Source organism: Pleurodeles waltl, chromosome 1_2, assembly GCF_031143425.1.
Source record: "Pleurodeles waltl isolate 20211129_DDA chromosome 1_2, aPleWal1.hap1.20221129, whole genome shotgun sequence".
Taxonomy (NCBI): Eukaryota; Metazoa; Chordata; class Amphibia; order Caudata; family Salamandridae; genus Pleurodeles; species Pleurodeles waltl.
This window is the reverse complement of record NC_090437.1, coordinates 590,347,203-590,491,381: the sequence shown is the minus strand read 5'-3', so window position 1 is coordinate 590,491,381 and position 144,179 is coordinate 590,347,203. Positions and strand designations below refer to the sequence as shown.

General features: G+C 45.7%; 1 long non-coding RNA gene across 1 annotated transcript; it reads right to left on the bottom strand.

Moving 5' to 3' along the window:
• Positions 1-109,871: 109,871 nt before the first annotated feature.
• On the bottom strand, positions 109,872-111,354 carry LOC138295695 (uncharacterized). The gene is made up of 3 exons (XR_011203668.1): positions 111,204-111,354; positions 110,326-110,431; positions 109,872-109,954 (listed from the first exon to the last, which is right to left on the bottom strand). It is a non-coding gene; the product is annotated as an uncharacterized lncRNA (long non-coding RNA).
• Between the last annotated feature and the right edge of the window lie 32,825 nt (positions 111,355-144,179).

The following is a 144,179-nucleotide window of genomic DNA, read 5'->3' as shown; positions in this document are numbered from 1 at the left end:
TCATCCCCTTACCTCGATTAGGTATAGTAAATAGATACACATGTCACTGAGGGTGCAAAGCATGCCACTAATGAAACATGACTCACATATCATGTGTTGCACTGAAAATATATTTAATTGGGTGTTAAATACATGGTTGCTCGCAGCCTGCACTGCATATTGTGGTGTAGATATCTTTGTGACCTTGTGACATATCTTTATTAGAACTTTTCTAACCATCTAAGGACCTTAAAATGGCAGCTGCCTGACCTTCTATAATGGACATTAGGAAATGACCTACGCCTACAGGCGGAAGTCACCATGGTGGTAGGTGGATTCTACCGCGGTGGAAATTGCCATTGAAACACATTGCTGTCTTTGGTGGTTTTGGACCAATGGTGGTGTCCGCCAGCAGTGACGGTGTCCCACATGGCATACGTGACCTCCGTTTCATACTTCATTTCTCACTTGACTCCTGATACTGCTGCCAGCAAGCCATCCACGGATTGAACTGCTATGTACTGCCTTTGGGAGCAGTCATGCCACGTCCCACGGGTGATAGGGCCCCTGTCTTCTCACCCGAGGAGCTGGAGAAGCTGAAGGAGGAGGTCATACCCCTGTATGGACAGCTCTATGATACCCAGAGGAGCAGGTAAGTGCACCATGTGCACAAATATTTTGTAAGCCCAAGTATACCTTGTGAAACTAAGCTAAGGCTGATGGGCAACGTTTCTGAATGTGTGCTTAATGTCTGTAGGGTGCCAAAGTTGTGACAGAATGGAATGAGTACCTGGTCATGTACTGATGTTTGCTGACAGATTGTGAGTCCTGAGACATTGTGGATAGTGTTCAATGTATATTCCCTGACCCACCTTGTAACCTTGTAACTGTAAAACTGTAAAAATAACACTTGAGTGCACACAGAAGAATGGGGGTTCTGTCAGACTGATGGAACAATGTACATCTGACAATGGAAAACAATCATGAATTGACCATCTCAGAAATTACAACACCTATCCTCCCTGTAAGAAATTGGTCTATAAATTGTAGGGATGAGTTCTCACCTGAAATTATAAAAACAGTCCCTGTCAGGTTGAACCACTAAATTCACTAAATTAACCCAAGCTTAACCCACTGGAAGCTATGCCACAGAGCAGATAGACTTAACAAAGAGGCAAAGTGTAAAGTATATGTGCAGTATTCAAACAGTAAAAGAGTCAAAACACAAGACAAGAAACATCTGAAACCAATTTTTTTTTAAAACATACATTTTATTTTAAATAAATGATACCAAAATAGCACAAATCTAATAAGTAAAACCGAGGTATGCAAATTTAAAGTTTAACGTTTCTGTGGAATGGAAATCAAAAATCGTCAGCTGTGCAAGGCAGAAGGCTGTGGCTGAAGATGGCTCCATGTCACTGGATAGCCACTAGTTGAGATCTTGGTGATACTGTTGACTTGTGGCAGGAAAGCTGTGAGGAGAACAAGTTTGAATTTGGTACCCAGAGAACTTTCTTCACTTTTCACGCCTTCATAGAAGGATAATTTCTACCTTTGGTCTTAGTCATATTTTTGGAGCTCAGACTCTTCCTGTGGGGGATGGTTTCCAGTTTTAACCTAAGAGGGCTCCATAATGCAGGATACCTTCTTTGTTAGGTGCCACTGAATTGGATTTGCTGCTGCAGAGAAGATCTTACTAGGAGCAATGTGAATCTAAGGTCCAGGTTTAAAAATGTGTAAGAGGACGACACAGTGACACTAGCCAAGGATACAGTACCTTGGGGAGAGCACTTGGGGGTCAAGACTTCCTCCAGAAAAGGCAAGAGGCAGTGTCCAGAGCAGGACCAGTTGGGATTGGTCAGCAAAATGCAGGGAAAGGCCACTTGAAGCTTGTTATGTCCCTGTAGCTTTAACAGAAAGTCAGCCTTATGACTCTTGGAGTTCAGTTCTTTGTCCTTGGTACAAGAGGGAGAGCAACTCTAGTTTTCCAGGCTCTTCTCAGGTCACAGGCAGCAGGTTCAGGACTCTTCTGTTATTCCACAGGTCAGAAAGTAATCTGAGCAGGGTACTGTGGGTGACACATTTATGCCCAGTGCCAGCCTGTGTGTGAAAGAAACTCCTGGCCTTGTCTTAGTCTTTTGGGTAAAAGTTCACAGGTATAACCCTATTCACTTCTGTAGTGCACTGTGCCCCTCTCTGCCTTAAATCAACAAGGCAGAACCTTTTTTCCCCTGCACAGAGCTCATTTGCTCAACCTCGAAGTGCAGTCATGGTAATGAGCAACACCTCGCTGTGGTGACTCAAAACTGGCTCTGGGGCAGCTCCTCTATCACTGGTTTGGTGTCTAACTGGATAGGAGGACAAAGGAAGAGGCAGGCCCAGGTGTTAGCTATATCTTCCTGTGACAATGAAGATCCGTTTGAAGTTAATTAAGCTTCTTGTCACAGCCTTGATGGTTAGCCTACCAGAGTAACAGAACACCTCCCCACAGCCAAGGCCTTTATTTCAGCTATGGGAGCAAGTTCACATATCTTCAAAGGTGTTATTCAGCTACTGTACTAACTATGGGGTGAAATAACTAGGATTACCAAGGCGCTCAGGATTCAAAAGGACCAAAGATCTCAAAGTAAGAGGAAACCTGCACGAGGGTAATCACCCGACCCTCCAAAAGGTTCCAAAGAGAACCTACAACCTAAACACATCAAAGTGCGGTACCCCTCATGTAACAATTAAATGGATTGTAATCTGAATAAAAATCACTTCCCCACAGAAAAAAACAATTCGGAAAGTTGAGATTTAGCCAAAAAAGTCAAAAAACATTAATTGTTGCTCTTGAAAATTACACTTCGGTATGATTACAATTTCCAAAATCACTTTGGACACACAGTGTAACTTGTCCAACAAATTTTATAATTCAAGTCAATTTATAACAATTCATTCATTGTAATACACAATATTTATAACAATTCATTCATTGTAATACAAATTTTTCATGCAATTCACGCCACAATTCATTTAAGAATTCGAGCCCGCCAACACGTGTTTCGTCTCAGGACAGTGTTGTCTCTTGTCCCAAACGACTTCTTCAGGGCTGAAAAGACGTATTAGATAAATTAAACCTGTGCACTTAAACAGATTTATTAAAAAGCTACAAACACTCGTATGAACCAAAATGCTCCAATTTGAAAAATCAAAAGATCCTCAAACTCCCCATAGGAAATATGAACATGAAATGGCTCTGGTAGACGTGCGAAAACGTGATAAAGGGTGAAGGAAAACAGCGATGGGGAACCCCCATCCCCAAATAACCTAAGTATACCTTGTGCTGACATCATGCAATACTCAAGCAACGTGAAATAAACCAACCAGTGTAAACCTTTAAGTACTACGCAAGAAACCTTCCCGTGTCATTCGCTGCACCAATGTATATGTGCCCTAAAAAAACTTTTTTAAAATTTATTTTTATATATACTGCACTAAAGTAATCCAAATTCCTATAAGAATATTGGTGGCATAGATTAAGGTCCAAGAAATACTATAACTGAACGTATCTTTTTTTACGAATACTCACCACTTGACTCTGATAATTCGTTCCCACTAATCGAAACAACAACAAAACAAAAAAAATCTCAATATGCTGACTGCATGTAATTCATCAAAACATGTTATTATCCAATGGAAGTAATTAATCATATGGTACCTTATTTACAAGTCCTACTACTTCCAATTTTCCATCACAACTTTGTATGTGACCTAATCCAATGCGAATCTAAATGCAAAATAATACATCATGAAAATTATTCCTCAAGTTATACATAAATTAATATGCTAAAAATCATTGCCCTCGCTAAATTGCTCACCTGGCTCAAACAGGCGATTGTTTGTCAGTAATCGGCACTGAAACACGCAATGTAGTGAATATATACAATGCGTGAGTTCAATAACTCCAGGGCATATCTAGGTGAACAATTGTCGTAACGTTAGTGCTCATGTCAAGCGACAAAACATAAATAATGGTGCTGCCCTGTCTTCATAGATATTGTACCTGAGTGCCTCCGACGGGAATCAAAAGCCGACGTTCAGAACAGTAAGACCGCCGTGTTGCGAGTACGCACAGCGTGTCAAACTAACCCGGAAGTTAAAAACGCTTCCGAGGTGAGTTACGAGTCTACAAACATGGAAAAAGAAAGCGGACTAACGGAACAATCGTTACGCTTAAACCACCCATATTCCATGCCACCATAGTTACGAGTCTACAAATATGCAAACAAACAACGAACTGCCGGACATATTCGTTACCATATTTAATCCAACGAAAGTCAATACGACCGTAATCCACACAAACCTCCAATCTGGCAAATTCATTCTACTACAATCATGTGAGAACACAATCAATGTAGCAAATACACGGATACTACTCCTCACTATTGTGTCATCTATAACTGCAACTGAATTCTATCATATCAGACCTAAAAAAGAGCCAAAACATGCCTGCATATACCAGTATCATGTCTTATTCCATCTATTATTAGAGATCCCATAGTTATATCAATCTATATCCAAATTTGTCAACTAATAAATGTGTCCCCATAAACTGAACTCATGATTAGTCAGTTCAAAAGCGAAATGAACTCGCCAACCTTGTGAACTACAGAAATAATTTTATGTTCATGTTCCACTACTAAAAATAGTTAAAAACTGTTGGAGAATTTTGGTTGCTATGAAGTTCACGATAAATAATATACCATCACAATACAAAAAAAAATATCATTTCAGTCCTTTCTTCATTTTCCAAGGAAAATTATAATTCTAGTTTGTCTAAAAATTGTTGGAGAAATTTTTAGTTGTTACAGACAGTATTATATGCAGTGTACCAATATAATACAACAAGGTCATTTCAGTCTCCTCTTCATTTTCTCAAGAAAAATTCTAATTGTTACAGACATCACAATATACAGTGTACCAATGTGATACAAACGGGTCATTTCAGTCCTCTCTTCATTTTCCCAAGAAAAACTCTAGTTCCCTATCCGTGTTAAGACCACACTCAACAGTCCTAAGTCTCATAATCCATAATGCCTCTTTTTGCCGAAGGGCCAATTCTCTATTACCACCTCTTGGGTCTCTATGAACGTGTTCAAGTCCAAAAAACTCAAAGCTTTTATGGGTCATCTGTGACTCACATTCCATAATATGTGAAACAATTGGGTATCTAATATCCAAATTCTTCAGAGCCCGAGCATGTTCGCCTATTCTCACTTTGAGTGCACGTATTGTACTTCCCACATACATTTTAGAACATTTACATCGTATTATGTATATCACAAAGGTAGTGTTACAATTTATCAATGATTTTATTATGTAGTGTTTGCCACCGTGTGCCAGATCTTTAATATTATGGCATGCCCAACGACACACCCCACAGTTACCGCACTTATAGAAACCTACTATTCCAGTGGATAACCATGATTTGTCCACTGCATTGGTGGTAAAACTAGGACTCAAAAGATTCTTCAAGCTTCTGCCTTTCCTATATGTCGTTAGGATTCTTTCAGATATGAAGTCTTTCAGTGAAGGTTCCTGTGATAAAATACCCCAATGTTTGGACATAGATTTCACCATTAACAAAGAAGCGTCATTATAATCTGTAATAAATCGTACTTTGGAATCATGATCCATCCTTTTAATGGGGCCCTTGTTTTTCAAAGTATCCCCTCTGTCAAGGTTTTTAGCTCTGATCTGAGCTTTCCTTACCACCTTCTTAGAGTACCCTCGTGTTAAAAATCTCGTACTCATATCTTCCACCTGATTTAAGAATTCCTCTTTCACACTACAATTACGTCGGGCCCTTACCAATTCGGCATAAGAGATTGATGCTATTTGGTGTCTGGGGTGAGCACTCTCAGCATGTAATAAAGAGTTATAGGAGGTCGCTTTGCGGAAAAGTCTACTCTGGATTTTACCCTCAGCAATGTTAACTTCTACGTCCAGAAATTCAATACTATCTGCGCTAAAGCGGTACGTGAATTGTACATTCATAGTATTTGAGTTTAAAAAGGTACAAAATTCAATTAACTTCTGTTCACCGCCAGTCCATATTCAAAAACAATCATCAATATATCGTCCCCAAAATAATATATATGTTTGCCATTGAGTGGACAACGGGCCCCAAATCCATTTCTGCTCGAACCACCCCATGAATAAGTTCGCATATGAGGGGGAAAATTTGGAACCCATTGCCACACCCTGTTATTGTCTATACCAATCCTTGTTGAACACAAAAACATTGTTAGTTAGGATCACATTAATCATGTCCACTACCATCATAGTGTGTTCCCACAAACTTGCAGATCTCTTGTTCAAGAAGAACTGAACAGCTTCTTGTCCCAATTCATGATTAATACAAGTATACAGGGCCACTACGTCCAGAGTGACCAGTAACATGTTACTGTCCCACTCCAAATCGTTTAAAATGCTCAAAATATGAGTGGTGTCCTTGATAAAAGACGGAAGGTTGCACACCAATGGTTTTAAAAAACAGTCCACAAATTCAGAGAGCTTCTCAGTAGGTCCTGATAAACCTGACACTATAGGTCTACCCGGGGGAAAGGGTAGACCCTTGTGTATTTTAGGTAAGGTATAAATACATGGATATCTAGGATGATCCACCTTCAAGTAAAGAAATTCATCTTTACTAAGTAACCCTTGATCTCTCCATCCAGATAACTTCCCATTGATAGTACGCACTAAACTCGGAATTGGATTGCCAGTAATCTTCTCATAGCACATAGTATCATTTAGTTGAGACAAAATCTCATTGTCGTAATCAGTCTTGTCCATGAGAACCACGTTGCCTCCCTTATCAGCCTGTCTAATGATGATGTCCTTCTTTTGTTTCAGTAAATTAAGTGCTGCTGTTTCTTCCAAGCTCAAGTTATGTTTGATAGATTGTCAATTATTAATATTATTATTCAGCTACTGGGTGAAAGTCGGGAGCTCATGCAAATGGCTTCTAGAGGCTTTAGGCAGGTAGCAGGCAACATTTTAAAAGTATCTGTGCTCAACTATTTAGTACAAATCTGACTGTACCAATGAATTGGTTTTGTAATAAATATTTTAAAGGCCACAAATGAACTCTATAGATGCCCTACCAAGTGGATATAGCAATATTAAATTTAAATTGGCATGTCAATTGTTTCCTATAGCACCACTAACCCTGTTACAGTGAAAATAGCCTTTTTTTAATGTAGAGACATGCTTAACATTAAACATTTACATGTCCTACTCCTAAATACCATGCACCCTGCCTTAATGGGCAGTAAGGCCTACTTATGTGTAACGTATTGATATTAAAGAGAAAGACTTAGACCTATCAAAAATCAATTTATTTTGACAAGCCATAGTTGAAGTAAAGACCTGCACCACTATGAAACACATGGCCAGCCTGCAGTCATGTTTGCACTGTTACTGCAGAGGGTGGCACAATGTGTACTCCAGACTACTAAGTGACATTTAACTTACCATTCCACTGTACACTTAAGGTAGCATATACCAGGGACTTTATGTAAGTTAAATATAAGTTTAATATGCAGAGGGAGCACAGGCACTTTACCTTGGGTTGGAGTTCTACAGCAAGAAAAAGCAAGGTAAAAATCTGGGGGTACACAGGACAGAAGATGTCAATTTACACCATTCCCCTGATTATATCTACTCCCATTCGGAGACTTGCTCTAATGTCTCCAAAGAGGGATAGTACAACTGTGGCATGCTTTAAACTATGGGATTAAAGGCATGTTTTTGTTTCTTGGACTACAGTAATGAGTCCTCCTATACTCACCACATTTAGTGTGCTCAGTTGATTCACCAGTTGAGTGTTTTATAATTTTTCAATCCATCAGGAAAAACATTGCTGGCCTTCCCTCATAACTAAAGCCTGCTGCCACAGTGAGTAAAGGGACAAGGGAATGTAATCAAATAACTATCTGGCTGTATCATTTTTTTAAAGTTAGTGTCCCAGGTGTGAATTTCTGAAAAAAAAACATCAAAACATTATGTACTAAGGTTAAGAAATAAGTTTGCTTTGGACAGCTATAACAATATCTGATCCTTATGTAAATTGGATCACGGAACTCCACAACAGACTTACATACCACGCTCTATTTCATCCATAAAATTCAAATGGTTAGATTATACTGTGATCAACGAATCAACATTTATCAAGTACAAAACACAGCACACTCATTTTCAACTCTTGATGTCCTCACTAGGGCTACAGAAGAATGATGTTTGTATATCAAATGGCATAAACTATGCCAAGCACAACAGTAAGGCATGCAGTATGAGTGGCCTGGAAAATGGGCTAGTATTTACCCACTCCCAGAGTTATTGACTCCATGAATACCATTAATTGATGGGGTAAGCAAATCCAGTCCCTTATAAATTAGGACTTGAGGATTCACTAAGAAATTACGAATTATAGGGGAAACCTGAAATTGTGGGTCAGATTCATAGGTTTTTCTAAAGTTTTCCCCCATATTGTCACATTTCAGCCATTTTCAGTAGCCACAATCTCTGTGTGAATGAAAACAGACCTCCAGTGTTCCCACAGAGACCATAATTCTGATAGGGCCAGTAACTGCTGTTATACGACCTCTTGTCATTCAGTGGCAACTCATAATGAGGTCCTTATTATTTAGGTATACCAAAGATCCCTTAAACCCATTCATTTACACCTCAGTCATCTCCTAAAATGCTGTTTTGACCAATGGAGTTAGAAAATCTCTGTTCTGTTTACATCAATATTGACAGTCAGTGAAAATGTACAATGATTTACCTTCACCAGTACTCCTGACACCTCATTTCAGGATATACAATTTTCAAGTGATGTATATGAAATCAGATATTTCAACTGTCCATGTATTTGCACATATGAGTACAAGTTTATTTAAGGGAACCTTCTGATGCATAAGAAAGTGTGCTGCATGGCAGACTGTCTACCCCTGTTCTGGGACATTTTGGTTATGTTGCATGAGTAGAACCGCATTAAGTGATATGCCATACCTGCTCAAAGATTCTGCTTCCAACCCTCTCCATTGCTCTGTCCCCATCTAGCCTACATGTATTTCAAAAGAGATGGGTTTCAATTTAATTGATTTATTTAGAGCTTGGTGGTTGCTGACCATCAGTGAAAAAAGGATGATGACCAGTCTACCTTATTACGAGTATCTAGGACCTCTTTACACGTTATGTTGAGTAGACATGACATCTGTCACATTTTGGCAGATGTTCCAGATCTGTCAAACTCTAAAGAAGGCCCTTACTTATTCTGAGAATAACCTCTGTTAGAAGAAGAGTCTCGAAAGACAGAAAGACATGATAACTATGACCATATACTGGTCATCCAAGACCAAAAATTGCTGGGGTAACGGATGTTCAAGGATGACACAAAGTGGTAATTTATATACAAAATAAATTTGATACTGGGCCAAATGTGCCTGCTCCAGAAGTGGAATGTCCCCTCTGTTGTGTTCCGTGATCTAAATGCCCAGCTTTTGGTGTTGATTCTGCAGGAATCTTCAGGTAGTTTAGTATACTGACACATAAAGCATCCATAACCTACATCACAACCACTTCTCATCATCTTCTGAATCTTGGTTTCCCTTTGATGAACCATCATCCATTAATTTATATTTTTATTCCAACCCCCTATGTACCCACCTCTCCTAAATATCAACAACCTTCATCTTTATTTATGTATTTATTTATTTGTTATAAAACTTAACTCTTCCAAAAATGTGTCAGCAGGCTTTGTAGAGAACAACTAGTGGACTGATCACCTTTTTATCAATGACTTAAAGGAACAGCTAATAAACCATATATATCAAAAGACAAGGATAATTGACCTGTGACTCAGCTAAAATGTCACCTAATGAGCTGGTAGATAAAAGATATGTATTTATTTATGTATTTTATTTTACAATATCATGTGGTGTGAACCAGACCCGAGAAGTATCAGAACCCTTTACATAGGTCAACAGCGCAAGAAAATAAAACAGTGATACAACTAGATTTCTGACAAGTATTAATTCTTACTTCCTGAGAAAAACAAGCAAGTTAGCATGAGTTAATGCATAGCAGTTCAAATAATTCATTTAGGCGGTTGATCTTGTTGAAGGAGAATGATTTTTAGTTCTTTTTTGACGGAGATATGGTTGGGTTGGTCCTGTTGGCAGGAGAGATGGTATTCCATATTTTGGAGGCACAGCCTGTGAAGGCTTGTTACAGAGTTCTAGGCTTTCTGAAGGCAGAGGTTTCCAGATGTATGGAGTCAGAACTTAGAAGCGAATAGGAGAATCCTGAGATGGTTAGTTTGTTTATGAGGTAATTTGCTGAACATTCATGAAGAGTTTTATGGATGATGCAGGCCAAATTCAAGATGCTACTTGCTTCAATGAGGAGGCAGCTGAAAGTGGTCAGGACAGAGGTGATGTGATCAGATTGTTCCAGAGACTAAGTGGGCAGCAGAGTTGACGACTGCTTCCAAAGGAGCTGGGTGAATTTTGGAAATGCCCAGTGGAAGAGATTTACGGTAGTCAGGTTTTAAGAAAATCATCGATTAAACTACAGTTTTGAAGTCATCAGTGGGAAATAACGGTTTGATTCATCTTAGAATCTTGATTTACAATTGGGCACTCTATGCTATGGTGTTGATATAGACGTGTAGATTAAAGCTGGTGTCATTTGGAAAGCCCAAGTATTTTACCTTGTTTATAAGAAGTGGATTAGAACTCAATATGATTGAGGATTCTATCCATATCTTTGCAGGTAAGTTGGAATGCAGTGGAGAGAAAGGAAGGAAGTCTGTTTTCTGGGCTTTTAGTTAAAGATGGTGGAGAAACATCCACAATTGGAAATCTGTTAGGGTTCTATACTGGCGTGTTGAGTCCTAAGGAGATGAGATTTTTATGTATAGCTGGTTTTTGTCTGCATGGAGATGAAAAGACGTTTTTCAATGTTCTCACAGAGAAAAAAGGGGTTCCATATAGACACTAAATAGTGTTTGTGAAAAGATTGAGCCTTCGATTACTCCTTGGTGCAGAGGCAGTAAGTTGATGGGAGAGCTAGAAAGCTTGACCTGTTGGGAGGGATTCAATATTGAACCAGCTCAGTATAATATCAGTATAATACCTTTGAGTCCCATTTGCTTTTCTAAGGAGAGATGAGGAGCTGACTGAATCAAATGCTGAAGATAGGTCCATGTGAAAAAGAGGACAGGGGACTCCAATGTCCATTTTGTGGGGGAAGTCATCAATTATCTGTAAGATCATGGTCTCAGTGCAGCAACCGGGTCTCAAACCTGACTGGTGATGGTAGAAGAGATTGTTTCTATTTATGAACGTGTGGAGCTGGTGGGCAACACAGCTTTCCAGTAGTTTGGCTAAGAATGAGAGTTTGGAGATATGAGGATGTTGTGGAGGACAGAGGGATCTGTTTCACGTTTCTTTACGTAGAAGGATGACTTGGTGTGCTTTTCAGTAACTGGGCACTACACTTTGGCTGAGGGAAGAGTTAACTATTTAGGTTAGATAAGGGATGATGGAATGGGTAATGTTTTCGATCATTGTGGCTAGGATGGGGTCAGTGAAGTGTGAGAGCAGCTCTTTATTGCAGAGATCATGTTTTCTAGTACAGATCTGATTAGCAGTTCAAAGCAGGACCATTATTCTTTGGACCTGCAAGACAGAGTTTCCAGAGGAATAGCATGAGTGGGTTTTGGTATGGATAACTTTAGGAAAGCGCCTTTTCGTGTATGATCACCCCTCACTTTTTGCCCCAGTGCTGATGTGTATGGCTATGTTAGTGGACTGGAAGCTTGCTAATCAGGTCCAAGTGCCTGGTTTCTCTCCCTAAATTGATTTGTCAGCATGGTGATTCCCTGATTGGTAAGACTTTGCCCCCTTATAAGTCCTTAGTAAATGGTACGGAGGGTACCCAAGGAATCAGTGGTAAAGGGGTCCCCAGGCCTGCAGCACAAGTTTGTGGCACCCGGGGTGGCGCACACAAATTGCTCATGGTGCAAACTGCTTGAGTTTGACTGTGCTCCAAGAGTAGCACAGTCCCATGCACTGCCTTACATATGTGTCAGACACCCCTAGGGTCGGCCTCTGCAAGCCAGGAGGCAGGGATCATTACATTTAAGGTACAGACATATGAGCAAAAGCTTATATGTCTCCTTATTGTCCATTCCATTAAGGTACAATATAAATGCAGGCTGGTCCGTAGTATAACATGTGACTTAAGTTCAAGCAGTCCTGGGCTGCCAGTTCCATTATGGTACTACCTAGATATGTCAAGTTTGGTGTCAAACAACTTGCTTTCTCTCCCCTAACACACATCTGGTGTCTAGGGACATCTGACATGCACCCAGGTGGCACATTACAAGTTGCCCACCTATTTGTCACCCTTCTTTGTAATCTGGCTGGTCAGTCTGCACTTCTTTCTGCACTTGCTACCACCAAGACAGGGTTTTGACCTCCAGCCATACAGCCTGGGGTCTCCCAGGAATCAGAAACAAAGGCAGAGGCAGGAAGGATGTCACACCTCCCGCCCCCAACCAAGCTAGTGAATAGGACGGTGAGCTTCAAAGGCTTCACTGCCCCTGATAGCTATCTGTGCTGTTCCCCAGCAGAGGAAACACCCCACCCCCAGGTGTATTTGCTCGTGGTCAGGTGGAAAATTAGCTTTGCTGGTCCATGCACACCCCCAGCAGACTGACTACACCTCTAGGGTGAGCAACCGGGTCTGTACACTAAATATGCATTTCTGCCATCTTAGAAGTGGCAGAATAGAGTGTTCTGGGGAGCTAAAGGTGACCTTCCCCACCGGATGTAATCACCTCAGGGACGGATTAGCTGTTGGTGCTAGCTGCCTATTGGCCACTAGTTTCCATACCCCTAATTCCCCTAAATCCAGGATTTAAGGGACAGCCATGACACCAGAACCTCAGTTCTGACTGACCCACTTTGAAGAGGAACAAGGAGAAAGCTCTGCATCAATGACAACCAGACTCTGCCCTCTGCACCAAGGAAAAAGTGGGATACTCTGTCCCTGCAGCAACAGACTGGGAACTGCATAATCAACTCTAGTCCTTGACTGAAACTCATCACTCCTGACCAGAGGGATCCCTGTTGAAGCAAGAAGCACCCTGAAATTCCTGTGGACTGGTGACACTAGTCCCTAGCAAACTGAGGGTAAAAACACTTGCAGGATCCGAAGTTTCACCAGCCTTTGGACCCATCACAGGATTGTCAAAAGCCAGGTCGTCCAGTGCCTTCTGGGAGTTGTAGTCCTGCCTGCCTCCACGATCCAGGCTGCTACACCATTGCTTCTGACCCCAAGAAGTTTTCAAAGGATTTTGGCACGTTCACCACTGCCAAAGCTTATTCGTTGCCAGCCAGGTAACTAACTCCAACACTTGACGCATTAGGAGCAGGGCACAGGTTGCAGCTTGCATCCAGCATCTGCAACCCAGCCACAGCTAAGATTTTGCATCCTCTTGCCAGCACTGTTGTGTCAGAGGTAAAATCAGCACAAGTCCTGTTCAGCACCATGGACAGCCAGGACAACTCTGCACCCGGACCCCACAGACACGGTAGAAGTGAACTGACTGCTGTGGCCTAGTCCCACTACTCACACAACCTTAACCGTGCAAGGGTTCCCTGCAGCTCAACCTCCAAGTGGTCATTTGTCACCAGTAGTGCTTCCCTGCCATGGACTTCAAAGAAAGTCCTTTTCAGCACGACGGAGAGCCAGGACAACTTTGAACCCAGATGCATGGGCCTGGTATAACTGCACTGACTGTCCTGATATGGTCCTAGGAACTGCACAACCTTAACCCTAAATTGGTTCCACACAACTCGCTTTCTAAGTAGGTTTTTGCAACCAGTGATATTTTTCCCATAGACGTCAATGCCAGTTCTTCTGTAATTAAATATTGCTTCTAAAACCCATAACTCTGGGTGTACTAATTCAATTCTGTTTGTTTTGGTATTTAAAGTAAGATAAAAAGGCTCTGTTTTTATAAATTGGTGTCAGATTTATTTCGAGTTGTGCCAAATACTATCATCTATGTTGATGCTGTGAAATGCTTAACACATGTTCCTCTAAGTAAAGCCTTACTGCTCTTTGTCACACTACCAGGTCTGAGCTAAGGATTGACTAGTGTGAATCCAAGGACCATCTTTTTGATATTTTGAGAATATTACATGGTGAGGACTAACCCCACCTAATACTCCACTTTCCTACAATAGCTCAATTTTGTCTATCTTTGTTAATGTAGAAGTTGGAGAGTTTACTACAATTTCCTTTGCCAGTTGTGAGATTGGGAGGGGCCGAAGGGAGGTGGACTCCTTGACAGTGTCAAAGAGCTACTTAGGTAGAGAGAAGGAGGTTAGAGGAGCAAGGATGTTTAGTAAAAGGGGTGTGGAGCTAGACTAAGCAACTCACCAGTTACCATTACTGAATCCTTAGAACCCCAGCAATGTTTCTGGGCTTAATCACCCATCACCACTGAGGAAGTTTATGTTCGGGTGCATAGTCGCAGTGGACTATTTTCACTCCACTACTTGTTTGATACCCAGGGCAAGAACAGTTTTATGGAATGCCAGCACATAAAGCCGGCATTCAAGACTGGGAGCAGCCTAATTGGATGGAAGCGGGCAAGAAACAGGATGGGAGTGGAGAATATGAGGGGAATAAAAGATCAAACTGATTATATATGGAGAGAGGGACAGAGTTTTCTTTTTTTTTAGCATTGAAGTAAGTCATCAAGACCTATTAGCTCTTCAGAAAGCATTTTCCAAAGGGAGCTCTATCCACCTTGATGTAGGTGGGCTATCTGAGAAGGTTTGGAAGAATGTCATGCACTTTCAAAGTACATGCATATCTGCATGTGAAGTTCTACACGTTGGCAGATATCTTTGGAACTGCGGAATCAGGTTCAAGTCCCAGCATCAGCTCAACATATTGTGATACTGGGCAAATCACTTAGGCCCTCATTATGACTTCGGCGGTCTTTTTCTTAGACTGCCAAAGTCATGCCCGCCACATGACAGCCAGTGTTGGCGGTCTTCAGACCACCATATTATGGCTGCTGGCTGCTCTCTGCCACTATGTGACGGGGAATCTGCCAGCAGCCATACTGGCGGTCTTGTGGAACCTGTTCCATTGCCACTACCATGTCACCACAACATCGCCTGCCGTGTTACTACATTGTAGACGGCTTGGCGGTGTTGTGTTGGTGGGTCTCAGGTGGCAGAGCAAGCTCCATGGACCCCGTTCTCTCCTGGACGACCACGGCGACCACCAGCTAAGGTGATCGACTAACAGGGGAGGGGTGTGTTGAGTGTTGTGTGTGAATGGGTGTGTGTGTGTGAATGGCGGAGGATGTGGGGGTGTTGTGTGTGTTTGTGTGTGTGTGCATGCAAGTGTCTGTGTGCCTGTGAGACTAAGTGTATGCGGGGGTGGTGGAGTATGTGTGCTTGTATGCAGGGGGTGGAGGGGTGTCGTGGCCATGTGTGTGTGAATGAGTGAGCATGGCTGTGTGCATATAAGTATGTGTGTGTGGTGTGTACGTATGCAAGTTGTGGTGTGTGCATGAGTGGATGGGGCAGGGTAGAGTACGGGGATGGGGGTGTCGCTGCTTGGTGTTTGGGGGGCTTCTGATAGGGTCCGGGTGGGGGGGTTCCTACATGGAAGGGGGGTTGAAGAGTCCTGTCTGTAGTGGTGAGAGGAATAAGTATTCCTGTTGCCAGTATCCTTAGCGCCAGGGATTTTGTGGCGGAGCTGCCGCCACAGAATCCCTGGCGGCAATGATACTCAAAATACCTCAGGTGGGGTCAAGGTGGACCGCCAGGTTGAAGGAGGTCAACCTTTGGCCAGGCGGCCTTACCCCCCGGCAGTACAGGTCATGAACTGGCTGCAATGCCTTTGTGAGGTGAACGGATGTATTACTATTTCTGAGAAGCCTTGATACTCAACATGCAAAATCTCCTGTACACTATGTAGATCTAAAAAGGTGTTCCAGAGGCAGTCCACAGTGTAGGTGTCACCCTCAGCAACCATGTTGCTGTGAGTGGTAATAAACAAGGTACAAACAATGACAAAAGTAATATTATATTACATTTATGTCTGATCTATTCGATGCAACATCAGTGCTTCAGATCCATGGATGTCTATTCCACAGATTGGTGCAGAGACACATCGTGACACACGTTGTGAGTGTCTGCAAATCCTTTGAAATTCTGTTACCTGTCTGATATTTTGATAGGGATGTATATGCAACATTATATGTTATTGAATGTGCAACATCATTCGTAATTAACAATGAGGAGTGAGGGCTAGAAGCCAATGATGACAATGTCATGTAATTCAGGTGTTGGAATGGGAAGCATCTGACTTATTTTGACAAGCAAACAGAATACTAGAGTGAGCAGCACCATGTGCTAGAGAACTGTCTTAATTGAATCGAGAATGAGCTAAAGCTGCATGTGCAATTTTGCACAGATATATTTAGTGCTGCATGCACATAGTCACTAGTAGAAGTACATTTCAGTGTTAAAGCCTCAGAACACCAGTAGTACACATTTAATAAACACCCTACTTGACCCTGGCCCTTCTTTTACATCAACAAATACTTGGAAGAAAGGCCTGTTTCAGAGATATATTTCTCATCTTAATAGCATAATGAGAAGGCATCCATCATGGTACGCTATCATGTTAAGTTATGCCATGTTGTGATAGTCATATTTTCTAGTGTGTTCTATCACTGAAGTATCTTGGAGCTAAATCTGATTAACAACGAAAAAACACAGTCTGAACTCTGGGACATTACACTTGTGCAAATAACCAATTTAGGGAGCCTTTCTCATTTTGAATTGTGAGAGTTCACAGAGTTAGGGTAATTCAAAGCTTAGTTGTGATGACAGAAAAAGATTGGATGGCCAGTTTAATTTTGTGTAAGAATAGTTTCATGTATCTAGGTTTGGAGTACCTGGATACCAGTGTTGGAGCCAGCTGGCCACAGACCTAAAGGAGAAGATAGAGACAAAGACCTTCTTGTCACTAAAGCACACTGAACACGAAATCCCCCCATTTTCTTAGTGGTACAGTATTTCACCTATCTTTCCTCCTCTGACCTTTACAGCATCATTATCTCCCACCCACCAGGTATTGTCTCAAAATATTCTCTCTCTCTTTCATCTTCCTATGTTCTTCTGCCCACTACTTCATTGCTTCTGAAGAAATTTGCACCAAATAGTATGTTTGTGAGGAATATTATGATGCTGTTGGACTATAAGGACCTAGAGAAAGGGCACTGGTGCCAAAATAAATAAACTAATGAAGACAACCTACCAGCTAAATAAATTAAAAAGCTTGCTGACAAGCACAGTCAGATGAAGTTCCTCTTTTCCTCCTGCAATTATGACCTAGGTTTATGACCATAACACGTGCCACCACATATCAACACCTCCTGACACACCACTACCTACCACCTGCCACCGTACCCACATCAAGATATTGAGGTGCCCGGAACATATGAGGGACAGACGTTCTTCTTTCTCTAGCCGTAAAAGATGAGGTTCTTGAACCTTAGGGACTTGAACAGGAGGCAAAGTATTTGGTTAAAAAAATGGCTGAATTGTATCTACAAAAATATTATGAGACCCTCAGGAGATTATTTGTATTCCAGCAGTTTCCCCCCATACATTTTTGCCTGACCCTTCGAAGATGACTGCCTCTTGTGTTTCATTCGATCAATGGATTTATTAATTGCGTACAACAAAATAGAATGTAAAAACAACAATGCTCTGATTAGTAAAATAATTGCTATGGTAATCAGAATTAACCTAAATGATTAAGATGAGAAAAAATAAAAATCTTCTAATAAACATGTGACATTACAGGTGTGGTTAATTATCTGTAAGTAAAATCACTGGAAACAAAATGAGGATTTCTAGAATTCTTAAATAATCTGGGAAAGGATATCAGAAACATAAATCAAGTCGTGAAATTTACTACGTTCAATGCTAATTAGTCCACCAGTTAGAGTAACATTTTAAGAATTCCTTGAATCCTCAGATTTTAAACAAATGTATATGATCACACCTTCAATGCTACTTTAAGGTGCCATCCAGTGAATGATGTTACAAAATAGGTCTTAAATCCCAAGCAGGCACCACCAAGTAATACAGCATTTATAATTCTTATTGTTGGTGATTGTTTGGGATGCAGGACTTGGTAAATAGAACAGTTTTTTCTCTACACCGAATGGCCTCATTAATCACATTACTTGTTGAAAGTTACAGAAAGGATAGTGTGTGCATCCATCTATTCAGGCATTTTAGTGCATTTCTGCTTAGACTACTATCCCTTGCCTCACCAAACTGTGTTTGCTGTACAACACAAACTTAATGTCTCCATTACATTTGTTGAAATTAGATGTTTTATGAGGGTATTAGTGAGTAGTTTCTCGGTTTTTGTAGCAATGACAGAAGAACTGAAAGTGAAGAGGTTTGCCCCAGGCTTTTATCATTATAAGATACATAAGTACGTTGGTTAACAGAATTAAATCAGAGAGCTGGCCATCCTGTAACTCATAATAGATCTGGTGTCATCAACCCATGCTAAATAGAATGCAATTTGTAGTTTACTATTTACATACAGATATTATTTCATTTAAAAAAAACTTCAGTGCTAAAGAGTTATCACACTGTGCACAAGTAAAAAAAAAACAGTGAAGACCTGTGTATATACAAATGAAACCGTCAGCTCAAGAATCAATTCCCAAATAAATAATTCCACCACAGGGAGGGGCACAGGGGTCTGACTGTAATCAGTTTTGAAGGCATTTGTATTCCATCTAATACAGATGTGTGATGTTGCGTTACTAGCACTACCTAGGGTGACTAGCACTCAAATGTAATTGTATTCAATGAGACCACAGTGAACCTATATACCTATATATGTGATGATAACCCAATGGTCCTTCAGCTGCCCTTGTTCTTTATCATTTCATAAAGAGAGGATGCACACCAGATTGTTATTTGGCAATAATCCCATATCATAACCTAGGGGTAAACCTCCCCTTCTTAAGGTACTATTCCCTGAAACATAAATAAAAGCTATACTCTTCTGCTAGCTGTACATGCATTCCCCCCGTCAATCTATTTACAATATGCACTGTTGACTCTTTCCATGCTTCACCTTTTTAGTGGATCAAGATTGGACCAGAATGCGATTCATCAGCTTACTGTCATAACCTATTTATTTAGTATGGGCCACACATGGTATCTGTGCTCTACCTGATTGTCCACTTAATGGCTTGATGAAATAGTTTCCAGGCTAGGGAACAGAAATCAAACTAAAAGGGAGAACTGCAGCCAGTATTATACCCCCATACATCTAGTTCTTAAACTAATCATCAGAGTATATTAGATCAAATTAGGATGATATCTCATATATTACAGTAATTCCTTATTTACTTATTTATTGTAGGCTGTAGGCTCTGCTCCAAACTGATAAAGTCTTCAAATCAAGATTCATTACATACAAGGTCATTGAAATCAGTGCACCTGCATGCCTGAACATAAAATTAACCATCTCAGAAACCAGAAAATCAATAAAGAGGAAACAAAAAACTGCCAAATACGAGAAAATCAAAACAGGCAAGTTCCACCTTCACCCACTGATTCCAAAACCACATCCCCATCGACATCAGAACTGTCCAAACCCAAGTCCAATCAAGAAAGTAGCTGGATTCTCACTCCTTCAAAGGATATTGTTGAGAACATTCTCGGTGCTTGTCTTTCAAGTGGAGACATACATATCCCTATGAAATCATGGCCATTTTCTAATCTGATAAACACATCAAGATTATGCGTAGCTCACTAGTCCTCAATTACCATGACGTAGCCCGTGAGAATGTGTTTATTACTTGTCCTAAATATGCTGCACGTTGGGTGGCACAACAGGAATTTGTCATGAAGATGTATGAGTGTTTACCTTCTCTTCTTTGCTTACGTCTATAATACCTGACACCACATAGGTTACATTTCTTAAAAGACATTGAGAGTTATCACATGCTAAATCTTTGTCATGATTCACTAACCTTGCAATCCAGATCTAACAGAAGTGATGTGTGCTTCTTTTGGGGGAAAAGGGAACATGACAAGAGAGTGACAAAGCAACACTACACCTCATCACACTATGTGGCTGCACAGCTGATCTTAATACTCAGCTTCACAGTTAGAATTGACTGAGATGGTAGATATGACATTCAATTGTTCAGTAAATCCTCAGGTTATTTTTGATAGGATTACTATGCAGAGCAGACCGTCTAATGCTAGAGGAACATAAGTCATTAGATTCTTGGAGCTTCATTTTTGTAAATCGGTTAAATCTCTACCATCCTTCACAACTTTGAAACTTTGTACTTGAGTACCATAAGGAATTCATAACGGGTAGCACAAAAAGGAGCCTAAAGAAAGATTTTTCCAGATATTTTGTGAGCTGGTTTACCCTCAGCACTCTTCCCAGGTTCTGTGCATTGAAAACAGAAATAACTTCAGAACATGAACAAATATGGTCAGGAGATGTATATACTGCATGGCAAGACTGTGCACTTTTGTTGTTGCTAAGCTCTTAAATGTACAGCACGAATGGTTTCTGGGCATATAGCATTTCAAGGTGATGCCTCTTGTGATCTCATGTGGTGGCACGCAATGCATCCTAGTTAGTTTTGGCAAAGTGATGTGTCTTATTCTGAATCAAGTTCTTGCAATACTTTATATTGTTTGCACAACCACGGATATTACTCCATTTACCTTTCTTTAGGATCATGACCTCAGCCTTCCTACGTTCACTTTCAAGCAAATATTGTGTTCTTTTCTTTTATCATTGTGACTTACAATTATTAATGGTGTGCAATCTGTGAAAAGTTTACATAAATCACATCCTAATTATGTCTATGTGAGGCAGAGATACTATTATAAAATAACAGAAATTATTTTGTGGAAATATCCCTTCAAGGAACCCAGTAATTAGTTATTACAGGTTGAGAAAACTCCAGGTGCTTACCTTTCAAGTGGAGACATCCATATCACACTGTTATCTTGGCCATTTAGGACTATGTGTAGCTCACTGGTGCTCAGTTATTATGGCTTTAGCCTGTGAGATTGTGTCTATTACTTGTCCTAAATGTGTTGCATACTGGGTGGCGTAAGAGGTGTCTACCAACAGTGGAGCAAAGGGAATTTGTTATAAAACGGAAGAAGGCTTTCTCTTCTTAGTTTACTGTTATAATATCTGACACTAGATATGTTTCATTACTTAAACACATGCTAGATCTTTGTCAAGGTTTACTAACCTTCCAAACCACATCTATTTGGATGTATATGTGCTCCCACAGGTCTCCAACCTCACTGCTAATCACACACATTAACAACATGTACTTTGGAATTCAATAGGGGAAAAGGGAACAGTACTAGAGGGAGACAGAGCAACGCTCAACATTGTTACACTACCTAGGGCCAGATGTAGGAAAGGAATTGCAACTCGCAAACGGCAAAAACTGCCGTTTGCGAGTTGCAAATCACATTTTCCTATGCAGAAATGCATTCTGCGAGTCGGACCGACTCGCAAAATGCATTTCAGAATCGCAAATAGGAAGGGGTGTTCCCTTCCTATTTGCGATTCCTAGTGGTATGCAATACCATTTGCGACCGCATATGCGGTCGCATATGGTGTTGCAGTTACCATCCACTTCAAGTGGATGGTAACCCACTCGCAAATTGGAAGGGGTCCCCATGGGACCCCTTCCAGTTTGTGACTGGACCCAAAAACATTTTTTCAGGGCAGGGAGTGGTCCAAGAGACTACAGCAGGCCTCCATGTTTGCGAATGCCCATAGTCGGTATGGGGCTGCAATTTGCGACCCACCTCATGAATATTCATGAGGTGGGTCATTGCGACCCCATACCGACTTGCAGACGGTGTCTGAGACACCGTTCTGCATAACATTTTGCGACTTGCAAACAGCGAGTCGCAATGACTCGCTATTTGCAAGTCGCAAAATGTTATTTTGCTACATCTGGCCCCTAGTTTCTAAGCTGGGCTTGGCCAGCACAGAAGAAGCATTAATATCTAAAAACAAGAGAAGAATTACAGTATTGTTTTGGTATTGACTTTGACATCTAACTTCTGATCTTGAATAAATATATACCTTCTAACAATCTCTGTATTTCAAACTCTTGGCAGTTCAATGAAAATCAATAGTTTCCCAAAGCTGAAATACAATTAGGCCCTCATTACAACCCTGGCGGTAAATGCCGCCTACCGCCGTGCTGATGGCCGCCAACATACTGTGACCGCGGCGGTATAACGCTATGGGTATTATGACCCACACATAGAAATCCGCCACTATACAGACACCCACACAAGTCCGCCAGCCCTACTGGTGGTGGCAAAACCCACACCGTTACGCCAACAGAAATACGCCCACAGTATCAGGACCCACGAATGACCGCAGCGGTCTTTCAACCATGGTAAACCATTGGATGGTACACACCACCGCCCTCAAAATACACACACACTAACAAAACTACACCACATTGAACAATTCAAAATACACACACCTGACACACATACACACACCACACCCGAACACACAGACCACTATAAAACACACACCCACATTACCCACAACACTTTCAACGAAAAAAAAGATTGCCAACAGAGAGAGAGAGACAAGCCAGGAGCATCCACTGAAACTGAGCCACAGAACACCATCACCCATACACCATCCACGCACCTCACAGCACACACCCCAAAACATCGCCCCCCACATCACCCCACACATCCTCACACATATCACTCACACCACATCCATGGCACCCCAAAAGACATGCAAGGATTTCAGAGGAGGAGCTAAGGGTCATGGTGGAGGAAATCATCCAGGTAGAGCCACAGCTATTCGGATCACAGGTGCAACAGATGTCCATTGCAAGGAAGATGGAGCTATGGCTGAGAATTGTGCACAGGGTCAACGCCGTGGGACAGCACCCCAGAACAAGGGATGACATCAGGAAGAGGTGGAACGACCCCCTACGGGGGAAGGTGCGTTCCGTGGTTTCAAGACACCAGGTAGATGTACAGAGGACTGGCGGTGGACCCCCACCTCCTCCCCCACAACTAACCACATGGGAGGAGCAAGTCTTGTCGATCATGCATCCTGAGGGCCTTGCAGGAGTAGCAGGAGGACTGGACTTTGGTAAGTCAAATCTTTACTATTATATCCCCCACCCTACCTGCATGCCATCACAAACTCCTACCCTCACCCCCATCACTCCAACACCTCAAATATACCCCACTATCACAACCCACGCATCCCAATACTAAGCCCTGCATGCCACAACAATCCATGGACCCCCATCACAGACCTGCATGGACACCCATCACCACAGCATGCCCATTAGATAGAATCACCTAGCCCACAAAATCACCACTCACACAAGGCAAAGCTGACAGGGCAATCACAACCATACAGGGATGCCAGCAATATCTAGTCCCCCCCAGAAGAGGCCCACAGTGATGACAGCAGCTCTGCACGCCTGGATCACGATGACCAACCTGGCCCATCAGGGACCTCTGGACAGTTGGTTACCCTGCCACAGTCCCAACCCACCACAGAGCCTCCCCCCTCAGGAAACACCAGCACAGCACCCACCCAGAGGGCCCATGCCACTGTCCCCAGGACATGTCAATCAGCAGTGTGTCCACCACTACAGGGACCCCAGGCAACCCCAAAAACTCAAGAAAATCAAGGACCTGGGGTCAGTGGCAGTGGGCACATGGTTTAGGGGACAGAGGCACAGGACAACAGGGAAACTGGGAGGACTGCTGTGCGACAGGAGGAGGACAGGCCTGGGGAACCCACTCTCCACGAGGCACTCACCAACATCCTGGGCACATACCACCATTCTCAGGAGACCATGGGCAGATACTGGCCAAGTTGCAGGAGACCCAGCGGCTGCAGGAGGGACGGTACCTGGGGATCAGGGAGGACCTCAAACACATCTGCACCATCCTGGTCACCATTGCAGGGGTGCCGGCTGACATGGCCAACACCATGAGGGAGGCAGTGGCACACCAACGGGCCCCTGACAATAGCCACACCGATGAGCAGCCCTCCATCAGAGCTAGTGGACAGGAGGCCCCGCCACTGGAACAACAGGCCACCAGCACTCCACCCCCTGCAGAAGGAGAACCACCCCGCAAACGGTCCCTGCGATCCAGGCAGAAGCCAGAAAACATTACCAAGGCCCCGCCTGGAAATAAGATTCTCCTGATTGTCACCATTGTGTCCCACTCTGTCACCCTGTCCACCGTGAACTGACATTACTCCCCTTCCTATGCCCAATTGGACAATGCACCTGTGATACCAAGAGACTGGACTCTATCCTGGACTTTCCTCCACCATCACCCCAGCCCATTGCACACCCCCTCTACTTATTAGCACTTAAATAGACACCCTGGGAACAAATACAAATCTGGAGTCTGTCAATTGATTGAAATAGGTATTAGTACAACTTTCTGAAAAAATTGCAATTCATGTGTACAGTAATTTATACATTGGTATGACCTGTAGAGGGCAGCAGTAAACATACCAGGAGCCAGAGTGGGCCACAGATATCTGAAAATAGAGATGGTAAAGGGAACAGGAAGTGGCCTTAGACATAGGGAAATCATGCTGCCATGTACAATGTCCAACAGAAAACTGAAAAGTAAAGTGAAGTTACAGTGTCTTACCTGTGTGTCACTGAAAGTACTGCTGTATGATTTTACTTCTGTTGTCCACATCTTCTTCCTCTGCCTCTTCTTCCTCACTGCCCACAGGCTCCACCACTGCCATGAGACCATGTTCAGGCTCATCCTCCTGCAGAAAAGGCACCTGGCCTCTCAAGGCCAGGTTGTGCAACATGCAACATGCAACGATGATCTGGCACACCTTTTTGGGTGAGTAGTACAGGGATCCACCTGTCAGATGGAGGCACCGGAACCTGGCCTTTAGGAGGCCAAAGGTTCTCTCAATAATCCTCAGTGTTCGCCCATGTGCCTCATTGTAAAGTTCCTCTTCCCTTGTCCTGGCATTCCTCACTGGGGTCAGTAGCCATGAGAGGTTGGGGTAACCAGAGTCACCTGCAAAGATTCGTGGGACAACTGTTAGACATACACTAACCCTTAGAGACAACCCCATACCCAGATACCAACATATACTGGGTGGGGACCTTGCGCTCACCTATTAGCCACACCCGGTGCCTCTGGAGTTGAGCCATCACATATGGGATGCTGCTATTCCTCAAAATAAAGGTGTCATGAACAGATCCAGGATACTTGGCATTCACATGGGAGATGTACTGGTCAGCCAAACACGCCATCTGCACATTCATAGAGTGATAGCTTTTTCTATTCCTGAACACCTGTTCCTTTCTCCGGGGGGGGGGGGGGGGGGCAAATGCTACATGTGTACCATCAATGGCACCAATGATGTTGGGGATATGTCCCAGGGCATAAAAGTCAGCTTTCACTGTGGCCAAATCCTCCACCTGGGGGAATACGATGTAGCTGTGCATGTGTATCACCAGGGCAGACAACACTCAAACATTGGCTGAGACATCCCTGATGCCATGGCCACTGTTGTTTGGAAGGAACCACTTTCCAGGAAATGGAGCACTGACTGGACCTGCACTAGAGGGGGGATACCTGTGGGCTGACGGATAGCTGACATCAGGTCTGGCTCCAATTGGGCACACAGTTCTTGGATTGTGGCCCGATCAAGTCTGTAGATTAGGATAATGTGTCTGTCCTCCATTGTCACAAGGTTCACCAGGGGTCTGTACACTGGAGGATGTCTACATCTCATATTCATCCTCAGCAGTCGAAGGCTATGGAGGAAAACTGTGAGCAGAGGGTCATATTTACACTATCTATTGCAATAATGATTCGTCTCTTCATTTACAGAACCAGTACGTAAATCGGAGAGTCAGTTGATGTGCCAATGTCTTCTGTGACAAAGTTAGGTGCCATCGCCTGTGCCCCACTGAAATGGCAGCTACCTGACCTGTGAGGAGGGAAAAGTGGAAATTAGGTGATTCTGCTGGCATTGTGCGCCGTTGCGGTAGGTGGTCGACGACCACCGCGCAACTTCGCATTGGTTATCATTGGGTCCTATGGCAATATACGCCGGTGTGACGGTATGCACGCCTGCGGATGTGACCGCCATTTTCTATCTCTTCACTCACTTGCTACCTGACCTTCAACAGGAGAGGACCTACACTGCAAGTGCTGCTGTGACCTGTGTCTGGAAGCGACAATGGCTCATGTGTCTGGGGAAAGGGCCCTGCCTTCACTGTGGAGGAGTTGGAGAGACTTGTGGATGGGGTCCTACCCCAGAACACTTTACCCTATGGACCTCCAGACAAACAGGTGAGTACACTGTGAGCATGATGCGTGGGGCATGAATGTATGGAGTGCTGTGTGTGTAAGCCACATGTAGGGGGGCTGAGGTGTCCTGGGCAGAGTGCTGCATGTATGGTGGTCAATGTATGTGTATTAGTGGATGGGAGGGATATGGTGGGCCATGAGTGTGACGATCCGGACGGTATTACTAATCCCTTTTCTGCTGTATTTTTCCTGCAGATCAGCACCCATCAGAAAAAGGGTATTTGGCGTGCCATCCCCAAGGAGGTGCGGACCCTGGGGGTCTTTGACACGCGGAGTACTCACTGCCGCAAACGGTGGGAGGACCTGCACCACTGGGCAAGGGAGATGGCGGAGGTACCCTGACCCCCTGATGTTCCGCATCCTGGCGGTGTCCTATCCGGAGTTGGAAGAGGGCTTGAGGGCATCACAGCAGCCACAAGGGGGTGAGTACAAATTCAGATTCATGAGTTGCCGTTCATTAGCATTTTACCTGGGAGGGGGATGTGGACTGTGGGTGCCCCTAGGCCAGGGCGAACATGGCACAGTAGGTCCCTTGTTGGGCAGGCTCTAAAGCACTCCAAACCCAATGGTGTTAATGGTCATCTACTACTGGGCAGTGTCCTATGGGTTTCTGGTGTGCAGCTGATGGCGTTATCCCATGTCCCCCATGGGCCGGTGACTAGCATTGTAACTCGTAGTGCATAGGGCAGCTCCCTGTGTGTTGTGTATGCCAACGTTAGTGGTGTTGCTGGCATTGACCAAGTGTATCCTCTGTCTCTCCCCACCTTTTTGTTTTGTCACCCTGTCCTTGTGTGCATTAGCATCATCTGGCGCCGGCGAAGGAGAGAGCTGCATCCCACATGGGCCTGGAGGCCGAATCCACCGAGGGTGAGGGCACCAGTGGGACGGAGGGCGAGGGGAGAACCACGACGGAGACAGGAGGGGACACTACAGACAGCAACACCTCCTCCGATGGAAGCTCCCTGGTGGTGGCGGACACCTCTGTGCCCACTCCAACAACAGGTAGAGCCTCCATCCCCCCCTATCAGCACGGCCCTCCCAGCAGCCCCTAAGCGTGTTTCCCATGCCTGCTCACCTAGGAGGGTGGGCATCTCCTTTGCCCCAGGCACCTCAGGCCCTGGCCCAGTCAGCCCTGCTGCCCTCAGTGAGGAGACTATTGACCTCCTGAGATCATTCACTGTTGGGCAGTCAACCATTCGGAATGCCATCCAGCGTGTCGAGAGGCATTTGCAACAAACAAATGCATACCTGGAGGACATTCACTCTGGCATGGCGGCCCAAAACAGAGCATTTGAGGCTCTGGCCTCCGCACTGATGACAGCAACTGTCCCTGTCTCTAGCCTCCCCCTCCAACGTCCTCTACCCAGTCCCAATTCCCTCAAACCCAACCTATCCCAAGCACATCTTCAGGCCAGCATTCACCCAAATCAACACACAAAAGTGGCTCTGGCAAACACAAGCACCACACTTCATCTCACAGGCACTCACACAGGCACCATCCCCATGCTGACACACCAACATCCACTGCCTCCACTGTGTCCCCCTCCTCGTCGTCGTCCACCTCGCTCCCAGTAGCGTCTCCTCTCACACCTGCATGCACTACATCCTCATCCACTACCTCCATCGCGCCCATCACTACACACCCCTCACTGGCAGTCATCACCCCCACATCCATGCACAAGTCCTCTCCCACTGTGTCTGTGACCCCTCCTCCCAAAGTACACAAACGCAAGCACACACCCACCCAACAACCATCCACTTCACAACAGCATCCAGCTCATGCACCTGCACCCAAACACAGGAGACTGACACCTCCTACAACCACTCCCTCTTTCTCCACTCCCACTCCTTCACCCTCTTCCGAGCCCAATGTCCCTAAGAAGCTTTTTCCAGCCAACATTGACCTGTTCCCTACCCCTCCCCCGTACTTTCCCTCGGGCCAGGGTGGCCAAAACCCATCCCAGCACCTCAGCCACCAAGTCCACATCCGCTGTGGTTCCTGCAGCTGTCATAGTCTCAAAGGGGACACCCATCAGGCCAGCCAGTGTTCCACCAATCCCTGCCAAGGCAAAGAACATTCCACCACCTGGCTAGGTTAAGAAGGGGACAGCATTCAGTAAGGGGAAGGAGCCACAACCACCCAGCAAGGCCACATCAAAGACTCTAGCTGCCAGACCCAAGGTGACACCACCATTTGCCAAGGGCAGGAAGGGGCAGAAAACACCAGCCAAGGCACTTCAGCTGTCCGAGCCTGCAGGTGAAGGCCTGGTGGCTACCAGCACAACGGCCAGCACCTGCACCACGGCCTGCATCGGCACCTGCACCACGGCCAGCACCGCCACCTGCACTGCCACAAGCACTGCCACAAGCACCACCACAAGCACTGCCACCTGCACCGCCACCTGCACTGCCACCTGCACCGCCGCAAGCACCATTAATTTCAGCAGCAGCAGTCCCAGTGGGAAGCCATCCGAGACTGCAGGGGAAGGACTGGAGCCTCCCCCCACCACTGGCAGCACCCCCACCACCACCGGCACTACTACCACTGTGCAGCCGTAGCCGTCGGCAGATGGACTGTAGCCCTGCCTCCTTCGACTATCATACATCCTAACCATTGCAAATCTCGTGGCTCTGACACGCAGGTGAGGAACTGTGAACTGGCACCCTCCAATTGCTGCATCACTGGGCACCAAGCCCCTTCCAGAACCAGTGGAGAAAGGCATCCACTCACCCTATCCTTGGCAGAATGAAGCACACTGGAGACAAAGGCCCCTCCAGAACAAGTGGAAGAAGCCATCCACTTGAGAGACTGTGGCCTTGCACTCCCCAGGACCAGGCAGTGGGCAAACCACCCACTTGAGAGACTGTGGCCTTGCACTCCCCAGGATCAGGCAGTGGGCAAACCACCCACTTGGGAGGCTGTGGCTTTGCACTCCCCAGGACCAAGCAGTGGGCAGCCCACCCACTGGAGAGACTTGAGAGACTGTGGCTTTGCACTCTGCAGGACATCGCTGTGGGTCATGGAGCCCCCTCCAGGAGCAGTGGCGTAGTACCATCTTCCGGCTGAGGTGCCCCCCCTTTCCCCCGTCCCCCTGAGGTGCCTGTGTGTTTTCGACCTGATGCCCCTGCAGTGTTCTCTCCGTATTGAGGCAGGAGTCAAGTGTGGGCTTGGCCTATGTGTTTTGGCCCAGTGGGCCACGGACTATTTTTGTATGGACATTGTCCCTCATTTTGAATATATTGTATATATTGTACATACTGTTTATTTATCTATGAACGTATTTCTCTTCAATTCTAATATTACATTAATTTGACTCCATTCCTTTTTTCCTTGCGTTCTTCCAGAGGTTTACGGGGTGTATATGTAATGTTGTTGCATGTGTTTGTGTGTATGGTGTAGGGGGTGAGGGTGGGGGTGGGGATGTTGCATGTTGCGTGTGTGTGTCACTCTCTTTTTCCTCACCCACTCCCCTGTGTGCTAGGTGCTGTACTCACCGTGGTCGTCGTCGCCGCCGTTGTACTCCTGATGTATGAGAAGATACACCAGCATAGGCAGGACCTGCAACTCAGGCTACATGGCGTCCTGGTTCTTCCTTGAGTGTCGAGAGGTGAGTGGTTTCCCTTCCAAGTACTGTTTCCGCCATGCTTTTGATGGTGTTGGTAAAGCTGGCGGATGGGCGGGTTGTAATGGGGTGGGCGGTACATAGTTTTCCACCTGGCTGTTGGTGGTTACCGCCGTGGTGTTTGTTGCTACCGCCGTGGTGGTCGGAGTGTTAAAGTGGCAGTCTGTGTTGGTAGTTTCTGCCTTGGTTGTGATTCCATTTTTTTTACAGTCGGACTGTTTATGGTATTACCGCGGCTTTAACACCGACCACCAGGGTTGTAATGAGGGCCTTAGAGTTGATACAATAATTGTGAACAACACTGAGTTGTTTCACCATTTTTTACTAGCAAGAAATACCTTCATGAGTATGTGATAACATTTTGTGGATCTGATTATGTTCAATAAAGCTGGTTGGAAACTGTTATATTAAAAGTGTTCATCTTTATAATTTAGTTTACTTGTACAACTAGCAATCATATAGTGGTAGCAATTGATGTCGAACTACCATACATTTTCTAATAACATTTTAAGGTCTTTGCAATATGACTCCTCTTGTAGAAACAATATAAATGCAATATGGAGTTCTTATACCTAAAGGTTTCCTTGTATAAACAAACAAAGTGCAAAATAACTATGGGCCAGATGTACAAGCCCTTTTGCATTTCTTAACGGTCCGAATAGGTATTTTGGGCCATTAAGAAATGCAAAACAGCCTTTTCTTATGTACAAAAACCCTGAAGGAATAACAGAATTACAAATTGCAATTTCTACCCTATAGAAATCACAATTTGCTATTCCTAGAATAAGAAATCTGAAACAGGGATTCCCTATTTCCTAGTCCTATTCTGACATACAAAGCATTTCCTAAATTCGAATTAGGCATTTAGGAGATCCAATTACTACTGACTTGAAGTCAGTGGTAACCAGGTGCAATTTAAAAAAAACACCCAGGTGCTTTTTTTTTTATTGCAATACAACACACACATGCCCTTTAGACAAATGTGTGCTCTACAGGTGCACCCCTATTTTTGGGATGCACCTAGGGGGGCCTTTTGCCCTTTGCAATCCCTGGTTTTGCATTTCCTAAACTGTGATTTCTTGGTAACAAATTGCTCTTTAGGAAATGAAAACCGGCCCATTGACTAAAATGCAATGGGAATTCTTAAAAACGATTTCCTAATAACGAGTAGGAATCGCAATTAGGAAATTGGTATTTATTACATAGTGTTTTGCATTTCTTAAATATGAAAGTCACTTTTAAGAAATGCAAATTGCATTTTCATACATCTGGCCCCTAATTCTACTGGATAACCCCAGATGCAAACCAACAAAGTGTAAAATAGGAGTTTGTAATCATAGTGGACGACTCCTTGAAAAATAAAAGCGTGCAGCAGAAGACTTCTCAATCCTTAATTCAAGGGCAAGTCAATATGCTTACATGAGTGTAGTGCTAGAATACTTCTCTGATTTGATGTATGCATTTTGCCAACTTTAAATAAGTTATGAGGATTTCATACTTCAAGGAGCAGATGTACAAATCCCTTTTGCATTTCTTAATGGTCCTAATTGGTATTTCGGGCTGTTAAGAAATGCAAAACAGCCTTTTCTGATGTACAAAGGCCTTTAGGAAATCGCAAATTGCGATTTCTACCCTGTAGAAATCGTAATTTGCAATTCCTAGAATAGGAAATGCAAATAGGGATTTCCTATTTGCATTTCCTATTCTGATGTACCATGCATTTTCAAAATGCGTTTGAGCATTTTGGAGATGCAACTACCACAGGCTTTAAGTCGGTGGCAACCAGGTGCAATTTAAAAAAAGCACCCCATGGTGCTTTTTATTAATTGCAATATAGCACACACTTGCCCCTTAGGCATATGTGTGCTATACAGATGTAACCCTAGTTTTTGGGGTGCACCGGGGGGGGCTTTTTCCCATTGCCATCCCTGATTTTGCATTTCCTAAATAGCAATTTCTTAATAAGAAATTGCTCTTTTCTTTAGGAAATGTAAAACTGGTTCATTGACTCAAATGCAATGGGATTTCTTAATACCGATTTCCTAATAGCGATTCCTATTTGGAGGAATCGCTATTAGAAAATTGGCAGAATTGTACATAGCATTTTGCATTTCTTAACTAGCTATTTCTATGAAGTCACTATTTGAGAAATGCAAAATCGCATTTTTGTACATCTGGCCCTAAAAGAGCAATTCTTGGCAGCAGCAAATATGTATCAAGTTTGCCGAAAAAAGATGCTATTTGCCATTACGAACTTAATCAAGATGACCATCACAATTTTAAAGTCTCATGAGAGCCTGAGGCTTCATTGGACAAGTGGTTCTTCATGCTTTCACTAAAGTGTTTAGCTTAGCACACCCATTGGAGTCGTAAAGCCTTCTTTCAGCAGTGCAGGCACCCCACTATTCTCTTCTACTCCTGAAGACAGACATGGACAGAATGTTAGGGGTAGTGTGAATCAATGTGGTACCACATGGCGGAGGTAGGAATATCTTATGTATCCTGACAGTCTGAAATATCACAAATAAAATATTCTATAAAATCTTCTATTGATGTTAGGCTAAGCCCCTTCCTCACGAAGAAGGGTTGCAAATCCTAAGACCTCCTCCGTGAGGATGGTCATGGTACTATTAAAACTACCTTTAGTGTTTAAATCATCAATTTTATGGGTATATGTTTCAAGGTTAGCACAAACATTTCTAAATCTCAATAATTATACATTCAAACAATCAGAACTATACGGAGATCAACTTTCTGAGAACTATACTGGCAGGTGCTATTCGGCATTGTCTGACTTCCCCGTGATTATTAATTCAGCTACTCTACCAGGGAGGTATTTCATTGATCGTATTGACGCCATGAACCCATTAATTTTTGGGGTCCTCAGTCCCCCCATGATTGGGTCCACTGATTTCTACACTGTTCCATCCCTATTAACTCGCCTCATGCAGCCCTAATTCCAGGGCCAGTGTCCCCTTAATTCCCTGTATTCTCAGGCGTGTCCATTGTTCTGTTCAGATGATGAGTCCTTCACTGTTTTGAGGATCGAAATGTCGCTGACTTTGACAACTTGTCCCTTTGTAACTGGATTATGCATGAAGTGCTTTTGTTGTGTCTATGTTTAATTATGACATTTAAAATGGTTTAATGACCGTCACATATATGCCTGAGTATTTGTAAAGCTAACTTGATTGTTTCTTCACTTTTTTTGTTTCATTTTATGATAATCTTTTTTTTATGATAATTACAATCACTACTATAATTTTTTATACTAGTTGATTGGACTCTCTATATAAGCATGATGGTATTCCCATATTAATGTTCTGATTCCTGTTGTCAAGTGTTCGTAGTTCCTTGTAAATGACATGTACCCCTGGCCCCTTTTTGTCCTTGGGTGTCCGTTGTTGTTTATAACATGGTATTATTAGTAGCACCTTAAGTGTTTCAATCGTACATTTTATGAATATATTTTTCAAGGTAGGCAGGAACCTTGTTCTGAGGCCACAATTGTTAGATGCTGCATGGATGATTGTCTTGAGATGAGCTCGCAGCAATTTAAGAAAGTTACTCAACAGGGATTCTCCATAGTCCAGTTTTGACAGGATGCAAGATTGAATAGCAAGATTGAAATTTATGTTATGGCTAAAGGGCTTGAATCTACAGAGACGTCAGAAGTAGGTTTTTATCCTTTTTGCTATTTCATTATTTGATTACATTGTGGCATGTCAGACATACCTGAATATCCTCAATACAATGGCAATAAATTCTTCATCATTGTGTCAGGGGTTATTACGCTAAAACTGGCTACTGTGTGCATAAAAGTGATGTGAAAAGTTAAATCAGCCGAGACTACAGACTCCATGTAAAATTTGAAGAAAACAATGTTTCATTTAAAAAAAAAAGAAAACGTAAAGAAAAGAAAGAAAAGAAAAGTTGGGAGCAAAAAACGCTCAAAAATAACAATTGGGGTCAAAGTACCCTGTGATTTAGTTACCATGAAAATTTTGTAGTGAAAAACCTTTGTAATATTGCAATATTTTGATGCTATTATTCAACTTTTTCATATGTAACCAGGTATCACACAGCAAATTCTCACTACAGAAAGGATCTTGGGTCAGATGTACAAAGCCTTTTTGCATTTCTTAATGGTCCGAATCGGTATTTCGGGCCATTAAGAAATGCAAAACTGCCTTTTCTAATATACAAGTGCCTTTAATGAATTGCAAATTGCGATTTCTAACCTGTGAAAATTGCAACTTGCAATTCCCATAATAGGAAATCGCAAATAGGGATTTCCTATTAAAGATTCCTACTCTGACGTACAAAGCATTTCCTAAATGCAGCTTGCGCATTTGGGAGATGCAATTACCACTAAGTTGAAGTCAATGGTAATCAGGTGCAATTTTAAAAAAAGCACGCCAAGGTGCTTTTTTTTTAATTTCAATAGAGCACACGCATGCCCCTTAGGCATATGTGTGCTCTACAGGTGTATCTCTATTTTTGGGGTGCACCAAGGGGACCTTTTACCCTTTTCCATCCCTGGTTTTCAATTACCTAAATAACGATTTCTCATTAAGAAATCACTATTTAGGAAATGCAAAACCGGCCCACTGACTCAAATACAAAAGGAATTCTTAATACTGATTTCCTAATAGAGATTCCTATTTTGTAGGAATCACTATTAGGAAATCAGTATCTCTGTACATAGCATTTTGCATTTCTTCAAAAAGAAAATTCGATGAAGTCGCTATTTAAGCAATGCAACATTGCATTTTTGTTCATCTGGCCTTTCTGCCTTATTTATAATTGATAGAAAGTGCTAATGCAACAACGCTGCAGATTTGCTGTGCTTCCTAATTGATAGAAATCAACATCTACTACCAAAAAAATAAAATAAGCAGAATGTTCAGGTGCTTTGAGCTTCTTCTCTTCAATGTCTCCATGACACCATGAATTATGTTCTTTTGGTGAGCGACATTACTATGGCCTAAGCGGCCGGTGCTGCTCCTCATGTGTAGATGAACTATGAGGTAACAAACTAGAACTTGGCACAAGCAGATTTTGTTCAAGCAGTAGTATATTTGGGTAAATGTCTGCAATCAACACATCTTTTTGTTGTCAATATATATTGAAACATATAGGAAAGTGTTCACATTATGTAAGGTTATGAGTCAAATTAAAAAGAAATCGACACATTCATATTTCCTTCTTTCATTCAAGCTACATTGTTGTGAATTGAATGTGGATTGGTACACGCGAATCACACGTTTAGCTTCAGATCCATTGAGTCGATTATACAGGGCCATTTCCAAAGGAAATATTCAGTCATGTGCATGGAGTATTTTTTGTTGCAAGATGGGTATGAGACCCCTCTGAACCTCCATTGATTGTAAAGATGGTAATTAAAGGCAGTGTCAACTGTAAAATAAGAAATATTTCTATATTATATTGTGAGTCACCTGTCCTTGCTCTTAAACAGAAGACGATGTCACACTTCCCATTTGTACTTAATGTCACATGTAAAGCCAATGTGCTCCTGTTGCAGCACAATAGCTTCGTATAACACAACATTACAGACCAGTTAGTGGACAAGCAATAGAAAGGCGACGCAATTTTAGGTCTGATGAAAAAAAACATAAGAACCATGCGAACAAAAATAAAAAAAATCTGTTCTTAGTAGCAGAGCACATAAAATTGTATTGAACTATAAACTGAGAGCCCTTTGAACCACTGCTGATTTAGAGAGTTATAAATCAGGAAAACTAATTTAATTTAATTGCATAGCTTCTATGCTAGCAAAAGAAAGGAGAGAGCTAAATTGTCTCAGTAGAGGACGACTGGGAGGTCTTGAAAGCATTAGAAATTTGCATTTTTCGGTTTAGTATAATATATTCTAACAGGTTCATCATATGCTGTTTTCCTTTCCAGTAGATAATGATGGTATGAAACAACCTTCAAATATTGATAGACGTGAAGCCCAATACAGCAGCCAGTTTAACAAAGATCACTTATTATGCCATACCATGCTATGCAATGATATCTAAAGCAAATATTAATTTATTTTATTCTATGTTTTGTTATGTAAAGTAATGCTACATGTTGTAATGTTATGTTATGTAATGGTATGTCGGCTTATTGTTGGGAATTGCACAAACTTAAGCTTTTAATAGTGCATTACTACGCCATGGAATTATAGATACCTGAAGAATTGATAACTTCAGAGGGAGAAATACTCAGGGCCTCCTTCACAATCTTTTGGCACAGGGCAGCACTGTAAGCCTTTTTGCTGCGCTTGCCTGAGTCAAAAGAAGAGGGAAGGAAGTTGCTGTGTCTATGAGATACAGTGCATTCCTGTCCTTTCCCCCTGCGCTCCTACACAATGGATTACCATGCTTCAATGCAGGGATCCTTTCACCATAGTGCAAGGGTGTCTGGATTGTGTTATAAGGATGATTGCTTTTTGGAGGAAGGGACACCTTCTTGCACAAAAGCGACCAATAGAGGAGATTTCCTCTCAGTGTGCTGATGCATTCCCAGGGTTATGAAACCTTGTAAATCTGGGACTGTGTCAAATGCAATGGGTGTTACATGGGAACACCCAGCATAATAACCATGGCACACCTCCCTATCGCAGTGTAAGGCAACGCACTCCATATCTAAAAGGCCATGAAAAGCCACACAGGTGGCTTTGCATGGTCTTGTAGGTATAGATCTGCAGTATGCACTGCCGGACCATCATAAAAGTGACACTCCAATAGTCCACAGGCTCATGTAAGCAAGACAGTCAGTTGTTTCTTGGCCTGACATATTGCTGTCCCTCGACCTTAGATAGTAAAAAGCGGTTTCAATGAGAAATCCAGGGCTTATCTTTGGTAGCTTTAGCCTATGGGGCGGTCTTTTATCATTTTAAATAATCTAGTAACACCAAAACAACATTAAATTAAGAAATAAAAGAAATTTGCATGCTGAAAACAATTTTTTTACTAGTAGTAGTTTTTCAATTACGGAGTCTCCTCTCATAAAAAATAATACAGTCCTGACTTTTTATGTGCGGAGACTCCGCAGTCTTAAAGATACTACTAGCAAAATACCTTAGTGAATAGCAGACAATTATAAATATACACAAAAGTGCAAGCTTACCTTTGTAAATCAGGCCCTAATTGTTTTTTTCAATAAGCTAAAGGGAAAGTATTAGTTTATAAATTCACAGAAAAAATGTCTTGATTGCTTTTCACAGGGACCTATCATGGCAACTGTGAATCAAAGCATCACAAAATCAATGACAAAAAACTTTCGATGACTGGAAATTAAGGTCAAGATTCTGAAGCTAAAAACCACACAAATTCACGTTTAGTCTTTGTCAGTGCCTGCCTTCTGCTCTGTGACTCTCTGAGAGTACTTGCAGTCAACAAGCACCTTCACCATGTTGAGGTCTGCACCCAGTTCGATCCTTTCTCATGGGCAGACAGCAATCGGTCGCCTTTGGAGAATTCAGATCAAAATCCTTCTCATTACCTTTTGGAGTCACTCAAAGGTCATCACTGAGCCCTACTCTTTTTAGTATTTATGTTGCTCCTTTAGCCAAATTGATCCAATCCTTCAACTTTTCTACAGTTACCTATGCTGACAACACTCAAATTATAGTGTCCATTTCTAGCAACGTGGGGAATGTTTCTCACAGCTTTAACAGTTGCATATGTGAGGTAATTGGCTGGATGAAATGTAACAACTTCAAGCTAAACTCTGAGAAAACTGAGGCTCTTCTCTTCAGGAAGGATACCTCTTTCTAGCACCCATCTTGGTGGCCCCAGCCTTTTGACTCCCTTCTTACTCCATTCTCGAAAGTTAAACTTGGTAATGATCTTGGATGCCAATCTTACTTTCGGGAATCAGATCAATACACTCACTACTGCTTGCTTCTTTCTCTTAAAAACCCTGAGAAATCTTCTCTCTTTTAATGCTTATGATCTGCAGAAATCAGTGGTCATTGCCTTGGTGCTGTCAAGGCTGAATTATTGTTATGACCTTTATCATGGCATCCAGTGACACTTTTTAAACAAACTCTAGCTTTTGCAGAATGCAGCAGCCCTTCTCCTCAAGAAAATACCTACATTTCAATCAGTCTCTCATGCCTTAGTGAAAATTCACAGGCCCCTGAAACGAGTGGTGTTGGAAAATGGGTTATTGGTAGGGCAGGTAGGTACCTACACCTAGCAACAAGCCACTAACCTCCACATAGGTACAGTTAGGTCTCAGTAAATTAATCCCAGCTCAACCCTTGGTAGCTTGGCCACGAGCGTCAAGGCTTAACTTAGGAGACAAAGTGTAAAGCATTCAAATATCACAAAACAGTAATTAAATAAAACACAGGAAACAGTTTAAAAATCCAAAACCAATTTATAATAATAGTTTATATTTTTATCTTTAAAATGACACAAAAACGATTAAAATCGGTTCAGGGGAACCGGAGATATGAATTTTTAAAGAATTATTACTTTTCTAGCGCTTAGAAACAAAAAGCGCCAATCGGGTCATCTGGTTGCACCTCGACCGGGGCAAAGTCAAACTTTCAGGCCGACCGCGATGGAGCCCTGCTCGGCTACAGGTCGCGGGAGGCCTCGGTTAAAAAGTTACCTTCTGACTTAGGGCCTCATTATGACCCTGGCGGGCGGCGGAGGCCGCCCGCCAGGATCCCGCCCTCCAAATTACCGCGCCGCGGTCAAAAGACCGCGGCGGGTATTACGAGTTTTCCCCTGGGCTGGCGGGCGGTTCCAGTAAAACCGCCCGCCAGCCCAGGGGAAAACGACCTTCCCACGAGGATGCCGGCTCGTAATCGAGCCGGCGGAGTGGGAAGGTGCGACGGGTGCAGTGGCACCCGTCGCGTATTTCAGTGTCTGCAAGGCAGACACTGAAATACTTTTCGGGGCCCTCTTACGGGGGCCCCTGCCGTGCCCATGCCATTGGCATGGGCACGGCAGGGGCCCCCAGGGGCCCCGCGACCCCCCCTACCGCCATCCTGTTCATGGCGGCTTTCCCGCCATGAACTGGATGGCGGTAGGGGGGGTCAGAATCCTCATGGCTGCGGAGCGCGCTCCGCAGCCATGGAGGATTCCAAAGAGCAGCGGAAAGTCAGCGGGAGACCGCTGACTTTCCGCTTCTGACCGCGGCTGAACCGCCGCGGTCAGAATGCTCATTGGAGCACCGCCAGCCTGTTGGCGGTGCTCCCGTGGTCGGTGGCCCTGGCGGCCACCGGCCGCCAGGGTCAGAATGACCCTCTTAGTCTTTATTTTGAAGTTTTTCTTCACCGGGACGAACCTGCCAGTTGAATCCGACCTCCTGGAGCCCTTGTCCGGATACGCGATGTGGGTTTCCTCGGTGGAGACTTTTACCTTCGGACTTAGTCGTTTTTTCGAGATAAAATCCTTCGACCGGGGTAAACCTGGATCTTGATCCGACGTCCATGGAGCCCTTCTCGGATACGATGGCTGGGAGGTCCCGGTCATCTTTTTACGTTCGGACTTAGTCTCTTTTTCGGATGTTTTTCTTTACCGGGACGAACCACGAAGTCAGGCCGGGTCGTGGTTGAGGCAAGCCGGCTAGAATTTCCACGGCGGGTCGGTCCCTCTCTGGAGCTTTTTTCCAAAAAATCTCAAATCTTTTCCAAACTTCTGGGGCTTCACCCAGATGTTCTTTTAAGGTTCTTTTGGGGTCCACAGCTCACCCCAAGGGTCCAGAAGTTCTGTGATGGTCCTTGGGGGGTGCGGACTTCAACTCCCAGAATGCACCTGGCGCAAACTCCTTTTTGGCCACTGGACAGTGGTCAGCTGGTCGCTTTCTTCAGGAGTTGGTGCTGGGGACTCTGGTTAGCAATTTTTCACCTGTAGCAAACAGGGAGTCCCTCCTTGAACCAGTTGAAGCCAGGCAAAGTCCTTCTTGTGGTGAAGCCCAAGTGTGCAGCTGGTGCAGTCCTTCTGAGTGCAGGGTCCAGGTGCAGGCCAGGGGTCCAGCAGGGCAGTCCTTCTTCTTCTTTAGTTCCTTTCTTGTTGAATTCTGGAGGGGATCTGAGGTGTGGGTGCAGGTCTGCCAGTTTTATCCTTGCTCCTGGGTGAAAAGCAGGGGGGCCCTGGTTCTCCAATCAGGGACAGGGTCGTCCCCCTGTGATGACCACTTCCTGGGAAGTGTGGCAAAAATCCATCCCAGAAGGCAACAGTCTCTAAAAATCCAACATGGATGAATCTGATTTTTGGAGGTTACATCTGGCTGAGCCCACCCACTGGTGTGGCTAAAAATCATAAACACACCCCTCTCCTAATCTAATCATGGGGGCACCTAGCTGTCTGGGGTTGCAGGATGTGGGGGTGTTGCTGGGTGCTGCAAATGTCCTTCTCTGCCTTTGAAGACCAGTTTGGCAGCCCTCCCCCTTCCTGCCTCACCATCTGCTGAGGGGAGATTCTCTCCCCCAAGCACATTCCTTTGTGTGAAGTCTGGCCACTTCACACCTCATCAAGGCAGCCTGGCAGAAGCTGCTGCAGGCTGGCCAATCAGAGCACAGCAGCAAAAACAATGCAGAGCTGAAATTGGCAACTTTTTAGGTAAAGTCTAAACTTTTTACCTGCACTAGTTATATTAAATCCAACAACTGGAAGTTGTGGGATTTATTATAACAATCAATTTGATACCAAATTCTTGGTATGTAACATTTAAGGAGACTTTAAAATTTAAAATAAAGTCTGCCCATTCTAGCCTATGAAGGCCATTTACTTCAATGAGGGAAAAACGAATTTGGCTGTTTTTACCTCACCAGGGCTTATAAATCTATTTTTATAAAGTCCCTGCTTATAGTTACATGGCACCCAGCCCTAGGGGCACATAGGGCACACCTTAGGGGTGACTTATATGTAAAAATAAGGTAGTTTAAGACTTTGGAAGTACCTTTAATTCCAAAGTCGAATTTGCATATAACTTTAATTTAAAAGCAGCCAGCAAGGCAGGCTTGCTTTTAAAATGACACTGGGCACCTCAGCAATGCACCTAGGTGTGCACCACCTATGCTGTGGTCCCTAAACCTACATGCCCTACCATATACTAGGGACTTATAGGTAGGTTAACTTAGCCAATTATAATTAGCCTAATTTGCATATCCATTTTACACAGAGCACAGGCCCTGGGACTGGTTAGCAGTACCCAGGGCACCATCAGAGTCAGGAAAACACCAGCATAAAGTGGAAAATGGGGGCAAAAAGTTATGGGGCCTCTGCAATCAGCCCTAGTTTCTCACAAGTGGTCTTTAAGACACTCTGTATGGAGTATAAAACTCTTCATGGGACAGGCCGAGGACACCTGAGAAAGAAATTTACCAAGGAGTGCTCTGCACTCAGCTGCATCCAAAACAGTCACAATCCCGAATGCAATGAAATCTCTTGGGGTGGTAGGAGTTCTGTCTACTCCACCTGTAAGCTGTGAAATAAAATTTCACTGGGATCGTAAGAATCAGCAGACTCTTACCCACTTTAGGAAACAACACAAGTCTTGGCTTTTTTCACTTCCTCTCTACTCTTTGCTTAAACCAGGCAGATATTAGTGCCAAGGCACCTCCGGGCGTTTGTACACATATTAAATATTATCATCATTGGCATCATTTGTATGCCTAAGTATCTGAAGAGGATGTCCAACAAAAAAGTCCTGGCTTCAGCCATTCCCACTGCCTATTTTATTTCAGTTTTCTTTCTCTAGGTCTGCAGACTCTAAATCACAGAGAGTTGCCTAAGTGTTGAAGATTGTCAGCAATTTACATAATCCCACTCACTAGGTCTGCAGAAAACTGAAACTTTTAGAATTTAGACTGTTCTCACTCATTTGGGACATGCTCTGATTCCGCTGGGTGTGGTGTGAGCTCACTTTGCTCTTACGTGTGTGCAGGGTAGCTCATTGTTGAATGCTAACCGCTAAAACATATATATACTTTTTTAGCGCCGCATTTGCTTCATTTTTTTACGCAAAATCAGCACAAACTTACAAATTACAATTGTATTTTGTAAGTTTGCGCCACTTTTGTGTAAAAAAATGACGCAAATGCGGCACAAAAAAGGTATAAATATGGGCCATAATGATCTGCAGGCCTCAAACTTAAAATCTGGTAAGATTGACTCAGCCCTTCATTATTGTAGGTTGGATAATTTCCAAGCCATTAAACTGGCTAATCATACCACCTTTTATTAAAAGTGCTCACAAATGACAGAAGTGTAGTGTGAATCGTTATATAAAACTATACAACATTATATCTTCAGTACAAGGGGTAACAGACTCATGAAACAGGCAAGCGATTCAGTACTGGCAGTTGGGAGAAAAATATCACTAGCATCCATTCAGATGGCCATCCAAGATGCATTATTTTGACCAATGTACCGTACTTGAACACAACGGCCTGTATGAGCGGTTATGCTCAAGCTTTTCCTTCCTCCAGAAACCACTCAACAGATTTATATTAAACTAAAAAAAAACATTATTAAAGTATAGAGCATGATACACAGCTTCTTCATAGGAAGGTCGGTAACAGTCTGTCCCCTCCAATTGTTGGACTGTCTGTAATCAAGTCTTCCTTACAGGATTTAAAACTGAAAACTGTAAGTTTTTGAAGTCCACATAACTCTATGTTTATCCTTCCCTAGTTCAATCCACACAAAACTTTCAAAGATCAAACTTAAGTGGAAATAATTGTTATGGAAGGTTTAGATCACATTCCCTACATGGGACAAATGTTACTAGCTAAGCAATAATTGCTTCTCTTTTCTACCAAAGGATTGATCTGTAATTAGAAAGTTACTGCAAGAAACCTGCCTCTTTGCAGATGCCCCCTTCACTTTTTGCCCCTCTTTTTGCTGCTAGATGCTGTTGCTTTTGAACTGTAAGTGAGCTGAGACCTGCTAACTAGACCTCAGCCCCAATGCTCTTTCCCTAAAACTATATGTCGAATTACATGGGCCAATTGGCAAGGACTTTACCACCTCTGTAAGTTCCTAGTAATTGATACCAGTGGTACCTATGGCTGGGGTGGTAAAGTGGTCACCAGATCTGCAGTACTGATTGTGCCACCCTGAGTGATCCAAGTAAAAGAGAGACTGCAGAGCTGTTGTGTCAGTCTGCATAAGCAGCCTGCTGCCCGAGTGTGATCCTGCCCATACCAGGTGCAGGAAGAGTCCCTTTTCTGCCCATAGACAGGTCAGTCATCCTTTAGGCAGGCCTCCTGCAGCCCAGGAGGCATTGGTGTACTGTACTGTGAGTGAGTATATATATTTCATGAGGATATATGACCCAGTGATAGCATTTAAAACGTAATACAACCATGATTTACTGGCGGTCCATAGGACAACATGGGCTGGCATTTTGGCAGTTCCCAGATGTCCAGCTCCGTGATGGCCCGATGATCCCCCCCATGTTTGGTATCAAACAGCTTGCTTTTTAACCCTGAGCATGATCCTAATGCTCAGCATTAACTAGCATGTGCCCGTGTGGCACCTTTAGAGGGTGCCCCCAAGTTACCAAGATCTATGCTGTTTTGGTGGGCTCTCTAGAGCCTCTGCCACCACAGACAAGAGTCTGCCCTCCTGATGGCTGTTATAGCACTTCCACAGGATGGTGACAAAGGGCCTGGGCAAGCAGGAGGTAACACTTCCTCCCTCCCAGGCTGGCTACTGTGAAAAGTCATCAGGCGGGGAGCATCAAAGGCTCCACCCACACTTTAAATGTAATTACTTGTCCCCCACTCAAGGACAAAGCCCTTCCTGCCTTGTCCAGCTCGAAAGGTAGGAAATTAGCAATGCAGGAGGTGTACACCTGAAAAAGGCTAGCCACACCTTTGGGGTGGGCTAGGAGGTATGCACAGCAAAGGAAGGGTTTTGCCATTTGGCAACCCTTAGGAGTAGTGGGTTCTTGGAAGAACGTGATATCATCCTACAGGAAGGTGTCACTGCAGGGGCCGACTAGCTACCAGGACCAGTAGCCTATTGGTCACTGTCCACCACACCATTAAAACCCTCTAAACTAGTATTTAAGGGGCTCCCCTGACACCAGATCACCCTCAGCTCTGACTTGAGAAGAGGAAGGGACAAGGAAGATGCCATCTCCAACAGCAGGACCTGGACTCTAGCTGCAACTGAACGAGAGGACACAGAAGTGACCTAAGGAGATCACCACTGGAACCGAGTGACCAACGTGTGCCTGGGGTGAAAGATCATTGATCCAAGTAAGAGGAACCCCAATGGACACCAAGAAGCCAAGAAAAACTCCCTTGGCTGGTGGTGCCAGTCCATGTAACGTGCTGGAGTAAACACCATGCTGAGGTCAAAGAACAGCAACTCTGCAGGCTCCATGGGAGTGAGCCTAATGAAACTCAGGGTCCAGCATTCAAAGAGTGGAGCTGAAGTCTCTGCCAAGTTTCAATCCTCTATTCCCTGCCAGACGACCTCCAGCCATTGAAGTGCCAGGGGACCACCTTTGCAGTTACCAAGGCTTGTCTGTCACCAATCCAGGAACCGATGGCCACTCAGCCGCCACCGACTCTAGAACAGACCCACAGCATAGAGACTGATGTCACCAATGACCCCTCTCCTGGGGTTCTGCATCCTGAAGAGAGTGACCGCGAGAGAAGCTGCAAAGCATCTTTGGCGCAACCAGCTCCTGTGGTTTACAGCTAGAAGCCACCTCTGCACCCGGAGCCAATGAACGGGGTGGTGAACTTCCAACTGTTGATTCCTGGCCCCACAAAGACCTCTACAACCAAAGGGTAGAGTGTGTATCAACCCTGAAGTACCTGTTTGCATAGTGGTGCAAACATGCCAGCAGATGTGGACCCGTCCACACCAAGGACAGCCAAAGTACCTCTGCACCTGGATTCCTTGGGCAAGGTAATAAGAATTGACTGTTGACTCTTGGTCTAGGGCCCAGCAGAACCATTAGTCCAGGTGGCTCCCAGGAACTCACCCTGCAGATGCCTGAGTGCACACTTTGCTTTTATCTATTGACTTCAATGGGAGCCATTTAAACAGTGAAAATATCCTATTTTCCAAAGCTTCTAGAATTCATAACTCTGGTTGTGAGTAACTTGAAAAGTTTGCTTTGGTCTCTAAATTTAGATAAAAATAAGCTTTATGTTTCTAAATTGTATTTTCATTTCTTTCTAGTCAGGTCATTTACTTATCATCCATGTTGATATTGAGAAATGCTTTACACATGTTCTTTTAAATAGCCTTAGTGTTCTTTGCCACACTACCAGGACTGAGCTAAGGTTTACTGGTGTGAACCTGAGGTTCACTACTGGGTAATGTGCTAGTACTACATGGTAAGACACCAGAGTCAAACCTCATAATACTGCCACCTTGCCACATTTACGGTGAACTCTGCAATCTAAATGTGCATAAATATAAATACATTTTATTATTCTTTAAAAATAAAAATCTGGACCACTATAAGTTTTAAATAGGAAAGAGCTATGTGCCCTGGAACTGATACCTACGTGGGCGTTCAACACACAACTCAAATTTAATATTCATACAGAGCAGTTCTGTGACAGTCTAGCACTTCATTAACAGGAAAAAAATAGATAATCGCCAGACTCAGTAGAAGTCATGTGTTGAAGATGTTTTTGTGCCACACTAAGCATTTTGTTAAAGACCAGGATTGCCTTGCATATGGCTTCTATTTGGAATACACCACCACTACAAATGTCAACATTAAGGCAGCCACCCAAGGGTAAACTGGCTAAAATGTGTAATTTCATGATGATTACTCATCTTATGTGAAGGAATGTAACACATTATTCCAGGCTTTGCAGAGAAAATGGGTGTTTGACATAAGAAAGCCTTCATGGGGCTGATGCAGGGCATGTTGAGGCTGCCCCTCACCCACATCTATCTTGCTATCCTGAGGTATCACATAGTCTAGTTATTCTACAGGTTACACATTCCTACAGGCTCTCATTTTATGTTTTAACTTGTTTTCAGTTTTACATTAGAACATATTTTGCATAAAACATACTTACATATGGGTCCTCCAAGACCATTTACCCATATGATTCTCGAATTTCAAGCTAAGCCAGTAGGCAGATTTATCAAAGGTTTTTGGTCACACTTGTGCCACGCAAGCAGATGCAGGATGGTGCAAACCCTAGATTGAGATTTACCAAGACATGCAAGGCTAGCTTGCATGGCCCTGTATAGCTTGGCAAACCTAGAGTAACACAGGGCAGTGTGCAAGTCACTGCCTTGTGTTACTTTGCCCAGGAAGGCATTTCAAGGCTGGAGTGTGGGTGTTCTCTGGTGCATTCCCAGATTTACCATGAATGGAAGACCTGGCAATGTGTCAAAATGCAATGCCTTCCTAGGGGAGGCAGAATGATGAGAAATATTTTTATCTGTCCTCTTTTTTCCCTCTCTCTGTTTGTGCTGCATTCTGCAGCACTCATAGAAAGAGGGAAAATCTTGAAGACATCCTTGCACCATGGTACAAGAGTTCCTGTGCAGGTGCTAAGCAGCAAATAGTGGCCAGTGCAAGGAGACAACAAGAATGTACCATATAGGGGGTCATTACAACATTGGCGGTATAAGGTGCTTACCGCCGTGCAGAAGACCGCCAATACACCGCCGCAGCCGCAGTAGATCGCCATAGCTATTATGACACACATCACGGAATCCGCCGAAATTCAGACACCCACACAATACCGCCACACGAAAGGTCAGCGATAAACATGCGGAAACAAATTCTCCACCTCCACTCCAACAGAAACACGCCCATGCTATTACGACCCACTAATCCACGCGGCGGTCTTTCGCTCAAAATACACACACATCTACAAAACACAGCCACATTGGACAATTACATATACACGCACCTGATACACATACACACACCACTCCCATATACCCAACACAATATAAAACACACACCCACATCACCCACAAACCCCTACGACCACAATTCACAAACGAAGGCCAGAGAGATAGCACAGAACAGACAACCCCATCACACAGAGGCACACAACACCATCACCCACGCAACATCCAAGCACAAAACACCACATACCACTACACTCACCACACTCATCAACACATACACCACCCCACACATCACACACACCACCCCATGTCACGCCAAAGACACCCCCGCTTCTCCGAGGAGGAGCTCAGGGTCATGGTGGAGGAAATCATCCGGGTAGAGCCACAGCTATTTGGCTCACAGGTACAGCACATATCAATAGCCAGGAAGATGGAGCTATGGCAAAGAATAGTCAACAGGGTCAACGCTGTGGGACAGCACCCAAGAAATAGGGAGGACATCAGGAAGAGATGGAACGACCTATGGGGGAAGGTGCGTTCAACGGTATCCAGGCACCACATCATTGTACAGCGGACTGGCGGCGGACCACCACCTCCTCCCCCTCAACTAACAACATGGGAGGAGCAAGTCTTGTCCATCTTGCATCCTGAGGGCCTCAGAGGAGTCGTTGGAGGAATGGACACTGGTAAGTCAAATCTTAACTATCATAACCCCCACCCTACCTGCATGATATCACACCCCCCCACCATCACACCCTCCCCTATCACCCCAAATCCTCACCTATCTACCCATGACACCAACCACCCATCCCAACCCCAAGCCCTGCATGACATAACTATTCATGGACACCCATCACCAAAGCATGCCCACTGCACAGACCCAGAACACCCCCCAACCATCAGCACACAAGTCCCCCCACAGGAATGCCTGCACTGGGGTTCACGCACACCCAACTATTGCACACCATGAAACACACACATGCAATACTCATGTACTTATACCCCCGCAGGAACCCGAAGGAACGTCACCACACCAGAGGGTCCAGACAACAGCACTCCACCCCCAGAAAAGGCCCACAGTGACGACAGCAGCTCTGCCTCACCGGATCTTGATGACCAGCCCGGACCATCGTGGGCCTCGGGACAGTCGGTTCCCCTTGCCCAGCCACAGCCCAACACCGAGCTTCCACCCTCTGGTAACACCAGCACAGCACCCACCCAGCGGGCCCAAACCTCCCTACCCAGGACAGGTCAATCAGCGGTGTGTCCAACACTACAGGGCACCCAGGCTAACCCACCACCCCAACAACAACAGGGACCTGAGGGCAGTGGTAGTGGGCACACGGTCCAGGGGACGGAGGCCCAGGAACATAGGGAAACTGGGAGGGCTGCTGTGCGACAGAGGGAGGACAGGCCAAGGGAACCCACTCTCAACGAGGCCCTCTCCTCCATCATGGGAGCATACCACCACTCCCAGGAGACAATGGCCACGGTCCTGGATAAGTTGCAGGAGACCCCGCGCCTGCAGGAGGAACAATATTTGGGGTTCAGGGAGGAGTTCAGGACCATCGGCTCCGCCCTGGGCACCATCATAGGGGTGCTGACGGACATTAAAAAGCCCTTCAGGGACACCGTGGCACTCCAAGGGGCCCCTGACACTAGCCAGGATGACGAACTGCCCACCACCTCCGCCGGCGCTAGTGGACAGGACGCCCCGCCAAAGGACCACCACACCAGCACCCCACCCCCTGCAGACAGACAACCACCACGCAAGCAGGCCCTGAGATCCAGGAACAGGACAGAGCAAGATGGCAAGACACCCGCCAGGATATAAGACCACCCTGATTGTCCTCCCACTGTCCCACTTTGTTACCCTGCCCAAATCGGAACTGCCCCAGCTCCACTTCCAATGCCCAGATGTGCAATGTACCTGTGAGACTAATAGACTGGACTCTGCCATGGACATTCCTCCACCATCACCATTTTACAACCCCCCTTCATTTTTTTGCACTTAAATAAACACCCCAAAAAAATTGAGTCGGTCTATGATTTGTAAATCTGTATTATCAATTACAGTTTCATAATGGGTTACCCATTGGAAGGCTAACATACCTATGTCACACATCACAAGTCCTTCAAGGATGCAAACAGTTGACACGTAGGTTACCACATTTGTGAAACTGAAATGGAAGGGGACAACTCAGTTAACAAATAGTGAGTGAAATGGAGGTACAGGATAGAGGTAGATGTGTGAAAGTCAATGTAATGGTAAAAAATAAAAAGTTCTCACCTGTGTGTCACGGGAAATATTGCTGTATGACTGACTCCCTGTTGTCGTTTTCGTCTTCCTCAGCTTCATCCTCATCACTGTCCACAGGCTCCACAGGCTCCACAGCTGCTACAACACCGTCATCTGGATCATCCTCCTGCAGAAAAGGCACCTGGCGTCGCAATGCCAAGTTATGGAGCATGGAGCAGGCGATGATGATGTCGCACACCTTCTTCGGTGAGTAGAATAGGGACCCACCTGTCATATGGAGGCACCTGAACCTGGCCTTAAGAAGGCCGAAGGTGCGTTCGATAACCCTCCTTGTCCGCCCATGGGCCTCATTGTAGCGTTCCTCTGCCCTGGTCCTGGGATTCCTCACTGGGGTCAATAGCCAGGAAAGGTTGGGGTAACCAGAGTCCCCCAATAGCCATACACGGTGCCTCTGGAGTTGACCCATCATATCAGGGATGCTGCTATTGCGCAGGATGTAGGCGTCATGCACTGAGCCAGGGAACATAGCATTTACCTGCGAGATGTACTGGTCTGCCAAACAGACCATCTGGACATTCATCGAATGATAACTCTTCCTGTTCCTGTACACCTGTTCACTCCTGCGGGGGGGACCAGAGCTACATGGGTCCCATCAATGGCACCTATGACGTTCGGGATATGTCCAAGGGCATAGAAGTCACCTTTCACTGTAGGCAAATCCTCCACCTCAGGGAAAATGATGTATCTCCTTACGTGTTTCAGCAGGGCAGACAACACTCTGGACAACACGTTGGAAAACATAGGCTGGGACATCCCTGATGCCATGGCCACTGTTGCCTGAAATGACCCACTTGCAAGGAAAGGGAGCACTGACAGCACCTGCACGTCAGGGGGGATTCCAGTCGGATGGCGGATTGGTGACATCAGCTCTGGCTCCAACTGGGTACACAGTTCCTGGATTGTGGCACGGTCAAACCTGTAGGTCACAATTAAATGTCGCTCCTCCATTGTCAACAGGTCCACCAGCGGTCGGTACACCGGCGGATTCCGCCATCTTCTCATATGTCCCAGCTGACGGTGCCTACGAAGGACAATAGCGAAGAAACAGTCACTATTCCTCCAGGTATGTACCCACAGTCACACACAAGACTACACCAGACAATAAACCCTTCCTGTATGTGTGTTGAGTGTAGGCCTCAGTATGTGTGATGCAGTTGAAAATGAATCCATGTGGGCACCTGAAATGGCGGCTGCCTGACCTCTAAAGTGGGACAATGGGATTGTGGGGTAACAGCGCTGGCGTTGCACACCGTCGCTGTAGGCGGTCGTAGAGCGCGGCGCAATGCTGCATTGGTTAACATTGGACCCTATGGGTCCCAGGAGCCAATGAACAGGTGCGCCGGCGGTGATGATGCGCCCCGCCGCGGACGTCACCATCATTTTCTATCTATTCAATCACTAGATACCTGACGTTCGACAGGAGAGGACCTACACTGCTGGTGCTGCTGTGACCTCGGTCTGGAAGCGACGATGGCTGCTGCGTCTGTGGAAAGGGCCCCTGCCTTCACTGCACAGGAGTTGGAAAAACTTGTGGATGGGGTCCTCCTCCAGTACACGCTACTCTACGGTCCTCCAGACCAACAGGTTAGTACACAGGGAGCACGTTGTAGGGGCTAGGCCTGGGTGGACAGGGCTGGGTGGAAGAGGGAAGGGGGCAGAAGTCATACTACAGTAAAGCATGGAAATAAATTGGCCACATGGTCAGAGTATGGAGGCGGCCACACACATTGATGCTGCAATTGGTAATGACTGTTCCTCTTCCCTTGTGCATGTCTTGTAGGTCAGCTCCCACCAGAAGAGAGACATTTGGCATGCCATCGCCAAGGAGGTCCGGACCCTGGGGGCCCACCAGAGACGGGGCACCCACTGCCGGAAGAGATGGGAGGACATTCGCCGCTGCAGCAAGAAGACGGCGGAGGCTCAGCTGGGGATGGCCTCCCAACGTGGGAGGGGTGCCCGTCGTACCATGACCCCCCTGATGTTCCGGATCCTGGCGGTGGCCTACCCGGAGTTGGATGGGCGCTTAAGGACATCACAGCAGACACAAGGGGGTGAGTACAAACTCATTCTGCTGACTTTGCGTGCAGTGGAGGTGTCTGGGTGGGGGAGGTGGGCTGTGGGTGTCCCTAGGCCAGGGCGAGTTAGTTAGGCAAGGCCCCTCCGTAATGTAGGCCATGTGGCACTCTACCCCACCTCAGAAAATTAGCAAGTTGAGTTATAGTTGCCCCTGTGGCACCCATGTGCGCAGATTTCAAACATTGCCATGTAGGCCATATCCATGAAATTGCATGTGCAGAGGGCAGGAGCATGGCGTTGTGCATGGGGCTGCTGCGTCTGTCTTGTCCGCCAACGGTAGCGGTATGCCATGCACTAAAACTCTCTTTCTTCTGTCTCCCCCCTTTTCCTGCTCTCCCTGTCCTTTTGTACATCAGCATCAACAGGCGGAGGTACAGTGGCACCGGAGCACGAGGGAGCTGCATCCCACATGGCCATGGAGGCCCACACCACAGACTCTGAATACACCAGTGGGACGGAGGGCGAGGGGAGCTTCACGTCGGCCACCGGATCACCAACCAGCGACACAGACTCGTCCGCCGATGTGAGCTCCCCTGTGGTGGCGGCACCATCTGTGCGCCCCACTTCTACAGGGACAGCCGCCACCCCCCCTACCTGCACCACCCTCCCAGCAGCCCCTCAGCGTTCGCCCCGTGCCAGCTCACCCAGGAGGGTGGGCATCACCTTTGCCCCAGGCACCTCAAGCCTTGCCCCAGTCACCCCTGCTGCCCTCAGTGAGGAGGCCATTGACCTCCTCAGGTCACTCACTGTTGGGCAGTCTACCATTGTGAATGCCATCCAGGGTGTAGAAAGGGCGTTGCAACACCGTAATGCATTCCTGGAGGACATTCATTCTGGTCCGGCTGCCCTTCAGCGAACCCTGCAATCTCTGGCCTCAGCACTGATGGCAGCCATTGTCCCTGTGTCCAGCCTCCCCCCTCCAACTTCCTCCACCCAGACCCAATCCCCTGTTTCCCAGCCCATCCCAAGCACACCTACAGACCAGCATGCAGACAAGTCAACACACACAAGTAGCTCAAGCAAACATAGGCACCACACACACCACAGGCACTCACACAAGCATCACACCCATACAGACACAGCAACATCCACTGTCTCCACTGTGTCCCCCTCCTCCTCTTCTCCCTCCTCCCTCCCAGTCTCGTCTACACACACACCTGCATGCACCACATCTACAGGCACTAGGACTCGCACCAGGACACCCAGCACGACACGCCGCTCACCTGCACTCACCACCTCCACTGCCATTTACACATCCCCTGTGTCCTCTCCCAGTGTGTCTGTGACGCCCCCTCACAAAGTACCCAAACGCCGACAATCACTCACCCAACATCCATCCACCTCACGACAGCCTCCAGTACCTGCACCTGCACCCAAAACAGCTAAAGTGACACCTCTGACAACCACCTCCTCTTCCTCCACTCCCAGACCCCCTCCAGCTACCCATCCCAGTGTTCGTCAGAAACTGTCCCTCTGTCAAATTGACCTTTTTGCCCCACCCCCCCTCCAATTCATCAGTCCCGTCGTAGTGCCTCAGCCAAAAAGCCTCCAGTACCAGTGGTGCCTGTTCAAGGTTTTTGGAGTGCACCGGCCACCAGGGCAGGCAGTAGGACCCAGAGCCAAGGCACTGGCAGCCCACCCCCTGTAAAGGCTCCGAAATTGGAGAGTGGACGACGGGACCGTGTCGAGACTCCTGGTGGGACAACAAGTGAAATGGGATCGAAGGCGATTGGTGAGTCAGCTGTAACTCCAAAAAAGGTGGGGAAGGTCCAGAGGAAGTCTGCCCAGCCTGTTGTGAGTGTCACGGCGGAGAAGTGCGCCATCATTTCCGGCGGGCCAGACACAACCGCCAGCACTGTCGTCACTGGTCCAGAGACCACCGCCAGAGTCACAGCCCAGGAGGGCTCAAGTATCGTCACTGGTCCAGAGACCACCTCCAGAGTCACAGCCCAGGAGGGCTCAAGTATCGTCACTGGTCCTGAGAGCACCGCCAGAGTCACAGCCCAGGAGGGCCCAAGTATCGTCACTGGTCCAGAGACCACCGCCAGAGTCACAGCCCAGGAGGGCTCAAGTATCGTCACTGGTCCAGAGAGCACCGCCGGAGTCACAGCCCAGGAGGGCACAAGTATCGTCACTGGTCCAGAGACCACCGCCGGAGTCACAGCCCAGGAGGGCCCAAGTATCGTCACTGGTTCAGAGAGCACCGCCGGAGTCACAGCCCAGGAGGGCACAAGTATCGTCACTGGTCCAGAGACCACCGCCAGAGTCACAGCCCAGGAGGGCTCAAGTATCGTCACTGGTCCAGAGACCACCGGCAGAGTCACAGCCCAGGAGGGCTCAAGTATCGTCACTGGACCAGAGAGCACCGCCAGAGTCACAGCCCAGGAGGGCTCAAGTTTCGTCACTGGTCCAGAGAGCACCGCCGGAGTCACAGCCCAGGCGGGGCCAGGATGCCACAGCCCCGCTGGGCAATAATGGAACGTCATGCCACACACCAATGTCCAGTGTGGAAATCGTCATGCCACACACCAATGTCCAGTATGGAGATCATCATGCCACACACCAATGTCCAGTGTGGAAATCGTCATGCCACACACCAATGTCCTTACCAGAACTGCCATGTCATAGCACCACTGAAGAGGGCAAAGACCGCCATGTCATAGCACCGCTGAAGAGGGCAAAGACCGCCATGTCATAGCACCGCTGAAGAGGGCAAAGACCGCCATGTCAAAGCACCGCTGAAGAGGGCAAAGACCGCCATGTCATTGCACCGCTAAAGAGGGCAAAGACCGCCATGTCATAGCACCGCTGAACAGGGCAAAGACCGCCATGTCAAAGCACCGCTGAACAGGGCAAAGACCGCCATGTCATAGCACCGCTTAAGAGGGCAAAGACCGCCATGCATAGCACCGCTGAAGAGGGCAAAGACCGCCATGTCATAGCACCGCTGAACAGTGCAAAGACCGCCATGTCATAGCACCGCTGAAGAGGGCAAAGACCGCCATGTCAAATCACCGCTGAACAGGGCAAAGACCGCCATGTCAAAGCACCGCTGAACAGGGCAAAGACTGCCATGTCAAAGCACCGCTGAACAGGGCAAAGACCGCCATGTCATAGCACCGCTGAACAGGGCAAAGACCGCCATGTCATAGCACCGCTGAACAGGGCAAAGACCGCTATGTCATAGCACCGCTGAAGAGGGCAAAGACCGCCATGTCATAGCACCGCTGAACAGGGCAATGCACCGGGTAGGAGTGAATGGCCCACCACATCAGGCATCCTTATACCATGTGCAGCTGGGACAGTGACAGGACACTACCTTTCACGGGGAGACTCATCCAGTCTGGGCACCAGTCACTCCCCAGTACCAGTATGGACCTGCATCAACTTGAGAGACTGTGGCTTTGCACTCCCCAGGATGTGACAGTGGGCAACCCACCCACTGTAGAGACTTGAGAGACTGTGGCTTTGCACTCCCCAGGATTGATCAGTGGGCAGCCCACCCACTGTAGAGACTTGAGAGACTGTGGCTTTGCACTCCCCAGGATACATCAATGGGCATGGAGCCCCGTCGTGGATCTGGCTTTGCATTCATGTGGCTGAGGTGCCCCCCCTTCCCTTCCCCCTGAGGTGCCTGTAGTGTTTCTATCTGATGCCCTGGCAGTGTTCTCTCCGATTTTGGTCAGGTATCTATTGTGGGCCTCGCCCATGCATTTTTGGACTGTTTGTGCACGGACATTGTTGTGTACATATCTGCACTACTTCTCGGATTGTATATATGTAAATAAGAGTGATTTTATAATACATATATTTGTATATTTTTGTATGACATGTATATTGGCACATTACAAAGTTTGACCGAAATTCGCATTGTCTTTGCATTCTTCCGGGGGAATTGTGGGTTGTTACTGTGATTTTTGTGACTGCATTGGTGTGTATGTTGTAATATGCGTGGGTGAGGGTGGGGGTGTTTGGTGGGTGTCCCCCTAACTTTTGCCTCCCCCGTGTCATAGGTGCTGTACTCACCGGTATCTTCTGCGCCTACGTCGCTGTTGGTCGTGAAGGAGCAGAAAGACAAGGGCAGGAAGTATTTGGAGTTCCGGGTCCATGGAGTCGTCGTTCCTCGTGGGATGTGTAGAAGGTGAGCGTTTTCCCATAGCAACAGCTGTTTCCGCCGTGTTTCTATCCACGGTGAATCCGCCCCGGAAAAGGTGGCGGATTGGCCTGTTGTGATACTGTGGGCGGTACATTGTCTTCCGCCTGTCTGTTGGCGGGGACCGCCGCGCTGCTTGTCTGTACCGCCGTGGCGGGCGAAGTGTTAAAGTGGCTGTCTTTGTTGGCGGTTTCCGCCAGGGTCATGATTCCCTTTTTTTGGTCCGTCTGACTGCGGTATTACCGCATCTTTAACACCGTCCGCCAGGGTTGTAATGACCCCCATAATGTTAAATATGACACATTCCTGCCCTCTCACTGTCATGCAACACAGAAAGGTGTCTTGCCCCCCTGAGTTGGGTGACATTTTGGTAAATCTGCCCCTAAGTATCTATAGTGTTCTCCATAGAAAGAAAAAAATGGAAACAAAAAATTATCTCATAGACTGGCAGGAAGAACCTGAACAGATTAATCTACATGTGTCTACATACCACAGAGGAACCTCAACATTGCTATCAAAAGAACAACACTCCCTTCTTCTCCCACCTCAAATAATAGACTATTCTCAAGCATGCTCATGGATGTCTGTCTAACAAAGATTCTCTAGAATCAACAAATGTGCTTAGAGCCTGTTTTGGGATGTTTCCCACGTCCGACCGTGTCTATCTATGCCTTTCAAAGCCTGCTTGGTGTAGCCAAGAAATCAAGAAAAGAGGTCTAAATGGGTTCAAGAACCAGAATTTGGTCATTCAGTTTATAGACCGTCCTTTCAAAGGAGCCCAATGTTCACACCACGTCCAACCAGTCTGCCATGGTTGATGCAGTGGACGACTTCCATTTCTGCAGGATGCAAGGTTTTGCTGTCATTAAAGACAATGATAGCTACTTTCCCTCATGTGTAATAAAGTAATCAAAGTTGTAAAAATTGCAAAACCACTAGGTCTACAGAGTGCTGAATACACAGCATCCCAGTCAGGTTTAAAAAAGACCATATAATGGATCAGAATGCTGACAGTTTGGAGAAGGATCTCATGAAATGCGTTTCCTCACAAGCATTTCGAAGACAGATCAAGGCATGCCTTGTAAAGTTTGTGGGATGACCCCTGCCAGTTATATAGTATTTTGAAATAACAACATTTCAAGCATGTTTCCCTCAGCTTCCTGCTATGGTACTGCAAGATCTCCGACCACACGTTGCCCTTGAAATCCAGTTAACACTTATTCAACCAAGTACTGAGTAGTAGTTTTTTGGTAGGCTTAGAAGAGAGTTTGCCTAATATTGGAGAGTATCGGTCTGATATTAGCTTCTTGTAAGAGCCTCATTTCATTAGGCATTCATGTATCAGAGAGCTGGTGGGTTGCCCTGAGTGTAGTCCACCTAGTGTTTTTCTGAGACAGCTGTCTAGTTGCCTGTGTTTCCAGACCCGGGTTTTGCGGAAGGTTATATTCAGCTTGTAAGACTGCTCATCAATTGGTCCCAGGAAACCGTTGTGTCATCCATCCATGTAGGTGTTGTGCGATAGCGAGGCTACAACATGAAGAACTCAATTTTGTTACCTCACTTTGTTCGTTGACTTTCAGATTTGTTGAGTGCATTGCAGTATAGGATTAGATCCTCAAAGCTGTTTATATATGACTTGTGGGCATATGGTCTCATTCTGGATCTGTTGCTTGATGAGCACAAAATCTGGGATTTCCAGTTCTTTTTGGAAACAGTAGGCCAATTGTTGTAGTTGATGGGTTGTACAAAAAAGTTCAGTATTTGGCAGGACATGGACATGTCCAAACAATCATGTCTGACAAAGTCAGTAACATGTCATCAGCATATAATAGGATTTTCAATTTATCTGTCTGTTAGAGGATGCCTTTACTGCCTTTTTCGGTTGTGTATTTTGATCACTAGAGGCTCAAGGGTGATCAGGAAGGGAAGAAGGGGACCCTCTCTCATGCCTTTGCCAATTGGTAGATTCTCAGAAAGGAAGCCGTTACAGATTATATTTGCTGTTGTGAGGACTATGAAGACCGAACCATGCTAAGAAAGGTAGGCCTAAACCCTATTTTTGTCACAACCTGAAACAGGTAACCCCATTCTACCTCATCAAATGCCATTTCTGTACCGAGGGAGAGGGCCACTTCCTCAACCTGGTGGTTGCAGACCTGCCACCAAAGACGAAGCAGAGTTCTCAAGTGGTTCTGTGAGGTGCACCTCAGAAGGAAGCCCACTTGATTCTTGTGAATGAGTCGGGGTTTCACCCTGCACAGAATGTTAACCCTGATCTTTACGTCACTTTTGAGCAACAAGATAGGCCTGTAGCTGGAGGTACGCAGCAGGTCTTACTCCTCCATTAGGATCAAGGATAAATTCCCTGGCAGTCGGCCTTTAGCGATGGCTTCTCGAAACAGCTTGGTTAGGAGGGGTTTTGTCTTGTCAACCATGATTGACATTTGTTCAATGGCATCTGCAACTTACTCTTCTGTGATTTCTTGCTCAAGAAAGTCTTTCAGGGTTGTATTCAGGTACAGCAGCAGTATGTCCTACATGAATGTTTCCTCTGCGGAAGAGTGGCCCAGATGTTCCATTGCATATTGTTGATTATAGTATGTGGCAACTTTTTTGGTAATATCTAAAGGGCAAGATAACAGCTCTCAAGTAGAAGATTGAATGGCATGAATCGTGGAGTTGTTCTCGGTTTCAGCTGTAGTATAAGTAGGCGCCCTGACTTCTAGTAGTGGTGAGATCAAATATGCAATAATGCTTTTCCACCATAGTGGAGTACTTTATGTTATGATCATATTTCTTCTTTGTAAGAAGGCAAAGTCCATCATCAGAAGGAGAAAGACCACAGGTGTGTTACACGGCATGGATATTATTCCCAAGCTTGCCACGTAAACCTCAGAGCTTCTGATGCTGTGTTGCTGTGCCTCATAGCACTAGGGCCAGAAGTATGCCTTTTCAACCAACCATATGCTCTGAGGTGATGTGACAGATTCCGCATTTACCTCTAGAAAATCTCTGCCCTGAGATCATAGGGCTTCTTTGTCCTGAGGGTGTTTATGCTGTAAAGCAATCATATGCCAAGTCCTGGAGCAGGTGCTTTCTGGAGTGAGTTGGGGATCTAATAGATGCATCATTGGTGCATGATCCAAAAAGCCTGGGGATCTGATGGTGCACTTGCATACTTTCAGTAGTAAAGTATAGCTGATGAGGAAAAACTTGATTCACATCCCAGTGGCATGGGCCCAGGAGAAGAATATATAGTCTATCTCAGTAGGATGGAGCAGGTGTGATGGCTTGGTCAGACCATGTTCTCACATCAGGTCTTTTAGGGCCATCCAGTCCCTATTATTACTAAAGTCGGGTCTCCCAGATCCGTCCAGTACTGAGTTGAGAGTGTTATTCAAGCCACCTCTTAATAGGAGTTAAGGTCTGGAAAACATTCTGCACAGTCTGCCAATATGGGCCAGGAAGGCTTCCTGCTGTTAGTTAGGGGTGCATATAGAGCCAAAATCCAAGATGTGACCTGGATAGAGAGTTTCACAAAGACATATCTCCTTTCTGTGTCTGTACATGTCTGTCGAGTTTTTGCTGGACTTGAGAAGGAGTATGGCCGCTCCCTGCTTGCTGTGTAGGGTATGCAAGGCACTTGCGTTCTCTGAGTGTTTATGATCATAGTGGAGAAATATATATACCCCATCCAATCCCTTCGAAATTTGGCAGGTTATATATCAGAGATGTATGGTTCCTGCAGAAGGATGATATTGGGCATATGAGGAGCCAGATAAGTTAGAATGTTATTCTTGTTCATGTAAGATGAGAGGCCATTGAAATTGAATGACCATGCAGAAAGCAGTCTCATGTAGGCATCTGTTTAATCGAGGTAGTGGGGTTGCGTTCAGCGACCGCGGGAGTCCATACAGGCCTGGCAGATTGATTGGGATTCAACTGCCCCAGAGGGACCACAAGATCTGGTACATAGACTCATAGAGGTTGAAAACACATTGTTGAAAATGTTAAATAGTTTTGCATAGCTCCTATGGACATGGCACCACTGCAGAAACAAAGACATGAAGCAGTTAAAATATGGAGTTGTGGTTAAGATAGAAAAATAGTAAGGGGGCATGGTGTTGACCAATTAGGCATTTCAGGGAGTATAGACAGAGGCCTAACAGCTTAGTTTGGGATCTAGATTGATCCTGTGAGGAGGATGAGTTAGCCACCTCATTCTTCTCATCTCAAAGTGAGTGCCTGGGGATGGGGTCTGCAGCATACCAGGCTGTTGGAACAGTGGTGTTTGCATTGCAATGGTGAGGTCTATATCTTATGATGGTTGGTGTCCATTTGGGAGTTGTCCGTATTAGTGAGGAATTGCTCAAGCTCACAACAATCAGTGAATTCCTTGGACACCCCATCAAACATGAGAATCATACTGGCAAGCTCAAGTAAGTTGTTTCTTATGTTCAATCGTCGCACTTAAGACCGTAGCCCTAAAAACGTTTCCTCAGGCTGTTGCTATCATGGGAGTGGTCAACCTTCAAAGGCATAGCATTACCTTTAGAGCAAAAAGGCTGGATCGCTTGTAGGCCTGCATCAAGGCATGTACATGTTGGTGGCTTAGTAAGCAGGGGAAAAGGAGAAATAGGGGTCGAGCCTTTCTGACGGTTTCTCAAAAAGAGTCTATGCCACTCTCTGAAATTTAAGTGGTGAATGAAATTTCAGGCCTGTGAAAATAGGTAAAAGCTTCAACAGGAAGGGAATCAAATGAACACCTGTACCCAGTTCTGGGAGCCCAAGCATCCTAATATTGTTCCTCTGACTCCTTCCAAGTCTGTGACTGTCTGCCATAGATGTAAAAGCTCATCACCCCAATCTGGAGTAGGGACAAATTTGTTTTCCAGTGCCTTGCTTATCTGTGAAAAAATTGCATGGTTGCCGCATGGATACCTTTAATTTTCTGATGGATGAAGGAGGTAGACACTTTCACAGCATCCATTGTGACCTTCAGACCTTTTAATTCTACCTTCAGGAAGTCTAATGTGACCTCCGACATCAAGGATGCATTGGGTACATTGGACATAGGCAGGGCTCCTTTATGGCTAAAGGTAACTATTTTGGAGAAGAGTAGCTGCTTACGTGATTTATTTTTTAACATTTGGCTTATCTGGTGTATGTGTGAACTATGGTTTCCCCTAATAATATGAGGGGGTGATATATGGGGTCTTTTCCAGGGCAGCAGATGTTGAATTGCCACAGTTCCCCTGTGAGTGCAGAATTGTAGGAAGGGGATATGGCAGTGCCCCTTCCCAATCCAAAATTGCACCTGCACAAACCCAGGCCCTTTATAGGTGTCCAGGAAAGGGATGATGGGCAAGCCCAAGCTCGGAGAAGTGCTGCAATGAACCAGGGCATGGGGGTGGTGGACAGCAGCTGTGGGCAGATGCAGACAGTGGAAGCCGCATGCAGTGTTGATATGCAGAGGACACACCAGCACCTCTGTAAGCATGGAAGTGCCACCTCACCTGTCGTCCCCAATCCAAAATTGCACCTGCACAAACCCAGGACCATCATAGGTGTCCAAGAAAGGAATGATAGTCATGCCCAAGCTCTCCTGAGCAATCCAGAGGAGAGCTTCAATGAACCAGGGCATGGGGACCGTGGCCAGTAGCTGCGGGCAGATGCAGGCAATGGAGGCCACCTGCAGTGTTGACGTGCAGATGACACACCAGCACCTCTGTAAGCATGGAGGCTCTAGAGGAACAGTTGAGTGAATGTAGTTAGTCTGCTGCAGTAGTTCAGGACACCAAGTTTCCTTCTGAGTGGCCTTCCTCAGTATAGGCAAAATGGTATCCATAACCACCCACCTTCAGCAATGCAGCAATGTGTGGGCCCAATGTGGTAGAGGGTGCAATAAGGTACCTGTGGCATCTTACCATGTCGCGGCTGGTAGAAGACATGGCAGCACCAGCACCTCCGAACGCTCAAGCTGATTTAGCACCTCCAGTCATCTCACATTGCACGCATGCTTGGATCTTTGTGCACTGGCACTCCGCTCCATCACCAAGCTTCACTCTGTGCTTAAATACAGAGGGCCACTTGGTAGTCCTAGGCTATTGGCAGCAAGAGTGGGCAAATGGCGGGTTCCGTCCACAACACATGGTGAGCTATTATGGCAATTGGTGCCATTATAGGGAGGCAGGAACCCCTGCTGTAAGGAAAGATAGGACTTTCCTATCTATTATATGCTGAAACTCCACAGTTGTAAAGATACTACTAGTAAAATACCTGAGTGAATAGTAAATAACTGTGAATTTACACAGACATGTAAATTGGCCTTTGTGAATCATGCCCTCATTTGTAAAACACACAATTCAGAAAATGCATTTCATTTGAGCTATCATTTTTACATCATATTTTTTTATTGATGTATTTTTCTTCCATTAATTTTTGGTCCTCCTGCTTCAAAGGAAAGTCTCAATCAGAAGGCTTTAGGGAGAATCTTGAGAGAGACCACATTTTATCAATACATTAGTGGCATAGAAGTTAGTTTATGGTGATGAATAAACCTGCAATTAAATGCCTAACAGAGAAAATAACATGAGTTGTAAAATGTGCACATTTAAAATATGGTGAATCATGTGGCTAACATTCGTATTGTGCACCACGTTTTAACATGATATTTTTGTTAATTAAATAAAGTATTAAATGAGCTAATATTAATAAGTTTTATTAAAATTTAGAATAATAATTGAAGTGTTGAAATTAATATGAATTAATTGTCCTTATATTTGAATAAATAGATTTTTTTATTGCAAATTACACGTTTAAATTAGTTCTAACATGTTATGAAAACATGCCAATTAAATAATTTGCTTTGCGTATATGCCTATAGAAATTGTAAGGTGTGCAACATGTTTATTAATGTGTTGAAAATATTAATGTGTATTAAGGCTTCCTTGACTTGACTAGGCCTGAAGAAAATCTATTTTGCAACATTAATGGAAAATCAGTTGTTTCTTCTGTCCCCTCTAACCTGAATGTTTTCCCTAGGTCGTTAATGTGAATGCCCTGTTGCATCGTAGACAAGAGACATGTTTTAGATGCAATAATGTAACATTATTTGTTCTAGCTGTGGAACAGGACAGGAAATTGGTAGTTCTCATGTGAAAAGTATTGGTTTAGAATATTGTGTGTCATGAGAAAAGATTTCAAGTAGTATCTCAAGTAGTAAACTATTAGAAAATGTAATATTTCGACAGAATAACATGAAGATAGGAAGAAGACAATGCACTTTTGCTGAGAAGACTCTTAAGAGTATCAGAAATTGGTAGTGCCATCTGCAGTGATTGGATGCTGAAACTGATGTTTGAAATGTGCCCACCTGAAGGACCAATGAATGGATTGTGCCTAATTTTAATTAGTGAAGAACTTTGGAATTGAATTCTGTCTGTCTTGAAAAAGTCTTAGAGTCAGTTATAGGCTTGCTTCGAAGGCTGTTTAAGTCTGCTTTCCTATTGTGTAAGCCACCTGATGAGTTTTCTCATCATAGTCTTAACTGCCCTATTCTGTTATATGGTTCAGTACTAATGACCAACTAATTCTGAACTTCTTTTCTGCCCTACGTGCAGTCTGTGTTCTGCACTGTCCTGAAGCTGCTGTTAACTGATGCCAGAAGATGATGACTATCCTGTTTTGACTAACTGCTACTATCTGCTGTCCCATGAGGAAAGACATAACTAAATGTGGTCTTGTTTCCTTTTTCAGTTAGTAACCTACATCAGTATACTTTTAGTAAGTTGCCCTAATTAGATGTTTTCAAAAATATTGTTTGTGTTTTTATCTTTCAGGTTTGCCCACATGTGTTAGACAGTTCCCACATGCAATTCCCAATTCGGGTTAGTGTTAGGAACCTGAAATCTGAAATTGAATGTCAGATTGTATTTTGATGATTTACTGATGTCACCATCATTTGCTTTGAATTCTGATAATGTTCACATTGTGTTGCTGCTAATCTATATTATTGTTTTGGAGTGCCTAACAGTATTGATGTTTAGTAGGTTGAATTTTTTCAGACGCTTTGTGTAGCTTATGGTTTTTATGTATGTTTATAATTTAGTTTTGCGCACCATTTACATGACATTGATTTTGGGTTAGTAAAAAAGCTTTGAAACTTTATTCAGTTTGGAGTTTGATTTAGTGTTGCTGATGGTGTTCGATATAGCTCATAGTATAATGTCATGGATTTATTATTGAATGATTCTGAATACTACACTCTTTGCCAATTCCAAAGATTCTGTTGACCTCAGTAGGTGAAATTGGTGATGGTGTCTCACCCAAGCGCTTGTGTTTGCTGACCCCGGACCTGGAGAGTAGAACATTTTCCGAGTCCCCAGCGTACCAGCAATTTTTGTAGCAGAGCTATGGTTTTGTCCTGTGAGGAGGAGAGTCAGAATTTGCCCACATTGTGAGTTTTATTTGGTGTAGTGTAAGGGTTGATGAAATCTTAGTGTTGTGTTACAAGTGTATGATATGTGTTTTGAGTAGTGTTTGAACCTGCAATGCTTTGTCAAATCGCAGTGAAGTGTGATGTATGAAGTGAAGTAGGGAGTTTGCGAAACCCAAGGTAATTGAGGAAGGAGTTTGCATACTCCAGGTGTGACAGTGGGAAGTTAGCATACTCCAAGTGAATGTGGCACTTTGTGTTCAAAAATTGCCCACATGGTTGTTGTTGTTAGCTGGTCCTGCATGGTCTAAGACTCCAGAGTAGTGGAGGCACTTGGTTAATTTATTGTCTACAGGTAAGGTGTTGGTTAATTGAGAGCTGTTGACAATACCAGTAATATTTCTCTTGACTGTATGTGTTGTTAGTTGGTATTAGGTGAATCCTGAGTGCACATGGAACATCCGTAGCAATCAGAGTGAGGTTTGCAGGTCAAATCTTACTTACGTTCATGAGAAAGTCATAGCTGGAAGAGTAGCTGTTTGTGTGAAAGACCACAGTTGAATTTTCCGTACAGCTTCCAAAGTGTTTGAGTTCTACCCGTAGTGAGCAGACAGGTTTTGGTTTTTGTGCTCGCAAAATATTTGTATTTATGGTTTTATCTGAGAGGTGTATGAGACAGCTCTTGTCACGATCTGCACGTCTCTTACCGCCGTAGGCTACAGTACTTGGAGGGATGCCTGGTTTCTTACTGGTTCTGGACTGGCCAAGATAAGGGTGACCCCTCCTATTAGCCACGGGGCTGCTGACTGGAAAAAACACTGAGGCAGACTGTACCCTCCAGAAGGAGTCCCAGAGGAAAAACACAAGTAATGGGAAAATACCTCTATCACAGAAACTCCTGAAAAAGAAGAAAAAACTATTTTAAAAAAAGGCAAAAAATAGAAGTCAATACTGCAGTGATGAAGCAGGAGCGAGTAGAAAATTGGAAACAGGAGCGAGGATCACCACCAAGATGGAAGTGTTTGCAACGCAAGGAAGGAGGAAACTGCAGTGCTTATATACCATGAAACAGTAAGTGACAACCCAGAGCACGAAATGTGCCTCCTGGGACATCCCCCAGCAAAAAACACCAAGGGCCAGATGTATGAAAAAAGTTTGAACTCGCAAACGGTGCAAATCACAAAAATCTGCCATTTGCGAGTGCAAAAACGTGGTCTGCGATGCATGAAAGGCATTCGCAGACCAAAAATAAGAAATCGCATAAACTGGGATTTTTTGCGTTGCAACCTGGTTTTGTGAGTCGCATTTTGCGATTCGGTATTTCCAGTAGGAAATTGCGAGGTGCAAAATACCATCAACTGAAACCAGGTGGTAACCAGGTGCAACCTATATAAAGAGGCCCAGAATGCCTCAAACTCTTTTCAACAATGGCTGCACTCTACGTCAAGGCGAGGAGGATGAGGATCTTGGCAGGTTTGAGGAGAGGGAGGAGGAGACAGGAGCGCATTTTCAGAGTGCGCATTACACTTTTTGACCTGACAGAGGAGGAAATATATGAGAGGTATAGGTTGAACTCAGCCATGATACTTGATCTGATACTGAGCTGCAACCCATGGTGCAGTGCAGAACACTAAGGAGTCACAGCATACCCACCCATTTGCAGGTATTATGCTCCCTCCACCTACTCGCCTCAGGGAGCTATCAAGGGGTCATAGCAGCAGCTGGAGGGGTCACACAGAGTACCCTCTCCAGATTTTTCAATGCATTCATCAACGCCATGCTGAGCAAACTACACCAGTACATCAGATTCCCTCACACCCCACAGGAATTACAGCAGACAAAAATAGAGTTTTACCAGATAGCACAGTTCCCCCACGTCCTAGGTGCCATAGATGGCACACATGTGGCAATCTGTCCACCATCAGCCACAGAGTATGTGTACCGCGACAGGAAATACCAACATTCCATGAATATACAGGTGATATGCAATGCCTCCTACATCATTACTGATCTCGTGGCCAGGTACCCAGGGAGCACACATGATTCGTACATCTTTCGCCACAGCGGGATTCACACAAGACTGCTAGCTGGGGAGTTTGGTGAAGGATATCTACTAGGTAATGTCCCTCTGTACACTGGTGCATTGATGGCGTACCGATGTCAGATGGCTCAGTTACTCATCACACCCTCTGTCCCTTCCAGGAGACAGTGCTTATGCAGTGTGCACCTACATGATGATGCCCCACCTCAATCCTACAACTCCAGCTGAACGGAGATTGAATGCAGCACACAGGGCAACCCTCAACGTGGTGGAGCGCACATTTGGACTGCTGCAGAGTCGCTTCCGGTGCCTCCACAAAAGTGGGGGGCACTACAGTACAGTCCAGAGACAACATGTAGAATAGGGGCTACTTGTGCAATCCTGCACAATATAGCTACCACCAGGGGCATACCTGTAGAAATCAGTGATACTGAATCAGATGAGGATGACGATCCCATACCACCTCTACAGCCAGCAGACAGGACCAGTGCAGCAGAGGGAAGGCAAAGGTGTGCCCACATCACACACAACCATTTCAGACATGAGTATTAATGACACAAATCCTCTGACAACTGTACCGGTAGTGAAATAAATGTATTACCTTAAGTCAGGTAATGTACGTGTGAGTAAGAAAAAAAACAGGTGATGTGACAAACGCAAACCAAAGAAGAACCCGAGTTATGCACTATTTCTTCACAGTGTCAACAGCAGTCCAATGGCAGCAAGAGTCATTTTTTTCGCCCACACACACCACAAGGGTGCCCAGTTACGTCACTGGCACCTCTATTGTCACTCTCAGTGGCAGTGCTGTGCCTGGCCCTGCGCCGTCTGGGGTCCGCTGCTGGTACGACAACAGTGCTGAGGCTGGAACTGTCCTAAGTGTCGCTCAGTGCTAGCTCACTCGGAGTGGCTGATCTTGGTCCCATAATTTGTTCGATCACATTTGTCATCTGCACAAGTCCATTGACAATGTCCCTGCTGCTGTGTGCTGCCTCCACTTGCGCAGCCACTGCACGACGGGCAATCAGTGCGGTCGAATTTGCCATCCTGTTAGAGGAACGGCAGAAGCTGCCAAACATGGTACGGAATCTGCGCTCCTGTCTGCGCTGGCTCACCCTCTCATGGCGCAGCCCCTGGCAGAGTTCACGGACAGCACCTGTAAGGTCCCTGGTGTCCTGTGATGCCTGCACCTGTCCCTGTCGCAGCTGTACAATGCTACTATTGAGGAAGTCAAGTTGGCGATGCAGGCCCATCATGTTGCGGTTATGTTTGCGCAGGTTTCTGTCTAATGCAAGGATCTGCTTATTTTGCAGACACTGCTGCTGCAACTTAGCAGCTTCCGGGCCACCGAATAAGGAGGGACCCTCACCTGACTAATGCTGCTGTGCCCAGGACTCTGTTGCAATCCTGCGTGGTGCTGTGGTTGGATGACACCTGCCCTCCTGAATCTGGCTGCGCCTGTCTGGTGCTGATGGGGTACTTGGCCCTTCCTGCTGCTCATCGGAGTCATTGCTGAGCTCTGGCAGTGGCAGTGGCCTGGGCCTGTGTCATCCAGTTGCTATGTGGAGGGACCCACTGGTGTTCGAATCTGAGGGCAGATGGGTGTCTGTCTTGCCTACCCATGCAGATGCTGTGGCTGCTGGGCCTGGCCCACCTGCAACAACAATATGCAGCATGTCAGTTTTGTATGTTACATTTTCGGTCAGACAATGGCAATAAAGGTACAGGTACTATTCTACACGGTGTTGTGTGTGTTGTGTTCCTCTGGGTGTCACTATGCTTAAATACATTGTTGTGCTACTTTCAGTTCTAGGTTGTGGACTGACACTCCCATAATGCATTGTAGTGCTGCTTCTAAGATGTGGACTGGACTACTTCTCACACTGTTTCACATTACTTGCTAATTCCTAAGGGGCTTTTGTGCATACACATATAGGGTTACAAAACAATATTGCACTTACCTTGGCTAGTACTTGGTGTGCCGGAGGTGTTGATCTCTGTGACCCCAGTCACAGCTTCAGGGAGGAGTGTGGACTCCACTAGGTCCTCCAATGGTGTTGATGGTGCCTCTGTGGGTGGACCGCCTCCTGTAACCCTGGCCTCCGCAAGTCTCCTTGCCACCCTCTCCTTTGCATGGGACCGCAGGTCATACCACCTTTTTTTATCTCTTCAATGGAGCGCTGTGCCACTCAAATAGCGCAGATTTTGGATTGTATGTCCAGCCATAGTCTCCTCTTATCACTCTCAGGCACCTGGAGTGAGCTTTTTCCAAACAGGCGGGCATGGCTCCTCACCACCCCCTCAGTTAGTACCTCAAGCTCCTGCTAGCTGAATTTCAGCTTGCGCTTCCTTTCACCCTTCTCCTGTGCTTGGCCTAGGGTATCCATCCTGGCTCAGGTGTTCTTGCTCCTTCTGAGTGCTGCTCTGTGTGGCTGGGCTGCTCTCTCTCAGGATGCTGGTTTGGGTGTGGCACCTGAAACTGCCTGGGATGACTCATTTCCTGCTGGTGATGTCATCAGGCTCCTCCAGGTGTGCATTCTCGAACTTTCTCGCAATTTGCGATTTTTTACCGAATCGCAAAAAAATCGCAATTTGCAATAATGCAAATTGCGATTCTGTAAATGGGCCTCGCAAATCACAAATAGTGATTTTTAAGAAATCGCTATTTCCAAATCGCAATATTGTTACATGGCCAATTGCGACTCGGAAATAGCGATTTCTTAAAAATCGCTATTTGCGATTCGCAAGCTCCAGTTTTCACACATATGGCCCCAAGTGAGCACAAAAGGGCAGCTGCTTTTCCGGTGTCCCGTAATTCCGACTGCCGGCCTGACCACGGCCCGAAAAAGGGACACTGTGGTAGTCCACTGCTTTACAGCTCTGAGGTGAGTCTCAGCTGCTGAGCAAAGTGGGTGTGATGTCATTTGGTCTGCATTGGAATAGGTCGGTTGTTGAGAAGAGCCACACACAGATTGGTGGACAAGACTGCGCTATTATAGGTTGAGAACAGCTCATGAATAGGATTGTGGGATTGAAAATTATTTCCTGGCTTCATAGATTTTGTGTTTGTGAATTACATTTGTGTAAAAATTAAGTTTGTCAAAGCTTTAAGGAATCCGTTGAGAGGAGGTACTTTTATTCCAGTGAGGAAGGGTGAGCCTACTCCACCTGAGGGTATGCCAACAAACAAAGTTATGGAAGAGAGAGGAGTTTCAGCATGTCTTTGGGTAAATCAATGGTGCAAAATAACTGAGAAGGAAGGCACTTTAGCTTTTCCTTCTTATGGAACCTTTAATTTCAGAATTTTTGAGAATCTGAGGTGTGTTTTGTATGATTCAAAGCCACTTCCTAGACCTGCACAATTTGAAGCACTTGTTATTTGGGAATTAGTTGCAAGACAAAAAGAAGCTCAGATATTCGAAAGGAGAATGAGAAAAGCAGAGAAGACGCTAGCAGAAGCTAGGTGGGAGGTGGAGCAGAGAATGTGGAGAGCAGATACATTACATGCAGTGAAGTTATTTCCAGCAATTACACAGGAAGATGATGGAAGTATTGGATTTAAAGCCAAAAAGAAATCTGAGGAAGAAATTGAACAGAAATTAGATGAAAATAAAAGAGTATCAGATGTCGAGAGTGATTCATTCAGAGGATGAGTTTATAACTCATATGCAGCAGAATCATCCCCCACCATATAATGCAGTCAGATCAGTAAATCAGAATGTGGTCCCAAGTGTTGCTACAGCTCCAGTTGCACAGAGTCAGATGGCTCTGAATGTGCCTACTGCTAATGTGGCACAGGGGCCAGTGATTTATCCGACAGTTCCAATTGTTGCACAGCTTAGAACGTCCCAATACCAGTTTTGCCACAGCCAATTCAGAATGACTCAGTGACATGTGAGACACCTGCACATGTCATGAACCAGATACAGACTAGGCCAATGTATTCCCCATTGGTGACACCACAACATATTGCCCTGAATCAGTCAAATCAAGTACAGTATTAACTAGTCATTAAAAGGATTAATGTTTATGCAAATATGCAAGTATATGAATTTGTCAGGACCAGAAGCATTGACCGTTACTGCAACAATAGGTCCAGTAGTCTAGCTGTATACCCAGGGTAATAATGAGAGTGATCCCATGGCTTTGAATCCAGTATAAGTAATGAATTTACCTTTTGGAACTAATGCAGCAATTAAGAGACTGAGCACTACTGTGCCAGCAATGAACCCTATAAAATCTTTGGTTCAAACCAGACACATAATGGAGTTGGTCCACTGATTGATGTGACATGTCCCCCATGCCCAATGGGATCAACAGTGATAGCTCAAGTGCAAGTTATGATAGCCCCATGCAATGTTCCACGGTTTATGTCCTGAGATAGAGGAAGTAACATTAGTTTACAAGGGTTGACAGCCCAACAATTGACTGAATGGTTAGACAATTTGAGCCGAGCATCAGTTCCAGGAAACATGGAGGGAGAAAAGACATTGAGCATGGCTAGAATAAAATTGGAATTAAATGAAATGATTGAAGGAACTCTTGAATTGAGTAGATAAGATTCTTGCTATAAAAATGAATTGAGCTTTATGGGCAAGGATGTTACTCTTACAGCAGGACATGTTTATGAGAAATTAACTAATGTGGCTGAAAAATATGAAATTGAGATGGATAAGTTCAAACAGTTGAAGAAGAGTTACAGATTAGAATTGGACTTCAGAGATATGGGAAGCATGATAGCACCTGGAATGAAAATTCACATTAAGGAGTTAATGCAGAGCATTCAAATATGGGGAATATTAGATAAATGGGAAGACAGAATGAAAAGAGATCAGAAGAAGAAGCCTACTGCGTCTTCAAATTATGCACAACAGGCTGAAGGAGCTGGTAAAATGATGCCATTGAGAAAAATTCTGGGATCGAATTTTGTTCATGTCCCTTGAAGCAGAAGTGACAGACTGTCATTTACAAATGATTACTGAAAGTTGAGAAGGAAACCAGTTCAGTAGTAACATTAAACTGAGAGGTTTCTCAAGCTAGCAAAGTGCCTGTCGGAAGATTTGAATACTTTGTTTGAGATTGTGGTTTCAGCAGATTTGTGGGTTGAAGTGGTGATGTAGAGATATTGCAAGGCAATTGAGTTTTTGAAGACTAGAGTTTCCCCTAAAGATATTGATTGGCAAAGCATTGACAGGATGTCTCAAGAAACAAATGAGTCTGTTACAGCTTATTATGAGAGGCTGCTGAAAGCATTCACACAATTCAGTGGCATGGCGATTATTGAGCCAAGAGTCATGATTTGTTTCTGTGTTTAGGTTTGTTCCAGGCCTGAAGCCTGAAATTAGCGATATGATTTAGAATCATTTGATTTGTTGGCAAGGATTTTGTGATTAACTGAGTTACATTTGCATTTGTTCCCTGGTTCATGATCTGCTGAGGAGCCATCACCTGTTGCTGTGTCATCGGAGCGTGTGGTATCTGCATTTGCTGTGGAGCTTGTACTTGCTGTTGGGGAAATTGTACTTGTTGCTGGGGAAACTGCATGTGAAGCTTGCAGACAGATACCATAGACTTATTGAATGATTTCCGTGAACAAAGACACAAGGTGTCCCCTGTTAAATTGCAGTATTGTAAGAAAGAAGTGAGGTATTTGGGTCATTAAATTGAGAAAGGTGCAAGGAAAGTGCCCTGAGACAGAGTTGCAGCAATTATGCAAATGAATTTCCCAGTTACACAAAGAGATGTCAGAAAGTCTTTGGGCATGGAGACCTATTGCTGCCAACTGATCCCAAAATTTTCAGTAATTTCCAAACCATTGCAAAAGTTGACACACAAGAAAGTCACAGATCCAGTCCTTTTCAATGAAGAATGCATGAAAGCTCTCACTGAGTTGAGAGAGAATTTGTGCAGGACTCCAGCTTTTGGAATACCTGATTCCAGAAAAGGTTTTGCACCGTTTTGTCACTAACATGATGATTGTGCTCTTTCTGTTTTGGTGCAGTCACAGAGAGGAACAAAAGGCCAGTGGCATATTTTTCCGCCACATTGGATCCTGTCGCTACTGCTTTGCCTGGATGTTTGAAAGCTGTGGCCAGTGCTGGTGTGAGTATCAGTCAATGTGAGGGCATTGTGATGGGACACCCTTTGACTGTTTATGTTCTACATTCAGTTGAAGTACTCCTGACCTGGTCCAAGGCCCAATATTTGACCAATGCCCATTTTTCCCATTATGAGTTACTGATTCTGCGATCTGCCATTGTAACAATCAAGAGGTATGCAGTTTTAAATTCAGCCACGTTAATGCCTATAAATGTTGATGACTCAAATGATATAGATGAAATGGAACATGACTGCCTCAATGTCACTGAACTGTGCACCAAACCCAGACCTTACCAAGTTGATTTTGTTGATGTCTCCTGTTTAAGAGACAGTGAAGGTATTCTGAGAGTAGGGTATGCAGTTTGCACCCTCTCAGGAGGTGTTGAAGCCTCAAGGCTTCAAGGAGTTGTTTCTACCCAAGTAGCCAAATTGTTTGCTCTGACAAGAGAATTCTGCGTATCAGAGCAGCTCAAGGTGACCATATTCACAGATAGTCAATACGAATTTGGTGTTGTCCATGATTTTGGGCTGTTATGGGAACAGAGAGGTTTTATGACCTCATCTGAATCACCTATTCAAAATGGTGAAAATATTAATGATTTGCTGCATGCGCTACAGTTACCTGAAAAGGTTGCCGTTGTCAAGTGTGTGGCCAACCAGAGGTCAAATGACTATGTAAGATTGGACAATGCCTATGCTGACCAAATTGCCAAATATTGTACACTTCATTGCATCACCTTCTATGAAAAGTGGAGTAATGAAAGTGACACCAATGCGACCAATCAAAATGTCTTGATGTCAGTGGTTAACACCTGGGATGAGATTAAGAGATTTCAAGAAGAAGCCGCAAAGGAAGAACACAGAGGTTGGATAAAAGCAGGCTGTGCGCAAAGAGAGGGAGATGATGTTTGGATTTCAAATGAAGGGAAAGTCGCGTTACCAGACTGTTTGTTGAATTAAATGGCAAGATATTATCATGGGCAGGTTCATCTCGGCAGAGATGCAATGATTGACTCTTTTGAACAGATTTGGTACAATCCTCGATTAAGATTGGTTGCAAAAGTGGTTTGTCACAGACGTATTACATACCAACAAATGAATGTAGGGAAATGCAGTGGTTGAGCCACATAGGCAGATCAGGAGGTCAATTTACAAGAAGGCAACTTGCTTGCATTGAGATGCCTGCCTGCAATGGATTAAAGTACTATTGGTTATTGTGTGTGTGATTTCCAAGTGGATTGAGGCTTCTCCAACACCTAGGAATGATAGTCTTACTGTTGCTAACCTACTGCTCCGGGAACTAATGCCTAGGTATGGATTCACAACTTCTTTGGAATCAGATCGAGGAACTCATTTTAATAATGAGATCATAAATTTATTGTGTGCAGCACTGAACATTGAGAAACAATTGCATTGCATTCACAGACCAGAGGCTTCTTAATTGGTGGAGCAAATGAATGGGCAACTGAAAGCTCGATTGGCAAAGGTTTGTGCCTCTACAGCATTGAAATGGCCTGAAGCATTGCCACTTGTCCTGATGAGCATGCATAGCTCCCTTGACAGGAACATAGGACTGTCTTCCCACGAAATTCTGAAGGGTTGTGCAATGTGGCTACACGCAGTACCTGCAAATGCACTTGTGAACATAACGGATGACTTAGTGCAGAATTATTGCAAAGGTCTGACTGATGGAGTTCGCTCTTTGTCTCATCAGGTTGAACCAGCAACAGTTCAAATGACTCAGGAACAGTGTCACAGGTTGAAAGCTGGTGATTGGGTCATGGTATAGAAGCATGTGTGGAAGACTTCTAGAGCCTAGGTGGAAAGGTCCATTTCAAGTCATCTTGCTAATGACAAAAGCTGTGAAGTGTGTTGGACTTCTGAACGGATTCATGCAAGTCACACAAGGGAAGTTCAGTGTCCTCTTGAAAACACAGAGCCTGTTCCTGCAAGAGCGAATGCAGAGGAAGAAAGGGTTTGACTTCACCAAGCTGTGAGGATGGAAACAGTGGCTGAAACAGAAAACATGCAAAGTGGTGAAAGTGCAAGCAGCCTGAATGCAGACCAAAGTGCAGGAGACCAAAGTCAAAGTCAACTGACTCCTGTCAGTACAGCAAACATTGTGAAAGCAATTGCACCCAAAAGGAGAACTGTGAAAGCTGACAAATGGCCTGCAGCTGCACGTGAACTGGCTGCTGATAAACTCCCATCAATAACAGAATCAGTCGAAGAGTCAAATCAGAGGGAAGATGAAGATGGTGCTTTAAGGAGAACAAAAAGAGTTTCAAGTCTCAGATACTCTTCGCCTGAATGAATCTACCTTGTCACAAATGAATGGGAGAACAAGTTTATGGCCTTTTGTTTTGACCGTAAGAGCTCAGTTTAATATTTTGGAACTTGAAATTGCATTTTAACTGAGCTTTGAAATAACCTTGCCAGTTGATCAAAGACATTACACTCTGGAAGTAATCATTAGTGATCATCAGACTGTAATTTTTGACAACTTTTGCTGAGCTCAAGAAGTTTCTTGAAGATCGAGAACTACTGTAAATAGAGGAAAGAGACTGAATAGAAATTTTTGCTTTTGAATTCTGTTGGCTTTTACCTTTTTCATATTTTTCTTTTTCGTTCTTTCTCTGATTCTGTAGTCGCCATGAATCCTAGACAGGGCAAACACAGTAAATGTAAATAAGTGTGTATTGGTTTGATGGTAGTGTTTATAATTGCATGTGTTTTGTTGATTGCAGGGATGTGTGTTTCAATGAAAGGAGAAGTGCAAAGCACAGCAATTCCAGTACAGAGAATGACAACATCTAAGCAGGATAAGTTTTACAACGATAAGGGATTACTTCATTTAGATGATACAAAGGGAGATTTATCTTCCAATGTATATTATAGTTTGCTGTATCAGTATTTTGACACAATTAATGTGTGCGATTGTTTTGTGTGTACACAAATTCCTTTGTCAGTACAAGAAGGAATCACATTTCACATTTTGCCCCTAACTTATGGAATTGTTGCAGTCTATTATTTAAACGTTTGTATAACTAGGAGTACATTCAGTATTTTTATTCCAATTACAATGTAGTTTTCTCTTTTGTTCCCATTAATCAGCATTTGAGCAGCATTGCAAAGTCAAGGAACATAAATTTAGTAGGACGTTTCTTTGAGCCTACACTGACGTTTGCCACAACATATGCACACTGGAATAACTTGACATGCATTCTCAAACAGGTAGAAAAGAAGTTCATTATTCAGGTAGATGATAGAAGAAAAGCAATGAAAGAAAGGATAGATAAGGTTATAGTTAGCAAGAAGAAAACAGTTTATAACACACCTGATACAGAGGGACGCTTGGCCTTAGATTGACAACATGTGGGAAAGCTTTTTATGTGTAGGCCGCAATCAAAAACTGACAATAAGTTTGTAGGAACGAGTGAATGCAGACAAGTGTTCCAGTTCCTTCAAGTGTTTATGGGATTTTATGCTAAATAGACAAGACCCTGCTATGTCTTGTGTCTATTACATCTGTGGTAAGACAGCTTATTATGAACTGCAGAAGGCTGGTATTTGCATTGCATGCTATTTGGGAGTGTTTTTTCCAAAAATGTACCAAGTGGACGTCATTAAGAATACTGAAGGGATTGAGAGACCTAAAATGAAATTTAAAAGAGGAGCAAGTGGTTAAGAAATTACAGGAGGTATTTTTGGAGCTTTTATTCCATCAGTGAGCGTGATCTTGAATGGCAAAGATAAGGAAGTTATCAACGATTGTAGATAAGATGTCAATTGATTTTTCAGATGCAATGCTCCTAATTGACACAGAAATGGTTGTGGCAAGGTCAATGATTCTTCAGAATCACCTTGTGTTAGACATTCGTTTAGCAAAAGAGGGCGGAGTCTGCTGTGCTTTGAAATCACAACACTGATGCACGTATATCCTGAATAAAAGCAAGGAGTTATAGAGATACTTATCTAATCTGAGTCTGAAAAATGACTTAAATGACATAAAGAAGACTAATGTTTGGGAAACAATAGGTGAAGGATTCTATAAGATAGGATCTTTGTTTGGTAACTGGGGAAATGGTTTTGCGAAGATAACCCTGAAACCCTTATTGATTTTGACACCGTGCATAATTTGCACACTTGGATTTTTCAAAGCTTACAATTTCTGGAAAATACAAACAGCAAAGAATAAACAGAGGAGGGAAGAAATGGAAATGGAGAACATGAGATACAGATATTAGCAGACGATGAAGAGAATTGACAATCTTCGTAAAGGCTTTGATTTGGTCTCATATATGAGAACAGTTCATTTGTTACAGCATAGCTTGCCATCAGAGGAGGGGCAGAGAGAGAGAGCAAGTTTTATTGATAAATTAGTGGCATAGACATTAGCATATGGTGAAGAATAAACCTGCATTTGAAACCCTAAAAGAGAAAATAACATGAGTTGCAAATGTGCACATTTGAATCATGGTGGACCATGTGGCCATCATTTATATTGTGCACCATGTTTTAAAATGAGCGTTTTGTATTTTATTAAATGAAAGTATGAAATTAACTAAAGTTAAGAATGTTTTATTAAAATAGAGATTAATAATCGAAGTGTTAAAATGAATATGAATTAATTTTACTTATCTTTGAATAAATGGATTTTGTTTTTGCAAATTACAGTTGTGCAGAAAAATAAATTCATAATAGTTCTCTCATGTTATGAAAATGTTTGCAATTAAATAATTTGCTGTGCCTATATGAATTGTAAGGTGTGCAATAGGTTTATTAATGTCTTAAAAATATTAATTTGTATTAGTGCTTCCTTGACTTGACAAAGCCTGAAGAAAATCCATTTTGCAGTATTAATGGAAAATCACTTGCTTCTCTGTCCCCTTTGACCTGAATTTTTCCCCTAGGTTGTTAATGTGAATGTTGAATGCCCTATTGTATTATAGGAAAGAGATATGTTCTAGATGCAATTAGGTAACATTATTTGTTCCTTCTGTCAAACCGAACAGGAAATCTGTAGTTCACAAGTGAAAAGTATTTGTTTGGTTTATTGTGTGTAGTGAGAAAATATCTCAAGTAGCAAATATTATGAAATGTAATATTTCAGCGAAATTACATGCAGTTAGGAAGATGACAATGCATCTTTGCTGAGAAGATTCTTAAAAGTGTCAGAAATTAGTGGTGCCATCTGCAGTGACTGGATGCTGAAACTGATGTTTGAAATGCACCCACCTGAAGGACCAATGAATGGACTGTGGCTACTTTTAATTAGTGAAGAACTTTAGATTTGAAGTCAGTCTGTCCTGAAAAAGTCTTAGAGTCAGTTCTATGCTTGTCTCGAAGGCTGTTTAAATCTGCTACCCTATTCTCGAAGTCCCCTGATGAGTTTTCTTATCTCAGTCTTAACTGCCCTATTCTCTTGTGTGGTTCAGTACTAATAAGGCCAACTAATTCTGAACTGCTGATCTGCCCTTTGTGCAGCAAGTGTTCTGCATTGTCCTGATGCTGTTGTCAACTGATGGCAGAAGATGGTGATTTCCGGTTTTAACAAACTACTACTGTCTGCTGTCCCATGAGGAAAGGTATAACTAAACGTTCCTTTTTCAGTTAGCAACTTACAAAAGCATATTTTTAGTAAGTTGCCCTAGTTAGATGTTTTCACAATTATTTTTGTCTTGTTTAGCTTTGGTTTTGGCCTCATGTGTTAGCCTGTTCCCACACATGCAAGTCCCAATTCTGGTTCCCAGAGTGGTTGACAGGGTCCTAGAGGAGGAGGCCCCTGAGCCAATTAAGGAGGAATTTCCACCCTAGGTAACCTGCCTGAGCTGCTGGCTGGTAAGTGGATCAACCCGGGGGGAGTTCTGCAAAGCACAGAAAGAGTGCCCTACTCTTGAGGGTTTGAGGTGACAGGCCGCAGTCCAGGCAGCAGGTGAAGCCTCTAGCGATCACCATATCTATTTGGAGAATTATCTCCTTTACTGTGAGCCCAAGGTATGGGAAGCTGGGGCAGCACATGTGCTGGTGGTCCCCCAGTGCTACCGGGCCTTCCTACTGGTGTTGACTCACAACATCCCGTTGGGGGGACATTTAGGGCAAGACAAGACCTTTGCCAGGCTTGTCACCTGCTTTTATTGGCCCCAAATGCGGGTAGCCTCAGATGCTTTCTGTAGGTCCTGCCCAACCTGCCAGGCTAGTAGGTAAAAGGAAGGACATATATCTGTGTGTTTTATATGTCCTGGTAGTGGAAAACTCCTAGAATTTCCACTGCTGTGAGGCCTGCTCCTTTTATAGGCTAACATTAGGGCTTCCCCCATAAACTGTTTGAGTGGGAGATTCTGATTAGAAAGGAAAAAACAGGTCATATTTAGTATGGCCAGATTGGTAATACAAACTCCTGCTGACTGGTGAGGTTGGATTTAATATTACTATTTTAGAAATGCTACTTTTAGAAAGTGAGCATTGCTTTGCACTTGAATCCTTCTGTGCCTTACAGCCTGTCTCCAATCCATGTCTGGGCCAGGCTGGTTGACAGGTCCCTTGTACATTTCACCCTGACAACCACAAACACAGGATGCTCAGTCACATTTGCATCTGCATACTGAATGGGTCTTCCTGGGCTGGAAGGGTGGAGGGCCTGACACTTACATTTCAAAGGACAGTGAGCTGCCCTCACAACAAGGACTTCCAAACCCCCTACTGGACCCTGGCTGACAGGGTTGTACTGAAAGGGGACCTTGTGCACTTCAAAACCACTCTTTGAAGTCTTTCCCACTTCAAAGGCACTTTTGGGTATATAAACTGGGTCCCTGACTCTACCAAATCAGACAGTTCTTGTGAAAGACTCTGCACCAGAACCTGCAACCTGCCAAGAGAAGCTGCCTGGCTGACCAAAGGACTCACGTGGACTGCTTTGCTGTAAAGGATTGCTCCCTTGCCCTTGCCCTGCTGCCTTGCTGGCCTCTGGCTCTGCTATGAAGAGCTCTCCAAGGATTTGGATTGAGCTTGCCTCCTGTTCCTGAAGTCTCAGGGCCAAAAAGACTGTATCTCTGCAAAGAAACACTTTGTGCGGCAAATATCGGTGAGAGCCTGCTGGAATTGATGCACAGCCTTTCCAACTGTGAGAAAATTACTGCATTGCTGAATCGGAATGACGCAGCCCGACTCACCGAGTGGAGATAGATGCAGCCCAACATTGTGACCGACACTTCAACACCCATCCCACTGGATCGACGCTTCGCCGAGCCAGAACAATGCAGCCTGACTGTCTGCGAGAGGAATTGACGCAGTGACAGCCGTGCAACAGAAATTCCACCACATCTCCCACCGGATCGAAGCAACAGTTGTGACTTCGTCCCGCATGCCGGAATTTGATGCAAAGCCCTTACTGCGCACAAAATAATCGATGCATCATCTGTGTGTGCCTGGAAAACCGATACACACCTAACGTTTTCCATGCATCTCCTCTCTGCGGTCCTCGTGCTTCTACCAGAGGGTGGGCACAGGATAATTTGGATTGTGTGTGATTTACCCTGACTAGGATTGTGGTCCCTACTTGGACAAGGGTGTATACCTCGCCAACTAAAGACCCCATGTCTAACATGTTGTTGCTGCTGATCTATATTATTATAGTGTCGAACAGTATTGATGTTTAGTAGGTTTAATCTTTTCAGACGCTTTAATCAGCCTAAGGTTTTTATGTATGTTTATAATTCAGTTTTGTGCACCATTTATGTGACATTGATTTTGTAATAAAGCTTTGAAACTTAATTCAGTTTGTAGTTTGAGTTAATGTTAAATTGCTCCTGGTGTTCAATATAGTTTTTGGTATAATGTCATTGATTTGTTATTGAATAACTCTGACTGCTACACTCTTTGCCAAGTCAAAAGAGTCAGTCAATCTCAGTAGGTAAAACTGATGATGGTGTCTCAGCCGAGTACTAGTGTTTGTTGAGCCTGGAACTCAAGAGTAGAATTTTTTCTGAGGCCCCAGGGCTCCATCAATCTTGTTGGAAGAGGTGTGGTGAAAACAATATACAGTAGAAATACACAAATCTCATTTTGCAGGATCACTATTGCTCTAATTAAAGATACTTACAGCTTCTGACAGCAGACCAGTTAAACAAACCACCCAACTGTTCCGGCTACGGCTGCAGACTCACATAGTAGCTTTAGCGTTTTGTCCCCAAACATCAGATTTTCCATTTCATGAAAAAATCGAGATTCTTTTATCACATACATTTTTTCACTTTGAAAATAAACTCCCCAAGCTAAAATGTAATATTTTAAATCTAAAGATAATATTAATTTATCCTAAAGGGCCAGCTTGTTAATATGTCATGAAATATTAACAACATAGTGCTTCTAGCATTAACCAAAGGGGGACACTATCATATTAAAGATGCTCACAATATACCAAGAAGTGCCACCATTTTCCCAGTGCCAAAATCTATACCAGTTGTGACCACCATCATGCCATGGATGAACACTAAGGGTGACTGGCAAAGATAAATGTACACATGAAGTTTAAGTTTAGACTTGAAGTCTAAGTTTAGACCCGAAGTCTAACTTTAGACCTGAAGCTTAAGTTTTGACTTGAGATCTAACTTTAGAGCTGAACTTTAACTTTAAACCTGATGAAAAACTTTAGACATCAAGTCTCAGTTTAGACTTCAGATTTAAACTTCGACTTTAATCCAAGGCCTCATTACGGGTTTGTCGGTCTTCAGACCGCCAAACTCATTGTGGCTGTCAGACTGCAGCACTCCTGGCGGTCTGACTGCCAGATTACGATCCTGGCAGTCAGACCACCAGGAGAGCACTGCGGGGATCCTGAATCCCAACTGTAGAAGTCGTGGTCAGCCACGTCTGTGCTCATGGCAACACCTCCATGCTGATCATGACTTCGCTTTCCGCCAGCCTTTCCATAGTGGTTGCACCGCCATGGAAAGGCTGGTGGAAAGCTAATGCTGGGAGCCACAGAGGGGCCCCTGCAGTACCCAAAATCATGTTGTGGGGAGTGCAAGGGCCCCCCTGCCAGCACTTTCAGAATGAACCCTGCCTGGTATGCAAACAGTGTGCATTCCGAGGGTGCTGGTGTGTGATGATATTAAGGGAGCTGAGGCCAATGCCACAGCATTGTTTCTGATGGACTGATCAGTGGAAACATTCTAATATGACATTTCCGCCAGTCAGCCTGGAATAAACATCATAATACCGCTGGTGAGGCAGCCGGCTTGACAACAGCCTCATCCCAGTCCTTTGGCGGTCCGACGGTCAAACAGCCAAAGTCCTAATGAGGCCCTAAGTTTACCTTTGTGAATCAGTGAAATATACCTAGATTGAGCACCATATGGCCAGGGGAAGCACTACTCAGTGATGGGTAAAGCTACATCACCCTTATACGTACAGAGATGCACAACTACACACACACACGCCTCTTATCACTCACTCAATCTCCTCGCTCCAAGTTCTGGGTCCTATTCCTGTCACATGGCAAGTTCTGTGTCCCACAAATGAAATTGAGTGGCCAGAACTTGATTGAAGGCCTTACGCTGTCAATCACACTGTCAGTGTAACACTAGAACTGGTGTTGGTTTCTATCACTGATGTACAATACTTTGCTGGAGAGTAGAATACAATGTAATCATATCTGATGTGCAAAGCATGAACCTACTGCCAATCAGGTGCATAACATTTTGATTTGTGTGTGCTATCACTCGCAGGGTGTGCGTATGCAATGGTGCACCTTTTCACTCACAAAGTAACAAGGGAACAATAGGTGGGGCAATGTCCTAATTAGCAAGCCAACCCTGATCCAAGCCTGTTCTCTTCTGCCTTGCACCATTATGCATTTTTCTTGTCTTCAATTACCTCTTACTCCATCATTCTTTTCACCATTGTCAACCTTTTGTCTTGTGTCTCTCTTTCCTGTTTGTCCATTATATCCACAATGCCTGTCTTTCATCCTTACTTGATCTTCAATTTCACTCTCTCTCCTGTTCTATCTCTCTTTTCCTGTATTGTCTTGTTTTCCCCCCTGCTATGTCTGTCTCCTAACTCTGTATTTCTAGTCTCCTTTTTCTATATTACCTGTCATCATGTCACTGTTGTTTCTCTCTCTGTCCTATCTCTCTCGCTCACTCTGTCTTACTCTGTTTTCTGTCTTAGCCCCTTGATTTCCACTCTCTCTTACACAATTATTTCTGTATCCTCATCAATTCTCGACCTCTTCCTTGTCTCTCTGTAGTGCTCTCTTAATCTCTGTGCCTTTTTGTCTTCCTCTAGTTAACTTTTCTCTCTCACTTCTCTCCTGTGGCCTAACAAATCCTCAGTGGGCCCCCTTCAAGGTAAGGTGAGGACTCATCCATGACCCATACCTTTAACTACCTTGTATCTGTGTTTTCTTCATACAGCAATATACACATTTGGGAAAAACAGATCCTAAAAGATACTATAGCCTTTTAATTAAAACCAGACTATAATCATTATGCCTTAAAATATACATCATTTCCATCTAAGTGGCTTTTGTTTATCACTAATCAACATTGCTTCAAATACTTTTTATCCAGAGAAGAGATATCACCACTGAGAGAGCTATAATGGTATACTATTGTAATGTCTGAGAACAGACCATGACCATTTTAGGATAGGTTAGGAATGCAAATGAACAAAGTGTTCACCATCACATGAGCTAGAGTGGTTTTATCCTTGTCCTAATTGAAAACAGAATGTAAAATAATTCAAGGTAGGTGTTGTGAATGAGGCTTCTGGTTGGCTAGGGTATGCGCTTATCCAGGCAGAAACCACCCACTCTAGTCAGAGTGAGGGAGTTACAGACCAAAGATAACCCCTGCTCACCACCTTGGTGGCTTGGCACAGGCAGTCAGGCCTATCCCAGAGGCAATGTGTAAAGCGTTTGCACAAAACACACAACACACATGACACACTATTTCCACGACAAAGGAAACACAACACCAAGTTATATAAAAATAAACTGTATTGTACACAACATCATTAGACCCAACACAAAATGTCAGTAATACACTGCTACCCAAGCACTGTACTGTTCCCCTGCAGAAATCAGCAGTAGTCACATATAATACACAAGTTACTCATTATTCTGCAGCACAAGCAGTAGTCAGGAAAACATTACCATATTAATGCACATCATAATATCCTCATAAATGCCAATACCAGTAACATTAGGAAACACATGGCAAGTCAGAAAAATAGGTTAGCATAACGTTCCCAGAACAGGAACATTAGCAAGCATATGGCACATCATAAAAAGAAACAGGTTAGCATAACATTTCCAGCATGTCCATAAAGGGAGCATTAGAAACGTACATGTCAAGTCTCAGGAAACATCTCAGCCTAAAAAGGCCCCAAAGGATTATGTTGCTACCCACAGCACCTGTCTCTATATGTTGGAGGCACCTCCAGTGCCACAAGGATGAAAAAGGGGCTCTGGGCCCTTCTCTGCTCCAAAATGGGGGTCATTTTATGGTTGGGGAGGGGGGCGGCATGCATCCCCTCTGTTGTTTTATCAGGCCCCTCCTGGGGGCCAGTGCCCAAACCGGTGACCTACAATCTCTGTCCCCCCCGGGCAACGACCATCCCTCCTAGGGGAGGAGAATCAAACACCAAGTGGGGTCAAGTGGCACTGGAGCCTCCGATGAGGCACCCTCCCCGCCTATGACCACTAACAAAAGTGAGGGACTGGTGGGGCGGGGAGCCTCCGATGAGGCTTCCTCCCTGCCCATCCTTGGAGCAAAAATGAGGGCCCAGTGGGGTGAAGAGACTCAGATGAGGCCTTCTTCCCTCACTTCTCCAGAAAGACTTACTTGAGGCCTCAGTGGAGTGGGGAGGCATACAATGAGGCCTCCTCCCCGCCTGTCTTGCCCACATCAGGTGGCTCTCCCGCACCCAACCTGGTGCGTGACTCCAAAGACAACCAGCCTGGGCTGCAGTGTTGATCCGGCAAAAGTTGGAGCTGGTTTGTGCCCGAGGGGCACTCCTAGGAGCGTGCTTGATCCAGGTTTCTTCTCTTCATAACCCAGGGGCAGTGGGAGGAGCACATTTCAGACATGCTCTGAATTTATAGCTGGCCCGGATTGTGTTGTTGATTTTGAAGGGGAGATGCACTCTCAGGGCACAAATCAGATAAAACAAAAGCGCTCTCCAGGCACTATATAATTTAAGTAGAATACCCACCAGCCACTATGCCCCTCAGAAAGAGAGCACAGGAAGCACTCCTCACATGCTGCAGCAGGCAGTTGCAGGGATTAGGGGCCACAACACCCAGCCCCTGGGGGCACAAAAGATGGCGCACAGGGTGGCAGGACCCAGCAGCAGACCAGCACAAAGGGGATGCAGACAGTTGCAGTTCCTCCAAGTGACCCAGCAAGTCACACGTCAGCACAGCAGTAGCTGTCCAAGGCGGTTCCTAGTGAGTCACTCCAGCAGCATTCTGTGTCCAGTTTCAAGTGTGTTTCAGTGTCCAGAGTGTCTCTAAATTGTGGCGAAAAACCCCCTGTATTTATACTCAGTTTTGCAAAGGTTTAACAAAAAGAGGGAGAGGAGGCCACAACCAGTTATAACTGGTTCCAACAGTGTCCCCTCTCTCCTCAAGCACAGGCTCCAGACATCAGTTGGGAGTAAACAAGCCATTTGTGAGAGGCCTGGAAACAGCCTTTACAGATTCAAGTGTGCCCAGCCTCCCCTTCTCTCAACTCAGGAAGACCATTCAGAATGCAGATGCACCTCTGTGACACCTTCAACCGCCCTATGTACAGGCTGTCTGAAAAGTATGCACAAAGCCCAACTGTCACTCTGCCCAGACGTGGATTGGAGACAAGCTACAAAACACCAGAGTCATAGACACAGTGAAATACTCACTTTCTAGAAGTGGCATTTCTGTAATGATAATAAACAAATCCACCTACACCAGTAAGGAGCATTTCTCACTACCATCTCAACCATAACAAACAGGCCGACGCTACCCCTCATTTATTAGACAATACCCCCTAGACATAAGCAGGGCATTTCCAATGCAATCCTATGAGAAGGCACTACTCACAGCAGTAACGAACCAAATAGGATGTTTGTCACTACCAGGACAGGCCACACAACCAGGCACATGTCCTCCCTTCTACATACATAGCACCCTGCCCATAGGGCTAGCTAGGGCCTTCCTTATGGGTGACTTACATGTAGTAAAAGGGGAGTTCTGGGCCTGGCAAGTAAATTTGGATGCCAGGTCCCTGTGGCAGTAAACTGTGCATGCAGGCCCTGCGTTAGCAGGCCTGAGACAGGTTTGAAAGGCTACTTCCGTGGGTGGCGCAAGCAGTGCTGCAGGCCTACTAGCAGCATTTAATTTACAGGCCCTGGGTATAGGGATACCACTGTACAAGGGATTCATTGGTAAATTAAAAGTGCCAATAAAGTTTAAGCCAATCATACCAACTTTAAAGGGAGAGCACCTGCACTTTAGCACTGATCAGAAGTGATAAAGTGCTCAAAGTCCTACAGCCAACAGCAATTGATCCTCAAAAATAGGAGAAAGGAGGAAAAAAGTCTGGGGATGAACCTGCAAAAAGGGCCAAGTCTAACAATGGGTATTTAAGTATCCAACACACTTGGTAGAATAAGAGATGCATACTTTTATCCACTGAGGGTCCATCTGAACTGCATGGATAATATTTAAGGAAAGGTCTCTACATATCTAACATAACACACCATTTAAAGAGCCACATAACTTTTACCTGTTTGTCTTAGGAACCAACCATATATTATCTCAGAGTAAATCTGTATTAATCAAAGATGTGAGGTGGATAGTTGTAACCCTATAGTGTATCTGGCAAAACCTATAGTTAAACAGGATAGGTCTGTAAATTAATAAGTCTGTGACTGCCACATTTATGCACCGGACAGTGCCTGCAATTGGACTGCACACTATCGCATGATAGGCTTGTGAATAGTCAAAGCAATTGGAAACTTATGAGTTGATAGTGAGGACACAATAGCAATGCAAGAGCTCAGTGTGCATCCTTTTAAAAGCATACACAAAATCTCAGTTTTCTACCACGTTTTTCACTTCACCTTATCCAGCAGACCTCCATTTTGGATCCACCCTATCCTAAAGAAGAGACTGATTCAGCTCTCTACCTACAAAACTACAAAATGCAGGTTAACAGTGCCTCAAATAAAATGAGAAAGGAAGCTAGGGGGCTAAAAGCAACCTCCGTGTCATCTGTGGCTAGACTCATCAACACTATACTTACCTTTCCTCCTACTGAGGGAGAGGTGCACTCATCACGTATTTGGGGCCCTACACAAATCGTTTGCTACAGTGACTAATTTGTAAAATAATAAAAAAATAAGAGCAGTTGGTCAAAACTTCTTAGGCGACTGCTACCCACTCCCTGCACTGCTGCCACACACTACCTGCACTGCTGCTACCCACTCCCTGCACTGCTGCCACACACTACCTGCACTGCTGCCACACACTACCTGCACTGCTGCTACCCACTCCCTGCACTGCTGCCACACACTACCTGCACTGCTGCTACCCACTACCTGCACTGCTGCTACACACTACCTGCACTGCTGCTACCCACTCCCTGCACTGCTGCCACACACTACCTGCACTGCTGCCACACACTACCTGCACTGCTGCTACCCACTCCCTGCACTGCTGCTACCCACTACCTGCACTGCTGCCACACACTACCTGCACTGCTGCTACCCACTCCCTGCACTGCTGCTACCCACTCCCTGCACTGCTGCCACACACTACCTGCACTGCTGCTACCCACTCCCTGCACTGCTGCCACACACTACCTGCACTGCTGCCACACACTACCTGCACTGCTGCTACCCACTCCCTGCACTGCTGCCACACACTACCTGCACTGCTGCTACCCACTACCTGCACTGCTGCTACCCACTCCCTGCACTGCTGCTACCCACTCCCTGCACTGCTGCCACACACTACCTGCACTGCTGCTACCCACTCCCTGCACTGCTGCCACACACTACCTGCACTGCTGCCACACACTACCTGCACTGCTGCTACCCACTCCCTGCACTGCTGCCACACACTACCTGCACTGCTGCCACACACTACCTGCATGGCCAATGACAACGTCGGTCTGCTTTTAGCGAGCGTGCTCCATAAAATGATTCGGCGAGGTTCTCAAAGAACCTCTTTGACGCTGCACCCTTTTATTTACTTTAATTTGAAAAAATCATAAAATGCAAAGCACAGACAATAAAAAACGTATGTGATGTTGAGCGAGACCCACAATGAGCAGTAGACATCCTGACAGTGAAACATTTCTAGGCCTGATGATAAACGCTACTTCACTAAACGAAGTAGAGACCTAGCAGACACCAGGAGCTAAAGCATGATCAACGTCACATTTTAAAATTGTTTTTGCTTGAATCATCAAAACTAATAATGCAGTGGAATGCATTTGAACTCAAATTGAAGTTGGACTACATCCTCTAGAGTGACCAGTCACGAATCTCGCATGTTTTGCATCCTCTTAATACCTACTTTCCCACATTGCTGTCCAGTCCGGCGGTCCGTCAATAACACAATAACTCTTCACATCTCTACATTTGAGTCACTCATTGCATGGTCATTTTATTTGGTCAAGCAATTAATATTTTCCTTACTTTTCAAGTGCTGGTCATTGGTCATTTTATTTTGTCAAACAATTACATTTTTCCTAATTTTCTAGTGTTGTATCTCACAATAAAGCCCACCTTTTCTTACCTCCTTCTCAAGCTATAAGCACTCTCCCTTTAACAAATCATGCTATTGCCTGTCTGATGTGTGACTGCCAGCGCACCCACTACCTCCCATTTACAAACAAAACACCAATAACAATCTATCCCTCACATGTTTCCATCCTGGTGCGATATTATTTAAGCGGCTTAAAAAAACACAGGGATTTGAAGTCTCATTTGTGATCCCATCTGTCAGGATTCACAGCTCAGTTGTGGGCTGTGCACATCTGAAGCCGTATTTCTGACTCATTGGCTGAACGTCATCATACACATGCCCTTGCCTACAAATACTGCCTGCGCTATGGAATTTTGTACACTCATCCCTGCCTAAAGAAACAATGTTTTCGTTTGCTGTGTGATGGAGTTCAGGAGCGCATCTAGCACAGCCTGCAATGAAGGTACAATATACCACCAAGAGATAATCTGCTAGTGCTTCCATTCAGTGAGCGTGTTGGGAGCGCAATATAGGTACTCCTTTCCTGAATAGTGCGAAGAGAGGGCCTGATTCACAGGAAAAACTTGAACTTTTGTGTAAGTCTAGGTTTGTTTTGAAATAAAGGTTATCTTAACCCTGTCCGTGCTTGCCTTTCTTTCGACTTCACCTCCCATGTATTTTACAGTTTTTTAAGTAACAGCATTACGAAATAAATACTGCAAAGTGATTGTGTTTAAAGTGAAGAAGCATGAAAGGGAAGAATGGGCACAGATTTATTTCACTTGTACTAATGGTTGAAATAAGAATGGTCATTCCTTTTCACGCTTACACATAGTTGTTGATTCTGGTTGTGAGTATACTGGTTGGCACGCACGCACATTCATTCACAACACTCATTAACATTCAAACATACACGCACAAACCAAACATCCATTAAAAAAAAACACACACACACTTACCTTCAGCTCGGTGGTCCCAGGAGGGTTATGCTTATATCAATGCTTAAAGATGCTGCATAGAAAACTACAATAAATAGCGATTTGCTTAACGTGCATTTGAATTATGACTATAATATGTGAAGTTACCATTTTGTATGCGAACTGATGACAATAATGAGTAAAAATTGTTTGTGTTATGATTAATCAAGCTTACATTAGCATTTACGATACTGCATTGAAAATCCTATAGGCCTTAAGTTAGAGTGAGCTGTGGATTTAGCTGCCTAGCTCTCATATTAAAGGCATTTTCCTGTTTTTCAGTGTGCTGACTCGCAAAGGGCCATGACCTTGTAAATATTCCTTTTCTTCATTCCATGTATCAACACAGATTCTGTTCTCTTCCGCATGCTTGCTGCTTTAGTATGAGTTTAAATACAAAATTGAAACAAAAGTAGAGTAATGTAATGTACAACGACGTTAAACCATGGGAACTCGTGATCCGAGAAGACGTGCCAAACGGTGAAATAACCCCCCGGATGTGCCACCTCCGAAGGCGTCAATTATGAAGACCAATCAAAATGTTATGAATTATCGTGGGGTGACAATTGGAATTACCTAATGTATAATTTGATAGGTTAAAGATAGTGGGGTATAGTAAATGTCCAATAGAATTTTGGGGGAAGGTATTACGAAAAAGGGATAAAAACCCATGTCGCAGAAAGGTCGTTAGAACTAGGTAGGGAATGCTATTGATTTTATCCAGAAACTCTGTCACTCTGTGAGGGATGTGTCCCCTGTCCTTTAGACGAGTTTAGACTGATGGCGTTTTGACTGATGTCCTGAAGACGAAGACTGATCCTGTGTGCTGATCTAATCCTTGGAGGGTAATTATGACAATGCAATTTGTAATTTGTCTGTTTGCTTTTCCTTTCTAGGTACCAACTGCTCTTTTGATAGAGACCATAGCTAGATGTTTTCTAAATTGGTGTTCTAAATTGTTTTGCATGAAGCCCAACATGCGGATGCTAATTAGTGGTTAGGATAGGAAATTCACTCTGACTGACGCAAATAAGCAAATGACTGACGTTACGCTTTGCTGAACTGAGACGTATATGATATTTGTTGTAACCTAATCTATGTTCACGCCGTGCTATGTTCTTATGTTTGTGATTCTTGCATTAATGAAATCTTATCACAGTTGCGATATCGTGACTATGCTCTTATGCTTCTTGGTATTGAGATTAACTCTTCTGCTCATAGATTGTAATCAATAGGGAAAATAATTCATAAAATTCATGGTTGCGTCGACAATTTGATTAATGTCTTTATCCAAAGTAAAGTGCATTGTTGTGGTAAATATTGATGACATTATTGATATATTGCTTGATATATTAATCAGTTATCTCGTCCTACGGTGTCTCTCCACTGGGTCACAAGATTCATTGGCCTAAAACGAGTCCTAATGTGTAATAAATTAACATAGAAGGACGCGTTAGCAGTTCTGGTAGCAGAGCAACGGTTTGGCCCTTGGGGGCCCTAGGACGGAGAATCATTGTTTAATCAGTTTTTTTTGTGATAATGCAAATCAGAAGTATGATGGGTTTCTAAGTTCACCATGACTTTCCCGGGATCTCGGAGCCTGTCTAAGTGATTTGGGGATGTTCTCGGCACAATGATGTGCGTGGTTTAGGGTTTTTGCACTTGCTTAGCTTATGCCTTTTTTGCAGGTGATCGTGAGATTTGTGTGTATTTAGGTTAACTATGTGTTGTTTAGTAGGAGTGGGCGTACTCCACAGTATGAGAGTAGGGAAGTCGGCATACTTCATATGAGTGTGGCGCTTGGTGCTCAAAATTATCCACATGGTTGGTTGTTTATGTACGGACCTGTCGTGGTCTAAGACTCCGGAGTATGTTGACAAGTGTAGGAGACACTTGGGTTTATGTTGTAATCTGTGTGGTTTAATAGGTCAATCGGGCGTGGTTGACAAGTCAAGTTTGAGTAGATGCATGTGTGAAACCTTCGTTGGAGATTTGGTAAATTCTAAAGTGCACTAGGATGAGCCATTGACAAGTCGAGAGTAGAATTTGCGGGTCGAATTCTGCTTGCGTATGCGGGAATTGACAAGGACAAAGTAGCGGCTGAGGCTTCAAGTGAAATCTCTGTAAAGTTCTGAAGCGAATGTGTTACCCTTCCTCTAGTAAACCGGCAGATTTGTGTTGTCATCTAAGGTGCTCGCAATAATTTACATTAGATTGTGTGGGTTCAGTGAGGAGCGGACGAGCCGCAAGACTTTGTCAGCTGCAGTGTGTGTGAGTGTGACGTCAGTTGTCGAGAGGGGTCGCGCACGGATTGGCTGCCGTCCGTGAGAGGCAAGAGGTTGAGAAAGGTGTGTGAAGGGTGTCCTGGGAACTAAGTCACTTCTGATTAAATACAAAACAAGAGAAAATCGCAAAAATGAATTTTGTTAAAGCATTTAAGAGTGCTCTGAAGGGAGACACATATATCGTAGCAACTGATGGGGAGCCTACACCACCCGAGGGTACTCCAGCTTATATGGTCATGGAAGATAAAGGTGTTGCTCCATGTTTATGGATGAAACAGTGGCGCAAACTAACAGAGAAGGAGGGATGTTTAGCGTTTCCGGAGCATGGGACGTTCAATCCAAAGGTGCTGGAGAACTTAAGGTGGATGCTAAGTACGCAGAAACCACCTCCAAGGCCAGCTCAATATGAGGCTTTAGCGATTTGGGATTTGATGGCTCTTAAAAATAGACAAGAAAGGTTCCATAGAAGGCTGAGAAGGGCAGAAAAATCCTATGCTGAAGCTAGATGGGATAACGAGAATAAAATGTGGAGAAGGGGAATTGTTGACGGACTAAAACTGTTCCCAGCAATAACACAGGGAGAAGAAACACAGGGAAAGAAAGCCTCCTGTAAGACAGTCAAAGACTCAGGCAAATCTAAAGAAAATAAAAGACCTTGAGAAGAGGAAGATGATTCAGACGATGAGGAGTTTATGGACAGGTTATTACACGATCGCCCGCCACCTTACGTGGTGAGCGATAGTGCTCCAGGCACTAGCACGGATCCTGGGAACCAGACGCAGGAAAAGGGAGTTGCTGATACAGCACAGACTAGTGATACGGCTCCGATACAGAATGGTGTCAGTGTACCCACTGCTCCAGACATCCCGATACAGTTGCAACCTCCACCGCAGATACAGAGAATCTACCCAGACGTCCCAGTACTTGAGACTACTACAAATCTGATAGTGCCGCCAGACCCGATATACACGAAAACAAAATTAGTGCAGATTGAGTCAACTCCGAAATTACTGTCCCAGCCACAACCACAGCTGATACCAGGGTACAACCCAGTAGCTGGCCCACCATTAGTACCTGTCCTGGGTACCTTGGAACAGACCTATGGAGTTGCTGCTCCACAGAGTCTGGGTTCAGGTCAGACACCTGCTGCCATATCGTTGCCAATTACTGTCGGTCCACCAGTGCCATTGTATGCGCAGGGCAAAACTGGCGTATGTGATCATGGAGTGATGACTCAAGATGTAATAAGAGGAGGGTCTATGGGAACTCCCCAGATAATGGCCCCAGGAGAGCAAGCAGTTGAACAGCTGAGGTCTTTAATGAACCTTAGTCCAGTGGGAGCACCCATAGAAGCAATGCGCCAGGCAGGGTTAGGAGTTTTAACTCCACAGACAATGAGTACGAACACCTCACGTTCCCCGATGATGCATGCAGGGAACATTTCACTGCAGGGTTTCACAGTCCAACAGTTAAATGAATGGCTAGAAAAGACTTATACTGCACAAAAGGCTGCAGTAATTACAGTCGATCCAGAGAAGGAAAAGCAAGACGAGTACCTAAACCTTGTAAGATTAGGGGCAGAAGCTGCTGAGTTAGTAGAAGGTACGATGGGAGTGAACAGATTGGAGTCCTACACGGAAGCAGAATTGAGATTCTTGTGCCCTAAGATTACCAAAGAGATAGGCAAGGTACATCAAAGATTAGTGAACCTGGCAGATAAATACAATATCGACATTGGAAACACTAAACATCTGAAAAGAAGTTACAGATTAGACTTTGATTCCAAAGATTTTGAGCACATGAGGTCTGCGGGAATGAAGGCACATTTGAAAGAATTATTGCAAAGTGCGCAAATCTGGGGTGCACAGGAAAAATGGGAAGGCAGGTGATCAAAGAAAAGAGACAAGGAGAAAGATGACAGTCCAGGGTCTAACCAAGGTAAGGCCTCCCCCGATGTGGATTCAGTAAAAATATTACCTATGAGAGAGACAGCTGGTGGTGTCTTAGTCCATGTACCGTGGTCCAGAGGAGACATCCTATCTTTTACCAATGATTATCCCAGATTGAGAGAGAAACCGATCGAGTAGTATCAACAAACAGACAGGTTTGTGAAACTTGCAAAGTGTCTTTGGGAAGACTTGAATACCTTGTTTGAGATCATTGTTCCGCCTGATTTGTGGCTTGAATGCAAGAGAGGGGTAGATTGGCCGACGAAGGAGCCGGCGAGGGATAAGGTGACCAGGGCACCCTCTGAAGAAGTGATGAAGTATTATCATAAGGTGATTGAGTTTTTGAAACAAAAGGTGTCGCCAAAAGTGACTGATTGGCAGAAAATCGACCGTACCTCTCAAGAGGTTAAAGAATCAATACATGCTTACTATGAAAGGTTGTTAAAGGCATTCAAACACTACAGTGGTACTGAGACTATTGAACCGAAGGACATGGACCATCTTGTGTTTAGATTTGTCGAAGGGTTGAGACCAGAAGTTAGCCAGATGATTAAGAATCATTTGATTTGTTGGCAAGCGAAGCCGATTGATGAAGTGTTACAGTATGCAAAATACTGTAGTGATGAGATTGAGTTAAAACAGAAAAAGCTGAAAGAGAAAGTGATGGTGATGCAGATAAGGGCTGCACAGGCAGGAATACAGGGAAACGGAGTTCAACAGATGACACAGCAACAACCGCAAATGAATGGTGCGTTTCAGACACAGCCGAGAGTTCGAGGCTGAGGGTTTGTGAATCGCGGTCCAGACTTGAATACTGTGGTGGTTCAAAATGACGTACAAGGGGCGAAAAAGATGTCACCATGTCACGCGTGCGGGGGCGTGGGGCACTGGAAACGGGAGTGCCCGAATATGGTGCAGGATGGTGTTGTTCAGCAAAGTGCTAATGTTGGTACATTACAAAATGTACGGGGCCCGAAAATGAGACATCAAAACCCGAATTTTCAGAACAATCTGGTACAAATGCTAGGGTACAGCCCATGCAGCAGATGCAAATGCCGCGTTTTCAGTCAGTGCAAATGCAACCAGTACAACAGCAGATTCCTGTGGTACCTAGACGCAAATGCAATTACCTATGGCTCTGATGGGACAGCAACAGGTGATGCTTCCTCAACAGGTCACAGGTCAGGTAATGAGTCAAAATAATACAGTACAACAATTCCCATTACGAGGTGAAAATGGCATGAATGGGGAATGGTCAGACGATAGTTCAGACAGTGAAGAGTGCAGGCTTGCAGCATCCTTAGAGGTGGATCAGAGGGGTCCATATGTGGAAGGAAAGGTGATGGGCTATAAGGTCTCATTTCTGGTTGATACCGGAGCTACACGCTCTACAGTCAGAAGTGCAGAGGTTCCAAAATTGCCACTTTCAGGGCGTACAAGAAGAGTGGTCGGGGTAGCAAACCAGTATCTGACAAACCCGATTATAGATCCAGTGCAGGTTGAGATCGTCAACTTTCAGGGGCTACATAGGTTTGTAGTCTGCGACTCGAGTCCGGTATCCCTACTGGGAAGGGACTTACTGTGCAAGACGAAATGTTCAATTACCTGTTCCAATGACGGAATCGAAGTGCAGACAAATAGTGATGATGAGGGTGATGAAGGACAGTTCTGAGAAGAGGACACAGGGACAGCTAATGAGGATTACCCTTTGATTACCCTGTTCCCGATGCTTACCTTGATTGATCTACCTGTCGAATTGCAGGGGACGGTAACAGAGAAAGTATGGGATCTGACCGGAAAGGAAGTAGGGCTAATAAAAGGGGCAGAACCAGTCAAAGTCCAGATAAAGCGAAATGCGGCGTTCTCTCAGGTGCCACAATATCATATGACCCAAGACGTTCTCATCGAAGTGTCACAAATAATTGCAGATTTTCTCAGACAGGGAGTCCTAAAAGAGGTTTTGAGCAGTCCGTGTAACTCTCCCATAATGGGTATGAAGAAGCCCTGTGGGAAAGTTCGAATTGTGCAGGACTTAAGAAAAATAAACAAAATTGTGGTAAAATGTTGCCCTGTGGTGCCCAATCCAGCGGTATTCATGTTCCAGGTTCCCTGTGATGCTGAATGGTTCACTTTTGTAGACTTGTCACAAGCCTTCTTTTTGATACCTCTTCATGAGGATAGCCAATTATTGTTCAGTTTCAAATTCCTGGATAAGGTGTACAGTTGGTGCATAATTCCTCAAGGGTTTTCTGAATCACTGTCCATCTTCAATCAGATATTGAAAAAGGATTTGGAGTCCCTGGTACTGCCTTTTAATTAGACCCTTGTGCAGTACATTGACGATTTGCTGATTGCATCCAAAACTAGGGACAGTTATAAATACGATACCATTGCCTTACTGAATCATTTGGGTAAGAAAGGGCACAAGGTGTCACCCAGGAAGTTACAATACTGTCAGAAAGAAGTGAAATACCTAGGGCATTTGATTGAAAGAGGGTCCAGGAGAATATCGAAAGAAAGAATAACAGCCATTTTGCAAATGAACTCTCCAAAGACAAAAAGAGATGTCAGGATGTTTTTGGGAATGGTGGGCTACTGTCGCCAGTGGATACCCAACTTCTCGATCATTTCAAAATCTTTGATAAAACTGACAGGCAAAGAGATCAAGGATGAGCCATATACCATAGCCTTGTCCAAAGAAGAGCTTCAGTCATTTATGGAATTAAGAGAATGCTTGTGCAAGGCACCAGCATTAGGAATGCCTGATTATACGAAACCTTTTCTGTTGTTCTATCATGAATGTGATGCTTGTTCTTTGTCTGTCTTAACACAGGTCCATGGAGGTGCAAATCGCCCTGTAGCATATTTTTCGGCTACCTTGGACCCCGTCGCAGCAGCCTTACCGGGTTGTTTGCGCGCAGTTTCAGCAGTTGGTCAGAGTCTTATACAGTGTGAAGGCATAGTCATGGGATACCCCCTAACAGTAATGGTTCCGCATTCAGTTGAAATTCTGTTGACTCGAACTAAAACTCAGCACATGACAAACGCTCGTCTCACCAAGTATGAGACAATCATATTGGGGTCACCAAATGTCTCGCTTAAGCGGTGTACCGTGTTGAACCCGGCAACTTTACTTCCTGTTGAAAACACTGAAATCAAAAATTAGGAAGAATTTGAACATGACTGTCTTGAGGTAACTGAACTATGTACCAAACCACGTCCAAACATTCAGGACACACAGCTGAAAGAGAATGACTGTATCATGTTTGTTGACGGGTCCTGTTTAAGAGATTCTGTTAGAATACTGAGAGCTGGTTATGCAGTATGTACCATAGCTGGTATCATTGAAGCCTCTTGGCTCGAGAGAGTGTTTTCCGCTCAAGTGGCAGAATTAATTGCCCTTACCAAAGCATGCCACGCAGCTGTAAACTTGAGAGTCACTATCTATACTGACAGCAGATACGGATTCGGAATTGTACATGATTTTGGCCAACTTTGGTCACAGAGAGGTTTCATGACCTCTTCTGGTTCTCCCGTGAAAAATGGTGAACAAATAAAGGATTTGTTACATGCGATTCAGTTGCCTCTTGAAATTGCCGTGGTGAAATGCAGTGCTCATGTTAGATCACAAGACTTTGGGCCTGATTCTAACTTTGGAGGACGGTGTTAAACCGTCCCAAAAGTGGCGGATATACCACCTACCGTATTACGAGTTCCATAGGATATAATGGACTCGTAATACGGTAGGTGGTATATCCGCCACTTTTGGGACGGTTTAACACCGTCCTCCAAAGTTAGAATCAGGCCCTTTGTGTCCATGGGAAACGGTTATGCAGATCAAGTCGCAAGGTTTTGTGCATTGAACTGTATATCGTTTAAGGAACAGTGGGAATTGTTACCGCAAACTGAAAATGACACATGTTTGAACCTTGCACTACGGGTGGTTGACACGCCAGATGAGTTAAAAACATTACAAAGTCGTGCAAGCAAAGAAGAAAAACGTTCCTGGCAGAGAATGCAATGTGTACAGAGAGCTGATGATTTATGGGTCTCAGAGGAAGGAAAACTAGTCCTACCAAACATCCTTCTATCTCAGTTTGCCAGGCTGTATCATGGACAGGCTCACCTTGGGAGGGATGCAATGATCAGATCATTTAAAATCGACTGGTTCAATCCAAAATTCAGACATGCTGCCGAAGTCATTTGTCACAGGTGCATCATCTGTCAACAGATGAATGCTGGGAAAGGGACAGTGGTAACTTTGAGCCACATTGGGAGAGCTGGTGGTCCATTCAGCAAAATGCAGATGGACTTCATTGAAATGCCTTTTTGTGGAGGATTGAAGTACGTGTTGGTGATTGTGTGTGTTTTCAGTCACTGAATTGAAGCCTACCCCACACGTAGGAATGACAGCCTCACAGTTGCAAAACTACTACTTAGGGAGCTGATACCAAGGTTCGGGTTTCCGGTCTCGATAGAGTCAGATAGGGGCAGACACTTCGACAATGAGGTGATTAAACTCCTGTGTGCCGCACTTGACATCGAACAAAAGCTGCATTGTAGCTACCGCCCCAAAGCATCAGGACTATGGAGCAAATGAACGGTACTTTAAAATCAAGAATGGCAAAAATGTGCGCAGCTACCAGTATGAAATGGCCAGATGCATTGCCCTTAGTGCTGATGTCGAACACCCCAGACAAGAAAACTGGACTATCCCCCCATTAAATCCTCATGGGTAGAGCTATGAGGTAGCCAGCAGTACCTGCAAATGCTCTAGTGAATATCACAGATGATATGGTGTTGGACTACTGCAAAGGTTTGGCTGACGTGATTCGCTCTTTCTCTCACCAGGTGGAAGCTAACACATTGCCACCGATTGGTGATCCAGGCCACTCTCTACAAGCCGGTGACTGGGTGGTTGTCAAGAAGCACGTGAGAAAGTCGTGTCCTGAACCACGTTGGAAAGGGCCATATCAACTAATCTTGACAACCACTACTGCTGTAAAGTGTGCCAGAGTTCCAAACTGGATACATGCCAGTCACACAAAGAAGGTAACGTGTCCTGTTGAAGAGGAACTTGAAGTTTCCCGGCACAACAACTTCAGGAAGAGAAGTCTCAGGGCCAGAAAACAGTCAAGAAGGAACTGAGACTGCCGGAGAGCCCACTGAGGACAGCCTTGTCCCTCAAACAGTCAATGAGTTCGAGAGAGGTCACAGAGTGCCTATCTCAGTAGAGGCAGCAGGAGAACTAAATCAAGGAGAGATTCTCCCAGAAGTAGACAGATACGGGTTATAACTCGAACACGGTACAGATCCAGAAGAAGAAGGAGAAGAAGAAGAAGAAGGGGAAATAGTAGAGAGAAATCAGAGTGTGCCAAAGTCTCCTGAGCCAATTGCAGGTCCATCAAGCGAAAACACCATAGTACAAGAGGAGGGTGCTGTCCAGGGTCCTGATAAGACACATCAAAAGAAGATGCATAAGGGTGATAACTGGCCAGATAAACCACTCTTCAAGATAAGAGACGTACCAAGAGACACAATAATAGAGGAGAGCGATACATCCCGAGTGGAAGACCTAAGTGAAGGAGAACAGCAAGGTGAACGAAGACTGAAAAGAAAGAGAGTCGCAAACTGAAGATATACAGGTCCTGAATGGGTGTATGCTACAACATCTGAGTGGCAACAAGAATTCCTAGCGTTCTGTTTCGACCGAGAAGTGCCAGGCCAGTACTACTGTACCTGAACTAATCCAAAGGAAGACTTGGTTAAAATTGAAAATTCTGAAAACTGAAAAGAGACTTTATAAATTACTGAATGTGACATTAGAAGCAGATTGACTTTGAGAAACCTGATTGTAACAAGCTGCTAACCTGATTTGACAAAAAGGGGGTCAATATACGCAGAAAGCAAGAGAAAAAGTCCTAAATCGTCCTCTAGTTGATTGTTATTCTGCTATCTGATTCCATATAGACATGGCTTATAATAGAGGTAGTAACAAGGGGAGTAAGGTGTGTGGTTGGTTAAGCATTATAATAGGTATTGTGTGCAATAATAATTGTGGGTGTGATTGTGGGAATGCTGTGGTTGGAGAAAAAGACTATTAACGCTACTTCAAAACCTGAAACTACAACACGAACACCGTGGGAAAGATTTAAGCAGGATGCAAGACACTTGCATGAGGGAACTAATTCAAAGGGGGAACTTTCTACTAATGTCTTCTATCGCTTGCTAGACCAGTATACCAGAGTATGTGGAAACCATGGATGCGAAAGACTGTTATGTGTGTACTAAGATTCCTTCATCTGTGCAGGAGGGAGTTACTTATCATAGCCTTCCTCTAACTTACGGAATTAGCTGAAGCTTGCTACTAACAAGGTTCTATAATCAAGAGCATGTGCAATACTTTTATTCAAATCTGGATGTTGTGTTTTCTTTTGTGCCTGTGATTGAATTCTTGAACAAGTTAGCTAAGGAACGTGACACAAAAATAGTTAGAGGATTCTTTGAGCCGACGCTTACATTTGGAACTGCTTATGCACATCGCAATAATTGACTTGCTTGCTATCACCTGTAGAGAAAAGCTTTTTAAATCACACTGATGATAGACGCAAAGCATTGAAGGAAAGATTAGAAAAATGATTAGAGAAACGCACATATGCAAATGATTATGCTTATACTGCAATCAAAACACAAGGCAAACTAGCTATAGATGCATTACATGTAGGTAGGCTTTGTATATATAGACCAAAATCTGAGCAGGACAATTTGTTTGTGGAAACAAGTGAATGCAGACATGTGTTTCTGTTTCAGAGTAAATGGACATTTATGTTGAATGGACAGGATCCAGTGATCCCTGGGATCTATTACATCTGTGGACTTACTGCTTATTACCGTCTCCCAAAGGGGTGGTATGGGACATGTTATTTGGGAATAGTTTTCCCAAAGATTTACCAGATTGATGACTTAAAACAAATTCCCAAAACATCTGAATTACAACATCCTAGACAAAAACGAGAATCATTGGCTGCTGTCATTGGTGACATATTTGGAGCCATAATCCCTTCAGTGGGGGTTATCTTGAATTCTATGAAAATCCAAAAGTTGTCTACTATTGTGGATAACATGCTGACAAATTTCACAGGGGCTATACTCCGGATGGATACTGAACTTGCTGCAGAAAGAGCTATGACTCTTCAAAATCGGCTTGCTTTAGACATTCTTTTAGCAAAGAGTGGAGGAGTCTGTAAGATGCTCAACGAGCACCATTGTTGCTTGTTCATTCCGGACAATAGTAAAAAGATTAGAGGTATGCTTACTAACCTTACTAGATATAGTACAGATTTGAAGGATTTGAAGGAACTTGGTGTATGGGAGAAATTTGGAAAGGGAATTGCCAGAGTAGGGAGCTGGTTTACCAATATTTGGAATGGGGTGCTTGCAAAAATACTAATGGATCTATTAATTGTTCTGGTCTATCTATTAGGATTGTGGGGGGCATGCAAAATTAATGATAAAATTAAGAAAAATTGGACCAAAAGAACCAGAAGAAACGAAGAAAGTGAAAGAGAGAAAATGTTCAATGTTATTTGGGAAAGTTCACATAAGGGACAAGATGTTGAAACGTGCATTATACGCAAGGTGAAAAATTAAGAATGAAAGGTCAAAGGGAAATGTTTGTGTGATGACGAGCGTCATCAGAGGAGGGACTGAGAGAGCGTATTTCAAATATTACATATACTAAAAGTGAAATTGTAGTGTGGTTAGTTTTACATATTCATTGCGCTTTAGCTTCAGGCTTTAGGCCTTTGTGCATTTTGCCCTGAATATATTTTATTCATTTGCTGACAGCTTAGAGCCTCTGTGCACTTTGCTCTACATGCTTTTTATTAGGCTTCGTACTGTTATTTTTCAAATAGCCAGTTCTACGGTGTTGTTTTTTATTCATATCATACTGTTTTGCCTACTTCAGCACTGGAGTTCTCCATAACATATTTACTCTGTGCTTCAGTCAAGGATACAGTCTGGTACATTGCCGATAGACGTGGTAAGAGTTTAGACTTGGCATTCCTGCGTAGGGACATTTTGTGATCACGATGACATGTTAGTTATAAAATCACTTCCTTGTCCCAATACACGCAAGAGGGAGATTCCGACCAGGGAACCACAACTTGACGCTGACTGCCTAGTTGCAGATGCTGAACCAAGATCACAGGTCTTTGCTCAGGTATGAGGGCTGATGTATCCACAGTGATTCTAATAGGCAAGCTAGAAGCTTAACATGCTGTGCTCTAGATAAAACAAGCAGAGGGAGAGTAGAAACTGTTTGACAATATGATAGCTTTGTTTTTATGTTTTACTCTCCTGGTAACTATTACAATCCTACTGTGTTGTATCGTTCAATCAATCAATCAATCACATTTATAAAGCGCGCTACTCACCCATAAGGGTCTCAAGGCGCTGGGGGGGAAGGGGTCAGTGCTCGAAGAGCCAGGTCTTGAGCTGCCTTCTGAAGGGGAGGTGTTCGGGTATGGCGCGAAGGTGACTGGGCAGGGAGTTCCAGGTCTTCGCTGCCAGAAAAGAGAAGGATTTTCCTCCGGCGGTGGTTTTGCGGATGCGGGGAACGGCTGCCAAGGCCTGACCGGTGGAGCGCAGAGTGCGCGGAGGGGTATAGAAGGAGACGCGGGAGTTGATGAGTTTGGGTCCGAGGTTGTAGAGGGCTTTGTGTGCGTGGGTGAGGAGTCTGAAGGTGATCCACTTGTTGACCGGGAGCCAGTGGAGTTTTCTCAGGTGTCCGGAGATGTGGTGGTGGCGAGGTATGTCCAGGATGAGTCGTGCTGCGGCGTTCTGGATCCGTTGAAGTTTCCTCTGCAGCTTGGTGGTGATGCCGGCGTACAGAGTGTTCCCGTAGTCCAGGCGGCTGGTGACGAGGGCGTGGGTGACGGTCTTCCTGGTGTCGATGGGGATCCAGCGGAAGATCTTGCGGAGCATGCGGAGGGTGTTGAAGCACGCTGAGGTCATCGAGTTGACCTGTCTGGTCATCGAGAGGGAGGAGTCCAGGATGAAGCCGAGGTTGCGTGCGTGGTTGGTCGGTTGGGGAGTGCTGCCTAGGGCGGGGGGCCACCAGGAGTCGTCCCATGCGGAGGGGGTAGGGCCGAGGATGAGGACCTCAGTTTTATCTGTGTTCAGTTTCAGTCGGCTGTCTGTCATCCAGGTCGCTACTTCCTTCATGCCGTCGTGCAGTCTGGTCCTTGCTGATGTGGGGTTGTTGGTGAGGGATAAGATGAGCTGGGTGTCGTCGGCGTAGGATATGATGTCGAGTCCGTGTTTGCGTGCGATGTTTGCCAGGGGGGTCATGTAGACGTTGAATAGGGTGGGGCTGAGGGAGGATCCTTGTGGTACGCCGCAGATGATCTCCGTGGCTGCGGATCTGAAGGGGGGGAGGCGGACTCTCTGGGTCCTTCCGCAGAGGAAGGAGATGACCCATTCCAGGGCCTTGCCTCTGATGCCGGCGCTGCAGAGGCGGTCTATCAGGGTGCGGTGGCAGACCGTGTCGAAGGCTGCAGAGAGATCCAGGAGAATGAGGGCCACGGTTTCACCCTTGTCGGTCAGGGCTCGGATGTCGTCCGTGGCTGCGATGAGGGCGGTTTCGGTGCTGTGGTTGGCCCTGAATCCGAACTGAGTGGAGTCGAGGGAGTCGGAGGTTTCCAGGGCGGCGGTGAGTTGAGCGTTGACGATTTTCTCAATCACTTTGGCGGGGAACGGTAGGAGGGAGATAGGCCGGAAGTTTTTGAGTTCGGTGGGGTCTGCTGTAGGTTTCTTTAAGAGGGCGTTGAGTTCTGCGTGTTTCCAGCTTTCAGGGAAGGTAGCAGTGGTGAGGGAGGCGTTGATGACGTCTCGGAGGTGGGGTGCGATGATGTTGTCGGCCTTGTTGTAAATGTGGTGAGGACAGGGGTCGGAGGGTGATCCCGAGTGGATCGAGTTCATGACGCGGGTGGTTTCCTCGGTGGTGGTAGGGTTCCAGGCGAGGATGGTGGAGATGTCGTTTGCGGCTTCCGGGGGCGGGTTCATGTTGGTGGTCGTGAAGCTGTTGTAGATGTCGGCAATCGTTCTGGTTATTGCGGCTCACGCCTTAATATCTAAAATACAGTCGTTTTATTAAAACATTATATAAAACTTATACTGTCTTTGTCATTTGTATATGAGATCATATTGGAAATAAGAGAGTTGGTTTGGATCTGAGTAACCACGACTTCCCTGAGAAGTTCCAAAGATGTCATGCGCTCGGCTGCCAAATCATTCCTTCCACATGGGAGAAATGAGGCACTGCTAGTTAGCCGGAGCAAAAACCGGATTTAGGGTGACAGAGTTCTTTACACGTGGGTCAGACTCAGTCCCCCACACCGTTATCGATCCTGCTACCTAGAAATCCAGTAGTCTCATTTAGAATAATGAGAGCCCACGCGACATGGCGCCGCCAACGTTTGGTCTGGCTCTAATGATTAGGTCTGACTGACTCTCTTGGTCTCATATATATTTTGACTCCTCGGTTCCGTATACGGAGACGTCCGTGGGGCTGAGGGTTTCCGCCGCCACGGCATAGGTGCTTCCTATTGCTTAGTGGTTGGTAGTTCAAGCTTGAACTTTGAAAGGAAAGAACCCCGATATTGGTGTGCCTTCTCTGACCTGCAGCCGTTTTTAATAAAATGGCGAATCCTAATGTAGTGAACATAGCAATTAATATGCGACATCCGCTCACGGGACATCTATTGACACATGGACTGACAGTCCAGGGGGGTCCAGTCACTTTTGTGGTGGACGCCCATGCAGCCTATCGAACAGAACTTTTTTATTCTTGGGTCGCATTTCCAGCAGTGGATGGGGGAACAAATACTTTTCACGAATACACAGTTGCGAATGTCCCTGGACAATACAGGGCTTACGCTTATTTAGAAATACCTCTATCTTATCAAGAACACCATAATTGGCTTGATGGCGCCCTCCCACACTCAATAGCACAAGTTAGGTTAGGTCCACTGAGTAATGATGGTCCTACCTGGCCTTTATTGGCTACATATACACCACATCCTGCGGTTGCTCAATTGGCAGTGGTTGAAGTTCGTCGTTTATATACAGAATTAACGGCTACATATAGACGATTAGTTCAGTTTGTGATGCAGACATTAAATACGAATGCAGCGCGTGCTGCTCCAGCGCACCCACAGGCTGTGGTACCGGGTATTAATCCGGCCACTGTACACTCAGTTATGGGTAAAGTACCGGCTAAACGAGAGGAGACTCCGTTTTGGCTGGCGTAAAAAATTAATACGCTGGAAGCAGTATTTCCCCATACGGGACCTCAGGATAAACATAGAATTTTGACGATGTGTTTGCCGTACGGGATGGTTCCTCCGGTGGACCTTTGTAATACCTGGGGCACGGTGTTTGCCGCGCTCTACACTACGGCACACGGTACACCGACATTAGTTAATTTACCGGACGTACTTAAACAGATTCAGGATGAATATGGGGCTGCCCCTGCCTTGGATTTGGGCATGCAGCTGCTGGGCAATTTTGCCACAGTTTCTTCTATTATTTTGAGTAATCTCAAAGGGGAGGCAGTAGCACTAGCAGTGCGTATGCGTCTTCAGGATGTTCCGCTGCTTAATCAGGAGCGAGAGCTTCCGAGAACAATAGCGGAAACATAGGCCCTCATTCTGACCCTGGCGGTCGGTGATAAAGCGGCGGCCAAGCCGCCAACAGGCCGGCGATCTAAAATATGCAATTCTGACCCTGGCGGGAACCGCCAACACAGCCCGCCAACTTAACACTCCGCCCGCCACAGCGGTACAAACAAACAGCGCGGCGGTTCCCGCCAACAGCCAGGCGGCAGACAATGTACCGCCCACCCTATTACGACCCACCAATCTGCCACCTTTTCCGGGGCGGGAGCACCGCCGATAAGAACACGGCGGAAACAGACTACGAACGGGAAAACGCTCACCTCTACGCACTCCACGCGAGATTCCGGCAGCATGGAACCAGAGTTGCAGGTCATCCCCGCACTCCTATTCCTGCTCATATACCAGGAGCACGCCCGGCGGCACGGAAGACATCGGTGAGTACTGCACCTACGACACAGGGGAGGGAAAAGATTACCGGCACACACCCACCCACCCACACCCACTACAACACACACATCAATGCATTCCCACAGATCACTGTCACAACCCACAAACCACCCCCCTCCGAAATAATGCAAAGACCAAAAGAAGAGATCATAAACGGGCAGATATATTGAAATATGGACACCAGTAATCCCAATAAATAAATAAACTATATACAAAATATATACATCTACTAAATGTAGTCCAACCACTGTCCGTGGATCACAGGGTTCCTGTGCAAAGGGGCAAGGCCCAGTCCCACGACAAGAACTCCACGGAGAGAACACTGCAGGGGCATCAGAAAGAAAATCAGACAGGCACCTCAGGGGGAAGGGAAGGGGGGGCACCTCAGCCACTTGAGTACACGACGCCAGATCCACGAGGGGACTCCATGACCACTGGGCCATCCTGGGGAGAGCAAAGCCACAGTCCAAACAGTCCATACAGTGGGTGGCCTGCCCACTGGGCCATCCTGGGGAGAGCAAAGCCACAGTCCAAACAGTCCATACAGTGGGTGGCCTGCCCACTGGGCCATCCTGGGGAGAGCAAAGCCACAGTCCAAACAGTCCATACAGTGGGTGGCCTGCCCACTGGGCCATCCTGCGGAGAGCAAAGCCACAGTCCAAACAGTCCATACAGTGGGTGGCCTGCCCACTGGGCCATCCTGGGGAGAGCAAAGCCACAGTCCAAACAGTCCATACAGTGGGTGGCCTGCCCACTGGGCCATCCTGCGGAGAGCAAAGCCACAGTCCAAACAGTCCATACAGTGGGTGGCCTGCCCACTGGGCCATCCTGCGGAGAGCAAAGCCACAGTCCAAACAGTCCATACAGTGGGTGGCCTGCCCACTGGGCCATCCTGGGGAGAGCAAAGCCACAGTCCAAACAGTCCATACAGTGGGTGGCCTGCCCACTGGGCCATCCTGGGGAGAGCAAAGCCACAGTCCAAACAGCCATACAGTGGGTGGCCTGCCCACTGGGCCATCCTGGGGAGAGCAAAGCCACAGTCCAAACAGTCCATACAGTGGGTGGCCTGCCCACTGGGCCATCCTGGGGAGAGCAAAGCCACAGTCCATACAGTCCATACAGTGGGTGGCCTGCCCACTGGGCCATCCTGGGGAGAGCAAAGCCACAGTCCATACAGTCCATAACAGACCCCACTGCCACTGGAGGAGGCAAGTTGGCCAGAGGACATCCTGCAGCCCTGCCCGAGATAGATCCTGCCCTGCCACGTCTGCCAAAGGGCCAGCGGTTCTTGCCTTGAAGGGCCCAGTTCAGCGGTTCTTGAGACGGCGGGGCCCAGCGGAGCGGTGCTTGAGACGGCGGGGCCCAGTTCAGCGGTCCTTGCCCTGAAGGGCCCAGTTCAGCGGTTCATGAGACGGCGGGGCCCAGCGGAGCGGTGCTTGAGACGGCGGGGCCCATTTCAGCGCTCCTTGCCTTGAAGGGCCCAGTTCAGCGCTCCTTGCCTTGAAGGGCCCAGTTCAGCGGTTCTTGAGACGGCGGGGCCCAGTTCAGCGGTTCTTGAGACGGCGGGGCCCAGTTCAGCGGTTCTTGAGACGGCGGGGCCCAGTTCAGTGGTTCTTGAGACGGCGGGGCCCAGTTCAGCGGTTCTTGAGACGGCGGGGCCCAGTTCAGCGGTTCTTGAGACGGCGGGGCCCAGGTCAGCGCTCCTTGCCTTGAAGGGCCCAGTTCAGCGCTCCTTGCCTTGAAGGGCCCAGTTCAGCGGTTCTTGAGACGGCGGGGCCCAGTTCAGCGGTTCTTGAGACGGCGGGGCCCAGTTCAGCGGTTCTTGAGACGGCGGGGCCCAGTTCAGCAGTTCTTGAGACGGCGGCCGGTCTATGGCCAACTGCTAATTGCCTGGTGGTGCCCTCCTGGGCAGCGGGGATGGTGCTCCTTCAATGCCCACCTGGGCTGTGGGTGGTGGGGCCCTCCTGGCCAGCTGGGCTGGGTCCTCCCTGGGCAGCGGCTATGGGGGTGGTGGGCTCTCCCGGGGCAGCTGTGCCGGTTCCTCCCGGGGCAGCGGCTATGGGGGTTGTGGGCTCCTCCTGGGCAGCAGGCCTGCTGCCTGACCTCTCCGACTTGCTGCCCTTGCCCTCCTTAGTCGTGGGCCTGTGGCCCTTTCCTCCCTTTGGAGCTGTGGCTGGTGACTGTCTCTGGGTGGTGTCCGGGGGGGATGTAGAAGGCGGGCTCCTGCGGCGCCCCTTCCGCCTTCTGCTCCTCTTCCCAGGGGGTGGGCTGCCTGTCCCCTTGCTGCTGGGCGAAGATCCAGACATGCGGGCTGGCGGGCTCCAATACCCCTGCACCCTTGTCAAGGGGGCTGCAGGGCTGGTGGTGGCTGAGGTGCTCTTCTTACCCCGACGAGAAGGAGGGGGGGGCTCAGGGTCAGGAAAGAAGTTAGTAGTGGCGAGGAAGAGCTTCTTGGGACAATGGAGAGTGGTAGGTACAGTGGGAATGGGAGTGGAGGGAGAGGATGTGGTTGCAGGTGAGTCACGTTTGCTGTCTTTGGGTGCAGGTGCAGGAGGGATAGGCTGTCGTGAGGTGGATGGCTGTTGGGTGGGTGGGTGGCTGCGTTTGTGTGGTGTGGAAGAGGGGGTGACAGACACAGTGGGAGAGGACACAGGGGACGTGTAAATGGCAGTGGGGGTGGTGACTGCACGTGTGCGGACTGGAGTGGAGGGTGTGCTGGTGATGGAAACACTGGCTGATGGTGAGGTGAATGGAGGTGTGAGTGTAGACGTCACAGGGAGGGAGGAGGGAGACGAGGAGGTGGGGGTCACAGAGGTGGTAGTGACTGTTGGCATGTCTGCATCGGAATGTTGCGTGTGTGAATGTCTGCGTGATCTGTGGTGCTTATGTTTGGATGAGCTTCTCTTGGGTGTTGGGGTGTGTGCAGGCTGGTCTGATGGTGTGGGTGGGACAGGCAGAGGAACAGGAGACTGGGAGGAGGGAGTTAGTAGAGGCAGGCAGGAGACAGGGACAATGGCTGCCGTCAGTGCTGAGGCCAGAGCCTGGAACGATCGCTGATGGGCAGCCTGACCCGAATGAATGCCCTCCAGGTACGCATTGCTGCGATGAACCTCCCTCTCCACCCCCTGGATGGCATTCAAAAGGGTAGTCTGCCCAACAATGAGCGTTCGGAGGAGGTCAATGACCTCCTCACTGAGGGCAGCGGGGGTAACAGGGGCAGGGCCTGAGGTGCCTGGGGCGAAGGAGATGCCCGGCTTCCTGGCAGAGCGGGCACGGGGCGAACGCTGAGGGGCTGCTGGGAGGGCGGAGATGGTGCGCTGGGTGGCGGCTGTACCTGTAATGGCGGGGGGCACGGATGGTGCCACCCCCGCAAGGGAGCCCCCTTCCGAGGACGTGTCCGTGTCGCTGCAGGGTCCAGTCGTCCCCGTCGTGGAGCTCCCCTCGCCCTCCGTCTCACTGGTCCAGTCTGACTCTGTGGCATGGCCCTCCTGGGCCATGTGAGATGCAGCTCCCTCCTGCCCCGATGCCACTTCTCCTCCGCCTGATGATGCTGATGCACACAAGCACAGAAAGACAAACAAAAAGGGGGGGGGAGAGAGAAATAAAGGGATATTGAGTACATGGATCTCCGGTACAGTTAGCGGACATGACAGACACAGATGCCCCCTGCACTAAGTTGCGCACTTGGGGTCCGCTACGCATTCCGTGGAACATGCCCTACACGCCTAGAGTTGACAACTGCACCCATGGATGACACGGCCCAGGGATGGCTGTACTGACAAACTACTGAGGGTGGTGGCTAGGGACACAGGGGCTTACGGGGGTGCCCAGCCTACAGATATCGCCCTGGCCTAGGGGGACCCCCAGCCATCCTCCCCCAACCAGACACCTCCACTGCGCGACAACAGAGTAGATAATGCTTGTACTCACCCCCTTGTGTCTGCTGTGCTGCCCTCACGCGCCCATCCAAATCAGGGTAGGCCACCGCCAGGATCCGGAACATCAGGGGGCTCAGTTGACGGCAGGCACCCCGCCTACGTTGGGAGGCCATCCCCAGGAGAGACTCGGCGGTCTTCTTGGTCCCGCGGCGGATGTCCTCCCACCTCTTGCGGCAGTGGGTGCCCCGTCGATGGTGGACCCCCAGGGTCCGGACTTCCTTGGCGATGGCACGCCAAATCCCGATCTTCTCATGGGCGCGGACCTATGTGACACGTACAGGGAGGGAGAAATACCACGTTCAAGTTTGTCAGCATTTTCCTTGCCAGTGGCCCAACGCCCCCCATCCCCGCCAGGCCCCCCGCCAGGCCCCCCGCCAGGCCCCCCGCCAGGCCCAACATGCCCGCCAGGCCCCCCGCCAGGCCCCCCGCCAGGCCCAACATGCCCCCCATCCCCGCCATGCCCCCCGCCAGGCCCAACATGCCCCCCATCCCCGCCAGGCCCCCCGCCAGGCCCCCCGCCAGGCCCCCCGCCAGGCCCAACATGCCCCCCATCCCCGCCATGCCCCCCGCCAGGCCCAACATGCCCCCCATCCCCGCCAGGCCCCCGCCAGGCCCCCAAGCCAGCCAGTGTCCCCAAATCCAGATTGAATTAAACTCACTTGTTGGTCTGGAGGACCGTAGAGTAGCGCATACTGGGGGAGGACCCCATCCACGAGTTTCTCCAACTCCTCTCCAGTGAAGGCAGGGGCCCTTTCCCCAGGTGCAGCAGCCATTGTCCCTTCCAGACCGAGGTCACAGCAACACTTGCAGTATAGGTCCTCTCCTGTGAAAGTTCAAGTCGCAAGTGGATAAGTAGATAGAAAATGGCGGTCACGTCCGCGGCGGTGCGTACCGCGGCGGTGCGTCCCGCCACCGCCGGCGCCCTTCGCCATTGGCTCCTGAAACCCATAGGCTTCAATGTTAACCAATGCGGCTTTGCGCCGCGGTCTTCGCCCGCCGCCCGCCGCGGTGTGCCACGCCAGCGCATTGACCTCACATCCCATTGTCACACTTCACAGGTCAGGCAGCCGCCATTTCCAGGGCCCACATGGCTCAATTTCAACTGCGTCACACAGGCCTAGGCCTTGCATAGCCACTCAGACATGCCATTCACTGCATAGAGAATCATATACTGTGCTAGCTGTGAGTACGTACCTGTGGGTTGCTTGACTGTGTGCTCCATGTTGTCCTTCCTAGGCACCGTCCGCTGGGTTGGGCGAGGAGACGGATGAATCCTCCCGTGTACCGACCGCTGGTGGACCTATCGACAGTGGAAGAACGCCACATTATCCTGACCTACCGTCTTAACCGTGCCACTATCCATGAACTGTGTGCCCAGCTGGAGCCCGACCTGATGTCCCCCATCCGCCAACCCACAGGGATTCCCCCTCTGGTGCAGGTCATGTCAGTACTCCATTTCTTGGCAAGTGGGTCATTTCAGACAACCGTGGGAATTGCTTCTGGGATGTCTCAGCCCATGTTTTCGAAGGTGTTATCCAGAGTGTTGTCTGCCCTGATGAAATCCGTGAGGAGCTACATCATTTTCCCTGAGGTGGGCAAATTGGCTACAGTGAAGGGTGATTTCTACGCCCTTGGACATATTCCCAACGTAATTGGTGCCATTGATGGGACCCATGTGGCTTTGGTTCCCCCAAGAGACAGGGAGCAGGTGTACAGGAACAGAAAAAATTACCATTCAATGAACATCCAGGTGGTGTGTTTGGCTGACCAGTACATCTCGCATGTAAATGCCAAATTCCCAGGGTCAGTGCATGACGCCTACATCCTCAGGAATAGCAGCATCCCTTACGTGATGGAACAGCTACAGAGACACCGTGTATGGCTAGTGGGGGACTCTGGGTACCCCAACCTGTCGTGGCTACTGACCCCAGTAAGGAATCCCCGGACCAGGGCAGAGGAACGGTACAATGAGGCCCATGGGCGTACTAGGAGGGTGATCGAACGCACCTTTGGCCTCCTAAAGGCCAGGTTTAGGTGCCTGCATATGACAGGTGGATCCCTAATGTACTCACCTAAGAAGGTGTGTCACATCATCGTGGCCTGCTGCATGCTTCACAACCTGGCTTTGCGCCGCCAGGTGCCTTTCCTGCAGGAGGATGGTCGAGACGGTGGTGTTGTGGCAGCGGTGGAACCTGAGGAGAGTGACGAGGAGGAAGACGACGGGGCTGAAACAGACAACAGGGACAGAATCATTGAACAGTACTTCCAATAGGACACAGGTAACATTTCAAAGATAATTTAGTAAATGTTAACTACTCTCCAGCATCTCTGCTGCCTGTCTATTTGCCCCAGTGTATGATGACTGAGTTTTGGCTTTTCCCTCCCTATTTCAGATCTGGGGTCCCCACTACGAGTCCTGTGCTTCGTTTCCCCATGGACTACAGCTTTGTGGCAGCTGTTTGTTGACTTCACCATGTACAAGGACATATTTGCACTGTCATGTCAATTACAATCTATTGAAATCACAGCCAGACTCCAGATATTTTGGTGCAAAATAGGTGTTTATTGAAGTGCTCAAAATGGGATGGGTGGTTTCAAGTGGGTGGGGGCTATGGTGAAGGAATGTCCATGGCAGAGTCCAGAGTAACAGTCACACAGGTGCATTGTCCAGAGGCCTGTGGAGAGATGGAGCATGGGCAGTTCAAGGATGGACAGGGTGACAATGTGGGACAGTGGGATGACATCAGGTGGTATCCATTGCTGGCGGGGGTCTTGACATCCTACTCTGTCTTCTTGCGAGATCTCAGGGCCTTCTTGCGGGGTGGTTCTTCTCCTGCAGGAGGTGGGGGTCTGGTGGGCTGCTGCTGTGCGGGGGCCTCCTGTCCACTAGCGCCGGCGGAGGTGGTTGGCTGTTCTTGGTCCAGGCTAGTGGCAGGGGCCCTTGGGTGTTGTTCAGTGTCCGCCCTGGTGTTTACGAGGTCCTGGAGCAGCCCTACCATGGTAACCAGGGTGGTGTTGATGGCTCTGATGTCCTCCCTGTACCCCCGATAGTGTTCCTCCTGCATTGCCTGGATCTCCTGGAACCGGTCCAGTACCGTCGCCATCGTCTCCTGGGAGCGGTTGTATGCTCCCATGATGGTGGTGAGGACCTCGTGGAGAGTGGGTTCCCTGGGCCTCTCCTCCCCCCCCTGTCGCACAGCTGCCCTCCGAGTTCCCCTGTTTCCCTGGGCCTCTGCCCCCTGGCCGGTGTGCCCACTACCACTGCCCCCAGGTCCCTGTTGTTGTTGGGGTGGTGGGTTATCCTGGGTGCCCTGTAGTGGTAGACACACCGCAGATTGACGCGCCCTGGAGACAGAGGCATGGGCCCGCTGGGTGGGAGCTGTGCTGGTGTTCCCAGAGGGGTTAGGGCCTGTAGTGGCCTGGGCCTGTGTGAGGGGAACCGACTGTCCAGAGGTCCCCGATGGTCCGGGCTGGTCATCGGTGTCCAGGTCGACAGAGCTGCTGTCATCGCTGACGGCCTCTTGGGTGGGGGGTGTGGATAATTCTGGCCCCTCCGCCGCGGTGTGTTGACGGTCGGGTCCTGCAGGGGTATAGAGGTATGGTTATAGTTTCAATGTGTGGCATATGGGTGTATCTGTGGGTTCTCGTGTCCCCAAGTGCTGGCATTCGTGTGTGGGGGCTTTGGTGAGGGTGGCTTGTGGGGGGGATGTGTATATGCATTGGGCATGCTTTGGTGATGGGTGTCCATGCTTAGTGGACGCATGCAGGCCTAGGTTTTGGGATGTGTGGGTTGTGATGGTGAGACATTGGCGGGGAATAGGTGTGCTGGGGGTGGGGGTGAGGATGGTGGTGGGGGTGAGGATGGTGGTGGGGGTGAGGGTGGGGGTGAGGATGGTGGTGGGGGTGAGGGTGGGGTTCGAGGATGGGGGTGAGGGTTGGGGTATGATTTGGCATGCAGGTGGGGGGGAAGCAGTATTGAAGCTTCAACTTACCAGTATCCATTCCTCCGCCGACTCCTGCGAGGCCGTCAGGATGCAGGATGTTCAAGACTTCCTCCTCCCATGATGTGAATTGTGGGGGTTGAGGTGGGGGTCCTCCGCCAGTCTTCTGCACGGCGATGTTGTGCCTGGATACCATGGAACGCACCTTCCCCGTAGGTCGTTCCATCGCTTCCTGATGTCTTCCCGATTTCTGGGGTGCTGTCCCACTGCGTTCACCCTGTCGACAATCCTCTGCCATAGCTCCGTCCTCCGGGCAATGCTAGTGTATTGTATCTGTGTGCCGAACAGCTGGGGCTCTACCCGAACGATTTCCTCCACCATGACCCTGAGTTCTTCGTCTGTGAAGCGGGGTTGTCTTTGGGGTGCCATGGGGTGGTGTGTATGATGTGTGGGGTGGAGTATGTGTATTTAAGTGAGTTGAGTGTGGTGGTGTGTCTTGTTTTGTGTGTGGATAGTGTGTGGGTGATGGTGTTGAGTGGCTGTGGCTGTTATTTTTTGGATGCTGGTGTCTCGCTCTTGCCTTCTTTACGAATTTTTTAGCGTAGGGGTTTGTGGGTGATGTGGGTGGGTGTTTTATATTGTATTGTGTGTGTGGGAGTGGTGTGTGTATGTGTATCAGGTGTGTGGGATTCAAATCGTCCAATGTGGCTGGGTTTTGTTCGTTTGTGTGTATTCTGACCGCGGCGGTGTGTCCCGCCAATGGACTACCGCGTTTGAATGACCGCCGCGTGGATTCGTGGGTCGTAATGGCATGGGCGTATTTCTGTTGGCGTGACGGTGGAGGTTTTGTCACCTCCACCTTTCCGCCGACCGCTGGTCTGGCGGTCTGTTGTGGCGGTCGGATTTTCGGAGGTTTGCCTTCTGCGGGTCAGAATGACCGTGGCGGGTTTCCGCGACCGCGGCGGGATTATGGAGGATTTCTGACTGGCGGTAGGCGCCTTTTACCGCCGAGGTCAGAATGACCCCCATATTCTAGTATTGGTCGTGATAGCCTGGGGGCTAGGCCACAAAAACCCCAGTTACAGGGTAAAAATAATAAAGATAAAGCTAAACAGCAACAACCTGAGGGTTCAAAAAAGCGCTGGGAAAAGAAACAGCAAACACCTAAGAAAGATGGTGGGCAGTCTCCGCAACCGGAGACCGCACAGAATAAGTATAATCTCAGGAATAGGGATACTTTGAAGACGCCTGATAGATATCAATATACTGATACACGCCAATCTCGTTCCTTTCAGGACTCCTCGGAAAAGAGAAGTGAGAGAGGTGGGCGGTCAGAGCGGAGGACGGAGTAAGTGAAACCGAGACAGGATTCACAACGCTCAGCGGAGGTTTCTATTAAACAAGAAGAGAAACCGCTGCAACAGAAACAGCTATTTAAAAAGAAGAAAGTGGCAGCTGTCTCCGTTAGACATGCCGCTCAAGAAGAGAGTTCTCTTGACGAACAAGACATGGGCGTTAGCACTGTTAGACAGCGCGGCAGAGGTCACAATAGTTCGCCGGAGTATTCTAGAGCATCTGGAGGTGAAAGCAACTGATGACTTCATACAAGTCGAGACGGCGGATATGCGTGTCTCTGATCCTGATAGAGTATATGAAGTGACTCTGCGATTGGAAGGGGACATTGACCGTGTTATAAACGCCATTTTTTGGGACCGTGTGGTAAAATCATATGATGTTCTGTTGGCCGAACAAGATTGGCCACCTGACTTTGTTCGCGACTGTCCAGTTGGGGAGGAGGTTATTACACCTTCCTTCTCACCACTTGTTCCGAGAGAACTCGTGGAGTCCTATAGTAAATCATGGGCTCTAGCACAGGCTCCCGCCTTGTATAGAAATAACGTGGGGTGGGACAGGCAATCACCTTATCATGTAATTCGGATAAAGGGCAAACCTCAGCCACAACCGCAGTATCCTATCAAATTTGAAGCTAGGGCATCGGTTAGAAAAATTCTTACACAATTGGAGTATCAGGGTGTAATTGAGCCTTGTGTCTCGCCGATGAATAATCCCTTGTTTCAGGTTGCTAAACCGGACCATTCATATAGGATAGTGGTGGATTACCGACATTTGAATAGTCATACACGCACATATGCAATACAGAATTCACACAGCGCGGCGCTTATGAATAATATAGTGCGTAAAAAATACAAAACAACATTGGATATCTCGAATGGATTTTTCTGCCAGAATATAGCGCCCGAGAGTCGGGACTATACCTGTTTCAGTGCGTTTGTCTCTCAGAAAATTTTTTGTCGTTTGCCTCAGGGGTATAAGAATAGCCCAGGACTGTTTTCGGCTTGTGTAACTGAAATGCTGCATGAGTTCGACCCTAAAGCATTATCATATGTTGATGACATATATCTGACAGATGATGAGATTCTGCAACATCTAAGGCGTGTATCGCGCATTGTTGTGGGGTTTGCTGATATTGGCTATAAGTTTAATTTTAAGAAATCAAAGATTGCCTTCCTCAGTGTCATTTTCCTGGGATATGAGTTGTCGAGTGAGGGCAAGAGCCTAGCGCCACATTTTTTGGAGAAATGTGCTTTATTGCAGCCTCCTAATACGGTTCGGAAGCTCCAGTCATTGTTGGGGTTTCTGAATTTTGGCAGAACTTACATTCCTGATTATGCAACGCGTATAAAACCCTTATACGAGTTGATTCGCCCAAATTTTACGAGTAAATTTTGGACGATTGAGCATACACACATACTGCGAGAATTACAGAGTGATCTCTTAGCAGTTAAACACTTACACACACGGGACAATAAGACACATTTAGTGATCAGGGTGATACCTGGGGCTGTTGGGTTTACTTATGTCACCTTTAATGAAGGGGAGACTGTCCTGATTGCATACAAGTCTCACTTGTATTCTGCTGCAGAGCAACGTTTTGCACAAACTGAGAAAATTCTCACTGCAGTACAGATGGCTGTTATTAAAGAAAGACCGCTGGCCCAGGGTCAACGCATAGTTGTCGTTTCCCCGGTTCCAGCCTTAGAGGCTGTTACAAAAGCGAGTGTTCCTAATTCGAAAGCTTTACACCCGCGATGGATACAATGGGCTACGTCTTTGACAGCCACTGATGTAGATTATGTATTTGACCCTAAACTACAGACTCAAGAATTTCTTCAATACGAGATAGAATACCCTGTTCCTACTGGTACGTTGCCTATTGACCAATATGAAGTGGTCATGTATACTGATGGCTCTGCGCAACCAGCGGTTGGGACTAAACAACAGTATTCTGCTGCATGTGCGGTGGTGAGCGGCACTATGGAGGGGGAAGTGTTCTGCCCCCGACATACTTATACTAAAACCTTGGGAGATTGCACAGCACAGCTGGCTGAGCACAAAGCTCTATTGTTAGCGTTGGAGCACGCGGATCCAGCACTTTTAACTTTACTGGTCTGTGACTCCTACTACTGTGTGCAGTCTTTCAACAAATATTTACACTATTGGAAGATGAATGGGTTCAGAGATTCTAAGGGCAACACTATTAAGCATAAAATGTTGTGGGGTAAGGTTGCGGATCTGAAGGAAACGCTTCCTAAAGTCCATGTTGTGCATACACTTGGACACTAGCGCGTTGGAATACACGTTGCTGGGAATACTTTGGCTGATGAAGCCACGAAATCGGCAGTGGCTGTCGCCACTGTGGCCGCAGTGACTCGTTTGAGTTCCAAACCAGCCACAGTAATTTCAGCTGCCATAAAAGCTACGGCTGATGGCACGCCCTTTCCTAAAGGATTTCCTTCAAAATATAGTTACTGCTTGAATGGTGCGCTAAATGCTACTGTTACCATTCCAGGCATTGGTGTACGTGAAATTCCCAATAAAATTGAGAGACCTCGATTAATTTCTGCAGCACATGAGGGGGTGGCTTCTGCACATGCTGGGGTGGCTGCCACGATTTCACTATTGCAGGCTCGTTACTGGTGGCCTGGTCTCTATAAAGAGACGAAGCAGTATGTCCTTTGTTGTGACGTTTGTCAACAAATTAAAGCATCGTCGGCTAGACGCCCGCAGCAGACGCCCCTTCTGATTTCAAACAAACCATTACAGTGTGTGTACTTGGATCATTGTGGTCCGCTGACACCAGATAGTGCATACAAATATATATTGGTTGCTGTAGATTCGTGCTCCAGATTTGTATGGGTGTGGCCACAACGCTCGGCTGACGCTCGAACTGTTATTAAAGATTTGCGCATCTTTGTCGATATATTTGCAGTTGCGGCTTTTCATTCGGACCAGGGCCCTGCTTTTGCCTCTAAGGCATTCAGGGACACCAATTCTCGTCTCCATTTCATCCCGAGGGAAATTCTGTAGTGGAGCGTTTAAATCGTGATTTAAAGCAGTCCTTAACGGCCAGAGTTATAGGTACGGGTCGTGGTTGGCTAGCCCACCTATATGGAGTACAGAGAGCACTTAATAACTTGCCTAGAAGGTCACTGGGGGGTCGTACTTCATATGAGTGCCTGTTTGGAACACGAATGTATGTTCCTGATCTAGATGGTCCTGGTGTGGAGGCGGCAGATACGCCCTTTGACATAAATGATCGTGTCACTGTTTTGCAGGATTTACAACAATTCCGTGAAGTTAACTCTTCTGCCAGTGCTACCTCCTCAGGAATTAAGGATGAGCCAGTAACACGTACTGGTTGGATACCCAGGATTGGGGATTGTTAGAAATGGGGTCTTTGGTTGACAGTCAGGTTACCCCCTGTTCAAGCAAGGACCCTCACTCTAGTTAGGATAAAAGAGAATCACCCTCAGCTAACCCCTGCTTACCCCCTTGGTAGCTTGGCAGAGCAGTAGGCTTAACCTCAGAGTGCTGGGCGTAAAGTATTTGTACCAACACACACAGTAACTTAATGAAAACACTACAAAATGACACAACACCAGTTTAGAAAAATAGGAAATATTTATCTAGACAAAACAAGACCAAAACGACAAAAATCCAACATCCACAAGTCAAGTTATGATTTTTTAAAGGTTTAAAATAAAAAGAGTCTTTAGGTAGTTGTAACACCACACTAGCGCTGCTAGCGTGAAAATGTACCTGGTTTGCGTAAAAAATAACCCCGCACGGGCGGTGTGCGTCGAAAGTAACCCTGCACGGCTGTGTGCGTCGAAAACAACTCGGCACGGCGGTGCGTGTTGAGAAAGCCAGCCACACGACGATCCGAAAGTCCCGCGGCGCAGGGTGCGATCTCTCAGCCTCCGTCAGCGATGCTGCGCGTCGTTTCTCCTGCTCCGGGCGTCGGTTTTTCGGTCGCGTTTCCTGCGGCGTCGTTTCTCAGCTGCGGAACCGGTGTCGCGTCGTTTTCTCAGCCGCGATCGGATTCGCGTCGATCTTTTCTCCGCACGGCGCTCGGTGCGTGTATTTTTGTCCTTAGGCTGCCAGCCTCTCCTTTCAGGGTCCCAGGAACTGGAAGGGCACCACAGAGCAGAGTAGGGGTCTCTCCAGAGACTCCAGGTGCTGGCAGGAAGAAGTCTTTGCTATCCCTGAGACTTCAACAACAGGAGGCAAGCTCTACATCAAGCCCTTGGAGATTTCTTCTTCAAGATGGAAGGCACACAAAGTCCAGTCTTTGCCCTCTTACTCAGGCAGAAGCAGCACTGCAGGAAAGCTCCACAAAGCACAGTCACAGGCAGGGCAGCACTTGTTCCTCAGCGATCAGCTCTTCTCCAGGCAGAGGTTCCTCTTGATTCCAGAAGTGTTTCTAAAGTTTGTAAGTTTGGGTGCCCTTCTTATACCCATTTTAGTCTTTGAAGTCACCTTTCTTCAAAGGGGACTCACACCTTCTTGTGAAATCCTGCCTTGCCCAGGCAAGGCCTCAGACACACACCAGGGGGCTGGAGACAGCATTGTCAGAGGCAGGCACAGTCCTTTCAGATGAGAGTGACCACTCCACCCCTCCCTCCTAGCAGAGATGGCTAATCAGGAAATGCAGATCACACCCCAGCTCCCTTTGTGTCACTGTCTGGTGTGAGGTGAAAAACAACCCAACTGTCAAACTGACCCAGACAGGGAATCCACAAACAAGGCAGAGTCACAGAATGGTTTAAGCAAGAAAATGCTCACTTTCTAAAAGTGGCATTTCCAAACTCACAATCTCAAAATCAACTTTACTAAAAGATGTATTTTTAAATTGTGAGTTCAGGGATCCCAAACTCCACATGTCCATCTACTCTCTAGGGGAATCTACACTTTAATCATATTTAAAGGTAGCCCCCATATTATCCTATGAGAGAGAGACAGACCTTGCAACAGTGAAAACGAAATTGGCAGTATTTCACTGTCAGGACATATAAACCACATTACTATATGTCCTACCTTATCCATACACTGCACCCTGCCCTTGGGGCTACCTAGGGCCTACCTTAGGGGTGCCTTACATGTAAGAAAAGGGAAGGTTTAGGCCTGGCAAGTGGGTACACTTGCCAAGTCGAATTTACAGTGTAAAAATACACACACAGACACTGCAGTGGCAGGTCTGAGACATGATTACAGAGCTACTTATGTGGGTGGCACAACCAGTGCTGCAGGCCCACTAGTAGCATTTGATTTACAGGCCCTGGCACCTCTAGTGCACCTTACTAGGGACTTACTAGTAAATCAAATAGGCCAATCATGGATAAACCACTTACATACAATTTAAACAGGAGAGCATATGCACTTTAGCACTGGTTAGCAGTGGTAAAGTGCTCAGAGTTGAAAAGCCAACAGCAACATGTCAGAAAAACATAGGAGGCAGGAGGCGAAAAAGACTGGGGATGACCCTGCATAAGCAAAAGTCCAACACGACCCCCTACCAGCCTAAAGCCAGGGGAGAACAATCAATACCTTGATGTACTTCCCTGATTGGGGCGATAGAACAGGGACCCAGGCCCACAACAGCAGGGGCATGTTCCAGTTCTACGCCTTCCTGACTCCAGTTGGATCCCTCTGTCCATACTCTCAGGGCCCACTAAGCTAACCCATGGGGAACCCTTCTCCACATCTACAGACACCATCTGTGCAACACCTAACTTTACTTTGCTCACAGATGCATTGCAATGGGCAGATAGTACCACCAGGGCCAACACAGTGGTGTTGCCCACTCCACCCCCGGGGTGTGACTCTCGTCCTCCCCCCCCAGGGGCAACTCTGTCCACCAGGACAGCAAGCCACAGTGGCCCCAGACAACTGTCAGGGATGAGAGCCCGACCTCAGGCCCCAGGTGCCTGGCACCCTTTGACCACTCTCTCTTCCACCAGGTCAGGGATGACAACCTGACCCTGGTCCTCCCCTCTGGGGCTCTGTACCCTCCCTGCAGAAGCGGCACCCCCAGAGTCAAAAACTGTCAGGGTGCTTGTAGAAGCAGTCCTGCACAATTCTTCCACCAGTGCAGGGATGTTAACCTGCAACTGATCCTCCAACCTGGGGTCTGTACCTTCAGGTTGGACCAGGGCCAGGGGTGAGGCTTCCCTCCCCCTGCCCTCTCTTCTGGGGTCCTGAACCACCCAACTAGGAGTGGCCCCCCCAGAAGACAACATGGTAGGGGCACTGTTAGTAGTAGCCCCTTCCTCCAGGTCAGGGGGGACACCCTTAACCTGGCCTCCCAATCCAGGGTCTGTACCCACAGACTGGTTCACTGCCTGGCAAACCAGGACTTCCTGGGGGGCATATCTACCCCCTACCAGGTCAGAGTTTACCCTCTGAACCTGGTCATCCAACCCAGGGTCACCACCCTGCGGTTGAACCACTGCCTGGCACACCAGGACTTCCTTGGGAGCACACCTACCCCCTATCAGGTCAGAGTTTACCCCCTGAACCTGATCATTCAACCCAGAGTCACCACCCTGCGGTTGAACCATTGCCTGGCACACCAGGACTTCCAGGGGGGCACACTTACCCCCCTCAAGGGACACACTGTCCCGAAGGGCCACACAAGAGTCTGGCTGGTGCAGGTCTCCTGACCTCTGCCCATCTGACAGAGTCTGGATTCCCCCCAACCCAGAAATGGTCTCACCAAGGTCATTCATGGGGGGCTCTGCTCTCAGAGCTGACCCCTGACCCTCCAGGTTCTCCACTGGGGTCCGCAACCCCCTCTCAACCCTCTGTCTGGACTTCTGCACCCCCTCACTAGGAGTGGTACTGCCAGACACCAGAACTGGTGGGACGCTGGCTACAGCGGCCCCCCCAAGTTCTCCTGACACTGTGGGGTCTCCCTCAACAGATGGCCCTATGGTACAGGCTAGGCTCCCCTCCTGGTGTTCCCGCTGGGAACCCTCTAGGACCTGGGACCGGATCTCGGGCACCTTGGGCCTCAACCCATCCCCATTCCCTCTCCTCTGAGACTGGACATGGGGTCCCTCACCCATCCCACTACACTGGGACCTACCTGGGACACTACAATCCTTCCCTACCTCACCTGGTTGGGAACTACCTAGACCACTCCTCTCAGGAGCACCCCCAAATGCCTCTTCAGACTCTCTGGTACTCACCCAGAAGTCTGCCTCCATTGTAAGCTCCCTGGGGTCAGAGAACTCACACTCCACCTGGTGTTGGCATAGCTCTGGAAAATAAGGACTAGACATATGCTCTCCAGCAATTACATCACTCAGCCCCTCACATGAATTAACCAAAGTACCCTTCACCCAACCATCCAGTGACTCTGCTTTGAAAAAGCCCCCCACATCACCCTCCTGAGACTGGTGAGACAGTACCTGACTGTCCCTGACACTCAACCCACACTCTTCTGGGATGTTTTCACACTCCATAACCAGGACTTCTACCTGGGGGGAACCCCTCTCCCTGTCACTCTCGCTTAGAGTCAGTAGAGTGTCCCTCCCACCAGTAGGAATATGACTCCCCATGCCAGTTCCCCAATCCACCTCAGGGACCCTGTGCATCACGGGAGCTACCTCATACCCCTGAACCTCCTGGCGTGTGTTAACTCCCTCCTTCAAGTAGGGCACCACCTCTCTGGGCATGTGCACTTCTGCAGCATCACTGGATATACAATTGTTGCTGCTACCATTCCAGCTGGACTCAGCCCTCATGACTTCCATCTCTTTCAATTTAAGCTCGTAAGCATAAATCATTTTTTTAATCTCTAAGTCCCTCCTCCTTTCTTCCAGGACTAAGGCTCTCTTCTCCTCAGCCCTCTTAAGCTCTGCATCTAGCTCTTCCAGACTCCGGATTCGAGCTAGGAGCCAATCATCTCTTTCTGTTCCCTCCTCAGGGCCACTGCCCTCCTCTTTGGAGTAGTCCTCCTCCTCAGAGTAGTTATCCTCCTCAGACTCATTTGGTGGTGTTGCCTGACAACGTTTCAATTCATACTGAAACAGGGCTGACTCAAGATCCTCCCTTCTGGATTTCTTGTTCACAGCCAGTCCCCTTTCCATGCAGAATGCTTTAAGCTGCCACTTTTTATACATAAATAGGTGCCAGAAATTGACTTCCATTCTGCAAAGGCTTCACAACCAAAAAAACAAAGTCCAAAAATATTAGCAATACTTCCAGGAGGACATCAGAGAACAAAAAGCAGAATCACAAGACAAGTAGTATGTGGTCACGTAGTGGTCTGAACTCAAAACAGTAGTGTACACTTAATTACTGTATGTCAAGTACAAATACAAGTCCAATCCCGACCGCTGGTCACCAATGTTAGAAATGGGGTCTTTGGTTGACAGTCAGGTTACCCCCTGTTCAAGCAAGGACCCTCACTCTAGTTAGGATAAAAGAGAATCACCCTCAGCTAACCCCTGCTTACCCCCTTGGTAGCTTGGCAGAGCAGTAGGCTTAACCTCAGAGTGCTGGGCGTAAAGTATTTGTACCAACACACACAGTAACTTAATGAAAACACTACAAAATGACACAACACCAGTTTAGAAAAATAGGAAATATTTATCTAGACAAAACAAGACCAAAACGACAAAAATCCAACATACACAAGTCAAGTTATGATTTTTTAAAGGTTTAAAATAAAAAGAGTCTTTAGGTAGTTGTAACACCACACTAGCGCTGCTAGCGTGAAAATGTACCTGGTTTGCGTAAAAAATAACCCCGCACGGGCGGTGTGCGTCGAAAGTAACCCTGCACGGCTGTGTGCGTCGAAAACAACTCGGCACGGCGGTGCGTGTTGAGAAAGCCAGCCACACGACGATCCGAAAGTCCCGCGGCGCAGGGTGCGATCTCTCAGCCTCCGTCAGCGATGCTGCGCGTCGTTTCTCCTGCTCCGGGCGTCGGTTTTTCGGTCGCGTTTCCTGCGGCGTCGTTTCTCAGCTGCGGAACCGGTGTCGCGTCGTTTTCTCAGCCGCGATCGGATTCGCGTCGATCTTTTCTCCGCACGGCGCTCGGTGCGTGTATTTTTGTCCTTAGGCTGCCAGCCTCTCCTTTCAGGGTCCCAGGAACTGGAAGGGCACCACAGAGCAGAGTAGGGGTCTCTCCAGAGACTCCAGGTGCTGGCAGGAAGAAGTCTTTGCTATCCCTGAGACTTCAACAACAGGAGGCAAGCTCTACATCAAGCCCTTGGAGATTTCTTCTTCAAGATGGAAGGCACACAAAGTCCAGTCTTTGCCCTTTTACTCAGGCAGAAGCAGCACTGCAGGAAAGCTCCACAAAGCACAGTCACAGGCAGGGCAGCACTTGTTCCTCAGCGATCAGCTCTTCTCCAGGCAGAGGTTCCTCTTGATTCCAGAAGTGTTTCTAAAGTTTGTAAGTTTGGGTGCCCTTCTTATACCCATTTTAGTCTTTGAAGTCACCTTTCTTCAAAGGGGACTCACACCTTCTTGTGAAATCCTGCCTTGCCCAGGCAAGGCCTCAGACACACACCAGGGGGCTGGAGACAGCATTGTCAGAGGCAGGCACAGTCCTTTCAGATGAGAGTGACCACTCCACCCCTCCCTCCTAGCAGAGATGGCTAATCAGGAAATGCAGATCACACCCCAGCTCCCTTTGTGTCACTGTCTGGTGTGAGGTGAAAAACAACCCAACTGTCAAACTGACCCAGACAGGGAATCCACAAACAAGGCAGAGTCACAGAATGGTTTAAGCAAGAAAATGCTCACTTTCTAAAAGTGGCATTTCCAAACTCACAATCTCAAAATCAACTTTACTAAAAGATGTATTTTTAAATTGTGAGTTCAGGGATCCCAAACTCCACATGTCCATCTACTCTCTAGGGGAATCTACACTTTAATCATATTTAAAGGTAGCCCCCATATTATCCTATGAGAGAGAGACAGACCTTGCAACAGTGAAAACGAAATTGGCAGTATTTCACTGTCAGGACATATAAACCACATTACTATATGTCCTACCTTATCCATACACTGCACCCTGCCCTTGGGGCTACCTAGGGCCTACCTTAGGGGTGCCTTACATGTAAGAAAAGGGAAGGTTTAGGCCTGGCAAGTGGGTACACTTGCCAAGTCGAATTTACAGTGTAAAAATACACACACAGACACTGCAGTGGCAGGTCTGAGACATGATTACAGAGCTACTTATGTGGGTGGCACAACCAGTGCTGCAGGCCCACTAGTAGCATTTGATTTACAGGCCCTGGCACCTCTAGTGCACCTTACTAGGGACTTACTAGTAAATCAAATAGGCCAATCATGGATAAACCACTTACATACAATTTAAACAGGAGAGCATATGCACTTTAGCACTGGTTAGCAGTGGTAAAGTGCTCAGAGTTGAAAAGCCAACAGCAACATGTCAGAAAAACATAGGAGGCAGGAGGCGAAAAAGACTGGGGATGACCCTGCATAAGCAAAAGTCCAACAGGGATCTAGTGCGTGAAAAGGTCGCAGTTAAAAAAGAATTTGGTCCTTCTTATCGAGAACCTGTCCCTGTGTTGGGGGTGAGCGGCACGAGAACTGTGATTTTACCGCCGCTGCGAGGGGCCAAAGGAAATCGCTCTGTTTCCATTGATAATGTCAAGTTACAACATGTGGCCGATTCTGCACAGCAGACCAAGAGGGACACCCAGTAGTTCCGGAATCCCTCTCACTACTGGGGAAGAGGTCCCGCTGCAGGTGATTTTCACCGACACTGTTTCCTCTCCGAGCTTGGGGAGGGTGGATGATGATCTTGCGATTGTTCCACCGACGGCGATTAATATGGAATCTTGTGATCAAATTGCTGTACGTTCTACTGACGTTTCTGAACATATGGTTTATAGCGTGCCACGGCGAGAGCCTCCATCTGCTTCTTCGTTCACAGTTGCACCTTTTGCTAGAACTGCTTCTGGCTGCTTCAACGACGCTGATAATGATGGGTCCGGCTCCTCGTCCTCGATGTCTTCTGTCCACGGTCCACGACGGCTGCTGGGATGGCTTAAACGAACATATTTTGTTTTTCCTTGGAACTATTTTTGGCTGTTTTTGGCCGTGATGACTATTTTATTATGGTTGGGATTTGTGGTTACTTTTTTTCTGATAATACATGGTCATTTTCTTCCTGATCGATCTGACATTGAGCACTTGGAGACTGTGTTAAAACCGCATTTTTCGTCTCATATGGTTCGAAGAGACTTGTCCACAGTGAACATTTCTGCTATACCAGTTCCGGATGGAATTGTGTGGGATAAAGTAATGTTTGATATATATGGTCCCACTGAATGGATTCAAATACCGTATGTCCTCAAATTATCAATGAATGATATTGTTATACCTGGCATTGTTTCTGATGATTGGGATGTGAAGACAGTAGATTCTATGCTAACGGATTTGCAATATTATACTGTCTATGACGATGAAGATGCTTACCAGTTTAGAGATAATCATGGTGACATGTTTTGTTACAACTATTATGGACACCACTTTATTCATAAAGCTAGTAGCCCTAAGCCCATGTTTAATTATGTGCAATGGGAACATTACTCGACTCCTCCACAAGGGAGTTCAAAAACGTATTATGACAAATTTGCATAATTTGCTGGGCATGATCCACGTAATGCTAGGTCCTACTATTTTAAGGTTACACAGTATTCTAATAAGCAAATGTTATTGATCGATACTAAATTACTGTATTCCAATTTGTTTGTATCTAAACTGTCGGTCGAGGGATATGAATACTGGTTCAAAACTGTTGACTTGAAAAGTGTTTGGGGTACAAAAAATTGGCAAATGCAAGGCAGGGACACGTTATTTAGAGCATGTATTATCCCTGTGCAGATGATTTTCCTCAATGACACAGTACAACAGACTAGCTGTTTGGGCTTCGCGACGATTAGGGAGTTGACTTTGCCTAGTATACCTGTCCCTTCTAAATTAAAAAATTGGCAGCACTATGTGAATGCTACTTTCAGTGACTTTACACATTGGGTCCAGAATGGTACGCTTAACACTTCATTGTTACATCCAGGCGGGTGGTTATTATGGCCTGTAGACACTAATATGTGTCATCACCGTTTTGTCACCTCTTCAGGGGGGTTCAGGACTAGTAGGGCAGACCCTCGTTACGTTTCACCAGAACATGCTGATATTATAACTACATACAGTGTGGGGAAGCTTTGTCAGCAATGGTTGAAGTCATCCACGCTGGATGCAGTTAAGTCACATCTCATGTTACTGTCTAATAATACTGATTTACAAGATTTTTTGTCAGGTCCCAAAGTACCACGGAAGAAAAGGTTCTTATACGAGGTTTATAATGAGATTTGGAAGCTTTCACAACAAGAGGCTGCAGCCCGGTTGAGGCAGATTGATCAAGAAAATCTGATGCAGACTTTGTCTGTTGTTGATAATGGCATGCATACCCTTTCTGAACCTGTTTACACGATTGACAGCATTGTTTCCTCTGCCATTGACATTATTAAATCGGACATGTCTTCTTTATATCATGGGCAGAGTCAGACGCGGTCCATCATGCAGCTGGGTTGGACTCTTCAGACCTTGAAGGCGGGTCGCGTTCCATGGCAGCACGTTCGTGCCAGAGAGATCTTTATCTCTTTTAATTTGACTCGTCAACAACAACTGATGGCTAAAAAGGAAGCGACATATGTTATGTTAAATATTGAGAAATTAGAGAAACTGCCTTTCACGGTAGCTGAGATTCCGTCAGCTGAATGGTTGATTCATGGGGTTATTAATTTGCCTATCTCTACTTTGCAATTTACTTCGTGTTTGAAACACATTCCGGTGGGAAGATATGAACTATTGGGAGACAGTTACATACACGAGGTGTGGGACCTTCCCTTTCAGTACAGATGTGTTAATGGTTTGAAGGAGGTTTTTCTTAGCGGCAGTGAATGCGAAGCTTCTGTCAGCCATTCAATGGTTTGTAAACAGCTGTCCTTGCACGGGGTGTGTAACGCTTCGATTGCTAACTTAGATTGTTATCTGAAGGGAGTTCCAGTCCCGGTTATTAAAAACACTGTCCAGGTGCTTTCTAACGGCAGTTACATTGTTCTTAACAGCGAACGCTGCTGTGGCATGCGTGCCGGAATAGTTTACATCGTCGTTGTCAACAAGGCCGTTACGTGCTGTGGGAATGTGTTGTTTCCCCCCACTCAATTTAGGGAGGTAGCGGACATCTGGCCTCATATTGCTACTTCCAAGGTTGATTTCGACAAGTTGAGTCGGCTAAAAGCTTTATTGTTTCCAAAGCATGTGGCCCTTACATCTGCTAGCGAGACCTACGCACTTCAGGTGGCGAGGTCATCGGCGGAGATACAGTCCCTTTTGAATACTAACTTTCCGAATCACTTCGGTGAACTTGTGGGACGTATATTTAATGCATCCAGCACTACTGGTATTGCACATTTTTTCAAAGTCGTTGGTGTTGGTTCCGCTCACACATTCTCTTCCATATTCGGTTTGATACCTTCGGCTATACATTCTATTTTCGGAAGCATTTTTGGGGGTTTCCTGATTACTTTGGCTTTATTGGCTGGAGTCTTGCTGTTGTTGCTATTTTTTCACAATGGCTGTCCCGTCACAACGAGATCCTGTATTGCTGCTCCCGTCAGCGCAGCTGTGTCGTGAACGCATGATGCAGCATTTTGGAGCGACACTCCTGGGACATTTGGAGTGTGACTGGTCTCTGTCATTCAGACCGGTTTTGGATTGTGTGCAACCCGTGTTTTGATGCCTTTGGTGCTCGTTTGAACATGCACTGGCTCTCTGTCTCTCATTGCAGCGCCCTCCAATGGTCGATACTGATCTGTTGATGTTCCCGATTAGGGCTCATTCCCAGACTTGTGCACTACGGATGCGTTTGCTTCGTGAGGCAGTTTATGAGATTCCCTTCCTGGAGGAAGATGGTATTGTCTCTTTCATAGGCCCTGCACGGGGTGCCGCCCTGAATGGTTTTGGGGCTTTGGATCATACCTGCTCCATGGTACTTTGTGGCGTGGATCTTCTGATATTGACATATATCGAAGTGGAGGAACTCCTGCGTTCTATTGCTTCTATCTGACGATTGGATTTTTACGAAATTGACACTATATTGAATTTGGCTTTATGATCACATGTTACCTAAATTTATGACTTTGTTGTCTTCTCACCTTGTCGAAATAATTGTTTTAGGTATTGTTTATATTTAGGGCATCCTTTTATATTATTGGAACCACTTGCTACCGACAAGGGGAGGGTGTAGTGTGGTTAGTTTTACATATTCATTGCGCTTTAGCTTCAGGCTTTAGGCCTTTGTGCATTTTGCCCTGAATATATTTTATTCATTTGCTGACAGCTTAGAGCCTCTGTGCACTTTGCTCTACATGCTTTTTATTAGGCTTCGTACTGTTATTTTTCAAATAGCCAGTTCTACGGTGTTGTTTTTTATTCATATCATACTGTTTTGCCTACTTCAGCACTGGAGTTCTCCATAACATATTTACTCTGTGCTTCAGTCAAGGATACAGTCTGGTACATTGCCGATAGACGTGGTAAGAGTTTAGACTTGGCATTCCTGCGTAGGGACATTTTGTGATCACGATGACATGTTAGTTATAAAATCACTTCCTTGTCCCAATACACGCAAGAGGGAGATTCCGACCAGGGAACCACAACTTGACGCTGACTGCCTAGTTGCAGATGCTGAACCAAAATCACAGGTCTTTGCTCAGGTATGAGGGCTGATGTATCCACAGTGATTCTAATAGGCAAGCTAGAAGCTTAACATGCTGTGCTCTAGATAAAACAAGCAGAGGGAGAGTAGAAACTGTTTGACAATATGATAGCTTTGTTTTTATGTTTTACTCTCCTGGTAACTATTACAATCCTACTGTGTTGTATCGTTCTGGTTATTGCGGCTCACGCCTTAATATCTAAAATACAGTCGTTTTATTAAAACATTATATAAAACTTATACTGTCTTTGTCATTTGTATATGAGATCATATTGGAAATAAGAGAGTTGGTTTGGATCTGAGTAACCACGACTTCCCTGAGAAGTTCCAAAGATGTCATGCGCTCGGCTGCCAAATCATTCCTTCCACATGGGAGAAATGAGGCACTGCTAGTTAGCCGGAGCAAAAAACGGATTTAGGGTGACAGAGTTCTTTACACGTGGGTCAGACTCAGTCCCCCACACCGTTATCGATCCTGCTACCTAGAAATCCAGTAGTCTCATTTAGAATAATGAGAGCCCACGCGACAAAATGCTTATATCAATGCTTAACGATGCTGCATAGAAAACTACAATAAATAGCTATTTGCTTAACGTGCATTTGAATTATGACTATAATATGTGAAGTTACCATTGTGTATGCGAACTAATGACAATAATGATTAAAAAAAATTTGTGTTATGATTAATCAAGCTTACATTAGCATTTACGATACTGCATTGAAAATCCTATAGGCCTTAAGTTAGCGTGAGCTGTGGATTTAGCTGCCTAGCTCTCATATTAAATAATGAGTAAACATTTTTTGTGTTATGATTAATCAAGCTTACATTAGCATTTACGATACTGCATTGAAAATCCTCTAGGCCTTAAGTTAGCGTGAGCTGTGGATTTAGCTGCCTAGCTCTCCTATTAAAGGCATTTTCCTGTTTTTCAGTGTGCTGACTCGCAAAGGGCCATGACCCTGTAAATGTTCCTTTTCTTCATTCCATGCATCAACACAGATTCTGTTCTCATCCGCATGCTTGCTGCTTTAGTATGAGTTTAAATACAAAATTGAAACAAAAGTAGATTAATGTAATGTACAAGGACGTTAAACCATGGACAAAGGAACTCGTGATCCGAGAAGACGTGCCAAACGGTGAAGTAACCCCCCGGATGTGCCACCTCCGAAGGCGTCAATTATGAAGACCAATCAAAATTTTATGAATTATCTTGGGGTGACAATTGGAATGACCTAATGTATAATTTGATAGGTTAAAGATAGTGGGGTATAGTAAATGTCCAATAGAATTTTGGGGGTAGGTATTACGAAAAAGGGATAAAAACCCATGTCACAGAAAGGTCATTAGAACTAGGTAGGGAATGCTATTGATTTTATCTAGAAACTCTGTCACTCTGTTTGGTGACTTTGAGACTTATTAAACCATCCTCACCCATAGACTGCCCCTCTACACTTCTCCTCCTTATGAGGGATGTGTCCCCTGTCCTTTAGACGAGTTTAGACTGATGGCGTTTTGACTGATGTCCTGAAGACGAAGACTGATCCTGTGTGCTGATCTAATCCTTGGAGGGTAATTATGACAATGAAATTTGTAATTTGTCTGTTTGCTTTTCCTTTCTAGGTGCCAACTGCTCTTTTGATAGAGACCATAGCTAGATGTTTTCTAAATTGGTGTTCTAAATTGTTTTGCATGAAGCCCAACATGCAGATGCTAATTAGTGGTTAGGATAGGAAATTCACTCTGACTGACGCAAATAGACAAATGACTGACGTTACGCTTTGCTGAACTGAGACGTATATGATATTTGTTGTAACCTAATCTATTTTCACGCCGTGCTATGTTCTTATGTTTGTGATTCTTGCATTAATGAAATCTTATCACAGTTGCCATATCGTGACTATGCTCTTATGCTTCTTGGTATTGAGATTAACTCTTCTGCTCGTAGATTGTAATCAATAGGGAATAAAATTCATAAAATTCTATCAAAGGTGTGGTTATTCATGGCTGAAAGGTCATGGTTGCGTCGACAATTTGATTAATGTCTTTATCCAAAATAAAGTGCATTATGGTGGTAAATATTGATGACATTATTGATATATTGCTTGACATATTAATCAGTTATCTCGTCCTACGGTGTCTCTCCACTGGGTCACAAGATTCATTGGCCTAAAACGAGTCCTAATGTGTAATAAATTAACATAGAAGGACACGTTAGCAAATATTCCCAAGCATCCATCCATGGTTTTTGGTGCATTCCCAGATTTACAAAGAATAGCAAACTTGGGAGTATGTCAAAGTGCTACGCCTTCCCAGGAGAGGTGAAATGAGGAGAAATATTTTTATTCCTCCATGTGTTTTTCCTCATTCTACACATGTTGCATTCTGAAGCACACATAGAAGGACAAAAGCCTCAGAGGATTGTTTTTGCACAGGAAGGTGCACCTTCCTGCAGAAAAATAATCTTCCCAGCACAACACAGGCAAGCTTGCACCATGGCGAAGGGTGCATGCATTGATTGTTGGAAGGAATGCACCATATGTATATGGTAGGAGAGATGAAAATGTTCAGGCTACAAAGTTAGATAGCATGTATGAGGATCAGTTATATGTCACAGTGAAGTATAAAACTAAGTGGAGTACCACATTTATAAATGGAGAAAAGAGCAGTTTTTCCTTGCCCCGTGTGGGTAGTGTAACGTTCTGCGTGAGAGTCAGTTATGTCCTTCAGTACAGATGTGGTGCACTTTGCCATACAGCTATGCATGCTAGAATGTCAGACATATTTATTGGATAAAATGGAATGCGTGCTCTGGCTTTCAAATCTAGAGTAATTGTAATTGTGGTCTACTCCTCCCTACCTCTTGGAAATCAGGAGCACTGCAAAAGTAAGTATCAGCAAGATCTTTGTGAGTTGGTCACATTGTTTGCAATTCCCTAGTCAATAGTATGATACATATTTATTTCACGTATCACAGTGTTTATTATTCTCTTTAACTGATTCATGTTAGTGACACTTATGTATGTTTACATTGTTTGATGTATTTCACTGCCATTCCTTTATAAATTTCTCTGCACATGTCTTTATAGGGAGACAAAAAAAAAACTTCACCAAAATTATTATGACCATAAAGTAGATGTGCTTTAGATAGTACTAACATGCATGTTATTCACCATCCATTGGAATTCAGATGTGAAATACATTTGAATAACTTGCAGATGCTCGAATCTTGGCATGCAGAACACAGCAGTGAGTCTCAAATATTTATTTTGTGCATTTTCAATGCAGACCACTGAGTCTAACTCTTTTGGACGGAACAGGATTAAAGTTCCACGACTTCGAATTGTACACTACTTGGGAGTTTGGCTATGGTCAAAGGGAGTAACAAAAACACTTCTGAGGCATTGTGAGGCAAAGCAGAAACTGTAATCATCAGAATCCGTTAACTGAAGAAGTCTCTTGAAAGCCCAGCACTGACCATATAAGACTTGAAATCAGAGCAACACTTCTCCTGACAAATTCGGTCGTATAGCCTACACAGGACAATTCGATAAAGTCATGGAAAAGCTCCAGCTCAAAGTCTACAAAAGGGTCTTCAGGTTACAATCATACACCTATGATTGTCTGGTCAGACTGGAATTGGGCTTGAGAACCAATCATGGGCCAGCATAGCAGCCTTAGTACTAGTACAGAATTGGAAAAGCACTAACATCCTTGAAAACTGTCCTTCTGAACATTTTTTTCATTGGGAGGGTACCCCTGGTCAAATTATCTCCAAAGAGCAATTGCTATTGCCAAATAGGCCAGAAGGAGTAAGACAAATGTCACATCCTGTCGCAACTCACAAAGCAATATTAAACAAGCATTTGCAATGCAATGCAATGGGTTTCACGTTTACTTAAGTTAAAGCTATTAGCTTTGTATATTCCTAACAGGACTTTTCTTCCCTCATAAACTAAAAAGTAAAACAGTTTCACAAAAGTGAGCCGACAGCCACTGTAAGCACAAAGCAAACACACAAAAGGAAACATAAGTTCACTCACATTGAAACATATGGGCAAAAGTGCAATAATCCATGTTACAGGCAAAAGTGCGAATATCCATGTAAAATGGTTGATGTCATGCAAAGCGCTCTACTATTGCCAAGCGAGATCACGCTTCCTATGAAGTAAAGAGAAAAAAAAATGCAGAAACCATATGGAGAACATGGAGCCTTGTATGTTTTCAGTAGTTGGTTGGTTAAACACCTGAAAAGGCATGAAATGTGCATGCCTTTCAATAGTTAAATCAAGCTAATTTTAAAAGGCAACTCCACAAACCAACCAAACTGATGGGCTTGAGATGGGTGTGGTTACAAGCCCACAAAGAGATTACACCAGGGACAGAGCGCTTTGCGCTTGACCCCTAAAAGACAGACAAGGGCACTTTCAAAACTAAGTGACATGGGGAAACTCAAGAAGTCCATGCCACTACAAGCCTTGGAAAAATCACACACCACTGTGCAACCACATTTCCTCAGCCTGCAGCCGTACCCCCACAGCAGGCTTCATAGAAATTGCCTTAAGCAGATAATGGCCACAAAGTTAATGGGACTACAAATCAAAGAACTAAACCCCAAATGAATCTCTCTCTCTCAGATTGTCAGCTGCAGAATTTGTGCTTATTAATCTGAGTCCTTTAATCAACTACTTTGGTGGTGCCCAGTGCTCTTGCATGCCAGACGCACCTTGTTAAAACCTCTTTTCTAAGCCTAAGGAATCTGAACATGTAATGAGGCAGGAAACCTTGTGTTTACCATAACCGAGCCCACTGAGTTGGCAAAATCTCCAGGTAGATTAGTACCACAGAAGCAAGGACTCACAAACTACACACGGAATGGATACCTTAGGGAAATGTTATTAATGGCCGTTTTTCCCCAATAATTTTCAATATTTTTTTTTATTTCAACACTTAGGCCCTCATTATGAGTCTGGCGGTCCGAGGACCACCAGACTGACAGTGACAGTCTTACAGCCACATTATGACTGCCGGCACTGCCACTTTTTCAGCAGCTGACGCCCTGGCGGTGCCGGCTGTCTTAATCCGCCAGGGCAGCACTGGAAGCAGCGCTGCCCTGGGGATTACAACTCCGTGTCAGCCAGCTTTTGCATGGTCCTTCCACCACCATGCAAAGGCTGGCGGGGACGGGATGCCGGGGCCCTGTTGGAGCCCCTGCATTGCCCATGCACTTGCCATGGGCAGTGCATGGGCACCCACAGGCATCCATGTCACACTTTTCACTGCCGGAATTACAGGCAGAGAAAACCGTGATGGGTGCTGTTGCACCCGACACACTGCAACATTGCCGCCAGCTCGATTACGAACTGGCGTCAATGTTGTGGGTACTTTACTGCTGGGCCAGGGGGCAGAAACTCTGTTTACGCCCGCTGGCCCAGTGGGAAAATCATAATAGGGCCAGCGGGCAGAAGACTGAACTGGCGATCTTCTGACCTAATGAGTTTGGTGGGCGGCCTGCACCACCTGCCAAACTCGTAATGAGGCCCTTAGCTTCTTTGGAAGAAACTTAATGGACCTACACAAATGAACACTTGCTGATTTCAGAATTTTGTCTAGTTTTTAGAAATCTGTAGGATTCCAAGATCAATCATTGGTTTCACACCGGTTTCAATCACAAACTGGAAGGAGGTTGAAAGCATAAAAAAAAGAAAATTTGGCTATCACCCAATAAAATGACAAAACTGTGGTAAATAATTTGGTTTTCTGAATTGTCTGCCTGTTCCTGATAGCCAGTAAGATTGAGATTGTAACAGACACTTTCTTCTGCAGGACTTTTTTCATTTTTCCCCAATGAACAAAATGTAACTGCATTTTGCCTAATTTCTCAGTCCCCTCTGGTGGTCCCTTTAGAATCTCCAAAATGTTGGATAAAAAGGATGCAAATTTGGCTTGGATAGCTGATGTGGACAAAAAGTTATGGAGGCCTGAACTACTCCAAAAACCAAGAAAAGGCTTAAGCTTAAGGGTGGGTTTAAAAGCCCCTAGTGCCACCTTAGCGCCACCATAGCATTGTTTTTTTTTACTCTAAGGCGGCCCTAAAGTGGTATTTTCCCATGATACATTTACATGCATACATTGCACCACTTTGTAAATCCTTGCACCACATTTTGCCCGCACCTGGCATAATGTATGCAAGGGGGGCATTCCCCCATTTGGGGATGGCAAAAAAATTTAGATTTCCAATTTCCTTGCGCCTTTTTGTTCGGCAGTTTTAACACCTGCTTAGAAGCCACGCAGTAAAAGGGTTAATATAAGCTAATATTTTATTACCACAACAACAAAAAAATCATTTTAATGTATTATTGGTCAACTTTTATAATGCTGGGTGGGATATGGGGTGCCAAATTGGGGCCCTGTTCTCCATTCTTAAGATTATGCAATATAGAATGGAGAAGGTGGGATAGGAATTTCGTGCCATCATCTCTGGGGACTTTAATGCCAAGTTGGGCCGGTACAGCACTGTGGTTAATCCCTTCATCCGTGACTGCGAGGTCTATTCAGCGCTGGGTCCGCAGGACTCCAGAGGCAGAGATCTACTAAAGGAACTTGGGGAGATGGGCCTCTTGAATTTCTATGATATTGAAGCAGTAGGCACTCACCAACTTCCAAACTTTGTCGGAAGAGGGTCTGGATCCACCATCGACTATATTTTTGTGTCCCCTCCTATGAGAGACTTGGTGATTGGGGGTAAAGTGTTAGGCGAATGCTTTAGCGATCATAATCCCCTTATATTGTCCTTTAAACTCCCTGGGGCGTTTCGCTTACTAGGACGAGGCAGGCCTGTAATGGTGATGACAAATGACCAGGGTAGGCGGCTTGGGTGGAAGCAAGTAGACCACCAAAAAGTTGTGGGAAGGGTGGTGGGGGATAACCTACATCTATTTATGGAAATACTCCTGACAGAAGCGCCAAATCCCATGACTGTTATAGATGCGATAACAGTAGTATATGCAGCAGTCAGAGACTGTCTCTTTGTAGTAGGCAACCACCCTAATAAACGTAAATGTGGCTGGTACGACAAAGCCTGCTATGATGCAAGGGCAAATTTAAAGATGGCTACCAAGACCCACCCTAGAGATTGGGTTCTCGTAAAAGAAGCGAGAATAAGGTATAAAAGGACCCTAAGGGATAGTAAGCTAAAATATAAAGATAAAGCCTGGGAAGAGTTAGAGCGTGCTACAGCTTTGAAAGACCCCGGCCTGTTTTGGAAGGTGGTGAATAGAGGTTCCTTTGAAACAGAAACCTCCGAGGGCCTTCGATGTAATATAGCCCCGGAGGCCTGAGTAACTAATTTCTGTAATATATTTGAGGGTACCCCCCTAAGTAATACACGGGAGAGTGTGTATGATGTGGCTCCTAACCTAGCAATCAGATTCTCACTACAGGAGGTTATTGATGCGATACAGAATTGTACGCATAATAAAGCTCCGGGCCCGGACTCGATCCCGATGCATCTGTATAAAGCTAACCCTCAGTTATGGGCACCCATTCTCCTAAATGTTCTCAATGCAGCCGTAACTGTGGGCATCCCTGCCTCTTGGAGATTGACATGCATAGTCCCAGTTTTTAAAAAGGGTGATCGTAATGATCCTAAGTCTTATCGCCCTATTTCACTGTTGGATTCCTCTGTGAAGATTCTGGGACAGATTATCCTAGGGCGTCTGGAGGCCTGGATGATAGGAAATGATATTTTAAGTCGGGAACAGTATGGCTTCAGGGAAGGCCTCGGTATGCAAGAACAGTGTCTCAATTTACTGATGATAATCAACAAATACACGCAGGCCATGAAAGGTACCCTTTATCTTGCTTTTATGGACCTCAGCTGTGCTTTTTATAAAGTGAACCGGTCCTTATTATGGGAGAGGCTAATTCAGTTAGGGTTGGACCCTATTATTGTAGAGCTTCTCCGATATCTCCATGCAGGGACAATAGCAAATGTGAGGGTGGGCCCAAATGGGGAATGTTCGGAGGCATTCAAGCTTTCAAGGGCTGTGCACCAGGGGTGTGTCTTGGCCCCTACCTTGTTCCTTCTATATACCAATGGACTGACAGATTTTCTGATGGAACACTGCAGGGATGTCCCGAAGGTGAAGGGTATTTGTTGGAAAATGGGTTATTGGTAGGGCAGGTAGGTACCTACACCTAGCAACAAGCCACTAACCTCCACATAGGTACAGTTAGGTCTCAGTAAATTAATCCCAGCTCAACCCTTGGTAGCTTGGCAACGAGCGTCAAGGCTTAACTTAGGAGACAAAGTGTAAAGCATTCAAATATCACAAAACAGTAATTAAATAAAACACAGGAAACAGTTTAAAAATCCAAAACCAATTTATAAAAATAGTTTATATTTTTATCTTTAAAATGACACAAAAACGATTAAAATCGGTTCAGGGGAACCAGAGATATGAATTTTTAAAGAATTATTACTTTTCTAGCGCTTAGAAACAAAAAGCGCCAATCGGGTCATCTGGTTGCACCTCGACCGGGGCAAAGTCAAACTTTCAGGCCGACCGCGATGGAGCCCTGCTCGGCTACAGGTCGCGGGAGGCCTCGGTTAAAAAGTTACCTTCTGACTTAGTCTTTATTTTGAAGTTTTTCTTCACCGGGACGAACCTGCCAGTTGAATCCGACCTCCTGGAGCCCTTGTCCGGATACGCGATGTGGGTTTCCTCGGTGGAGACTTTTACCTTCGGACTTAGTCGTTTTTTCGAGATGAAAATCCTTCGACCGGGGTAAACCTGGATCTTGATCCGACGTCCATGGAGCCCTTCTCGGATACGATGGCTGGGAGGTCCCGGTCAACTTTTTACGTTCGGACTTAGTCTCTTTTTTGGATGTTTTTCTTTACCGGGACGAACCACGAAGTCAGGCCGGGTTGCGGTTGAGGCAAGCCGGCTAGAATTTCCGCGTCGGGTCGGTCCCTCTCTGGAGCTTTTTTCCCAAAATTCTCAAATCTTTTCCAAACTTCTGGGGCTTCACCCAGATGTTCTTTTAAGGTTCTTTTGGGGTCCACAACTCACCCCAAGGGTCCAGAAGTTCTGTGATGGTCCTTGGGGGGTGCGGACTTCAACTCCCAGAATGCACCTGGCGCAAACTCCTTTTTGGCCACTGGACAGTGGTCAGCTGGTCGCTTTCTTCAGGAGTTGGTGCAGGGGACTCTGGTTAGCAATTTTTCACCTGTAGCAAACAGGGAGTCCCTCCTTGAACCAGTTGAAGCCAGGCAAAGTCCTTCTTATGGTGAAGCCCAAGTGTGCAGCTGGTGCAGTCCTTCTGAGTGCAGGTTCCAGGTGCAGGCCAGGGGTCCAGCAGGGCAGTCCTTCTTCTCCTTTAGTTCCTTTCTTGTTGACATCTGGTAGGGATCTGAGGTGTGGGTGCTGGTCTGCCAGTTTTATCCTTGCTACTGGGTGAAAAGCAGGGGGGCCCTGTTTCTCCAATCAGGGACAGGGTCGTCCCCCTGTGATGACCACTTCCTGGGAAGTGTGGCAAAAATCCATCCCAGAAGGCAACAGTCTCTAAAAATCCAACATGGATGAATCTGATTTTTGGAGGTTACATCTGGCTGAGCCCACCCACTGGTGTGGCTAAAAATCATAAACACACCCCTCTCCTGCCCTCTCCTAATCTAATCAAGGGGGCACCTAGCTGTCTGGGGTTGCAGGATGTGGGGGTGTTGCTGGGTGCTGCAAATGTCCTTCTCTGCCTTTGAAGACCAGTTTGGCAGCCCTCCCCCTTCCTGCCTCACCATCTGCTGAGGGGAGATTCTCTCCCCCAAGCACATTCCTTTGTGTGAAGCCTGGCCACTTCACACCTCATCAAGGCAGCCTGGCAGAAGCTGCTGCAGGCTGGCCAATCAGAGCACAGCAGCAAAAACAATGCAGAGCTGAAATTGGCAACTTTTTAGGTAAAGTCTAAACTTTTTACCTGAACTAGTTATATTAAATCCAACAACTGGAAGTTGTAGGATTTATTACAACAATTAATTTGATACCAAATTCTTGGTATGCAACATTTAAGGAGACTTTAAAATTTAAAATAAAGTCTGCCCATTCTAGCCTATGAAGGCCATTTACTTCAATGAGGGAAAAACGAATTTGGCTGTTTTTACCTCACCAGGGCTTATAAATCTATTTTTATAAAGTCCCTGCTTATAGTTACATGGCACCCAGCCCTAGGGGCACATAGGGCACACCTTAGGGGTGACGTATATGTAAAAATAAGGTAGTTTAAGACTTTGGAAGTACCTTTAATTCCAAAGTCGAATTTGCATAAAACTTTAATTTAAAAGCAGCCAGCAAGGCAGGCTTGCTTTTAAAATGACACTGGGCACCTCATCAGTGCACCTAGGTGTGCACCACCTATGCTGTGGTCCCTAAACCTACATGCCCTACCATATACTAGGGACTTATAGGTAGGTTAACTTAGCCAATTATAATTAGCCTAATTTGCATATCCATTTTACACAGAGCACAGGCCTGGTTAGCAGTACCCAGGGCACCATCAAAGTCAGGAAAACACCAGCAAAAAGAGGAAAATGGGGGCAAAAAGTTATGGGGCCTCTGCAATCAGCCCTGTTTTCTCACAGTATTGATATCCCTGTGCTGACATACGCGGATGACGCGGTCCTTATGGCCCGCACGATGAATGGTCTCCTAGAATTAGTTAGAGCTTATGTCGTCTTTATGTCAGCTTTGGGACTGGAGGTCAATTTTAAGAAGTCGCACTTTATGGTTTGTGGTAAACCTATGAGTAGGGTATGGGAGCTAAGGGTGGAGGATCAAGTTATTAGCAGAGTCCACGAGTTCCCATACTTAGGGGTCATTTTTTATGAGAAAGGATCTTGGAAACCCTGTATTGCTAGAAGGATTGTGCTTTTTCATGCAACTGTTGGTGCAACCTTTGACTTTGCGGCTAGGGTAGGTAGCAAACTGATCAAACCCCTGCTTGAAATCTATAGGCGGAAATGCCTATCTGTCCTTCTGTATGGTTCAGCAGTTTGGGGGTTTAGGGATACCCGAGCCCTTATGGTGGAAGAAAATCGTTTCTGTAGAAGGCTTCTGGGTGTTGGTCAAAATATTCCTGGATTTTGCCTCCACCTGGAACTGGACCTTGAGTATGTACAGGACACTACCCAGATGGCTCCCCTTTTGTTATGGATTTCAGTTTGGAGTAACGAACATGCCTCCCTTAATAGGGATATCCTAAGGGATTGTTTGGCCTGCGACCATGTAAAACATATTCCCTGGCTGTCGCACATAAGGAAGATAGCACATGACCTGGGGCGGCCTGAATTGTTTGATTATCCCGAAGACCTGACTAGCTACGATAAGAAATGAGTTAAGGATAACTTTCAGAGAATCCAGGAGACCAAGAGGGAGGGGGAGGCTCTAAGGAAAAAATCGATCAGGGAATTTACTATGCTAAAGATGTGGGTGGGTCCTGAGCAATATCTTTTAGAAATCAAGGATGTGAGGGAAAGGTCTCTCATAACTCGATTTCGCTTGGGGATCATTAGAATTAATTTGTGCTTCCCCCTAGGTCAGTATGGGGAGAAATGTATTAGACCCTGCCCCTGTGATGGGGTGTCCCATCAGACTTTGATCCATTTTACACTATTTTGTGTCTTTTATGCACCATTTAGAACCCGATTCCTGCTACCGCTCCTTAGGCCCAAGGGTTTTGTGCAACACCGTCCTGCTTTCATGTGGCTGCAAATGGCCTCAGATGTACTGGTATGGAAGGGCCTGGGATCATTCCTGAAGGGAGCTACCACTTGGCGCAAAAAAATAGAATGTTTAGAATGATCTAATTTATTTTTCTTCAGTTTTTATGAATGAGGTTTTTATCTTTTGTTTTTTATTTTATTTTTTTATATATATATATATATATATATATATATATTTATATGTACATGTTTTTATGATGGGTGCTTTTATTATACATGGTTTTTATTGGTATTCTTATAATGTTTTGTTAATTATGTGTTGTAATGGATGAATTTTTTTATACCGAATAAAGTTTCTTCTTCTACCACAACAACATTACTTTAACTTTAATTTGTATTTTTCAGCAAACATATGGATATATAGATATACATCTATACAAACAATTTCTAAATGTAAATGTGTATTTATATGTTAATATATTTCTAATCACATACATTCAAAATCAAATTTAGACATTTTTAGCACAAAATACTGCTTTGTAGTGAAAGGTGGTTGGAGAAGTGAATGTATGAGGCAAGATGAAGTGTAGCTGTACACAGATGGCATCATACCCCCTTTATAGATGTCAGTGCCGGTTGATACACTTGTTGGGAGGAAGGGTGGGCAAAGAGGAATTTAAAACAACATTACAGATAGACAAGACTCAGTCTACAGATGTCAACATCAGGGCAGTGTGCGCTCTACGGGCGACTAGAATGCAAAAACCCAACAATTTTAAGCTAACATAATTTATGCATTGTGCTGATATGATGTTGTTTAACCTTTTGCATTGCAGAGGTTAATCTTAAAGACTTATGTTCAGCATGCATATAAATACTGTTCACATGCTATGTACTGATGCAGGTTTTCAGACTGTGTCAGAGTGTGGTCCCCTTCCATGGCCTTCTGTAAGCTTTCCCTGCAGCATGCCTGGGTGTGGTTTGTGGGCTGGGCCAAGACTCTCTATAAGGGAGCCAGCCCAGCTCCACATGCTCACTATTCAGAGGTCCCGGTTCAGAGCAGCAGCAACTTCCTGAGCTCCTGTTTCGGTGGCCTACTTTGATCCTCCAGGCCTTGCCCTTTTCACTTTAATTGGTGATCCTAGATCAGGGCGGTAAGACGGAGGTTGGGCTGGGCCCCTGACCCCGTTATTGAAGACTCTCGAGTTCTTGGGCCTAATCTTGCATGACAAACAATTTTATTCTCGTGCGTGTGAATGTGCGCCTGGTCGTTTCGTGGCATTTGCATGCTCATATTCGAATCGGCAAGACGCGCGATTCTTTTCTCGTGCTTAATTCATGTTATTCATTGTGCACTACCATTCCTTGGCAGTTACATGGTGGCATTCGAATCGGCAAGATGCGCGATTCTTTTCTCGATCTTAATTCATGTTATTCATTGTGCGCTACCATTTTATGGCATTTACAAGGTCGCATTCGAATGGGCAAGACGCACGATTCTTTTCTCGTGCTTAATTCATGTTATTCATTGTGCACTACCATTCCTTGGCAGTTACATGGAGGCATTCGAATCGGCAAGATGTGCGATTCTTTTCTCGTGCTTAATTCATGTTATTCATTGTGCGCTACCCTTTTATGGCAGTTACAAGGTAGCATTCGAATCGGCAAGACGCGCAATTCTTTTCTCATGCTTAATTCATGTTATTCATTGTGCGCTACCATTTGATGGCATTTACAAGGTAGCATTCGAATCGGCAAGACGCGCAATTCTTTTCTCGTGCTTAATTCATGTTATTCATTGTGCACTACCCTTCCTTGGCAGTTACACGGTGGCATTCGAATCGGCAAGATGCACGATTCTTTCTTCGTGCTTAATTCATGGTATTCATTGTGCGCTACCATTCCTTGGCAGTTACATGGGGGCATTTGAATCGGCAAGATGCGCAATTCTTTCCTCGCGCTTAATTCATGTTATTAATTGTGCGCTACCATTCCTTGGCAGCTACATAGTGGCCTTCAAATCGGCAAGACGTGCGATCCATTTTCTTGTGCTTTAACCGTTGATATTCATTGTGCTCTACCATTCCTTGGCAATTACATGGTGGTACTCGAATCGGCAAGACGCGCAAATCATTTTCCTGAGTGTAATTCTTGTTACTCATTGTACGCTACCATTTTAAGGCATTTACTTGATGGCTTTCGAGTTGGCAAGTCGCATGATTATTCCTCGAATCTAATTTGTGTTATTCATGGTGCACAATCATTCTATGGTATTTACTACTTATGTGAAAATCTGCAATGTGCGCAATTCATGTTCCGGCAATTTGAGAGAACAAAAAAGCCACAGTTCTAGATGTAATGTTGTGTGTTCTTAATATGTTTCTCAAACACGATTCATATGATGTTTTAGAAATCATTCAGATTGTTTCCTGATCCTCATGCAAAGGATAATACTTGAATTTGAAAGTTGCATTTAACCTTTCTTGATTCCCTCACAGGTATCCAGTCATCTTGAAGCCTAGTCATGTTAAGTCTATGCTTAGGTTGTCCATGTTTTCAGAATGATAAGTCATAACCTAGTATGGATTCATATGATGTAATTTTGATATTGTGTGTTTTAACCTTTTTGCTTCCTACAGGTCTCCTTCCCAGCTGTTCCCTTCCTAATCCCCTTTTCCCCACTTGGACTCTCTTAGACTCTGTGACAATTCTAATCAGAGTATTGGAGCTGTCTTGTAGTGGAAGTGTTGGGAACATGCACAGACCCTGAGGATCTGGTGACTCTGACAGAACAGTGAGCCCACAAATTATTATCCTCCTGGTTTGTGTATGTTCTCAACATGGCCACACTGGACGAGTTAGTTAAGGCTATCACTCAGCTCCAAGCAGAGGTGGTATCATCAACAGATTTGGCAACTAGCCTAGCTGAGAGAGTTAGTCAGTTACAGGATAAGTTAGAAAAGAAGGAACAAAATCCCCCAGGTGTGTTTTGGCCAGGTCCTTCTTCTCAGACTTCTGGAGGTAATCCGACAAACATTTCCCTCAATGTTCCTTCAGCCATTCCTTTAGCTCCCCCAGAATGTTTCTCAGGTGACCCCTTGAAAGCGCAATCTTTCCTGGTTCAAGTGGAATTACACTTCACCTGCAGGCCAAATACTTTCCATGATGCCCAGTCCAAAGTAGCTTTCTTGTTAACATATCTGTCTGGAGATGCAGCTACCTGGGCTATTCCTCTTGTGCGTAAAGACAGGCCCCTGTTGTA